The sequence below is a fragment of the Patella vulgata genome, chromosome 9 (genome assembly GCF_932274485.2).
Source record: "Patella vulgata chromosome 9, xgPatVulg1.2, whole genome shotgun sequence".
Classification (NCBI taxonomy): Eukaryota; Metazoa; Mollusca; class Gastropoda; family Patellidae; genus Patella; species Patella vulgata.
Window position 1 is genome coordinate 14,390,720 of NC_065887.2, and position 144,179 is coordinate 14,534,898.

General features: G+C 36.6%; 3 protein-coding genes and 4 long non-coding RNA genes across 8 annotated transcripts; 2 read left to right on the forward strand and 5 right to left on the reverse strand.

The window, feature by feature from the left end:
- Window positions 1-1,310: 1,310 nt before the first annotated feature.
- Window positions 1,311-7,182, reverse strand: LOC126831936 (uncharacterized). The gene is made up of 3 exons (XR_007684436.2): window positions 7,094-7,182; window positions 5,565-5,645; window positions 1,311-1,439 (listed from the first exon to the last, which is right to left on the reverse strand). It is a non-coding gene; the product is annotated as an uncharacterized LOC126831936 (long non-coding RNA).
- Window positions 7,183-20,213: 13,031 nt separating this feature from the next.
- LOC126832678 (polypeptide N-acetylgalactosaminyltransferase 5) lies at window positions 20,214-28,121 on the reverse strand (the record flags this gene model as incomplete). The annotated part of the gene is made up of 7 exons (XM_056103268.1): window positions 20,214-20,219; window positions 20,962-21,087; window positions 23,903-24,010; window positions 24,151-24,285; window positions 24,943-25,050; window positions 25,243-25,360; window positions 27,994-28,121. Coding segments are annotated over 7 exons (729 nt in total), but the record flags the coding sequence as incomplete, so codon positions are not given.
- A 41,426-nt stretch (window positions 28,122-69,547) lies between these two features.
- LOC130014321 (uncharacterized) lies at window positions 69,548-77,501 on the forward strand. Its single transcript, XR_008789276.1, has 3 exons — window positions 69,548-69,687; window positions 76,304-76,391; window positions 77,329-77,501. It is a non-coding gene; the product is annotated as an uncharacterized LOC130014321 (long non-coding RNA).
- A 2-nt stretch (window positions 77,502-77,503) lies between these two features.
- On the forward strand, window positions 77,504-83,490 carry LOC126832679 (uncharacterized). Its single transcript, XM_056103269.1, has 6 exons — window positions 77,504-77,507; window positions 78,248-78,375; window positions 78,917-79,098; window positions 79,860-79,970; window positions 80,445-81,774; window positions 82,806-83,490. The coding sequence occupies exons 1-6, from the start codon at window positions 77,504-77,506 to the stop codon at window positions 83,010-83,012; spliced, it is 1,962 nt and encodes a 653-aa protein (XP_055959244.1). The 3' UTR covers window positions 83,013-83,490.
- A 1,069-nt stretch (window positions 83,491-84,559) lies between these two features.
- Window positions 84,560-89,359, reverse strand: LOC126831925 (uncharacterized). Of its 2 annotated transcripts, none has more exons than XR_007684421.1 (4): window positions 89,266-89,359; window positions 88,253-88,456; window positions 87,496-87,633; window positions 84,560-86,834 (listed from the first exon to the last, which is right to left on the reverse strand). It is a non-coding gene; the product is annotated as an uncharacterized LOC126831925 (long non-coding RNA). The 2 variants fall into 2 exon arrangements; XR_008789378.1 differs by having other exon boundaries at window positions 88,253-88,504; window positions 89,266-89,332.
- A 1,616-nt stretch (window positions 89,360-90,975) lies between these two features.
- LOC126831916 (calcium-activated chloride channel regulator 4) lies at window positions 90,976-93,373 on the reverse strand. Its single transcript, XM_050562589.1, has 4 exons — window positions 93,137-93,373; window positions 92,439-92,612; window positions 91,806-92,036; window positions 90,976-91,451 (listed from the first exon to the last, which is right to left on the reverse strand). The coding sequence occupies exons 1-4, from the start codon at window positions 93,345-93,347 to the stop codon at window positions 90,976-90,978; spliced, it is 1,092 nt and encodes a 363-aa protein (XP_050418546.1). The 5' UTR covers window positions 93,348-93,373.
- A 1,058-nt stretch (window positions 93,374-94,431) lies between these two features.
- LOC126831931 (uncharacterized) lies at window positions 94,432-96,803 on the reverse strand. Its single transcript, XR_007684431.1, has 4 exons — window positions 96,668-96,803; window positions 96,274-96,460; window positions 95,842-95,951; window positions 94,432-94,653 (listed from the first exon to the last, which is right to left on the reverse strand). It is a non-coding gene; the product is annotated as an uncharacterized LOC126831931 (long non-coding RNA).
- Window positions 96,804-144,179: the final 47,376 nt, after the last annotated feature.

The window sequence follows — 144,179 nt, forward strand, 5'->3', positions numbered from 1 at the left end:
TTTTCCATATGTAAATCCGATGAACAGAATATCTCTGGAGACGGGGAGTTCTAAGGGTTACGCCCATAAATTCAAAAATATGTTTTGATAAATCTAACGAACGGTATCATTTGGCTGTTGTACCACAACATATTTTTTAATCTTTAGAATGTGTTTTGAATGCACCAATCTGTGTTTGCACGTGTACATTTCAAACTGAATTGTGGCAGATATTGTGAATATTTGTTCAAGTCGTGTTTGATTACACATTGTAATTCAATGTGTATGAAGCTGGCTTGTTAAACAGCTGGTCTCGGGTTCGGCCCCGCTTTTTTCCGAGAATTGTCCTCGGTATTTCCAGTGTGGTACAGTACGGAGGGGCTTCCGGTGAACAACCTCAAGTCTGTCGGATGACACAAACCACCGATGCCCCGTACACACGTGTTGATGAAAGCAAAAGAGCCGTTGACAGTTAGAAATCGAAATAAAAGTAGGTTGGGTCGCTGTTTTCTGGCAAAATTTCCCTTGTCACACATACTGTTTGGTGTATGCTCGTCTTCATTAACCCCGTTGCTGCATGTCCGTCTTCATTAACCCGGTTGCTGAATTTCATTTTCATTAATTGATAATATTCAACAACCGGATTGGCAAGGTTTGTCAAAGATACGAATTGCCCATTCATTATTTACGAAACATCAAAAAACTCTATATTTGCTTTCTTGTTCATTCTTACCAATCGCCAGGGTATGTGTAATGTTTATCTGGAAAAAAGTCACCACCCCAATGTTCATTTAATGGTAGGTGGATTTAATCCGTTAAAAGTAAAAAAAAGTAGATGTCTTTTTTTTTCTACTTATAAAGCACACGCTACACGGGAGCAGAACTAATACCCACGATGTGAAATATTATTATATTATATTATTAATGGCTGGATTACATTTTATCGCCATCTCCATTAAATGTTTTTTGTATGATACATAACGACTTATATGGACATGCAGAATCCACATAATTTATATGTAAATGACTATATCGCGAGAGGGGAGTTAGCGTCCACTGGGCACAACTAGGTCAATTCGGGACTAAATATAAGTGCAATTTTATTTCTTTAATTCAATTGCGCGTAGAGGTCTTTAGGAGAGGGTGAGAACCTACGCGGTTGGACAGGCGTCACGGACAGGTTTGGGATTGAAATCACGCCACTTAATTGACTCAATGGCAGCCCTTAATATGCTCTAAAGCGCATCTAGACACTCGACCACCCGACCACCAGCCTCGTCTGTGTTAAATGGGCAGTGATTCGCTATACAATATACCAGCAACACAGATAGTGACGGTTAAAGATGTGTTTATTAACCATAACATCTCAAATGTCTTCGACAACTAAACCATGGAGACCTGTCACACACCGGGATTGCAGCAAAAGCCAATTCCTTCGCTTATCCTATCAGGGAACTTTTCTGTAAGAAAACAAAGCAAAAAGTTAGTATTAACCTTTGTGGGTTCACGTTATGAGAATCACATAGCAGGTATCAGGGGTCCCTATGGACCCCAGTTATAATTCAAAGTTTTTACGTACAGATATATTTGAATTAAAAGGCAGCGGTTTAGTTTTTATTTGCCTTCCTCTATTTGACAACTGAAAAACAACTAAATTATTTTACAAAAACATTTTAGTGACATTTGGAAAAGATTTAATAATTCTCACAAAATTGATACTTTGTGTACTATGTGATAAAGAGGTTAAAATGGCAATTCACGCTTGATACAAAAACCATTGAATATCTTGAATTCATCATTTAATTTTTGGTATTTGTAACATGCAGCTGCTAAAAGAGAGAATACTCTGGCATACGCAATATGGTATTAGGCAGCAAATACATTAGCAAAATCCCTACGTTGAGTTGTTTAAGTTAGGGGTCCGATTGGACCCCTTGTTATCTTCAAACGTTGGGCCTGATTTGCATGTAACAGAACTCTGCATGTGGGAAGCAGATGAATACCGAGTTCTTCACTACGTGTAAAAATGTATAGGAGACAAAGTCACTAAATTTCAAAAAGCAGTGCCCAGTAGTTATTACACAACACTATAAAACATGTGCATGGGGTCCACGGAGACCCCACGTGCACCGACAAGGGTTAAATGGCTGTTATGGCATATTTGTAAACATATACAATTAAATTTATTATGTGAAGTTTATACGGATTCCAAAATTATGCCCACCTAATTCGTTATTTCCGGATACATTCTATAACGTGCTAAAATGTCTAATTATGTCCAGCAATTTAGTTCTGGTTTCGCCAATCACTCATTATGTCTGGATATTCAATTTTGTACTTTAGTCTTTGGCAAGAGTCCATTGAATTTTGTCTCACGTCCATATATACCAGGATAATATTCGGTTTTAACTTCGTCGAACGTTAATGCCAGGAAGTTATGTTTTACCTTCGCCAAACAAGCTTTTCGCCAAACGAACTTCGTCGAACGTTAATGTGCCAGGAAGTTATGTTTTATCTTCGCCAAACAGACTTCGTCAAAAGTTAATGACATAAAGTTTGATCAACCAGCTATGAACTGAAATTTCGCTTTGTGTTTACCAAACCTTCATTTTTCTTTTCGCTAAATGTCTTCGCGTGTCCAGAAATTCAATTTTGTCTTATTAAAAACATATTTGTATTTAGAAATATATTTAAGTTCCGGAATACTCCTCTTTTGATCCGGAAATTGTATTTTGTATTCTCAAAAGTTCAGTTATTTCCGGAAACTTCAGGATAAATCTACATGTCCCCGAAAGGTTGTTATCTTTTCTTTTACCAAAACAAGTGGAATTTGTCACTGGTTTTATTCGTTAAGATCCATTTCCAAGAATTTGACCATGCCAGACACGTTAGAATATAGAATCCACAGGTACGTCCAGCTCTATGAAAAATGTTAGACATAGACGTTAGAAAATAAATTTAATTGTATTAATATTTGAGTGAAAGATTAAAGCGAGAATTTCAAACTTTCTAAGAAAGTCAAAACATAATTATTTCTATGTCTTTTGCTCAAAAGGTTATCAAATCACTATTATACGATCATGGGCATAATTTCCCACCCTTAAAAATCTATGACACAGGAAATAACAACACAATTACCTCCCCTGATTTGCTATTGACAACATGGGGCAGCCATTTTCCAACGTTGGAACTTGAAGTTAAAAATGATATTTTTGCCAATTTCTCAGCTGGCAATAGCGAATTATAGGATTAACAAGGTAGGACTGTTTATGGATACCATCTATTTTAAGGCTTTATTTTCATACATTTTAAAAATATAACTTGAAAATTTGCAATTTGCGCTTTAATATTATAATCACCATGGATAAATAGCCTGTCGTTGTGGATAAGCCATGTAGTGGATCAACAAATAGATACATTGCAGAATGAATTATGATATACATATTGTTCTAGATTTGAACGTTCTGCATTAACCATGCTGTGTGCTATGCCTGGGCATTGGCGTTTCCGCCCTGTCTTCCTCAATTTCCCAATTCCAGAGTTTCTTCTACGTGCGCATCAATGTGGACGTTAAATCCCATTGTACATTGTATAGCGAATGGTTCGCTTCATTATCCCGGTTGGCTCATTTCATTTCACTTCAATACACTATTAAATGGGGTTTAACAACTTACTTCTCTGGTCCAACCGGGGAAACGGCATAGCATATGCATTGTTCTATGATGACAGATATTTCCACAAATACAATGCTACGGCCTACTATTATTCTATTATTATTAATGGTTCGATCACTTCGTTTCCACAATCATCCAGCAGTCTTTCGTTGAATGATTGTATATGCCCGATTTTTATTTCAATTTCCTACTGTAACGGGTAACATTCCATAAAATACAGGGAACTAGGAGTTTTGTCGCATTTGAACGGCTTCACTCTAGTCCTTGACAGGCCCTCCGCCATACACCAATGACAAGGAGTAAGAAGGCTACTCGACCAACACCAGGCTCAAACCCGGAACCTTGTAGGTATTGAGACAGGGGCATTGGCTACTCGCCAAGCATTTTTGTATTATTTAAATTTTACATTAAAAAAAAAACCAACAAAAAAAACAAAAAAAACCAAAAAAACTCTCCATTTAAAGATATTCAGTGCTTTTGAGAGTAAGTGAAGGAAATTGTGGGTCTTTTCGGAGATGCATTATAGTAAGTGCACGAGGAAAGCATCACACATAAGCAATTATGTAAGAGATAAATATGCCTTTTGCCAGTCTATATCCTTGCTTCACGTGTTATATAAATTATCATTTAGGCATTTCGCCACTCCATATCAAGACCATAATCAACCCTCTAGATCATCGGATGGCTAAGATATTGAGCGGACTAGACAAAATATGTCATAGCGTTGTTAAACTGGACCCCATTTACGGACGCTGCTAAATAGAGGAATGAGAATCGAGACTTCTTTTTTTTTACAGTGTCAGTGTTACTTGTCAAAATTTCGAACATTCATAACTTCACTCAGAATAAAGAAATTTGGCTGAAATGTTCAATATATTTATTTGATCATCAATCTTTAAAGTATTTTAGCACGAAAGACCAGCCCTTCATCAACATCTTATATAATACGTCTTTAAACATTCAAATGCCCCACCCAGCACCAGCACCAGTAGCTTTAGATAACTCGTTTGTTCTGCAACCCATCTATGTCATTTCTTAATATTTGATGTCCTTAAAGGACTCTTTTTGTTATAACAAAACAACATAAAACATCAATATTTTATACAAACTTGGAATTACTTTTGATCAGAAATTGATATTAATTCATTCAACGAGGAATACATTAATGATTAGGTTGTAAGATATGAACGCCATTTTGATAAATATAATCTGTGCGTAGGAGAATATACGCAACTACCAGATTAATCGTCAAGCAATAACCTGGCCACTGAAATGAGTTCTATTTTTTTACTGAAAACAGTTTGTATTTATTCTTTTTTGACAAGAGATGATTAACACAATTACATCGCACGAACATTCCATAGTGCATGGGTACCTAAAACATATGTCCTCTATTTCCGAGCAATGTCTGAATCTAAAGACGGAACTTTATTTGTAAGACAGTAGTAGGGTTGGGGGATAAGGACCTTGACATCCATCTGCATTTGGAGATGCTAATTGTAGGCCGGTTGGGGAGGTTTGGGCATTTTCGGAGTCCACCGTGGCCGCTTTATATGAATTAATATTTTGGGGAATACTAACCCTATCATTTCCGAACCGGCCTACAATTAGGATCTCACATACTTTTCTAATGGAGATGGATATGCGCTATACAGTGTGGTATGATGGAAATTTTATCGGTACAGCGGCACACGGTCTACTCCATTACTAAAGATACACTGTCAAGAGGTATTTTACTTGTACACTAATGTGTATACGGAGCAACGGGGTTTCGTGTCGCCCAAACCACTCGACCATCCGTTCCATCTGTGACAAGGGTAAATCAGGCCGGAAAACCTTGAGGAACTCAAGATTAGTGCGTCTGCGCCTCACTTTGAGGCACACCACCTTCCCAACTCAATAGCAACTTACCCCCGCTTAAAGTAGTACTGTTTTGGTTCTCATCGCTTTCTGTTCCGGCTGGCACATCATCTCTTCGTACTCTCAATAAATCTGAAAAATTAAACTTGAATTATAAAAATCGTATACCACATCATCGCCGAGATCGGACACTAAGGCAATGATAATAATAGAACGACCCCGAGATCACTATTTAGAATAATCGTCACTACAGCACAATATGGTAATTTTCATCGCAAAGTTCCCCAGAAAAGCTATTCAACAAGATGAGATACGGAACTTGTGAGCAGAACCGGACTGGGGTCAGTTGGTGGGAGATTGATATCGGGAAGTCTCGGTAATCTGTGTTGACCTTCGTTAGATCTCGAGATTCTAGATTCATGTTCGTCTATATATGATGTCAATGGTGCTGCTGCTGAATGGCGTTTAACGACGGTTTCCAATATTTGATCAATAAGTGCTGCCAAAGCCCAGCTTAGGCATGGGCCTGAGGCCTCGCGGTTCATGGCAAAAAAAGAAAAAATTCAAATTCCAGATAAAAGTTTCACGGTAATCGATCTAGCGGCGCGAGGGCGGAGACTGAGCTATCCCTCAACCTTTTCTGTGAAGTTCCACTCGGTGATCGGTCTAGGCTTCTAGACTTGTATGCCATTGGGAACTGAATAGATTTCGTATGCGATCAGATATTATGTAATTATTCTTGTATTACAGACCGTTCATTTGTGTGTTACGCATGCGTCCCATTCAAAAGGGGCCCCGCGATTGTAGTCAGGCCCAGGGCCCCACTCCGGTTAAGCTGGACTTTTTTATACACGCCACACGTAGTTTGCGCGTATATCGTCGTCGTCAATGTTAGTCGACTATTATTTTCTTAACTCGATAGAGGTTAGGGTTTTTGATAATTTTGTTGCGAATCTGGTATGATGATTGTAGATATTACAAGGATGATCCCCATCGATTTTCAGCACTCTACGACATTTGTTTTAACCCTTTCATTCTCACAGGAAATGTTCTTGTTAACTCGATAGAGGCTATAGTCCGTAAAGGATATTTTGCAAAATTGGTATGAAGCAGTTTTCCATTATGAGAGCTCAAGGTTTTGAATGGACTTAAAGCATTGGGTTAATGAGAAGTCGATCCTATCGATTTCAACACTCTCTCGTTCCTGAGTTATCCCATTCTGTCTCAAACATTGTTATTGTGGTGGAGATTGCAGTTTATGACTGATTCTTTTCTATTTTGGTTTTAAGAGTTGGAGTCACGAGAGACACACTTCATGAATTACACAAACCCATATTGTTCTATGTAAGCATTGGGATCGGAAAGGGTGAACCCTGTTCATTTTCAACTATCTAGCAATTTCTTTTCCGGAGATATAATATGTGTCCAGAAAGTTGCTTTTGAGACAGCTGCTCTGTTGGCGTATTTCCATCCTTTTCGTAGCTGTCATTTTATTTTCACATTTGTGTCAAGAAATAAGAAAAGTTAAGGATTTAGGGAATTGGATATCAATTATGGACTTGGATGGACATGTAAATTACCTGCGATGGGGACAGTTTCTGTGACTACAGCCAAAAGACTTATTATCATAACCAGTGACAGTATCTTGTTCATGTTCTTAGGATGTTCTGCATATATCTGAAAAATGATAAAGAACATGTTCTTCATCAAAGATCTATTCTTAGTGGGGAATCCCAGATATATTTTAAAACAGGCTAATTATTCATCAAATTGTAACGGTTCTTTTATAGGCTCACCGACGTGTACACGAGACCTACTTTGTCAGTACCACCCAAACGACTACACAATGTTCCCTGAGGGGTCCCGCGCCCCGCACCTTTCACAAGTGCAAACGTCGGCCTGTTATAATACATTACTTGTAAAGAGTTTGCAACGTGGAAATAATAACACATATTTTTCTTTTCACTGACAAGGATTCGAGAACAAACTAGGTCTGTATTACTTATATCCCATTTTACCAATGGTATATACAAAATAGATCTATATATAAGCAATACATGAAACGATAGCTACGACTAATTGACGGAAATGTAATGAACGAAACTATTAATTCAGGTTTGCAATTATAATCTTATAAATACCCAAAGGCCCATGAACGTTTTTAAATATCCTAACTGAAACGATATTATCATTTGTGCAATTTAATAATCTCTAAATTGAAATTAAGAGTGTATGTATAAGAAAGAGATGAGTATTGTTAATTACAGATATCTGATTGTAATGGACAGATTAAAAGGTATCAAAACTCATATCCGCAAGCGCATAAAGGATTGTTTGGCTGTGCTTTAAGAAGTTAATAGCATTCATAACAAAATCGGAAGATATGCATGGATAAAAGAAACGGAAGTGACATTTTATACTGGTTTGATTTAATTTAAAGCGAACAAAATAATTTCAGTTCCTCTGTGTTCGATGGGTTTTTTTTCAGCAAAACTTACATGTAAAAGGCTGAAAGTCCCAAGGCAGACTCTTAAATTGATCTCCTTTTTCCTTTCAGTTAATTACATTAAGTTAAATATTTGGTTTGTGGGATTAAATCTTATCTTATAATCTAAATTAGTAGAATTAACAATGATCATATTTCAAAATATGAATCCAGATTTATCTCGACGCGACATATGTACAAATAATATATTATTTCAATTACAATGAAGGACAGTACGTTCGAATTACAAGTACATACTATTTGTAGCGAGTAAATGAAATTGTGTTTAACGTCCTACTCTTCTACAACGACTGGTTTGATGAAGACGGGCATACGCCATAGAGTGAGCTAAGAGGGAAATTGTTGCCCGGACAGCAGCGCTACGGCCTACATTTATATCTACATTTATTTCCCAAACGTTCATTTACATTCCCGCCATTGTGTACACGGTACGTCCTTATTTTTGTCCCGTCTGAATGAATAGAGATTTCATTGCAAGGTCCGCCGTCCTGCACCACTGACATGGGGAAACCAGACCAGGAAATCCCATGGAATTTCTCGGAGAACACTGGTCTACACTATCACACAAGGGATAAAATGAAAAGAAATGGGGTTTAACGTCCTACTGCTCTGCTGCGACTGAGCTAGTGATGCCGGGCATACTCCATTCAGTGTGCTATGAGGGAAATATTGCCCGGACAGCGGCACCATAATACGGCCTACTCTTATATCGAATTCCAATTGCCAAGAGATATTTTTCGTGCACGCCAATGTGTACACGGAACCTCGGGTTTTCGTCCCGTCCGAACGATTAGATAGCTGTACTTGTCTGGACCTCCTTCCTCATCCACTAACAAAGAGAAACCACGCCGGAAAATCACGATGCACTTTCTTGGCCAACACTGGGAGCGAACCACGACCGCCATACTAGCGAATCAGCGTCTTACTCACTTAGCCACCGTGGCTCCCGAGGGATAAACTACTGCAAATTTCAAAAGGTCTCGAAATTAAAATTAAAATATCTTACTGTAAATCCTAGCGGATATACAAAGTTCATTAAAGATGCACTGTGTAAGAGCTAAATCTTCCTATTGCTAAGGTATTATTTAGCCATTTAATAAAATAACAAGCCTATAATCAACTCTCAAAACCATCGGATTGAAACACACACAATCGCTATTTAATAATTTAAGTTAAAAATGGTGATTCCAGTCTCGATTGTCAAGTACCATTGCTGCGATAACAAACAATCTGTGCTATTCGAAGTAGGAGGGATATACCGGGGGTTTCTTCTCCCACCACTGAACAGCTCGAGTTAAGTAGTAGTTATTAGCACACTTTCCGAGGTGTATCGGTGAATACCGAGGAAAGGTGCTAATAAGTTACTTACATCACATTTCTATTGTGAAGCAAAATGTGAAAAATGGTATATGATATCGAGTCGTTTCAACCGAAAAGTGACAGATACTTTCTGCTCTTTCATTATTTATCCCTTTCTGAGCCTCACGTTACATTTCATGGTAGAATGATTTCGCAGTGGAGAGACGACCTGAGTAGTATTTACACGTGCGTCTTGCTATGATACTCTGAGCGTAAAACAATCACGTGTTTGTTTAGACCACATCGTCAAAACAACTTGTCTATGGCGTAGAGGACTGCGATATTATTAAATGTAGTGTAAAGGAAATGCGAAACGTGGTCATTCCTGGTGAAAGTATGCATCGGCGGATGGTTCTTCCGTTGAAATTTATTTGTAATAAAGTTTATGACTTTCTAGGCGTTTTTTTCATCCTGCTTATTTTCAATGCCTGTGAAGTGCCCAGCAAGAGAACTGCCTCTTCTATCATCACAATTAATTAAAATAATTATTCAATATTCTAATTGATATATTTTGCATATTAATATAAATCAAACCAAATTATGAAATAGATGCCAATTGATATGTATAATAATTTGTAATATGTTGTTATGTTAATTTAATGTCATTGTATATGTTTTTGAACTGCCATGTAGTTCCCCCCATTTTGTTTTGTTACTATGATTTTGACTAGTTGTTTCATGTACATTGTTTAGAGCCATCGTTATCAATTGCGATCTGGGTCGGACTAAACGTCCGCTACTTATTGCTTGATAGGTATCTAAAACGGTATGAAAGTATCCGTGTATCAGAAATGAACAGTACTCTTTCTGTACATTTCTGATACACGGTTACTTTTATGCATGTATTGCAATTAAACAGGACAGTTTTATCAAAGGTTGCCAGTGGCAACGAGTAGAAATGGGATGTAATTATAGTTAACAATCCAGCAGGCATTTAAGTTACGGTGTTTAGGCATTTGAGTTACGGTGTTTAGGCATTTAAGTTAAGGTGTTTATGTAGGTATCGTTTTATTTCATTGATTTTACACATAAACTCTTGCAAATGAAAAAGCCATTGAAAGTAATGTAATTTGGTAATAAACACCGAACACTCAAAAATTCCCAATCTCTTCTATTTATAGTATTTCTCCCCCCCCCCTCTCCCCGTCTCCATTTCTATGACGTTTTTAGCCATTGTGGTGTGGAATCTAATAGCCTGAAGTTACATATTCCGAATTGATTTGGTGAATATTAATGATTCATGTATTCAAGAATGCCAAAGTTTATTGGTTGTTTACGGTGATAAGTAGGGCATATAGACTATACTTGTAATTTAAATGTTCTGCACCAACTGGGCACACGGGCTTGTGCCATACAGTGAGCTATGTGGCCAATTTTACTTTTTTTTTACTTTTTAATTCTTTGTATTTTTCTTTTTGCTGTATTTAAAAAAAACAATAAAACGACATAGTACATAGTTCACATCACATTCACAGTGTGTAACATCATATCTTAGAATCTCATTAAAATTTCAAAACAATAATCATGAAAAAAAACATTGATTTATTATTGACAGCTATACCATTTTTATAATTCAGTTTTTAGTAGAAAAATTAAGAAACACAAAGAAACTAAAACGAAACCCAAAAACAAAAATAGCCAGAGGTATAAAAGGAATACCACCTAATTATCGTAATTAATTGTGACGTCGTAATTAAATGTGTCTGTGTAAACGACATAAGATTAATTATAATTATTTTGCCACCAACTCCTAGGACTTTTTTTTAATCAGCTTGTTTTGTTGGATACCTATTTTTTTATATTTTTTTTTATCAATTTTTCTATTATTGGAGCAAGGCACCTACTAGTACTTGGATATTAAACATTCCGAAGAACAATGCCATACAGGTGTTATTGAGTTCCATCTTAAATCTCTTACCTTTCTGTACTGACTGGGATAATGAAGACATGACTAATCTGATTGTTTTACGTGCACGCCAATTCGAACCACGCCGGAAAAATGCCGACGAACTTTGTCGGCCAACACCAGGATCGAACAAGAGACCGTTAGCGATCCAAATTCTTACTGAGTCAATGGGGCTATAAAAGGTGAAATGAGACCAATTGTTGATAGTGGAGTTACTTCGTTTCAAAAAGTGAAACCAGCAAAATCTATACTATACATAATCTAGGTGTTCGAGACTATTGGATTTAAAAAAAAATATTGTAAAGACCGCCATATGACCCTCGGTCACCATTGATTTCCCCGCAGATTTTAATGTTCGATCTACAACAGATGAAGCAAATGTGGCAACGCCTCGTTCAAAAGCACGTATGAGATTCACTATGGAAATCTTAATATTCAAATCGAACAGCATACAAATGAAATGAAATGGGGTTTAACGTCCTACTGTTCTGCTTCTAACCTGGGCTAATGAAGACGGGCATACGCCATACAGTGTGCTATGAGGGAAATTTTGCCCGGGCAGCGGCACTACGGCCTACTCTTATATCGAATTCCAACTGCCAAGGGATCTTTTACGTGCACGCCAATGTGTACACGGGACCTCGGTTTTTCGTTCCATCCGAACGACTAGACAGCTTTCCTTGTCAGCCCCTCCGTCCTGCATCACTGACAAGGGAGAACCACGAACAGCATACAAGAAAACTTGTAATTTCAATGCTCATTCGACAAAACTAGGTCATTTTTGGACTAAGATATGGTTCAATTTTATTTCAATAATTCTCTTGCGCGTAGGATTCTTTAGTAGTTGAAGGTTGGACAGGCGACCCTACTCCTTGTCACGTGCACACGGCAAATTGACACCACATCATTCGACTGAATGACCGACCGACATAATATTACAATAAAAGAAAAATTGATAAAAATCTATGTATCCATCAAAACAATCTGATTAGATAAAAACAAGTCCTAGGCGATGAGGCGAGAAAAATCGTGGGACTGAAATGCGACGTCACAATTAATTACGTATAAGAGCATCTGAAATGACAAAAACATTTCTTTCCTAATAAACAAAATAAATACTGGATCGAATGTAACTTGGAAAAACGGTGAAAACAACACTCAATTTGTTTGTTTAATAAGTTGTAAATTGTTTGTATTTCTGTTTAGTTGGAAATCTTAGGATTCAGAAAGCCCCATATCGGGTATTTTGTTTGCTTACGATGATTATAAAGATTTAACTTGTAAGCCGATTTCTTCTTGTATTTACCTTTATCATCACAGCCTGGTCGTCAAATTGTACTCAATGGATAATCCTTTTCCCTGTTATCAGCGCTACAAAGCCGTCGGTTCAAGATCTTGATATATCCAGCAAAAATACGCCGAGCATACAAACATCAAATCCGTACTTGATCTGGACAATTCAAAATGTCCACTGCTCCCTTATTAAAGTAAACCCTTTATTGTTCTCTGGCAACTTTTGTTTTGTAAATAATTAGGTGTAAATTATTAATCAGCCGCGAGCTATCAAAAACTATTATACATGCTGGTCCACGTAAAACTGTTTTTTTTAATAAAATGAGAATAGTTATACATGATAAATCTGTTTGTCGACATCTGGTGCATGATTAACATTAATATTCAACACGGGTCTTAAATACACCAAAAGTCAATTCTGTGACAAAGGTCGGATTTACTCAAATATCGTCAACATCTAGATAAATCCAAATAAACTACGTACATATTGTATTCTATGTTTAATTTTTTCCAGTATTTTCACGTATATTATCAATAACTCCTACACATTTTCAAAATCCTTTTGAAGATTGTTTAATATGTACCCAGTAGAACAATTTTGTAATGTTACTTTAGCTTAAGCGGTTAACGAAGAAAAAATGTTTTCTTCAAATATAAGAAGCCGCCTACAAGATGGATTTGTTAATAACAGCAGTTTAACAAGGACGGTATCTTAAGCTGGGTTTTTATACCTCTTAGGCCAGAAAGAGATTCCACACGCAATATGAATGTTTTCGAATGCACAATGAACGGGATGAGGACGAGTTAAAAACTGACACCGGATCTTGGAATGTTTGTAAATCGCAAATTTTATTCGATCTGAGCTTGATATAAACTCACTGTGAACTGGGTACAGACGAGATGAACCAACTAGGATCGTATTATAGACATTATTGACACATTTTAGATCGACCAGTTTTACGATTTTCTAGGACGGGGTAGGGCGTGTTTTACAAACATGTTTGAACTTGTTTAGTGTGAAGGGGGCTTAATGGATGTTAGTCTGAGCAACGATATGTATTCTATAACAAAACCAAGCTTGGGTAAATGAGTCTTGTTGGATATATTCTTGTCTTTGCCAGTTTCATAAAGTGATATAGGAGTTATCGTCCTACTGTTATGCACCAACCTGCTTAGACACGTAGTATGCTTTGAAGGAAACTAAACAATGTGTGGATAGCTTCACCAAGAACTGAAGATCGCCACCTTGCGGGAACAATGATTGAAATAGCATCAGCTACCGCAGCACTACGAACTGAGATGTCATTCTCGGACCACCATACTGTTTTTTTATATTAGAATGGAATCTTTCTTAGTTGACAATTCCAGACTCCTTCGTTCTTGTGTGGTCAAAAACTTCTTGCAATTGAACAATGCCACATAGATGGAATGATTAGCATTGTCACAATACCTACTATAAAGTTTGATACTTTAGTACTGCAGAATGTTTTCGTTGTTGGCAGATCCCTTGACAGTTGGCATTCGATATAAGAGTAGGCCGTAGCGCCGCTGTCCGGGCAAAATTTCCCTCATAGCACACTGTATGGCGTATGCCCGTCTTTATTAGCCCAGGTTAGGAGTAGGACGTTAAACCCATTTCATTTCATTTCATTTCGTTGTTGGTTTTGCTGCTATATGCTCACTGGACTACATTTATATCCGGATCATCGCGTTAATCATTAGTATAAAAGAAATTGGCGTTCTAATTTATGACGTCAACTGACAGACTATAGCCATTCAGGAGACAATCACTCTCTAGACCGGCGGTCGCAATATTTATATCACGGTTTTGGTAAATCATTAACTGTGTTGTGTTTGATTATGTGTGAAGTCCGGATCATAAAAGGCCAGTCACTGTATAGCGGAGTGGGAACTTACGGCTTATAGCCCAATATAATATTGGTTTCTAACTCATAAACACGTATTGTTACATAGTAAAAAAGAGAGGCCAAAGAAATAGATATTACATTCATTAATTGAAAAGATTCCACATTTAACAAAATACATAGACTGTCTAGTATTACCATTTCCTTTTTGTTTACTAAGAAACATCATTCCCCTCCTTGTGATCATCAAACTAAACGGAATGTAATGACAGTGACGCAGTATATTTCTTTCTGACTCAATTAGGAAATAACCGCAGCTAAGCTGCAAGGAAATGTGGATGTCCATCTCTATATAACGAAGTTTGTTCTTTGGTTGGTCAGTCTCCAAATTAGGCATGCCTACAATGCATAATTCTGTCATAATGCAAATAATGAAATAAATAATGATATGCTTATCCGAGAAAACAGAGGTATAAATAAAACCAGTGGGTGGGGTGCTAATAAATAATACATAAATCGGGTGTTGGGATGCCCTAGTTGATCTAGAATATAGATGGTCGGTCACCTCCGGTGTAAGCGTATGTGGCTTGGAGATAGGGGCGCCTTCTAAACCTCCTTATACCCCACAAGAAAGTGGCTTGCGCTTGCGCTAAACATAATAAAATAAGACAAAATGTCTGCGATGGAAGCAGACGTTGTACACTAATAAAAGAAGGGATTTTAGAAGGTCAGAATGTTCTGTTTTCAGACGTTCGCTGCTCTGGCTAGAGCGAGTTGAAGGAGTCTAAAATCCTGCCCGTATGTTTCTGATATCATAAATCGGACGTAAAATACAACTAACTCACACACAGATAAGAATATGTTGTCACCGGTTGACATAACTTGTGGAAGATGTCTAGCCTCGTTCTTCGAGTCCCTTGTTACAAATGGCGCTGAAACGCATTATGGTACACGAATTGGTACTCGATTCGTGTACCAATGGTAAAATGTTTAATTTGTCTTAAATTTTGGATACCAGAAGCCCATTTGTTCCTGGTAAGATCACAACATCAATATTGATTTAAATTGACAAATAATTCGCGTTTTCAATGTCGAAGACTTTGGATGCTTTTGACTTAGAGACTTAGCTACTTTAACACTAAAATAATCGGCGAATTCAATGTGCCATTAAAATCCCTAATATCTTAAGGCTTCGGTTCAAATTTTAAAAACATAGTAGATATGACACCAAACAATGATTCATTAAAATCTCATGACAAAATTAGCCATTACTTTACTAGATTCATGGTGCTGATCGCAAGAATAATTTGGGGAATTTGAAATTGTTTTGTATTGCGCGTTATCAAGACATCTCACTAAAATCTAGAATGAATCACATCTCACTAAAATCTAGATTCATTCACCGCCAACACTAACAGCTGTTACTCGAGTTGGCAATAATACAAACACAAGTACAGATCGATTCGTTCATCGTTTTTTTTAAACGTATAAAATGTGTAATAATGTGTACCAAAAGCATTGGCTCTTTCAGACCTTCAATTTGAAGTTGTTCTTGCACGCATCTTTCTTTTAAATTGATTAAAGCTAGAATTGCATTATTTTCTAAGAAAGTCAAAACATAATCATTCTAGCACTTATAATACATTCACATAAAAAGATGAAATAATTTCAACTCGACGACGCTATTTGGAAATTGTATTATTTCTTTTCACCGGAAAACTAAGTTTATGTCTCGATTGTCAAGATCCGTGGTTAAACAGATAAGGATAATGATGCTTGTTGGGTGAGTCTTTTCAAACGTGTACACGTGACATAACACATTGAATATCAAACGTTGGATTTAAAAAGAAAATTAAAGATTTGCCAATTTCGCAATTGACACAAATGAAGTATAGGATTTAGGATTATTCTTTAACTAGATATGACTGCGTGAATAGATGCCACGTATTTTAAGGCTATTTTAAACATATATATGACTACGCGAATTTTATTGAACACTAATAGGGTTTGGGTGTATGGTAATTCTACATGGTAAAAATATAAATAGCTGTAAGGTTATTTTCGAGCTAAATGATTAAATTATTAATTAAATAAATAAATAAGAAAGTGCAATGAATTAAAATCGTCGCTATTTCTGTTTTTTTTTCTATTAACTCAAGACAGTAATAGGATATGTTGTCGTTATCGGTAGACTCTTTAATCTGTAAAACCGGGCTTATGTCGTCTTACGACGAGGAATAACTAATTTTAGCTGATCTATCTGAATGTTCAGTCTGGTTAATCGCGGACATGGACCCCATTTTGTTATTACCCGATCTGTAAGTTAAATAGCGCTAAATTTAGAAAGAAAAACACATTTTATTAACCTCTCACAACTACGACAATAGTTATCCAGACAAACCAGTTTTATCCGATTGTAAGCGACATAAAGTGGTTTCCAATACGTTTTTCGTTCATGGCGACTGGATAAACGAAATTCAAATAATCGAATAATCGCTAAATCTAACCCTACAGCGAATTCCAAGTGTTAAAGGGACAATAACACTCTTGCTGGCTTGACAGCTCCAGAAAATAAATAATAGCCTTATTCTAAGTATTAGATGTTTATGTGTCCTACCTGTTGTGTAAATTATCCATTACATCCTATTTTACTTGTTCAGAGGGTTCGAAAATATTTTTAAATCCAAGTCACATTTGAAAAGGTTTACGTTAGGCTTTTCAAATCATTTAGTTGAATTCTTCCAATTTTTAAATTAGGTGTGTTAAGATGAAATTGTATCATCAATTAATTGGAATATTTTAAAATAGTACAATTTGTTGACTAGAATAAAGCTTGGGACATATTATTCAGTTACAACAAGAGTGGTATTGAGCCTTTAAGGATCTGTTAAGGTGTACGCCAACGAGTTCACGGGTCCTCTGAAAATCCCCGGGGGAGATTCTCGGCTAACACCACGATAGAAGTGTGGTACTGTGGCCGGTATGTACCTGGATAGATGTGGAGAACAGTTTATGCTATCTAGCAATAAATATGTCCCGTTGTGTTTAAATCCACATACACATCAAAGAGACAGAAGTTATTGGTTATAAAAAATATATAATATGCACTTTCACTGGAAAGGGGGAATAACTCTTTATCTATAGGTGTCACTCCACTAAATATTTATGTTATTGGTAAATTCTTTCTCCACTGTTATCCACATTTTGCATCCCCGATTTTGATTATCTTCTGTCCCGGACAGTACGAACATGATTTAATTTTCATTTTGGAGTATATTAATGATCTTGCGGCGTTAGGATCTGGAGGTGACCATACCTCCGTTTAGAAAACTTCATATTAAATCCCATTTCCACCATAAGTTTATTAGATATATACTGGCCGGATTTCATAGTTTTAGAATGGACGTCAATTGAAAGCAACTGTAGTGTATTTCTTTAATGAAATTTACATTCGTTAATATCCTTTTAGACCATGAATTTGACACTTTTAGGGCGAAGAATTTATTAACAATAAACTGTGAATAGCAACAAAAATATTACATATGGAGACAAAATGATCATTAATGCATGAATGCAAAACACTGGGTATTTTTCTTAGATTAAGTTTACAGTTAGCTTTTTACACAAATCTGAATCATTTTATCGTTAGTTTATATTCTAAAATCTAGAATAAATATAATTTAACGTGTTGGCTATTCTGACTGGTTTATTTGTACTTCGTGATGTGAAGACATGACATTTTTTATTTACAGTAAAATTCTTGGTGTTTAACGTCCTAATTTTTCTGCACCAACCGAGCTATTAAACACGTGCAAACACAACATGTCGTGTGTGATGGGATAAAATTTGTCAGCACATCTGCGGTGTTTCTGGCCAATCGTCATCAAATTCCAACACTTAAAGGGTCTTTTTCGTGCACGCAAACCTGTAAACACAGATCCTTAGTTGTTCGACTCTAAATTCGTGTCACAATTTCAGTAAAGTTAATCTAACCCAACTCCTTCTCCTTACATTATGTATTTAGTGAATGAATTAAATTATTTATCACAGATTTAAAATATTGAATGGATAGTTAAATTTTATTTGTTATTACTTTAAATTGTGTCGTTTTCTTAAATTTTTTATTTTGGTCGGAATCGTCCGGTCCCAATTCCATTTTTGATCAATTCCGCCATTACACACTATAACGTCAACGCCTCTTCCATCTTGAAGAATTCCAAGACATTTCCCGCTAAATTTATGAAGAATTGTTCGATCCTGAAATATAAATACATGATTGAGGTGTAATCGACAAGTATTATTAATCAAGCAGTCCTTATATTACATGGAGTGTTTGTGTCTCAACTAATTGGTTACGCGAGAGCTTGTTCATTTTATTCTGATTTTTTAAGTAGATTGGGGCATTTGTCATCTAAGCTTCAACTACAGGGATACTTGCGAACTAAACTTATTAAAACCTTTAAAAAGTTTTATGGCCGTCATATTGACTTGATTGGTAAATATAACATGTCTCTCTCGGCTATTATTCTAGATATATTTAATTGACGCGTATACTAGCTCCCTGATAATGTCTGTCTACTACATTGTTAACACTGTTCATCACGTGCATTTTGCATACCGATAGTCCATTGGCCAATCACGCTATTTTACCGAGATTTCGCCTAATACTTTGGATGCAGCTATGGCCGGTGAGGCGCCAGGCAGGGTAAGCTTACTCTTCCGGACACCTGTTACCACTGTTTGTCGTGTAGTTTGTCCATATGCTGATTACACTATTTTGCCTTATTACACTATTTTGCCTATACCTTTTTTTAGGACTGCGAATTTTGTCTAATGGTTTGGATTGTTCGTACGTGGTTTTATTTTATTAGTTGTCATCACTGTTTTTCAGATCCACGTCTTTGGAGAGATAAATTATACTTCGTAATAACATCCCGTATTTATAAAAACTTTTAAAAAAATAAATCAGTATTATACTAATACTCTATTATAATGTCTGACAAGTATCGAGATAACTGAAGTAAATAAAGTAAAGGGACGTACAATATTGTATGGAAATAGGACGGATTATGGAAATAGCCACATCAAAAAATAAACAGCTAATGAATGGATTGACATCCTTCTTCGACATAATATTATCCCACACCATTGAGTTCACCGATGTCGATATAGTGAAATTCTTTGGGTTACACTTTCATATAAATAACCTATACATATTATTACACATATGTGTTTTTTAGCACAAACCCCGCCATCCATATTTGTGCTAAAGCACACATACGTATAATAATATTATGGCCTTGATTAACTATTCTCCATTGCCAGAATATTACTTATGGTATGAGTTCATTTAAAACTCAAATTCAATTGTTTATGAAATATTGTTACAATTGTAGCCGCTAGAGGGTGTTTGGGATGAGCTACACCTCTACAAGCGTTTTATTGCATTTACGAAACAGGTGTATTCATTTCAGGGAAACATTCCTCCGAATAAGGCGTCAATTTTACAACGTATCTTGCGTTACAAAAGTGTTTGTGAACTCCAATTTAAGTGGGGTTTTGTTTGTAATACATGTATATGGAGTTAATTGCATTAGTAACACAGGTATAACTTATTTTAGAGTGTTTACCCATAACGAATATATGTCTTTCAGAATATTATCAGGTATAATAATCTTAGGAATATTTCATAATGCCTCAAGTGTATATTATTTTAGCTTGTATACACTTAAAGACGTGTAAATGTTCCAAAATATTACTAAGTATCTTAATTATATCTTAATTAATTATTAAGGTGCATAAATGAATAAACTATATTTTTCAGCTAAGTTGTAAGGATATGTGTATTGATTTTTCCTCACAATTTATATTCATTGTAAATTGATACAGATAGTCTAATTGCCCAACAGTAGCTGAATTTGAATCAGTCTAATGGATATTTGTCAATTTAATGTCGTTGTAAAATGGCGCGAACTAGCCGAGGGTCTATATGTAATCGGGGTCGGGTTAACCGCCGTATACTAATTATCACAGAGACCTATAGCCAATTTCAAGTTTTTTGAACTCACACCCACGTTGGTGTAATAATTAAAATGTAAGCGTAATTTACAAAACATCCTTGAGGGGTAATGCTTAATCTACACCCACGGGTGTAACTTTACACTGTCTGAGTGCATCAGGCAGGTTACACTACTGGAGGTGACAACTAACATCTAAATTGGTGTGATGTTCTACACTAGTTGGGTGTTATCAGATTACACCACTAAAGGCTAGGAGTTACCCATATTTAGGTGGCAACTAGTTTCCACGCGAATTGGTGCAAACTACCTTATTATTTTTATCAGTGTAGTGTTCCAAACTAAAAACTCGAAAGAAGGAAATAAAAGTTGGTCATCTAGCTGCGTAGAGCAAATTGTAGAGAGTCAGCGAACGATGACCAGAGTAAACAACCCTCCTCCAACAAGAAGAGCGTAGAATAAGATTGAACCGTTGGAAAACACAATGGATTAATAGAAATACCTTTCTGTAAATCCAGCCTTCGTTATTAAATTCAGCGCATGGTGTAACCACCAACATCCGGTCACCATCGACATTTAAACATCCCTCGTCTCGTCTGATCTGGTTTTCTTTCGTTAAAGTAAAATGCTGAAATAAGAAAAAGAAATCTAATCAGTTTTGTTTAAGTGAGACCTTTGTTGAAGCCTTACCCTGGACCTACGACTTAACCCACGACTTGTTGGGCTCCATGCACAACAACGCCCAAGCCTTTACGGGGGGGGGGGGGTGCGCAAAGAGACAGTTGAGGCAAAGTTCAAGGTCAAGGGGGCAAAGGCACAAGCTTCAACTAGGGTAAAGGGGGGGGGGTCACATTTCCCCTCCCCTCGCACCCCCACTGACCTTGTGATCCCAGAATGGTGCCAATACGTTAGGTTACGAGGGAGATTGACCGTCGTCCCACTACATCTGGCACCAACCATTCTATTAATCAACCTTCTCTAGATCGGAGCAAGGAAGGCAAGCAGCACCCGCTTGTCCTCACCCCTGCAGTACTAAATTTGTGGGTTTTTTTGTATTTGTATTACGTGCCCTCAAGAGCAAAGTCATTGGTTTGAAGTGAAAATGGCCCTGAATTGTCGCAAATCGTACGATTTTCACTTGACCATTACGACACGAGTTGGTGCGGAAATAGCGTCGGCGAGCTGTATACTCCAATACATTAGACATTTCCATAACACGGCATTCCACCCTATTATACGTTTCCTTAAAGATACATTATGTAAGATATGGATAAAGAGCTGACAGTTCTCGCCAAATAGTTAAAATAAATAAACAATGAAGAGTGAATATGTTGAGAATTTCAGTCAAACTACTTCATTCTGAGCCAAGTTACACTGTTAGAAATAAATGTTAATTTATCGTAAGAATGTGGTAAAATATTTACGTAGTTGTATGTTATTTTACAAATGTATATTTTATTACACCAAACCTGAGTGATAGTACAAATAGTCGTAAAAACATATTATACAGGTGATTTTACCGTGAAATAATTTATTTTTACATACGTAACGTCAAAATACAATAATGTTTAGTGTATTCAAACTATAGGAAGATGTACCGTAGCCCAAATTGGTTGTCGTAAAATGTTGAAATCACAGAAATGTTTTATTCAATAGTAATGAAAGCAAACCTTGAAATATTTTTGTTAACATTTCTCAACACACAACCAATTAACAGTGACCGTTGAAGTCCACAACCAAATAGCAAATGGTGTTACGACAACCACCAGGTAAACTGTCAGAAAAGTATGTAAAATTACAGTAGTACAAAGGTTTTTTTGTACCTCAATTATCGGTATATTTTACAACATATACTACTTTTACCAAGTCTAATGTATTTTTACCGAGTTTTAAGTATGTTTATCGAGTTTCATGTCTTTTTGACAATAAGTGGCGATGGAATCAAGGACATATTCAAAATCCTGTAAAAATACATATAATGTAATAAAATTGAACTGAAAGTAACGCAGCAAGCGTGTTACTTTACAGATTTAACGTTTGTTCACATTATTATGTAACGTTTGTTCACATTATTTTAGGTAAGAAATATAAGTAAAATTACAGCAGTTAAAGAATTTGTTTTTACCTTAAAATATTGAACGGAAAATAACATAGCCAGCATGTCAGTTTACAGACTTACGTTTATTTACATTATTTTGTAAATTTACCTATTCGGTAAATTTACTTATTCGGTAAATTTACTATCTCTTATTGTATTTTAGTATTCCATAGAAACGAAACATTCCTAATAAGTATCTTCTTATGGTATTCATTTCAATTTATTAACCATAATATGGACAATCACATCTGGTAAATTTAGTATATTGCATGTCATGTATATCTAGTTTCCATTATTTATAAGATCTATAAAGTGTATTGATATTTAGCGTACGTTAATCAGTTTGTAAGTATTTTCTTAAATGCATAAAAAAAAAATGTTTTGACTTTCTGGCCGTAGGTTGTATTATCTCGTTTTCAAGTTCACTTGAAGACGGTAAATTAAACCGATTGACCAGTGTTAGTTGGGCCGGACTGTCTGTAAAGCAGGGTTATAATGCCTGCAAATAGTAGTACCGCCAGCTTACATCTGAAAGCCTGGAACCATGCTCTCGTCTACCAAACAGGATTATCGATATTCAATATATATTGAAGTGATATTAATACGAAATATTTTACACCGGGGCTATTGCTCGAATCTTGCATGTAAAATTACCAATATTAGTATTTTTAACAAAAATGTAAATTAACAGTGTGATGTATTTTTACAAGAAATGTAAATTAACATTGTGATGTATTTTTACAAGAAATGTAAATTAACAGATATGTCCTTCTACAGTAAATTGTTAAATAACTAATGGTGTAATTTTACCTATGATTTAGGGGCAACTTTTGCTGCCCGTAATTTTAGGGTAAAATAACCAAAATATTTCTAACAGTGTAGGGTTGATTGGGGAATAGCGGGGTTTCATTTGTCATTGCCAGCGTTGTTACGATAGTAAACAAAGTCCCGATTATCCATTTTTTAATTAAATCAGTAACTGCCAATCGTTTTTAAATCCGTTGAAATTCAAAAGCATCTGATGGTCTTGTCATGTTAATAAATGTCTATAACTAATAATGTATATAACATTTAAGACCTAAATAAAGACCTGCAATAGGCAAATTCAGTTCTTGAATAATGCATCTTTAACACGGTATTAAACCCAATTAGACCTTTTACTTACAAGATATTCCACCCAATTAGGCATTTCCTTAACACAGTAATAAACCCAATTTGACATTTCCTACACGATGTTCAACCCAGTTAGACATTGCTTAGCACCTTATTCAACCCAATAAGACATATCCTTAACACAATATTTAACTTAATTAGAAATTTCCTTATAAAGTAATGGTGTACATACCTGAATTAAAATCTGTTTGCTACAGTTGTCTATATAAACAGATTTACCATAATTCGCCCAATGAACTGGAGTTTCAATACACTTGTGTGGATAGGCCACATTGCTTATCTAATATTGGGTAAAAAGAGGACACAAAATGAAAAGGTAAATTACAAAAACAACAACTAGAAAGGAATCTCTCCGGATGTCATTGTTTCATATAAAAGAGTGTTTGCCTTTTTTTAAATTGTATTATTTTACAAACTTACCTGTCCTGATGCCAGCCAATCGAATGGAAGATATATATCCGGAAAAGCGTTGTCAAGGTACCATTTAAAAGATTTACATTGCAACTTGTTACGCAATACTTTTCGATCAAACAAATCAGTAATTGTTGCAGTCTTCTGAAGAGAAAGACGATTTATTCAATAGAGCAATAGTTTAACTATTGGGTTTGTTTCAAATAATTATATATTATTTTTCTTTAATATTGTAATCAAAGGTTTGGTAGAGTATAGATTCAAGACACTAACCGAATCCCCTGACCTCATGTAGAGCGTTTATTTATAGCAATTCTCGATCTCACCCCCTTTCGCATAGCAATTGTTCGTCTAGAATCGACGAATTTCCATGCAGGGATTTAGGACATTTTAATGAATTTGGTGGATAATCATGATTTTGGTGAATTCATGATTTTGAGACGAAATGATCAGGAAGAAAACAGACGTTCGCTTTAAATGGTCAGACTCTTTCAATATTATTATCCGGTGATTACATGTTAGTCTCATTGTGGCTATAAAGATCACATAATTAATGTTCAAAACAATGATAAAGCGTAAAGAAATGTCACGAATTTAACACTGAAGTCAATACTAGGCTGAATCCAAATCAATAAAGAGTTATATCCCTTGAATCGAGACGCCTGCTTTTGAGTTTAATTCAAAGGGAGGCAACTGCCTTGCAATTCAACAAACCTGAGTATTGAAGATACGATTGTAATAGAAATATTTGTAGTCATCCATCCAAACTTCAGCAATACGCACACAGTTGTGTTTGATGACCTCAAATGCATTGTCGTCGTCGCCGTAACCATACGGCGCAGTCTGTCGGAATAAATGACCAACTCGTGAACACGGGATTATTTCAATATGGCCACCACACATCCAAACCTGAACAGATTAATGTTGATTTTTAACCCATATCGGTATTTAGGATATATGCAAAAAAAAGATGTGAAGGCCATACTAGAAAATCTTAAAGACTAACAAAAGACACAGATATCTTTAACTGCCCGTCCCCGACGGTAATTTAAAATCATCAAACTAAAGTGTTAAAAAATAAAAGATTAGAAAATTGTATACCTTAAATGATAATTCTACGTTTTCACACCCCCATATCTTCAACTGACGGTCATACTGACCAAGATGTTTAAAAGTATCGACCGACATAGCAAAACAACATCCGAGATGAGTCGGTGATCTGCATAATGGACAAAATTTTAATTTTAAATTCAAATTACAGAATAAATAGAAATGAAATGAAATGATAGAAAATGGCGTTTAACGCCCTACTGTTCTTCTGCGACTAGACCAATGAAGACGATAGAATAAACAGAGACGAAGGTTTCGTTACGGCACCCGTGAGGACGGCCAACTCTTATTGTCGTGTAAATTTCAATGAACAGTAGAATGTTAAACCCCATTTCATATCAATTCAGTCCACATTACAACTCGCGCTTATGACACCATATCACGTAAAAACACTATTTTCCGTTTGAAGGGCACATGGCGACCCAGTGGGTAAGTTCCGAATGTACTCTGCATTGGCCGAGAAAGTTCATCGGGATTTTCCGACGTGGTTTCCCCTTGTCAGTGGTGCCGAACGGAGGTCCTGACAAGCACAGCTGTCTAGTCCTTCGGATGAGACGAAAAACCGACGTCCCGTGTATATATTGGAATGCACGTAAAAGATCCCCTGGCAGTTGGAATTCGATATAAGAGTAGGCGATAGTGCCGCTGCCCGGGCAAAATTTCCCTCATAGCACGCGTATGCACGTCTTCATTCGCCCAGTATAGGAGCAGAACAGTAGGACGTTAAACCCCATTTCATTTCATTTCCGAATGTACTGGCACGATGGCAAAGAACAGCATTCGGATGAGAAATGTGGCTGTCTGCATTAGCTCAGTTAATGATGTGTTATGTAAGCTTTAGATGATAAAGAGCTGGTCGTTGTTGCTATAATAGTTCCAAAATGTCGTAGCAACAATATTTGACAACCAAGGCTAAATCTGGCTTATCCATTTGATCGTTAAATGCTTAAATCTCGCTGGGGTTTAAATCCATTTAAATCATAGGTTATTGTATTTTAACAAAGTGTTACAGCATTGAGCAATGCTTCAGTTTAGTATAATAAAAAACAGTTTTAATGCTCTGCTTTACACGCATATACCAGTATACTATACAGACTACAACAAACATTCATTCTCAAATAAGGGTTGGTATTAAGTGTTATAGAACCTGATTGGCTTTAAAATGTCGAATTCCACGTTTTTATCTTTTCTCTGTGGAAGCCATGTGTAGTACAGGTCTAAGTCAAAACCTCCAATATTTTGGTCCTTGGCAGATATAGCCTGATACGAGAAATCATCTTGGTCAATGCTGTCTGTGGCTGGTACTGCAAGGATCTTTGGATTGCTTTGGATTCTTTGAAGCAGCGGTTCCAACCATCCTGAAAGTGGACAACAAAGGTATCCCAATCTGCTTAACACCAGATGCCAATATCCTTTCATTTTCTGGTTCAATTTTATATATTGGAAAAATAATATGAAACGAAATTGTAAAAAGATTTCGAATTCGATTGTGAATACTTAAATAAGGATTGGTGTATACATGTATGATTCATTATATAATTTATATAGTTTTTCATCAAGGAACAGACTACATGTTAATTATATGATACAGTTACGGTCACATCTTATCTGGGAAAACGATATTCTTTTGAAACCAATATTTATCAAATATTATCATCTTCTTATAATCCCAAAATTCAAAGTAAATAAATGGGACAGAACATCATGTTAACACAATCAATACTACGGTCATTTTGGAACTAACACAATTTTCTAAGTCTTTTCAGATGTATACAGTTTTGTCAATTTCGATTACCATTCCACACTTACTTTCTGGCATCTCCACGTGGGAATCAAGAAAGACAACTGCATCACCAGTCACGTGTTTCAAGCCTTCCATGCGGGCTACCATCAAACCGGATCGTTTTTTCAATCGTACTAGCATAACATTTTTGAATCTTGAAACGTATTCTTCTAGTTGTTGGTGTAATCCACCTAGAAAGTATAAAATGTCACTATGCTTTAAAACCGTTTCTTGTATTCTCTGTTTTATTGTTTTCCATATATACCACGTTTGCTGGCAATGTTTGTGTAATTGATGTGTTTTGTCCGCAGGTATGTCTTATATGTTTTAGGTGTGTGTAGTGCGGTTTTCCTGCGAATACTATTGTAGTCGCTATCAATATGGATAGACTATATACTTTTCATTTGTAAGTCCCCACTTTATCATAACCTGATAACAAATGTACCGTTTGGGAAGTATTTACTATACATATTTAATCGAAGTTATGCCAATGATTTAATTTTAATTACTGACGGGTGACAGGCCTCTATTGATATTGTAAGTCATTGCCAAGAGAATGTTATATTTTTACTGGCTTGAATGACCAGATCATGTCACGTCAATAACTGACGTGCCATGAGATGTCCATCATCATTTAATCTCTGCTCCCCGGCTTTAACAGATCAAATTAGTACATTTTGGCGATAACTAGTATTTCCAATATTGGGGATACTCTTCGCGAGGATGGGGCTAAAAACAATATATACACCAGCCAATCAGACGCTTACAGAACACGCTTAATACGAAAACAACAGCTACAATCTAAATACTACCGGAGAAGAGAATAGGACCAGGATGATCGAAACTTGGTGGATTTCGACAGTGGGACAAATCGATACATCGGTGAAATCCATAAAATAAGAATTGGTTTTATTTTGGATTTTTTCTTTTCGTTTTTGACAGCATGATAGTATTAATACTCCTTCTCACCAATTGTAGAAGCATCATCCACCAGTATGATCTCTTTTAACAAGTCTCTTGGTACTGTTCGTAAAATACTGTGAAGGGAGCGTAGTAATACACTCCATGCCTCGTTATGAAATATGATAACCACCCCGGCAGTTGGTAGATGTTTATAGTTATATTCAACTTCCAAACATCTATCAATTGAAATATAAAAAAGAGCAATGCTTCATGTGACTGTTTAATAGTTAATGTTACTGATATTGTAAACAGCTTCCATTATACCGTCACCAGAATATAGTTCGGATATTTAGTTTGGGAAACATTTATCAAAAGATAAAGTTTCTTTTAAATAAAATTATACAATATTGTTTAATCAGTCCAGCAGACAGGAAAGTGTAGATGACAGACATGAAATGAAATGAAATGGGGTTTAACGTCCTACTATTCGGCTCCGACCTGGGCTAATGAAAACAGGCAAACACCATACAGTGTGCTATGAGGTAAATCTTGCCCGGACAGCGGCACTACGGCCTACTCTTATATCGAATTCCAGATGTCAGGGGATCTTTTACGTGCACGCCAATGTGTACACGGGACCTCGGTTTTTCGTCCCACCCGAACGACTATACAGCTGTCCTTGTCAATACAGGGATCGAACATCTGACCTCTAGTCTAGGGAGCCAGCGTCTTATCCACTTAGCCACCGTGACATCCCAGATGACAGATATGCATTCTCTCAAAAAACAAAGATGCAAGTTGAACAACCTCATACGATACGTTCAGGACATAGTAAATATAGCCTACTCTGGTTCGGTGACGTTAAATATTTTTCTAGTCAAGGGTATCATGTCACTCGCCATCTCGTTGAAATGATGTCTCAAATAACCAGTCTTATATTTTATTAAATCATCTGGCTTCATTTTCGTAGGATCTAGTAGCACACCTTTTCCGCCATAACCTGACAATAGATAAAATTACTTGCATTATGATGTAGACAAAGATGTGATTTTAAGTTTATAAATTGTCAGTCGTGACTAACAAGTTAAAAAGATATACACCATCGGACACCACAGACAACATATACTTACTAACAACGTGCTGTGGCAATCAGTGGGTCGAAACCCTGGCTGGTCCCTCTATAATCTGAATGACAATATTTACACAGTTTCGGGTAGTTGAATGGTGTCCATATACTTAATAAAAGGAATAATTATCCTGTTATAAAAGAGTTCATCAGACACAATATTTTGTTTATGATTTTGTTTATATTTTTATAGATTATATTTAGGATTTTATAGATTTTGTTTTTGATTTTATAGAAGTGATTTATGATTTGATTTTGTGTGTGATCTGATAGAATTGTCTCGATCTAATCTGCTCTAACTGTACAAGCAATCACGCAAAATCTGCCGAATACACCCTTCATTTTATAATTCCCATAGCTATCACATTTTCCACGTTTAGTTAGTATTGATCTAAACCCAAGTTTACACCATAGAATTTATCAGTAAATCATAACGACTTTGCTGAGTACATATCATCGACAATTATTACAGTGTGAACATATATATACATACGTAGGCCACTTCAATAATAATTCACACAGCTAACGGTCTTTCTGCTAAAATGTATCAAGGTTTAGTTGGTATTGGTCTAAAACAAGGCGTATACTATCGAATTCGAATTTGTCTAATTTGTTGACTACGTATCATAGACAATTATCTACGGGTCTTTCCAGATACAACCAGGAAACTTCCACACTGATCCGCAGTGAATATTCGCTTGGCCGCTACAATCACTGATAAGGATTACATCGATGCGACTTAATGACTACAAATTATTAACTTTTTTCTTTCGACAAATTAAATTCTGAAACATTTTTTTTTAGTATTAGAAAAATAAATAAAGGTGTTTGAAGTATATCTTGATAAAAAATATTCCATATTTAGCGTAAATAGGTACAGAAAATAGTACGCGGAGGCGTAAAATGGGTAAAACGATATAATTCTGCCCGTACCAGTTCATATTACTACGTTCGATGTAAACAACGCACGCGTGACCATCAATTTGACGTTTTTTTCTGTTTGTTTACTCTGAATTCTTTCAGAAGTACATTTTTTACCGTCTAATCTGATTGACCTGCTCGTGTTTGTTTTAAAACAACAAAAACAAGCCACAGAAGTAATCTATTTTGGCGTTATCGATGTCATCTTGCTTTGTTGGTAAACATTGTGATGTGACGTCACCCTTAGAACTACAGCGGTCTGACCTTTTAAAGGTCAGTCATCTTGGACAGAGATAAAAGACGGATGTCGCATTAGGTCTGTAAAATAGATTGGGAAACTTCACCAAATTTCCAACTTTTTGATAAAATGTCAACTGTGGGAATTCACCATAACTGACAATATTAGTGGTAAGATGAATGCACTAACCTTTAGAAGATGGATCGTCTGCCTCTTCCAGATAAACCAAATTAGCTCCCATTCTTGTATTATGACGTAGTGTGTGATGACCCCTGACGTAATCATTCCCAACATTGCCCAGCGTGTAGATCAATGTACAAGTCCATATAATAATAGTCAAACCAAACAAAAGTCCGAACACGGCTACTTCAATACTCACAAGGTGCTTCATTTTCTTCATTACAATTTCTCTGCTCTCTCATGTATTATACCAATTTATTTAAATTTGTATCTTGATTTCGTTTCTATTTTCAAACAAAAGTTCCCGCATTGCTACTTCACAAGTTATTTCATTTTCTTCATCAGTAACTATCTAAATATGACTTCGGATTATCAAACACAACGTTGTTTAACTGCAGAAATGCACCAAACCTTTGGAATCAAGAGCAGCCATTGTATTTGAGAGCTTATCGTGATGTTCGGAGAGTTTCTCTTGCAATAGGTTATGTTAGATTTGTTTCCGACATAATCATACTGGTCGTATATTTACAAATGTATAGACATTTGGTTATGCAGTACAATGGCCAATGCTATTGTCGGTAACAATGATATCAAACCGAGACATGCTGTCACCAAGTCTCTTAATAACGTAGATTATCTTTATCGCCAGTTTATATAACATTATCACGTTCAGCCTTTTGCCATTTGGTGATAGGGCTTAACGTCTACTTTAATCGACGGGGATGTCTCAGGTATAAGATTGAAACGGAATTGCGAGGAGCAGAAATAATTCCCCATACATCCCACATTAACTATTCAAGTCTATTAAATATTAAATCGCTGCGTTTGGGAGGACCTCCTTTTAGCTATGCTTTATAAAGACCCCCCGATGAAAAAGGGAATATATATTTGAGATGATTTTTTTAAAAAGTAAATGCATTTCATTTGGATGTATCTGAGCCTTTTTGCAGAACCCGCCGTTAGGCCGAATGTTTAGCACGTGCGCGCTGTATCATATAAGGTCTGTCATTGAGTCAACTGGCGTGATTTCGATTCGCCAGTTGTACGTGACAAGGAGTAGGATGGCCTGCCCAACCTCGTCCTCCGGTTTCCTCCCACTTCTAAAGACCCCTACGCGCATACGAATTATTGAAATAAAATTGAACTTAGTTTGTGTCGAGTGGACGTTAAACTCTCTCTCTCTCTCTCTCTTTGCAGAACATTGTAAGGGCAGTGCGATTTACCCAATACTACCTATATACTACCCAATACCAATCAATACTAACCAAATACTTCTAAATACCATCACATACTCTCTCATTATTGTAAAAAAAAACTTCAATTATGTATATGAAAAAGTTGAGTTTATTCGCGGAATTGTCAAACAGTGTACGTCAAAACTGGTGGCCAATGGCTTGCTATTGCAGTTCTTCTCTCCCTTAATCACACAGTAGTAACAAATAGTAAAACATACGACCAAAAATCAATCCATTTCTGAAACATAATAGGTCAATATTACATAAAATATTGTTCAGTTTGTCCTATTTTTTTATTTTTATAGATATGGTGTGTGGACAATAATCACAGTTTATATATAAAAACAATTCGAACAAAAAAAATCTCTTTTATATCCACCAAATATTTCGTAACATTAGCTATTTTATTCGCAGCTTTCTCCAAGAATATTCTTGTATTATTAGAAGTAAACAAAAATATATTTTCTAAGCGAAATGTATTTAGTCATTAACAGAACACTGTTTTTATGGGAAACAATCACTAGTTTTATTCTAAAAGCACGACGTTTCCACAATTTGTTGATAACGATAACAGGATACTTGTCGAAACGTCGTGCTTTTAGAATAAAATTAGTGATTGTATCCCTTAAAAACTGTGCTCTGTTAATGTGTTTCCGAGATCGCTAAATGCCGCTCAAAGATTTTGTTTAATCATGCAATTTCTCTGTTTCCACATGCACTCTAATTTACAAAAATCTCAATTTAATAAATTTATATCATAATTTCGTTTCTAATTTCAGTTCTGATTTTCTTCACGGGGTATAAATTAAATTGCAAATGCATATGCCCTAGAATTATTTGTCAAATCTTTCTCTAGTTTCATTTATTATTGTTTAAAAATAAATTGCTTTATTTAACGAAGCGAATATTGTTTATGAAATCGGTAAGTCTTTGATCCACTGAAGGATAAACATATGTAGATACTAAAATATTTTATTTGTATATTTAATGAATATTGTTATTATTAGTTTGGCTAACGAGGAAGCGATGTGTGGAATTATTTTACTTAATTGATAATCCAGGGGTCTACAACTCTTAAAATTATGATTTAATAAGGGCCAGGTGCCGATTGTATTCCTGCAGGTGTTTTGACAAGCTATAAAGGAAGAGAGGCTATGTTTCTAAGAGACAATTTAAGGAGAGGCCACCAAGGTAAAAAGTTTTAATTATTTTCTTTCTTAGATAAAATATTTTGTAATGTTATTTTTTTTTGTTTAAGTTATCTAAAACATTATAAAATATAAATTTAATTTCGAAATTTATAGGATTAAAAGTATACAAATTCGATACAAATTGGCCGTTCCTTCCAGTATTGTTCCCGTTATGACTAGCGATGTAATAGTGCCCCAAAACAGCTTAGCATCTAATCTATTGGGCGGTGAGAGGGGGTTATGTAGTTAAGACAACTGGAATGTCGTGATTTTTAATCTTCTTACCAATCCAGACTCACACAGTGCAGTATGACGAAACCCCTAGGTCATGACGTGCAGTGCACGTAAAATATCCCTTGGCACATGGAATCTTTAGAAAAAATAACGGAAACGCCCTTGCCAGAGAGAAATGTGATTTAAAATTCATTCAACACAAACTCGGTCATGTCTAGTCTGAAATACGGTTGAAATTTATTTCAATAACCCAGGGAAACCTTCGACAGACGATCTCACCCATTGTCACCCACAAGTTGGGAATCGAAACCACGCAACTTGTCTTAATGACATACCTTATGATCTAAAGTACAGAAGTTAGACAATTCAATCCCATGCCACCGTTCAACTGGAAGTAATGGCTTATGTAATAAGAATGGTTTTAATGTCTTTTAGATGAGAGTGGACCTGAAATTGGCGTTACTAGTTGTATGCTTACTGTATGTAGTATCATTGATGGTTGATAATGGTGTGAACGCACAGTCTGCTAGAGAACAGGCATTAAAAGAAAAACCAGTTAAAAGCAAGGTAGGAAATAAAAAAGAATATATACTTTATAGGGTTAGGGTTAAAAGACCACGGCGAGAAACAGTACCTACATATAACTTTCTTTTAAATCTTACCGAGATTGTCCGGGTTGCCATACCTTATAAAATAACATAGATCACAGTCTGCATTCATTTCAAATTTGTTGGATTCTTTCGGATGCCAATCCGGAGGAGTAGGTGGGGCTATTCGGTATTATAGTCTGTTTCCCTCGCTGTACAGTCCAGAGTGCCCTTTTCTTATTTATAAATCACAACTCGATGACTTAATTGAGTTTAACGTTCCACCTGTCTCCATGCGCCGTACAGTGGGCTATGCGAGAAATCATACCCAGACAGCGGCACTACAGTCTACTCTTAGGCAAAATCTATTTGTTAAGGCCAGTTCAATTTTATTCAAGGTCGCTGAGATGTAAATGAGGTTAGCGCGCGTGCTTGTTGGCGAGGTTATAGGTTAGGATTAGAGTAAGCATTGGGACAAGGTCCAGGGTTAGGGTTCGGGTTAGGATTAGCGCTAACTTGAAGTTGACCTTATCAATTAGATCTAACCCTACTCTTACACAGAATGCCTGTTGTCAAGGTTTCGTTTATGTGCACACCAATGTGTACCTCGGTTGTGTCCGATCCGAACGACTAGACACTGTTCTTTGTCAGCCCATAGCCGGTCATGCACCTTTGACTAGGAAAACCACACCGGAGAATAACGAGGAACGAACCGGAGAACATTAACAAAGCTGTCGGTAGACATATTAATTAATGTAGGCAAGCAATATTAGAATCTGTCCGCTAATTATTTTTAAACTGACCTGAGATATCCCGAGTGTTCGCCATCTAAGTAGTGGATATAGACGCCAAGAGCCTAAGTTGTAGCTGAAATGAAATGAAATGGGTTTTAATGTAGACGGGACCAAGGTATAGTTAAAATGAAAACCGTAATGAAAGAAACCATTTTCTCCCCTCAGCCGAAACAAAAGCTATCTGTGGCGAACTATAAAAAACAGAATAGAAAGAGGTTCGAAAACCCGAAATCTGTCGGAAAGCAGTCGAGATATGTGAACAAAGGTGGTGCTCCGAAAAGACAGAGCGGAAGTGAGGTAAGTATTCTTGGAAATGCATTACTCTTTATTTTGTTTTAACTGAGAGGCAGGGCAATTTTCAAACGTTGTGTAAAAGTAGTAGGTCTAGATACCTTTTACCTTTTATTACCGGCGCCCTGCAGTTCGAAGGAGTAAATTTAAACGATAAGAAATGAACTGTTAGATGTATAATCGGCGCAATTCATCGACGAAATCCAGAAATCTGCATTGAACACATACTCACGGAAATTGCAATTCGAAAGAGCAAATTTAAACGATAAGAAATAAACTATTAGATGTATAAATTAAGACCGATATATAAAGACAATTAACTCACCACATTATAATGACATATGTGTCAGACGTAGTACATAATATTAGCAGGAATTAGCGATTACATTCAATTGTATCTCAATCGTCAATGCATATTGGGATTGAATTCAACCCCGGGGATATCCCCGATTATACAGAATAGATCTGTGTTGCACATTTTAGATGGAGTGGCTTAGTACCGGATTGAGATGACGAGAGGTCCGATGCTCTTCCACTTATGGGGCACCTCCTAATATCCCCTCCGTTACGACTAGAGGCAGATGGAAGTGGGTTTGGAACACGATTGAGAAAAGTTAATGATGATGATAATTGTATAAGGTTACAGTGGATGTACGAAAGGCTTATGACAATGTTAAAAACATCATACATCTTGAACGGAGGCCCCAGAGTTTGAGGCCTCAGAATTCAGTCTGTCATGCCTATTGGTAAATCCGATACTGTATTTGCAAGTGTCTAAAAAACGCTGTCTGGTCTGTGCATGTTTATTTAGTTCGGAGCAAATCAATAACAATGTTCAAAGGAAGGCTTAAATTTCAGGGGGAAGATGATCCTCACGTTGGAAACAGAGAGGTTTATATCCAGAAATATTTCAAAGGGGTAAGTCGTGTCTAACAAATACATTTAATTACTGCATATGCAATCCTTTTTGTAGAGAATAATCAACCGAGAATTGTTCACTAGCCACTAGCAACCATACTCACCAACAATCTGATTAAAACACGGATCCTATTTCGTTTCGTTTTTTTACAGTTCAAAATTTCGTTTTACTTGTCTTTACTATACTAGGTTCTGGAAAAGTTGTTATAAAACCCACGTTCTGGATGATGTGAGGATATGCCAATGAAACGGTCTGTTAAGGCGAGATTTTGGCCGTAACCCAGTAGAAACATCAACACTGATTGATTAATCAAATGTTGGACGCCATAGCGTCAAAAGCCGCTCGTACGACCTCTGTCAGATGTTCATGTAGTAGAGGGCGTCGAAAGTATATTTAAAAAAACGAAACGAAATATAGATCTGTATTGGAGTGCCAAATGTCCACATCTTAACTCTTCCTATACATTTTAAGCGATTGTCTAGATCAGGGGTGACCAATGTGATACATTGTATGATAAGAAGTGGCGTATTGTATTCCTGTGATAATAATAAAGGAAGGCGGTAAGCCTACCCATTGTTTGTAGCGATTTTATTATTTCTGGACATACTTTTTATCGAATGTTATCTTCTTTCAATTTATCTGCTTTTAATTACAAATAAGAAAGATGCACCTCTGTTCTATCGTCATCCTAATATCGTGTGTGAACAAATCGCCGCCTGGTGGGTGAAAGGTTGACCACGCCCGATCTAGAAGTTTTATTAAAACACTATATTTTTTGAAAACTATGTTTGTATTATATCCTTATCTAGAAAGTATGGGGTGTAAAAGATAAGGTGGAGGCACCGAAGAGGACGTGGAGAAAAACGTTAAGGAAAGCCGAACACCCAAAGAAGATAAAGAGAGACAAAATGAAAGAGAAAGAAGTGGCCGTTAGAAAAGCGGCGAAAATTAAATCCGCTGCAAAAAAGAACAAAACGAAAAAGACGTCCAAGAAAAAGAAGTCCAAGAAAACGAAGACAAAACGGAAAAAGAGATATGCAATAACGAATGAAGAACGGATGTGGGATTTTGGTGTAGTTCCATATCACTTTACGGATGTTGTTAGTAAGTACAAGACCCCAGCCCGTTGATGGCGTTGATGTCTGGCGAACGCAACCCACTCTTTAGTGGGCCTGTATCTAATTGGTCCAAATCTAACCGAGAGCTAAACATTGATTGAATTTGTACAGCAGATAGCAAATCCCCCCCCACGGTTGATAATTGCAGTGCCAGTCATTGAATATGTAGTAATCATAAAAGACGGGTGGCCTAACATGGATACATATACATACAAGACGTAACAAAACTCATACGTATCCATTTAACACCAATATGTGTCTATTAGTCGTCTTTTATGGATACTGAATACTGCCGATTGCAACAATCGCGGAAATACGTTATTAGTGGTTAAAAATCAGACATTTAATTATTAAGAGTGATATAAGCCACTGACAGATGTATAGACAATTCAGTCTGCATAAGCCCAGTCGGAGTTGAGCAGTAGGACGTTATTTCATATTTCACTTCATATAGCAAATTGGCCAAAAATGAATAATAACAAATATCTGGTTTTGCACATAATAATTAAGTGCTCCACGTGTCATCAATCAATGGACATATCAGACAAACCTTGCGATATCATATATTACACTATGCCAATCTTAATAGCTCTTAAAAACAATTGGGTCTAAAAAGACAATAATGTAATATGAGTATATCAAAAAATTTTGAAATTTTTATTGTAAATTGTAATCAATATAGTTCGGTGAAATACGTGTATATTAAATAGCCCAAATAAAACAGCAGTCGTTTTGTCTAATTAGTCCGTTCTACACCGTTATTTTTATTATGATTTTATTGTTTGTGAAGCAGCCATACTTCTGCATTGCCGTGTAGGATATCCATTTTACTGGATACATTTTACAAATAGCACACGAAACCGTAGAATACACGACTCGTGTACTGATTGTACAATGTTCATTATATCTTAAATATTGGATATTAGGATCCCATATTTTCACGATAAGATAATAACAGCAATATTGATTGAAATGGACCAATATTGAATTTTAATTCGTGTTTTTAATTTCAAGTTTAATGGAAAATATTGAGTCCCAGGTTTAACTCCTTTAAACATCTAATCGTCACCATACTACTATCTGAAATAAAATGCAATGGCATTTAGAGTTCTACTTTTCTATACTAACTAAAGACATGTGTACGCCATACAGTAGGCTAAAGAAGAAATTTGTACCGGACGGTGGAGCTACCTAATACTCCAAACATCAAGTTCGCGAAAAGTTATTTTACGTGCACGATTAGACGCTATTCTTGCCATGCACCACTGACAAGGGGAAACAACCATAAAAAATCCCCTTGGAATTTTCTCGACCAACACCAGCCAAAATTAAAAACTAAATATTAAATAAAATAATGATCTCTTTATTCTAATGATAGAAATCTTATTTTTTACAATCGTTCAGCTGATTCAATGGCACTTACATACACTGGTGTATTTGATGCCCTAGAAAGAAGGACTTGTATAACTTTTGAGAAATGGGACGGTACAGAGCAGTTCTATGCCGACAGAGACCTTAACCACTTGGTTCATTTGAATTTTATCAACGAAGGCGGGTAAGTCTATAGAATTTATTCCCACTTTGAAACAATTTAGTAGTTAATATTCATTGTTTAACAATGGCTAAACCTGTTGATAAAAACCCAAAGTTTGAGAAAATATTACGAATAGAATGTTGAATATGATGTACGGATTCGATTAGCTGTTTAGTGATATGAAAATGTGTCCTAATATGCCCGAAGGCTTTTTATGTTCAACAATCGACCATTTAAGTAAAAAGATGATTATAATTTGTAAACAGGCTTCTGTTAATTATAGTGAAATGAAAACAACTAATAGAGCGGCGTGTACAATGCATTCTAAATTATTCTTACAGTTGCTGGGCTTACTATGGGAGATTCATGCATCGTACGACTAACATTGCTCAAAATATTTCCTGCTGTTTGGTCGGGGTGAGTCTTATTTTAGCTTGTTCCAAAAACTTCCTCTGATTTTTGTTTTAGCTATTGTTGGTTGAGTTTACAAAATCATAAATTAGTTTACAAAATTATAAACTATTTTACAAAATTAAAAATTATTTTACAAAATTAAAAATTATTTTACAAAATTAAGAAAATAAAAATAGGAAATTAAAAATTACAAAATTAAAAATAGAAATTATAAATTATTTTTAAAATCAAAATCAAAAATAGAAATTATTTTTCAAAAATGAAAATAAAAAATAGTTCGTATTTGACCGTCCGTATTAAACTGCGTTTCATTTAAGTTCATTTCTTTGTAATTCGTCTTAACATAATCTCTATACCCTTTATATTGTATTTTCAGAGAACCTGTTTACATGAGATTCTACACAGTTTATCAATGGAACATGAACATACGAGTCCGTTAAGAGAGGGCTGGCTTCGCATGAACTGGGCCAATCTGAATACGCGTAAGTTGTTAAACTTGGCAAACTTGTCGTGATTAATATACTTTTGTTACCTAGTTTCTATTACGAAACTACAACCAAAATAATTTTATTAACAAAAACATTAAATATTTTGAAATTATACTAGAGGGGAAATTTTTGGACAATATATAAGTTTTAACATAACTGGCATTCCTATTACAAGTGCAGGATTGTGGCTCAGTAGAAATGGCGTGACCCAGGGTATGGGTGATTACTCAAAGCGCAAAGGAAGCAACTTAATGGTCAATGATCCATAAAAATTAGGCTTATTAGGCTTGATTGTTCTTATTGGTTACAGATAAAAACAAACAAGGTAAAATAATAAAATGTGAGGAAATGTATCTTAAAATGCCAAAATACCACTACATGTATATAAATATTTATTTGCATTATATCAATAGTTGGAGTTGATGCATTCCAAATGACAGATAATTTGATGCTTGACCACGAGTCATGGGGTTTCGATATTAAATCATTCGTCAGTTATGGCACGGGGGTGAGTAATAATTTGAAATTAAATTTAAATTTCGGTTCATATTCTCATTTTAGAATATGTATATCCACCAAATTACCAGTGAAATTGTTATCTATTCTAGACTGACGACAACGTGGTGGAGATTGTGAAAATCCCAGATGTGATAATAGTCGTAGTCACATATCTTTTTCATATTCCACCCTTTGCATGTCAATTTCTGTTAAATTTTGGTCTAGAAAAGTGTTTACATTCAAATTTACATATTCGCCAGTTTTTGGTGAATGTTCTTAATTTTGGGGTTGATGATCATGAATGGCAGTGGCGGGGATTTAATGATTGGTTTGTGATTACTCTTTGACGCAATCCAGATGAAAAAATCGGATTTAGACTGTAATATGGTGAAATCTGTCACGTTTGCCTCTAATTATGATAATTGTTGTATTCTAGACATATACGTCCAACGAAATGCTGGGATACCAACCACTGAATCCGGACTATTGGCCAACAGGTGACAGTTACTGGCAACCAATGAAAGAAGTCCAGCTTAACTACGATTGCTTTGGTACGTTAGCTACGGTCGACCAAGGACGTCTATTATTCAACTTCATTATTTTAAAAATATTTTACGATGTGATACTGAGATCATTACCACAACTCACAAACGTGCTTCTGTTAAAAAAAACCGTTAAGCTCTGACATAGGTTATTAAACAAATACAAGCATATTATGGGCCAGGAAGCGAGCATGACGTCTTCGCAGCCATCTTGGAATTGTTACTTCACTCGATGCACAATTGTCCAAGGAACAAGGTCTACCGTTCTTGAATTGTCGGAGCCTTACTCTGATATATAGATTGTCGCTCACATGACGAACAGCTAGATGAGTAACGCTTTGGACCCCGTTCTTGGTGAGAACTTATTAAATGTCTTTCTACCGGAAGATTATTTCTTTAATAGCCCGCATCTTTATACATTCTCAGGTATAAAATGTGAAGGCATGGCGGAACCGGTTTGTGAAAACGATGGTTACCCTGGATATTATGAAAAACAGTGTGGCTGTGTTTGTCCACCAGGGCTTGATCCAGCTACAAACTGTGCCACACCCAGAGTTACAGGTACTTATCATTATTTTTACCATTTCATTTGTAAAAAGCTACATTATAACAATATTTATTTCTAGGAGTCCTAAAAGCATTTTTACACAATGGTACACACATGATTCTATTTATATGATTCAGTACACTAACCACGAAGCATAAATATTCTAAATTTTAACATAATATATATACCTCATCTATAATATTAGACAGCCGTTTACTGTGCTTTGTCGAAAAGTCCATTTGGGCCTTTAGTTTGGCATATTCGCGCTTTAAATTTTTCTGATAATGGTGGCGATACGTGGAATAGTATTTTCTTATATTCCAAATATTAGTAAAATACAATAAACCTTTAACATTACACCAGCAATCAATTTAATCGCTTCTTTTTGACATAGATAACCAGGCTACAAGTAATAACATCTTTAAAACAATACATTGTGATGCCAAACACACATTTCTATATTTAAGGCTTTTTACTTTTCTGATTAGTTTTTAATCATTTTTTAAAATAGCGAACATCTTCTACACGATGTACAATCGAAATATTTGAACTCGATGGTTCGATTTACAGAACAAATTCTCTCACTTTTTTACACGTCACTTAACCCCTATGCCTGGCTTTTAGGTGGGCTATGAATACCCCAAATCCCCTAATAGTGCCATCTACGATATAATTTAGAATATATTTAACAACCGGAAAAAAGTTTGGATTCGGGGCAATTCGTAACATTCGTAACCCAGTCAGGTGTTAGAGTTAGTTCCCGTAGTCTCTTATTTTCATTATATGATATGTTCCCGATTATTTCATATGTACATAGCAGATCTGTTTATAATATGTTTTATAATCCATGTATAAAGAGAGGTCGTATAGGCTATGCCTGTACCGTTTTCACAGAAGTCTTATATCAAATATTTTCCTAATTCGCTCACTGATACAAACATATCTTTATTCGCAGCAAGCTTAAGTGGTTGGCCAGATGAACCATCAGGTTTATTGGAACCTGTAGAGGGTTGTCCGGATGGTTTCGAACTTGGATCGATGATTCATCCGATGGCAGGAGACAGCGACACATCTTACAGCAGCCATATTAACGCTGGCTTTGAGAATTCTACCGCTGAATTTGGATACTGTGTTAAAGACGCAACGACAGGTGGACTAACTGAATGGCCACGAGGAGAGTACTGTATACATTCATATGGCGGTGCATGCCCAACTGGTAAGCCCATGTGTTTTATATTCATATGTTGAGCAGGTTTCTAAATAAACATTCAAGAAGATTGTAATGGAATGACAATCAAACTAAATTGGGTTAACGTCCTACTTTTCTGTACTAACTGATCAAGAAGATTGAAAAGCATACACGTATCCATGCCAAATTTAACGACGTGTGTGGGGTTTGATTTGTTTTTTTGTTTTTTTATAAACAATATTTATTCAGATAACTGAAAGGATTGGGGAACAGGACAAAGCCTATATCACCCCTCTCCAAAACAAAGTTATAACATATTTACATTGTAATAAGTGTTACATTTATAAATAAATGAGTAAAGTAAAGTACCCTATCATAAATTTTATGAATTAATAAATTAATAATATGTACATGTATTGCTACCCTGATTTCTTTTTAGCAGGCACATGAAAATAAAGCCGCTAGTTAAAGGATTACAATTGTGCAGTTTATATAGTTTTGCAAAATGTTGCTACCCGCTTTCTAATATCAATACCAAAGTTAGATAGGGATACCGTCTCAAACCTTTTCCTTGTGTACTCCGGTTTCCTTCTACAGGAACATTATCAGCGTATGCGTTGAATATAATAAAATACAACCAGTTGTCTTCGACATCACCCTCAATGGAAGCAGACTTTAAACTCGCAACTCGGGTATTAATGTTTACCCCCGTCATTCAATTTCAGGCTTTTTCGAAGGGATGATAACGTTTGATGACTTAGCAAATGTAACTCATCCTATTATATCTAGTCAGCCTCTACCAGACGGATCGTTTGAAAATAATACGAAACTGTGGTACTGTTGTAGAGCTGATGGGATGCCGCAACTTGAAATCAAACTACCAAACACCGAGGCCTTCATATTGTATAGATATGGATCTTCGGAATGCCAGAAAGTTGATGGTAAGACCATTTTTTTGTTCCCACTAAACCCTATTTATTTAGACCAAACTTGATAGTGTTGCAATTTTTGATATATTTTCGGAGTCAATATATTAATATTTGACGATATCATTTTAAGTAAATATGCTTTTAAAACTGAACCAGTTGTGGTGTCTTGGCATCGATGTTCGCTAATAGAAATGAGGTTTTGTTCGGATGTTGACAGACTAGTACAATTGATTTCGGCTGATCGAGTTTAATCATTTTTGGATAAACAAACCGAACAGAACCAATGTTCTACATTTTAACCTATGCCTTATGTAATATGCTAATAAACTTGTTTTTTTTTTCATTTGGAGATGCGGTATCTATGGATACCGGGAACCGATAACTCTTTTCAAGAGCAAAACAATACGAAAGATCACTTTAAAAAGTCCGAATTGTCGGATTTGGGAAGCCAGTACTTTCCTATTGAACTTGATATAGTGACGCATCTGAGGTGGGGTTACAGGTATGACCTTGGATGGAATATGCAGTGATAAAACGTTAAGTCGAATCTAAATTAATTCGCTTATATCAAGTAATTAACCTGTTTCTATTAAATATTGCCCTGTTCCAGGTATGTACATTTTCCCCGAATACTACACGTTTGTCAATGCTGGTGAGGTTACTTCGACTGGACAATCTGTGTTTTCTGTATTGGGTGAAGTACCATTACATATGGAAGGCGATTCGTTGGTTTATATATATTATTGTTATTATTCACCTCTTAATTACAGTAAGTAATTGTTTTAAAGTAATTAATATTAGATAAACTGTCACTAATAACCTGGCAATTTTACAATAAACAATTAATATTAGATACATTAATGTTATTATCTTTAATATTTAATGCATGTAAGGCCTGTATGAATATTTGTACCCAATGAGTGTGGTTTTGTTTATTGGGGGGGGGGGGCGGCGATCCGCAACCAGCTACTTTGTAAGGATCCTGACATGGCGACACTGATGTTGTGAATCATTCGTTTTTCTTCTGGGACCGTAGAAGGTTACAGGAAATCATGATGATGATCACGCCATTTCTTAATGCTTGCACCTGAACAGTCGACAAGGTTTAATATATCTGCCAATGGTTATTTTGCATGAACTCCAATATGTATACGGCAACTCGGTTTCTCATGACACCTGGACGACTAGACACTGTTCCTGCTTGGCCCTCTGCCCTTTTCCTGTACCATTGACAAGGGGAAACCATTCATTTCTGGGACATCGCCTAATTAGTGAGCGTGCGCCTTACTCGAAAATTACTTCAAGCCTATATTATATTCCTTTCACCATTGGACGCCTTCAATGTTTAGTAAATGGTGATTGAGACCTTAAGACTCTAGGTCATTATAAAGTTTAACACCATCGCAGTGTTCAACAAAACAAAGGGCATGGAGTCAAAGTCTAAGAATTTACTTTTCTTGAATAAAAAAAACCCACCACTATTTGAAATTAAGTATAAATGTATTATTTTACTATTACTGATTTTTGTGATTTTATATTATGCAGATTGCGGGGAAGTGGTTCATTTAGATGAAAACAACCCGAACAAAGATATCATGACACCTAACTATCCGTACGAATATCCCAATAACATAGAATGTAACTGGCTGTTTGTGGTACGTAACGCATGCATCGCTTTCAGTCACTTGTCTTCACAACACTAGGATCTGGAAGACTTGTTATAAAACTTGCGTTCTGGTTGAAGTGAGGAATTTAGCCAATGAAACAATCTGTTATGGCGAGTCCTTGGCGTGCGGTGCACGGTACTGTGGGTAAACCCCTAGAAACGTCAACGCTGATTGATTAATTAGTGTCTGACGTCATAGGGTCAAAAGCCGCTCGTACGACGAGTTACGGCGAGTTCTTGGCGTGCGATGCACGCTGAAGTGGGTAAATCCCTAGAAACGACAACGCTGATTGATTAATCAGTGTCTGGCGTCATAGGGTCAAAATCCGCTCATGCGACCCCTGCCACGACCTTCTACTAGAACCGGTCTCATCTGCATGTAGTGAAGGCCATCGAAAGTATTAAAAAACGAAACGAAACATAGATCTGTATTTTAATCAGATTGTTCATTTGTAGGAGTGTTAATCACTTGCAAACTACGATTGTAAAAGTGGAAGCTTATTCAATTTATATAATGTCGTATTCAAAGCAACATTAGACGCGCTTAAGTATTAAAGGTCTACCAGATGAATCTACATAAGCTCAGGCTTGTTTTCAAATCTCATTGTACTTTTATAATATGGAAATATTTATTGAATAAATAGTGTTGGACAAAATAAATAGTACTGGCGTAATTAGACTAAGATATTTTACGAGTGTTGGTTGAATACCTAGAAAACCACTAACAACTTTTACGCCTCGTAAATTGAAATATGATGCTTTATGGTCATTGATGTCACTGTGTAGTTATTCGGAAATTATTCCACAATACGTCAGACGGGAATGTATAAATATACAGAACAAGGAACATGCCGATATCATTCGTTTACGCCACTCTAAATCTAGAGCCTTGCACGTTAAAACTCGACCATGATTCTCGAATCATAGCCCACAGCGCCATGTCAAAGCTCGAGTTGGTGGTATGAATGATAAATTCATATACATCCTGAACTTTAGCTTATCCTAGATTTTCTCACTATATTTCTAGGCCCCAGAGGGATCAGAAGTTAAGTTGAATTTTAATGATTTTGATATTGAGGGTGATGATACAGATTGTTATGATTACGTCACTATAAGAAGATTTCTACCAGGGATCCCGGGTACTAGGTTAGTCTCATAAATTTATTTTGTTATTTTGAACATTTCCTTCTTGATTGATTTACACCAAAAATTAGTAGATACGTTATGTTTCTCTTTTCTCCTTTCGTAGTTGATTCTGACACATAAAGAAAGGGATCTTAAATCTCACTAATCCTTAAACCATTGTTCCTTTGGATTATAAGCACATATCAATCTTTCTCTAATCCTGATACTGGTGTGTGTGTGTGTGGGAGGGGTGCTTATATGTAAAACAGGACTTCAATCGGTTCGTAGTTTACTCAGATTTGTTCAATGATTGTCTGGAGCCAATTTGTGAAATCTAAATCTATTTTTAAGGCTGTTGTTTGTTTGGTATTTTTTTTTTTAAAAAACCCAACTATTTCAATACTGAAACATGACCTAGGGATCTATCTCATATGTTTTCTTACTATAGTTATTGCGGGGCCCAATTTAAAGCCACTGTGCAAAGTATAGACAGATATCTCATGATAACATTTACAACTGGTGGTGAAATAGGTTATGCTGGATTCCATGCTACAGCTAGATTAGTTAACGGTAAATATATCATACTTATATGGATTCCATGCTTACACTGGATGTCATGCTACAGCTGCATTAGTTAATGGTAAATATTAACATACTTGTATTTGACCTAAAACTAAATTTGACACCATTTTGATTGTGTGGTATTGAGTGTTATATATGATAATCACAATTGTTACTAAATGGGAGTCAAAGTCCTGTCGCTTATTTAATCACCATAGTATCAAACTGAATGTACAGGACATGTATTTCAGCCAATGATAGCTGCTACAATCCAGAAGACTTTGGTAGATCTTATAATGGTCAACATAACTTCGCTGGAGACTTTACAGATTGTCTGCCGTGGTCTGAAATGACTCATTGTCCGACACATCCTTTCCAGAAAGTGTAAGTAGAACTCATAGTCCGTTGTCAAGACAATAATAAAATGAAATGTTTGGAGGACATACTCAAAAGTTACTCCCCTTGACTACTTCCTTTTCCCCACAAATATATCCCTAGGAGCAGCAAATTTTGGACGAATGATGAGATCATCACTGCTGGAGGGCAGGAGTGGAGAGAGGTATTAAGGGTCACGTGACAAATATTGATTGTATGACAGGTTAAATATTTAGGATAAACGGTGGAAAAGGTGCATTGATTTCAAGGAAGATTATGATGAAAAATAAGTTTAACACTTTTCATATAGATGTCATATTACTTAGGCAACTTTTGTGAAGCCCCTTGTATATATATCCGCAACTAAAAATATACAGATTTATACAATTATGTTTAAGTCAACGAATTACATTCAAAACTATGTATTGACGTGCACGTAAAATAACCTTTGACAGTGAGAATTCGAAATAGCACAGGCGGAGAGGTAATGTAGTCCTAGCCTGTTCCCCAATCCTTTAATATTGTTTCTATATAAAAATTCCTCAGAGCACACTTTTATAAGGAGTGAAGCATTTTAATTTGATTGTTTTAAAATATCAAGACACATTTGATTTATTATATTTTTTTACAAATGCAAATTATTATTACGATGTCCATAAACACTGACACATTTTATTTATTATATTGTTATGAATTATGATATGTATTTTTTTATAAATGCGAATCAATATTAATATTATTATTTTCATTAATAGTGATGCATTTGAAAACTTAGATGAAAATTTTTGTCGAAACCCTGGAGCACAGTATGATGGGCCTTGGTGCTATACCGAAAAAGAGAACTGTACAATCAAATACTGTGATGTCTGTCAAGAAAGTAAGCATTTTGAACTTGTCCATGGATCAATATATTTTCACATGACCTTTAAAAGTTCTCTCCCTGTGTTAATCAATATGGGGGTACTCGATTGAACGTTCTGGAATTGAATTCTCTCAATCCCAAAAATAGTGACAATCGTGTGAAAAGGTGGATTTCGGGCTACAACGCATGCGTCGACTGAATAAGTAAATATCTCAACCAAGTATGCAGCCGAAACATATTCGTTGTGTTTAATTACGTCACGATTCTACTCACACCACCTCCGTTGTCGGGACTGACAGAACTGTGACAGAACTGAATTCCGCGTTACTCGATTGCAATTCTGTCAATTTGGGGCGTTCTGGATTGCGAATGGAGCATCCCCATATAACGTTTGGTTTTAGATCGACACTCGATCGTTACCTCTAACTATCCCAATTATAAGTTCAGAAGTTATCACCGTTTGTTGAATAATAGTTAATTTAAGTCAAAGGCAAATATTTGTAGATCCCATCAATTGAGAATTAACTGAATCATTCCGCCTAATCGACATAGACAGCCAACTATTTACTTTTAATTGACACCTACCCAATCCCACTGGAAATGAAAGTCAAATATTTGCATGTTTTAGATCCCATTATTGAGAATTACTTGACAAAGTTGACATGCTCCTCGACAAGGAAAGCCCAATGTTAGCTTGTACGTCACACGTTGTCGCCCTTTGATAATCAGCAATTAACTTAATCAAAGGGCAGATTATTCTGGATCCCACCAATTAAACGTAAATTGACCCCTCCCCAAACAATTCTACTCGACAAAAGAAATCCAATATTTGCCTTTTCTTTAAACATATCAAGTTATTAATCAATAATTATGAACTTAAACCAAAAGGCATATTTAATTCCACCAATTGAGAATTAATTGACCCATCCCATTGAACAAAGAAGGCAAACAATTTGATTCACCTAAATAATTAAATTAAACCAAAAAGCCTATCGTTTTAGATCCCACCAATTAGATCCTTTCCACTCGACAAAAGAAATCAAACATTTGCGATTTAGTTATTTAGCTAAACTAAAAGACATTTTAAATCCCACCAATTCAGAAATGATTGACCACCTTTTCTCTACCCATCGCCACGATCAAAAATTCAATTAAATCAAAAGGCATATCGTTTTAGAGAATTAAATGACCCCACCCCAACCCCAACCACCCACCCCAACCCCAACCCCTCGCATTCCACTATGGTATTCAAGTATTTGCTTTTGTTTCAGAGACTATATATGATAATTTTGATGACTGTGATGAACTTATCAAGGCAAATCCTAATTTTTGTTTGGATGGTGATGACCATCATCACGGATGTCTTGAGACTTGTGTGGACTTCACTCATATCACTTTACCACTTGTGCCACCCAGAGGTATGAAACTAAATAAACTAAATATATGTTTTTTGAGAAAACGATTGTTGTATAAAAATACGGTCTCGGTCAGAGATAATGTGCTTTGTTCTTTTCCTACTTGAGACGAAAACGATAAATCGAGGTCCCATGCACACGTTAGTATGCACGTAAACGGGCTTTATAAACTCTCTTTATTCCGTACCTGCTTTAGCTGTACGACCTTTTTGTAATCTAGCTGCCATTATTCTCTTTATTCTTTACTTGCTTTAACTTTTTTTGCAACTTTATAATCTAGCAGTATGCTGTCTTTATTATGTACTTGTTTTAGCTTTACCGCCTCTTTGTAATCTAGCTGCACTTACTCTCTTTACTCTTTACTTGCTTTAGCTCTTTTTGCGACATTATAATCTAGCTGTCTTTATTCCTTATTTGTTTAACTGTTTAATGTCTTTATAATCTAGCTGCACTTACTCTCTTTACTCTTTACTTGCTTTAACTCTTTTTGCGACTTTATAATCTAGCTGTCTTTATTCCTTATCTGTTCAACTGTTTAATGTCTTTATAATCTAGCTGCCCTTACTCTTTTTATTCTTTACTTGCTTTAACTCTTTTTGCGACATTATAATCTAGCTGTCTTTATTCCTTATTTGTTTAACTGTTTAATGTCTTTATAATCTAGCTGCCCTTACTCTTTTTATTCTTTACTTGCTTTAACTCTTTTTGCGACTTTATAATCTAGCTGTCTTTATTCCTTATCTGTTTAACTGTTTAATGTCTTTATAATCTAGCTGTAGATATAACTTGTCCGCCGCCAGAAAATATAAACGATGCCGTTCCATTGACTGATCTTCTATCATCTTATAACGTTGGTGACACTGTGATTTACGAGTGTGCTACTGGATCAGCTACCAAGATAAGCCACTGCTTGTCGGACGGAACGTGGACGGATATACAGTATGTATGTGGAGGTAGGTGCTGTCTATGGTCATTTTACAATGCCGTCTTCATTAGCCCAGTTCGGAGCAAAACAGTAGGACGTTAAACCCCATTTCATTTCATTTCATATTACAATGTCTTTCACATTCATTTAACGGTATTGACTGGTGCCTTTCATCGGGCATTGCTTGTCCGTTCTTCTCATTTCTTTTACAGTTGTATTTGAGTCACTGGGCTGACTATAGTTTATCTCTTACATACCTAGTATTCTTCAACCTCTAGAATCAGGGTCCGACAATTCTCAAAATTTTCGTAGATACTAACAGATGTTGTACACGGTGCAGATTATATTTACGTGTTCAAAAATGGTTGGCACAAGTTCTTATTCAAATCATTGGTATGTTTAAATGAATGATTATTTCAAAGGGCATATTATTTATGCAATATAAAATTGATTCTCGGTTTATATACCTTTGAAAAGAATTAAGATAAAAGATAAATCTTCAATACCGTAAAAATAACAAGTATTTATCTTTAATTATTTCGAACTTTGGAAGGCATCTTGGACCCCACTGAGCGGGGCTCAACACAAATGTCAGTGCTTATACTTAAAATCATTATGTTTATCTATTAAACATTGTGCCGTCTCATGCCTGTGTTCGTTATGCAAAACCAGACGTCCCTATGGGCTACTTTTTTGCCCACTTTCTCTACCTGTTTAAATTTGTGGGTTTACTAAGATTTGTTTTGTTAGGTTGTGGTGATGAGATGGTAAGTGACGACAGAGGTAGCTGCTATGTTTACGTACCAGATCAAGTTCGATATGTGGAAGCCGAGGACTTTTGCTTTGAAAATTTTTGGGATGTCACCACAGCAAAAACAGAGGAAGATTTTAACTTTTTGCTGTCCTTGAGGAAGAGTACTGGGTAATATTGCATAGCTATCAATTTAATAACATTCACCAAAAATAAAACAACAAAGAACATCCAAGGTGTGTGGAGTTGATAGCTAAGTAGTCTTACGTGAGCGTTTTAGATCGTGAGATCAAACGCATTAGAACAAAAACACAACAAACGTCTATATCAGTCACCACACGCGTGTACGTGACAAAGAGCAGAATCATGTAAAGATTATACCATCTCGAAATGTTGAGTCTCTCTCTCTCTCTCTCTCTCTCTCTCTCTCTCTCTCTCATTTTCTCATGTCTACTATAGAACTGAAACAAAGCAAGTATGGTTAGACTTGTATGAAGATCCTGTTGGTGAATGGAGGTGGGGTGATGACCTTTCTTTAGTACAAGATGGCTATACAAACTGGCTATCTTCATATCCAGGTAAAAACGATTTTAATTGATTAATGATATTTATTCTCGACAATCATTATCCTAAATCCATCACTACAATTATAGAAAACCATATCCAGCTGCCACCAAAAATGTAGTTAGCAGAAACTCTCAAACCTTATATATCTTTCGGGGAAACTTCAAAAGAAACATGTTTCAACGTAGACATTATGGTTTACAGTTGTAAACATAATGTGGATGGACAATCGGTGGACAGTTATGATTTGTACATAACAACAATGTTGAGGACATATGAATTTTATAGTTTAAGGGTAAATCATGGAACTTTTATATTCATTTCAATAATTATTTATTTTTTGAGACATCACAATATTTGCCAGACCAACATGATTTAATTGGATATCCCCATTGCAATCATGGACTTAAGGCTTAGTATCCAGGTTAGAGGCGTCCAGTGGCAACACTTTTAGCCAGTAGTGTCGGTATTTCAACACCCTTAACTGTGCCCACCTTTGGGCTTAATCAATATGTTTCTCCAAATAAAGAATTCACAATTTATTTAGTGTCAGGTCCGGTAGAAACCGATGGTAATAACTGGTACCGGTGTATTGTTATGACTGGTACGGGCATTGGATCTATATGGAGCCAGATGGCCTGTGATAGTAAATGGTACCTTGCTCACTTTATTTGTAAAACAGAGGAGTCGGGTGAGTTGTGAAGATGTTTTCATAAAGATTTAGCAGTTGATATTTAACGTTGTTGTTGTGTTAGAGCTTAACGTCCGCTTCCACATAGACCAATGTTTCCTAAGCAACCTGCACCAAGAACCAATCCGCCCCAAGTCGTAGCTCCTAGGTACAAAAGGTCGATGGTAGTGCCTAATCCAGACCACTGAGTAGATAGCATGCATAAAGTGTGGCTTTCATCAAATAGGATTCGGTTATGGGGGGGATGTGCTTGATTACCTCTCAGATTAAAATAAACAATGTAAATATTTGTAATTGTATGAGAATCGCCTAACAAGTAACCAAACAAAGCAGCAGACGAACACACGGAAACTAAAAGCTATAACATTACTATCAAATAAAATGAATTGATCTGAGGTTTTGCATGAGTTGTAAGCATCCATTACGCTGGACAGTTGTTGGACAAACAATAGTAACGATAATCATCTTTTTAGTGAACATTGATGTCGAAGAGGAACGTCGAGGTTTTCACGATATAGAAAGGAGAACTACAATTTTAATTACAAAAACTTTAATTAAAAATGGCTTTCATTTCATTTCAAGAAATGACTGGATGTGCTGATAGAAAGAGAAGCTGTGTTACCAATCTGATTGATAATCCCCTATTTTGCTCTGCATTTACAACCTACGCCCATGAAATATGCCCTTTCACCTGTGGACGATGTGGTTTGGAAAACGGTATGTCTTTTAACTCTAAACAAATAATCCAAGTGTCAAAAAGACTTTATAGTTTATCACATTCTAGGCTAAGGTGTTTTTAAAATCTGGCCATTTGTCTATGCGTCAGGGTTCAGACAGATGAGGTTTGCCTGGTTGACTTTCTATTTCTTGTTTCTAACTCTGTATATAAGATATTCTCAGAATTCTGTGCACTCCTGGGTAGCCCCTACAGAATTTTGATGTTTTATTTTGTGGACGATTTCATAGTCATAAAGTTCCGTCGTTTTGGATGAATTGGTAAGATTGACACACAACAGATTTGAACTTAAGCTAGGAATCATCATTCACGAGGCCCCCTGGGAATTAAAAAAAATTGAACATTATTTAGTTTTGAAACAACGTCATATTTTGTTAATTTTAGCTATCCTGTGTTCTGTAACCAGCGATCTATTGACTGGCCTTGACCTTGCGGTAGATGGTTTACTGTCAACATTATTGCCATTGAGTCTGAAACCAGGAGAGAGTTTTACTGTCACGTGTCCAGCTGGCCAAGTGTGTGTGGAGAATTGTAAACATCTTAGCAGAGCCTGTGACAGATCGGGTCAGATCACTGGAGCCACACCAGTATGCAAAGGTAAACCATTACTACCAGACAGCCTTGAATTTTCAATTTCCTGTAAAGTCATTATTACCAAAAACCATATTTATTTTGTTGTGGGGTGTTCTTTGTGTTTGGTTTAAACTCGTATTTGTTTTTATTTAGATGAAAACACGATACCTTCATTCCTTAACAATATTGAGAGAATACCTAGGACGGAGTCTAGCGACGGTAGAAGGGTATACCAGGGAGATAACTCTTATCTGAATATCACGAGATCAGGGGAGATAACTAAATGGATGGCGTACTGTGAAAACGATGGAACTATTTACATGATGGTGTTTACATACTGGAGTCACACGTAAGTTGCTTTTTATGTTGAATTAGTTACCAATTCCATTCTTCAGTGAACCGATCGATTATAAATGGGATAAGGTGTAAATAACTGTGAAGGGTGCCATCTCGCGTACTGGGGATGCAGGTCTGGAGCACTGACAAGGAACAGTGTCTATATGTTTGGATGGAACAAAAACCTGAGATCCCGTGTACACATTGGCGTGCACGTAAAATAACCCTTGACGGATTTCGAAATAGGAGTAGGCCGTTGTGCCTCTGTCCGGGTAATATACCCTTCATAGCACATAGCGTGGAGTATACACGCTAAAAAAAATTTCTTTTTTATTTTGTTTATAAATGTGAAGCGTTGACATACATTGTCTTTTTCATATATTTTTATCTAAAGTCTGACTGATACGCAAAATGAATAATCTACGGGTCCTATACCAGAAACAATTAAGTCAGATCACATCATGTTTTTAAAGCCCTAACACGCATATCTTAAATATAAGACTTTATCTCCCTTTAATTCTATTCATCGTTTCAAGGTCTTCATGTAACCTAAAGACTAACTTTGACTGATCCAAGCCCCAGCCCTAGACATCTATTATTCATCGATAGAAAATAGCATTGCAAAAACTAAGTCTGATTGAACAACGTTATTCTTCACGTGTCTGCAGTAAGGGAGATAACTTACCTAAATGATTTGGAAATTTCAGACTGATCTTATTAATTGCTAGCTGTTGTAAAACTCGTGTCGTTGTTTCGGGAAAATCCAACACGTCCGAATAAAAGTTAAATTTGGAGATTTTATGATCAAAGATATTATTTACATAGAAAAATTCTAACTGGCATTACGACCATTTTAAAGTTACGGTGGTTTCTATTGGTTTTACACAGCACCGCTATCATTACCTCTCTTAGACTAATATATTGATGGTAATTATCTATGTTTTTTAAACCATCCAGCACATTCATCATACGGGTCTTTTTAACAGCAGTCCATAAAATACGACATCATTGTTTACTTTTGTATATTCCTTTAGTCGCTATTTTAAAGTAGTTGGTGTTAATGAAGTAGAATGTAAGGCTGGTAGAAGGATTACATGGGCGATTCCAGAAGGTCAACGGATTCAAGTGGAACCGTCAATGCGTATTGGGTTTCTGGACTGGGAAGGAGGGTCTATTCCAGTTCAGTACTGTGATAGTGGTGTCTACCCCGATCTGACCACAGTGTATAGTACTGCAGTGAACAGTATTGATGAAATTCAGCTGAACAAGTTGATCTGGTTCCGATCTGGACCTGCTTGCACGTATTTCTCTTTGGATGCTGAAATAAGCCCGGTAGGTATTTAAGGTGTGGTGGTCTGTCTTTATAAATCTTAAGCAAAAAAAGAGAGAGAGAGAGAGAAATGGATGTTAATTGAACTGGTATACGTACCCATATGCTATTGGATTATTATTATGGTCTCGTGGGTGGCACAAATTAGCACCTGTGCCTGCGCAACAATCTATAGATGTTGCAAAGATAGTAAATATATTGACAAATTAACGATGAACCATAACATCCTCAGCAATGCAAAATATATTCGAATTTATTCGCTCTGACATATTTATTGACACTGCAGCATCCATGCTAGCCATACGCACCTCAACGATCTGTGCGATTTCATAAACAACTCCACATCTTTTAAATGAACTACCCTGTTCAATTAACAACTGCACTATAATGTGTGAATCATTTAATACAACAAGGTTAAACATTTTTGCCAGCTACTATCCAACAGTGATAAATATTCTAAACTATTTTTACTAGCGCAAAGAGCATACATACCCACTAAGTAGTATACTATAATTATTTTATGAATTAATCACATGATTAATATATTAATTCGAAATTGATTATTTTCTCGAAATGTGGTTTCGACTTTGTTCACATACATTTTGTTATAATATCAGTAGCAGGTGTCGTACGCCAATCAAAGAACCGTACTCTATTCCAAACAGCTAATGCTGTTTGTCCAAACTATTAATCTATATTGTCCATATTGTGTATATGTCTTGATTGCTTGTTCACCAATATAAATTTTATTGATTTGAAAAGGTTGGGTATGTACCACCAGTGACGCCACAACTCACAACAACCACCGTCGCTCCTGAAGTCACTGCTACAGAAGACGTGAGCCTATTCACCAGCACAGATCATCCCGAAGAGACAAGTACATCGGCAGCAACTTCAACAGGACCGGTACCAGAATCGAGTAGTGTTGTCAGTTCGGCTACAGACTCGAGTGTTGCCAGTTCGACTTCTGAATCGAGTAGTACTGCTAGTTCGGCCACTGAATCGAGTAGTACTGCTAGTTCGGCCACCGAATCGAGTAGTGTTGCCAGTTCGACTACTGAATCGAGTAGTACTGCTAGTTCGGCCACCGAATCGAGTAGCACTGCTAGTTCGGCTACCGAATCGAGCAGCGTTGCCAGTTCGGCTACCGAATCGAGTAGTCCTGTCAGTTCGTCTACCGAATCGAGTAGTGTTGCCAGTTCGGCTACTGAATCTAGTACTGGTGCCAGTTCTACTACACCAGTTAGTACCAATGGACCACCCCCATCATCAACTCTTCCAACTACAAAAGCAAAGAAGACTGTCAATGAAGATTTCTTGGATAAATTCCTAAAACAGAGACAGAATGGGAAATGGTGGAAGACACGAATGCAGAAAACCAAAACGTCCAGAAAGAAGGTCAAAATAAGAAAGACGGCCAAACAGACAGGAAAGATCAAATAAGTAAGACGGCCAAACAGAAGGCAGAAAAAAAAATAAAGTTTAAGTGAGTAAGACGAAATCTGGAAAGAACTATCTTATTTTTATTTAACATTCCGATGAATTAGATCTGTATTACAAGTCACAACTTGTCTGATAAAATACTAAAATAGTTTTTTTTTTCTACGCCAGATCAACCTGTAAAATATAGTTTTATGTTCAATAAATTATATTTTGGTCATGGTTTTTTTTTCGTCTAGATATGTTGATCACCTGTAAAAGTTCTAGCTAGGACCAACAAGGTTTTTGCAGAGAATAATTGCAATAATATACAATAAACTAAATCATATTAGTGTCAATGTTTTTGTTTCTTTTTACTTTGTATGATCAATGGGGGGGGGGGGGTATTTAGGTGGACATAATTTCTAGAGTTTTTGTTGTCGGCAAAGTCCATCTGCGATTGCGATTGCGATGGGTGTGGGACTGTGGTCTTTCACCATTTCGTTAACAAAGGCTAGGTTTCTTTTAAAATTAGATTCAGGTAATTAAGCCAATAAAAGGGGCTAGTTTCGGTGATGACCCCGGCCATCTATCTCAGGTTAACAACCAGTCAAAGAGTGGAATTAGATTAAGGTTGATAAAATTACTTCGTTGTCCTCATAAAAGGTTTATTTCTCCTGCTTTGACATATTTAAAATCACCATTTTTCGCACATTGCTGAGAACTAGGCCCTATGCATAGGTCTTGTGGTAATACAATCAAACAGTTGGCCAGCACGTCAGGTACATTTTTCTTTAAATAAAGTATTGATAATTGTTTATTCATTTTCCTTAACCCTTAATGGGGTTATTATATAATCCTACCCGGCGTCACTAAAGCCAAGGATCACAGATTTAACAACGAGGGAGAAAACTGTTCCCATCAACACCCAATTAGAATATTAGATTTAGACAGCCTCGCGTAGTAGCGAGTCCCGTGCACGATGGAAAATTAGCTTGCCTCAACTGATATGTGCCAATGTGCACAGTTTGTATCATACTAGGTCATTTCGGGACTAACATATGTCTACATTTTATTTCCATAATTCGTTTGTGCGTAGGAGTCTTTAGTAGTGGGATGAAACCGGAAGAAATGGACAAGTTTGACAGGCGACCCTACTCCATGGCACGTACAAGCGGGACATCGAAACCAAGCCACTCAATGACAGACCTTGTGATCTAAAAGACACGCGTTACACCATTCCGTCATCCCAGCCCCCCCCCCCCAGGTTTTTATTCCACCCAAGACTAACATTATTGAATAATTTGCCCGCAGTTTGACGAAATTGGGGAACCGGGAGAAAACCAACAAGGTTAGACAGGCGACCCTTACTCTGGCTAAACCGCACGCATTGGACCAGGGCTGGCTGAAAAGTTCTAAACCTGTCTGTGAAAGACCTGTACGTGTAAAGTCGATGATTTCCATTTATTTCTCTACTTATTAGTCATTTTCGAGGTGTACACACTTTTGCCAACGGTGTTGCAATAAAATCCTGGATGCATGTCAGGAAGACATTGTCTTGAGTCACCCTGACAAAGTCATTCACGTCATCATTAGCAAGGGAATTGACGGCCGTTTAGTTCTTTTTCATTTTTGAAAACAGGGCTCATCCTCGGTTACAAATCTGGCCAAAAATTTACCAGGAATTGCTATAAATCGGCGAAGATTTTCACGGGAGATCCGGAATCTGACACCTTTTCTATTTCTAACTTAGCAATATTGTGCTCAACTCGCCCATGAGAGATACCCACAACACTGGCAGTATGTCGGGTGGTCAAATTGGAAAAGTAGGTGCATCAACCGCTGAAGTGGAGACCATGACGCCATGTATCTGTGTTGGGGTTAGTCCTTTCATTTGCAGGTACTTCATGACTACCCTATAGCCAGTTTTGTCCATTTCTTGTGATTTCAGTGGGTAGGGTCACAAGATCGTTTGATACGAAGACAATGATAAGACTAGAGTTACAGTTCTCATGTTTGTGGTTCATTCAATGATTGTACATGTTGGTAGCAAAAGTTTGTTTCGTTCCAATTGATCTGTCCTTTTCAGACTCAGAACTTTTCAGCCAGCCCTCGCATCATTGTACACACAACACATAAACAAATGCCTTTATCGATTAAAGGTCAAAACTTAGTCTTATAGGTGACACTTGTCCAATTAACTAGAGATTAATCTTACAAAATATATTTTATCTAATGACCTTTCCAACAACCCAAGCAATAACAAAATATTGCCTGCTTGATTGCCTACACAGTGTACCATCTACAATATTGACCATTTTTACTAAGACATCTCGAACTATGTAATAAACACTGTTACCTGTAGAATTCACTACAGATTAATCTTACAAGCAAAAAGAACACGATATACTTGATCTATCGCTCTGTTCAACAATATTTTATTTATTTAAAACCTATATGAGAGGTTAATCAGGCGAACTTCAAATCCAGTTAATATCAGCCCTTGAACGTGTTGACCGGGATTATCCCATTTAATCTCTTTGATCTTTGATTTAAAATCCGACACATCTGTTTTGAAATTCGTGAAGCGTGTAGATGTAGATTTATATTTGCTTATTAGGCACAAATTAATAAAACAAGTTTATTACAATTGGATTAAATAAATTAAACATCTTTGCGTTGGTTTGTGTGGGTCTGATTTCTTATTTTGATTAATGAAAAGAAATGAATTGGCGTGTAACGGCCTACTTTGCTACACCGACTAAGATAAAGAAGACGGGCGTGAGACATGCAGTGTATACTAAGGGAAATTTTGACCAGACAGCGGCGCTACGGCCTTCTCTTATTTCGAATTCCAATTGTCAAGAGTCATTCTACGTGCACGCCAATGTTTACACGGTTTTTCGTCCCATCCACAAGACAAGGCGCTGTCCTTGCTAGAAGTGGAATGGGGTTTAACATCCTAGTTTTCTGGACCGATTGGTCTAATGAAGACAGTTTTGACCGGACAGCTGCGTTACGGCATACTTTATTTTCCAAATTCCAATTTATTAAGTGTTATATATCGTGGACGCAACGTTTACACACGACCTTGATTTCTTAGTCCCATCTGTAGTACAAAATGCCGTCCTTACCAGGCCCCCGTCCTTCATATACCGACAAGGTGGAAGCTACGCTGGAAAATTCCCTGGAAACCTTCAAGGTCAGCCACCGCCTTTAGTCACTGAGCCACCCCACTTCTAAATTATATCGATGAGGTTTTCATGTGTAGTTTTAGTTATAAATGACCGCCCCCACTCCCACCCCAACAATCAGAGGTATTGAGCCAATTTGAGTTTTGCTTTATAAAGGCGGGAGAACACTCGGCGAAAGGTTGCTGAAATGAACCCTTCAAGTAACTTGTATTCCATATAATTGTATCGTGTGTTATTGAGTTTTCATTATTATTTCATTGTTATTGCATCTCCTTTACCATCCACATTTGTGTATCATTTGTTTTGTAATGAGAGTATTAGCACATAACTAAAGTCAGTAGTTGCGTATCCATAACATTATATCTTGTGCTGATTTTTTATTCAAGAGTTGTTTGTTTACTAATTTCAATTTCGTGTATTATCTACCCCATCAACCCGGGGAAACATACAACATGATTGTATCAATGTTAGAAAAATCGGGTGATAATTGTTATTTGTAGAGTGTAGAATATACAACACCATTTCATTTTCTATGTAGGAGTATAAAATGAGAAATTATTGTCTTTTCTCTTGACACCGGACAGTTTGAATTCATACACAAAGCTACATAATTGATTTATCGCCCTCTATTGTCTGCAATATCACCATAGGTTAAGTTCTGTAACAAATGAAAAGAACGGGGTATAATGTCCTACTGTTCTGCACCGACGGGGCTAATGAAGACGGACATACGCCATATACTGTCCATAGACCTTTGTGCTTCGGCCTACTCTTCCTTCGAACTGTCAAAGGATCTTTTACGTGCACGTCAATTTGTCTACAGGACCTCGGTTTTTCGTCCAATCCAAACGACAAGACTATGTCCTTGCCAAAGCCTCCGTCCCGCACCTCCGACAAGGCAAATTCGTACTTGAAAATCCCCAGGAAGTCTCTCCCCTCGCACCGGGTGCCAACCCGAGACATACAAGTTAGCGGGCGAGCGTACTACTCACTGAGTCACCCCGACGGCCAAGCTCGATAGCAACAAAAGGAATCTTCACTGACTAAGGTTACGCGCCAGTCATTTTAATTGCGAATATGTGTACATATGAGAGACTTCGATATTCAAAATAGGTAGTTATATGTTATTATCATTGAATGGATAACAACCAAACACGACTCCATTAAATTATACTAGAGGTATGTTAGACAATAGCTAGCTGCACAATACTGTATGGATATCGTACTACACCAAAAGTATATCTAGCCACTTTCGACGTTATAAAAGATCTATAGGAATGTGTGATGTATTTCATATATTGCAGGGGGTGAGTCAAAATATTGAATGTCTGAATATGGCTAGAATATTTTTATTTTACATTTTCTTTCGAGAATTTAGATCTTGGATTTGAAATATAAGGTACGTAGCCATCAATGTTTTGTAATCTACCAACTTTCAATATTTTGTAATCTATTAACCAACAAAATTTTGTAATCTATTAACCAACAAAATTTTGTAATCTATTAACCATCAATAATTTGTAATCAACTATGAATATTTTGTAATCAACTATGAATATTTTGTAATCAACTATGAATATTTTATAATCTGAAAACAATAACAAAAACAACAAAAAACGAAAGAAATTGGGCATAACGAAGTCTAGTACAATATATTGCTTTAATTAACTATAAATCGGTATGTAGTCGTGCATGGTACAGGCTACACCTATTTATTTCTCGTTAATATTTGAGATGTTCATGTATCCTACATTTGTTTTGTGCTATATTACTCAATACCGGGTGCTTTTAAAGGCGGTTTATGTATTTTTTGTTGAAGACTAAGATATCATTTAAAATATTTCCAATAATAGACTCTCCCACCCCTTGATTTTATTTTTAAAAAATCCATCTTAAGAAAATGATCCTTATTGTTTTTCGAGCCGCCGTGGCTCAGTAAATAAGGCAGTAGCTCACGAACCAGGAGGACCTTAGTTGGATCCTGGTGTTGGCCCGGAAAGTTTCCTGAGATTTTCCAGCGTGACTATCCCTTGTCAGTTGTGCACGACGGACTGTCTGGTTAGGTTAGCGTCTAGTAGTTAAGATGAGACGAAAAACCGAGGTCTAGTGAACACATTGGTGTATACGTGAAAGAACACTTGACAGTTGGAATTCTATATAATATATTATATATTATAAGAGTAGGCCGCACACAGTATGACGTACACCCGTCGTCATTAGCCCAGTCGATGTAGAACGATAGTGCGTTAAACCCCATTTCAGTTAATTTCTTATTGTTTTGTCAGCTGTGGCATTCCATAAAGCGATATCTTATTGCAATACACCACTGGATGTGGATATTGAATATTGATTGTATAAGTGGAAATCAGTGATCCGTGTTAGTAACTTAATATGATATTATAGTAGAATACACAGACTTATGGTAACTATTGGCCATATTGGATTAATAACACGAGACAGGAAGGCAATAGTACTTGCAAAAACTACTGAATATTATACGGCATTTAAATATTTCTATACATTATCTTAAATAACGAAGATTATCAATGTCAGGTACCCGGAAGGTAATATTAATGTTATTTTTAAAGCTATCTATAATAATTTTGTTTTATTGATAATTCATTTCTTAAAACAAATATGGAATTAAACAAAAAGGCGTTAAAAATCCTGCTCTTCTGCACCAACAGAGCTAATGAAGACGCGTCGGTTTATTGTAGCGCGTGGATGGGGGGGTGGGGGTGGGGGGGGCAAATGGTTAGCACGTGCGCGCTGTATCATAAGGTCTGTCATTGAGTCTGTGGTTTCGAATCGGTTGTACGCGACAAGGAGTAGGTCGCTTGTCCAACCTCGTGGGTTTTCTCCGGGTCCTCCGGTTTCCTCCGTCAGCTAAAGACCCCTACGCGCAAGCGAATTATTGAAATAAAATTGAACCATGTTTGTTCCCGAAATGACCCAGTTTGTGTCGAGTGGACGTTAAACCTCATATCTGTCCCTCCCTCTCTCTCTCTCTCTTTATCTCTCTCTCTCTCTCTCTATCTCTCTCTCTTGTACCGTTTGAAGGACTAGACAGGCCTTCAGCCGTGTTGATCGAGAAAGTACCGCGGGATTTTTCATCTTCGTTTCCCCTTGTCGTAGGTGTAGGACGGAAGGCCTGGTGAAAAACAGTGCCTAGACGCTCGGATAGGGTAAAAAAACGAAATCCCGTGTACGTAACTGAACATTTACAAATAAACGACACGCCGCTGTCCGGGCAAAATTTACCTCATAGCACACTGCATTGCGTTTGCCCGTCTTCATTAGCCTCATCGTGCAGAACATTAAACTCTCATCCATTTTATTTTCTACATCTTAAATATAACACATTATTTATTACAGTGCTAATATACCAAAGGTTGGAACTGGGAATTATTACGTATACCACAGCTAGCCGTTTCTATGTCATAACTTAATCTTTACTCGCGATCAACCGGTTAATTAACTTTTGTGTCCGCTACACTGGTTGTCAACAGTGCTAAGGAATAAGTTGGTATGACTCAAGTGATCAAGACCAAGTTTATAACACTTGATTTCATCAGAAGTATTGTGACTTTGAAAAAATAAGTTCCACGGCAACCTATACACAGTATTTTGTTAATTAATCTCGGTGGACATAAGTGAGAAAATTCATAGGGCAAAACTTGAGACCAGTTATATGACATACTGTCAGGAACAACGTAGAATATTTTCAGTGTTAATATTAACTGGGATTTGGATTCTTCATAAGAGTTTATAAAATAAATAAACCCAGGTTACATCTGAGAAAACTAAGCTAAAATAATCTCATCTGGAACTAGATTTGGTGAAAAATCATGAACGTTTTTGGTTGAGGTAAGTCTAAAAACATTCAATTATAAAATCACATCTCACTCCATAGTTTCTTTAAATGCATTATTTTATTTTCTCTGGTACGCCCGAGACAAACATTACTTTTCAGGAAATTAGAGCTTGGATGATCGAGAATGGAGTATATGTTATTTTAAACCATTTTCTCAAGTGCAGAATAAAGAATAATTTGCATTGATATAAATATTTAATGGCAATTTAAGAACATCCATCGATATACCCTCTATCATAATCATAATGTTCGAGGCTGCATTTTCGATTTCCTAATATTTTATAATATGTAAATCTTTAGCCTGTATTATAGATTACTTTTTGTTGATAACAAACCGATTGATTAATAACAATAATGTTTTCTTAATATAAAATTGATTGGCTTTATCTTAATAAAAAAGGATTTATTGCCAGATTGATATTGATTGTGATTGTATAAAAAGTGAGGATTACAATAACTACTGTTTTATATCCATTGATTTTGATATTAAATGTAACAGGTTTTGTGGTATTGTATTGCCTTAATTTTAATAAAATAATATAAAACAAGAATTAATTGCAGGAATTGCATATTACAAAATAGATCCATTTTCAGCCTTTTGTTATAATAATTATGTGGGACTATTTTACTGTGTTCGGTTTCCAGATAATCCCAAAGATATAAGAAGCCCAGGTAGCGATTTAGGATTGAAATAGTATATTTAAAAAATTTCAAATCATGTCGTTTATGGGATGGTGTATAGCTATTCTTATTAGAACATCCGATGTCACATTTCAATTATTGGAAACATTTTATCTTTAACTGAATATCTTTAATTGATCTTAAACAACACCATACGTATGACGTGTATATTAAATAGCTAAATAATAGCATCGTTTTGAATAATATTTCATCAAAAGACGGAACCATTATGGCACACTGAATGCTGTCCAAGAACATTCCTTGGAGGTTTTCTCGTCTAGCGAACTTCCGCGGCTCACCGAATAGTTAAACCCATTTCAGTTCATCAAAAGAACATTTTGATATGTAATTATCAATTCCTTATAATACTAATATTTACATGTATTATGAAAGCGACAACAATATGCTTTGATAGACATTTAAACATTCATTTTGTTAACGATTTAGATGTAAGGCGGTATTTAATCGATCGATCATCCTAAGGCAGATTACATCTAGATTAAATATATAAGGACTATAATAAATCGGCCACTCATGTGCATGATTTTTCTAATAAAACTAAATGTATAGTTGTGTTCACCACAATTATTGGGCTCGGTATTTTGATAGTTTCGACGTGTATCGCCCCTAATAGTACTTGACTATGATCGATCTCATGTGCGGTGAAGTTCTGTTGATTTTACTTTCAGCGCAATCTTTTAAAAGAATACTAGTTCAAAAATTGTTCAGTTCAGTTCAGTTCAGTATTTTTAAAGATATTATGAATTGAAAATAAAATTTGACAACATTCAACAATCTCTGCAGATGATATTAACAAGTCAGCTTCATCTATATGTGTTGGGTAATACCATTTTAATCTGATTGAATTCAAGTCGGGAAACTATTTTGATATGTTCAATAATCAATTTTTTTAGACACTTTTGAGCTAGGATTAAGCCATGTCAAATAAGAAGTATGTGTGAATTTCAAATGATGATCAACTGTACAAAGTAATATAGATTTTAAAAAAGGAAAAGGAAAATCGACTAAGAAATTATATCTTTAATATAACCATATGCCAAACTATCTTGATCACCAGTTTTTTCATAAGGTCAAGTAGGCTTATATGTTCTTTGATATTTCGATGTCGCCTAATCGTTTGGCACTGATTTCTAATGCGATCAATTGGTTATGAAACATAAATCACTTTCTGGCATTTAACAACGTAGTTAATTACACATTGTCACCGGTATTGTAAAACATAAATTTAGCTTTGACGTGCATTTTTCTGGAATTAAACAAAGTTTTAGAACAAAAACACAACAAATGTGTTATATATACGTCAACCACCCCAGGCATGTACGTGACAAGGAGTAGGGTCATCTATTCAATCTCGTGGAAAAAGATCGTACCATACATTAGTTCCGAATTGACCTACTCGCAATAATTGACCTGGAATTCGATACAAGTGTAGGCCGAAGCGCCGCTGCCCGGGCAAAATTTCCCTCATAGTACACTGTATGGCGTATGCCCGTCTTCATTAGCCCAGGTTAGGAGCATAACAGTAGGACGTTAAACCCCATTTCATTTCATTTTATTTTCACTTTAAGAGTGGTCTGTATTCCCGAGTATCTTTTGAACAATAATTACATATCCAAGATATAAAAGTACTGTCACCCCCCCCCCCCCCGCCCCCTGTATCTACAGCCTAACGGCTATCGGTACATTACAAAATGACCTTTAATCACAGACACTTTCCTTTAACATACAGGCTTTGCATAACCACCAAGTCGAAAATGATATGATTATCATTATTATGGTATAAGCTAGGATTAATGACAGACGAGGAAATTGGATATTAAAAACACTGGCGTCAAATAATAACCGCTACTTAATGTTCTATTCTCTCGTTGCCTAGTATAACTGTCCGACTATCAATGGTAGAACTATAGCACTTTTATTTACCATTATGCTCAAGTACCATAATCTATAACGCGGACCTCGGTGTAAACACGCACCTCGCATTACGCCAAAAGTAAATAAATGCTTTTGAAGGGGGTCGTGATACGAATATGTTAGTTAATATATCATGAATAATATTTATTTAAACTAGTGTAATCATCATATAAACCGTAGTTATACAATTGAGATAGTTTTAGTTAAATGTTCATCAGACAATGCGGCATGAGGCTAGTGAATAGGTGAGTTTTGTGTTTTCATTTTAAACTTTGGAGTGTCAAATTACCATAACTCTTCTTCACTGCATGCATGTTTGAAACTTAATTTAATATATGACACGAGTCACTTGGTCTAGTTAAATTTAATCCGCGAAATGAAATGTGGTTTAATACTTTTCTACTCTAACCTTGTGAATGAAGACTGACAGGGAAATGTTTTCCGGAATGTCCAATTTTACGTGCAAACCAACGTCTACATTGGAGTTAGGATTTTCGCCACCGTCCGATCAACGAGACGCAGGACTGGATAACCATTAAGCAAAATAAGTACGTGCTTAGGGATCATGGGGCGGGAAGGGGAAGGGAGGGGGGCACCACCTGCATTGTTACGTGACAAAATACAAATTAATTTTATGGTTTATTATGGTTCATTATTGTTTATATTTGGAATGACATATAAGCCTATATTTGGACACCAAGATCTGCTAAGTGTTTAGGGCTTCTATCGGGCCCTGGTCTTAATCCGGCCCTGACTAGACGCTGTTCTTTGCCAGGTCCTACCCCCCTGCGCCACTAACAAGGCATCCTCTCGTTAGCGAGCCAATATCTGATACTGAGCTAACTCATATGTCATAAGCAATTTCACACTAAGAAATGCAGCCATCCATAGCTTGTACTTTACACACAGTTCCAAATCGTAGTGGCTGTCATGACGGAAAGTACAACATTTCAAATTCAAATATTGAAAATGGGGAATTTTTGATAATTATTCCCTTTCGTGATATGTTTGAAATTGTTATCTAATTTTGCCTTTTTTCAAGCCATTTGGACTTTGCAATGTTCCCTCCCCTAACTGTTATTCAGACAAAATTCTCCTCGCAGTAAATATGGAAATAGCGATGTTTTAATCCCAAAACGACCCAAGTATGGTATTGGTGGAACTGTAAACCCCAGTCTATTCCATTTATTTTTATCAAGGCGAATTTGTATTTGTTCTCTCAGCATGGAAATGCAATTAAACTGAAGTTCCGACTAGGCAATACATTCTGTCAAATCATATTGCCATTCATAAAGTATCGAAAGCAATCAATCAGCATGTAATAAACATTGCTCGATAAAAATAATTAATTATAAAGTCTATTTTCTATAGTATTGATAGCTTTCTCTATTTATTTGATATCGCATGTCGATTAACATCAAGACATGAAGAACACACTGTTCAAATAATGTATTGTTGGTTTCTCGAATAGTGTCCGCGTTAAGTGTTATTCTTGTTTATTTGTTGAACATCACGCAGAAGTAGTCTTCTGTGACAAACCTCTTTAATTAGCTTACAAATTTGAAATGGCATTTTAATTAAATGCTATGATTTTACTGTCCATTTTATAAACTTATTATACGAAAGTCAATTATGCAGGAAATATATTTTTGAAAACACGTAATAGTCAAAACTTGAAAGAACAAAAACCAGTTCTAATATCCCCGTTAATCGCTTGACTGAAAGTAACAAATATTGGTATTTGCTTTAAATCTGTTTTTGGGTTATATCCACTAGAATATATTCAATACTGTATTTTCGATTTCCAGCGATTCTACAGGGAAACATTTTTTAGAAACTAATACCTGCATATAGATTAAATTTTCCGGATAACTTTTTAAAACCATATGATAATTAGTTTCAAGTAGCCATTCTATGAATATTTATTAAACATGCATAAACATATACTTTATTAAACATACATTATGCAATAGCTAAATCTGTCTATTGCAGGTCTTTGTTTAGGCCTGAAATGTTATCTAAATTATTAATTAGACATTAATTAAACTATCAACTATAGATGGCATCGCTAGCCTGCGATCTTTAGTGGATTGTGAGACGATTTACTGCATAAGTTTCCTTCACGATTTAACGATTAACTGGATAATCGAGACCATGCTGTTTATCGTACTGACTTTAGTAATGATGATAAATGCTAGGCGGAAATTCAATCGCTTTGTTCTCGGTTCATAGTGGATCAATTTGAATGACATTTTCAGCAAATTGCCTTTACATCATCTAGTTTTAAACTATAATAGTGAGAACTGCCAACTCGTTATCGAATCTCCGATAATGTATCTTTAATATAAAAAGTATTAGCATTACCGTAATATCAAGAAAAGCTTTATTGCAAGAGGGGGGGGGGGGGCTGGCCGATTAGTATAACCGTGCTCTCTACATCAAAAGACCTGCCCTGAGTTCTCAGGCTTAAGTTAAGAATTAACTCAAATTTGTTTGTTTTATTTTAACTAAAATATAGCCCTTTATAAAACTTTTGTTTTAATATATCAAATACATCAATAAGAAACTATGTGCAAAGTTTTGTGTTTCTGGATCACAGATATTTCTCAGAAACAGCGATTGAAAGTTCAGTAAATTCTTAACTTAAGTCTGAGAATGCTTTGTGAACACGGGGCCTTTGGCATTGAATCAACTGACGTGGTTTCGTTCCGAAGCCTGTTACGTGACAATGAGTAGGATCTCCTACCCATTACCCAACCCCGTGGTCTCTCTCCCGGTTCTATGGTTTCTTTTACTGCTATTGCTAAAGACCCCTACTCGCAAGCGCAATGTTGAAATAATAGTGTTAGTCACGAAATCAATGAACGTTAATCCTTATTTCTCCATCTTTCTTCCGTTATATAAAATTCAAACCTGCATAATTTTAAGTAACAATGCGTGATTTGCATTGTTAAGAAAATATTAAATTTCTGACACATGTACTCGGATTGATTATTTAACATTTAATCAAGATAACAAAAGCTAGATAATTTCCCGGCTTGGACTCAATCGCATTTAAAACAATCCCATCAATTTACTTCACGGACAAATATAGATGGCGGCCGTCTTGTTACATAGGGTGCAGCATAGATCCACGGAATTTTCAATTCATCATAATTTCGTAAATACTGATCGGAACCATTTTGGACTGATAGTCCTATTATTGATTCAACTCTCACAATATGATAGTTTACAAGGGATGCCATTTTTAAAAAAATAATTTCAAGTAAGTAGCAATGCATCAATGATATAAATCGTATTGGCCTTATGGTAATAAGAAACGTTTCATTGCAAGAATTTTAATGGCTGCAATGGATAACAATAACCAGTGTTTTATATCCATTGATTAGGTTATTAAACATTAATGATCTACTTACACGTTATTAGTTAATAATTCAGGTGCAAGCTATCACTCCATTACAATTTAAAAATGGAAGAATGGCGTCTATGGAGAGATATAATAAAATACCGGATAGCATATTATTTTGTTTAAGAAATCTTGACAATCTTTTTCTAAACTGTGAAATTGTGTGTGGCCAATTTTGAATCTAACCTAATCCCTTTCTGCTTTTTCAGCATAGAAACTAAACAAAAATGGCACATTTCATCAATCAAGTTATTGACGTCATTTCAAAACCACCTGAACGAAGAACGGATACGGAAATAGAGGCCATTATACCATGGCTACGCAGGCGCACGCCTTTGTTTCAAAATCAGCAAGATGGTAAGTACTACTCTACTATACGTAAGCTCTCATGTGGGGTACAGACGGCCAACTTGAGACGAACTCTCGAATCACGGGCCCTAGGACAAAAATCTTTTTTTTTTAAAATTAGTATTCACCTCTGTTTAAGTTGGTAACAAAAAGAGAGAGAGAGAAATGGGGTTTAACGTCCACTCGACACAAACTAGGTCATTTCGGGACTAACACAAGGTTTTAATTTTATTTCAATAATTCGCTTGCGCGTAGGGGTCTTTAGCAGTGGGAGGAAACCGGAGGATCCGGAGAAAACCCACGAGATTGGACAGGCGACCCTACTCCTTGTCACATACAACCGGGGATTCGAAACCACGCCAGATGACTCAATGACAGGCCTTATGATACAGCACGCACATGCTAACCATTCGGCCATCCAACCCCCCAAGTGAGTAACAAACCCAGTTCATAAAATGCACTACTTCAGCACAAACTTTTGGATAGGCTGGCGCATTAAATCGCAGGATAACATTAAAACTATTTTAAATTGCTTATCTTTACTTGTGCACTTGTAACAAGCAAATGAAATCTAATTAAATTATAGTTGCGCAGACGTTTAATGACGTCAGACACTAGATTGTCTCATACCTCCCTAGTTAAACTCGGTTATCACTTGCCGAAGAATGCGTACTAGGGGCTGAAAAGAAAGGATGTTTAGTTGCATGGATGGGACAAAAACGGACTACTGTGTTGAAATTGTTAGTAGAGATAAAAGTTCAATTGGAAGTTGATATTTGAAGTAGAGTAGGCAGAAACATCGCTACCTGAATAAAATATTGTATTAGAAATACAAAATGACTAAATCATACTGTATTAAAAACGGACGTCTATTTTCAATGAGGTTCACACTATCATACAACTCCGTGTAAACAGTTACCCCCCATCCATTAAATTTTAATATATTATTGTCACCAATGAAATACGAAACCAAATTCGATATACACCATTGTTTACTTAATGTCATAAGTGTGAACAACTACCCTGGATACAACAGTTTTAGCGCGTGATCAGACTTACATTATTGAGATATAGTCATAATAATGGCCGTCTGTAAATTATGTAATGGTATGCAATACGGTGTCCCGTGTATAATGAATTATTGTTACCTAACACAAGACAGGAAACTCAACACCCATTAATGTGGACCACCAGGGCGAAAAACATGAAAAATGCATTTTGTAACCTCGATGCATATTTCAATAAATAAGCATTAAAAGACTTGTGTAGAGGTGTGCAGGACGGGGGGCCACACAAGGACAATTTCCAGTCGTTCGGATAAAACGGAAAAGCTAGATCCCGTGTATAAATTGGCGAGCATGTAAAGTAGCACTTTAACAGTTGAAATGTGGTATAAGAGTAGGTCACAGCGCCGCTGCCCGTGCACAATTATGCTGATAGGTATGACGTATATCCGTCTTCATTAGCCCAGTTGGAGCAGAAAAGAAGGACGTTAAACCCCATTTCATTCCATTTTCATTTTACAACGTATTGATTGTCCTCAGATTGGATAGTCAATGGATCGGTCGTCTGGGTCAAATATTGACTACATAATAATTCTCTGTCGATCCTTTAACTCGACATAAGGGCGGCTACCTTGATAATCATACATAAATTTTAATCAATAGTTAAACATACATTATGCAAAAGCTAAATCTGCCTATTGCAGGTCTTTCTTTAGGCCTGAAATGTTATATATACTATTAATTAGACATTTATTAACAAAACAAGACCATAAACGACTCTCGATGGCATCGGATAGTCGAGATTTTAACTAGATTAAAACGGTTCGCCATTTAAAAATTTAATTTAAAAATGGGAAAGCGAGGATAAGTCCCGATTATACCAGTGCCCTGGTTACTACTGTGCACACATCTTGTCAAAAATACAACAATGATAAAACTTGGCTGAGAATGAAGTAATTTGAATGAAATTTTCAATATTTTCTTTTTTTTATCATCTATTTTTGAATTATTATAGCAAGAATGACCAACTCTTTATTAAACTCTTAACTAATGTATCTTTAAAGATACACTATGGAAGATTAGATAATGAGCTGGCAGTTCTCAATATAAAAGTTAAAAACTAGACGATGCTGGAAATTTCAGTCAAATTGCTTCACCCTAAGCCGGGAAGCCTTATTTTAAAATCTTTGTAGCCTCGATTGTCATTGTTAGCGCTAGCACGATAATTAACTGTGTCCCGATTTTCCATTTTTGGGTTTAATCATCAACGGACGTTGAACAGCAGATCGGATTCAAATCAAATAAAAATCGGACAGATAAGATGGCATCGAGAGTTTATTATGGCCCTTTTATGTTGATAAAATATCCAATTAATTGTTTATATAACATTTCAGGCTTAACGAAAGTCATGCAATAGGCAGATTTACCTGTTGCATAATACTTGTTTAATAAAACTTGACTCGTTAAGTTGTACGTAATAAGTGAGCTGAAATCAAAATGTACACGCTTGATAAACGTATTTGTATTTTTAAAATGAAAAAAAAATATAATAGAAAATAAAGATTTGTTACACACGAGTAATAGATATGTCGGGTTTCATAATTATTCAAGTTCAAAGATTAAATGAGATAATCCCGGTCAACAGGTCCAAGTGCTGATATTAACTGGATTAGGAGCTCGCTTGATTAACCTCTTGTATAGGTTTTTAATAAATAAAATATTGTTGAACAGAGCGATAAATAAAGCATATCGTGTGTTTTTGCTTGTAAGATTAATCTGTAGTGAATTCTACAGGTAACAATATTTATTACATAGTTCGAGATGTCTTAGTAAAAATGGCCGATATTGTAGGCGGTACGCTGTAAATTTAATTGTGTAATTGTGTTGGTAATCGAACGGTTTATTTAAAGTAACGACAGCATTTCCAAAATTGCTTTAAATCGTTTTAAGATATTGGTAGGAATCGAGCGATTATATTAATGGTAGTTTTCACTATAATAGTTAAAAATTAGATAATGTAAAGGGGATTTGCTGAAAATTTCAGTCAAATTGATCCACCTTGAACCGAGTATTTAGCGATTGAATGTTGGGCCTCGATCATCATTACTAAAGTCGGTACGATAAAATACATAGTCTCGATTATCCAATTTTGATTTAATCAGAAGCAGCAGACTGGGGTCTAATCCAGTAAATATCGCAGGCTAGCGATGACATCGAGAGTTGATTAGATTATTTTCTGGATAAGTTAATTAATGTCTAATTAATAATTTAGAAAACATTTCAGGCCTAACACAAGAGCTGCAATTGGCAGATTTAGCTCTTGCATAATGTATGTTTAATGTTAATTGATGTAGCTTTAGAGTTTTTTGTGTACAAGTTGTAAATCGTGATCATTTATAACAAAAGCCAGGTAAATCGTATTAACACCATATCTAAATAACTTTCTATTGATATTTTTTGGGAGCCACGGTGTCACCCGATTAGAAAGTATTACATATTTCGAGAAGGTATTTGTTGAGTAATAAAACCTTCTAGTAGTTTATCGAGGGCCGTCCTTACCGCACGGTACAAATATTATCACCACTAGAAGCAACAAATTCCAGAACAAGCCAGAACTCATACCAAAATGGCCGCTTTATACAAATGAGTATTTAGGGGAATACTAACCCGAACCCTAACCCTAACCCTTTTAAGAGAAGTAAAAACTAAATTAGACCCAAGTTCAGTCTTTTAAAAAGGGTTAGGGTTAGGATTCGGGTTAGTTATCCCCAAAATTCTCATTTATATAAAGTGGCCATTTTGGACTCCGGAAGCACCCGAACCTCGATAAACTACTAGAAGGTTTTATTTGTACCGTGCGGTAAGGACGGCCAGCCCTCGATAAACTACTAGAAGGTTTTATTACTCAACAAATACCTTCTCGAAGTATGTAATAAAATCTAATCGGGTGACGGTGTCTACGTAAGTATGACATCGGCTCGCTAATCAAGGTTCGAACTTTGAACCTTGCTTGCGTGTACGTGTAAAAGTTTCCTTGATTTTCTGGACAAATTGTCCCCGGATAGCACACTGCATTGCGTCTCTTTTAACCCGGTCGGCACAGAAACGTAGGACGTTAAACCTCATTTCATTTCAATTACTGCCACACCGTATTGTAGAGGAGATGGATATATAAACTCAACGCATAACATTTTAAGGTGTAACCTAATACCTCACACAAAAGGTAACAGATACGTATCACTGCTATGGTCTATTAATCCACTTAATCCAAGTTAATGCGATGATATCGATCTATAATCTATAGTGAGGTCAAGAGGTTATTCAAGCTGTGTCTTGGATTAACCCTGTATTTAATCATTATATATGAAGTTGTAGTAGTTTCGTGGGTTTATAAATTAAGGCTATACGTGTTATTATTTTTCATTTTATTGAATATTTTGTCCAATATTGCACTGATCTAAACCAAACAGTCCCTAGTTTAATCTACGGAGATTTAAAAAACAACGTTGAATTTATAATTTTCTTATGGTCTAACTTCGCTTTAAAGATAAATAATATCTTTCTTGGCGATAATTTGATGCCATCTTCATTTAACGATGTTGAATTTAATGAACACAAAAACATAATATGGAACACAATTACTATTTTAATCAAAGCGACGTTTCGTTGAGGGTTCTCTCAACGTTTTCAAGCAAATGATACTGAAAATGATATACACAAGGTTTATATTTTTTTATTATTGATTAATGTTTAATTAGCTATTACTTGTTTTTTGTATATAAACCCTGCATTGGCAGAGAAAGTTCATCCAGATTTTCCGGCGCGGTTTCCCCTTGTCAGTGATGCAGGACGGAGGGCCTGACAAGGACAGCTGTCTATTCGTCCGGATGGGACGAAAAACCGAGGTCCCGTGTACATATTGGCGTGCACGTAAAAGATCCCTTGGTAGTTGGAATTCGATATAAGAATAGGCCGTAGCGCCGCTGCCCGGGCAAAATTTCCCTCATAGCACACTGTATGACGTATGCCCGTCTTCATTAGCCCAGTTTAGGAGCAGAATAGTAGGACGTTAAACCCCATTTCATTTCATTTCATTTTGTATATAAACCTTCTGTATATTATTTTCATCATCATTTGCTTGAAAACGAGAACCCTCAACGAAACGTCGCTTTAATTAAAATAGTAATTGTATTCCATATTATGTTTTTGTGTTCATTACGTATGTCAATTACTAAATGCCGCTCAAAGAAGTTGCTGAATTTAATGCCATTTTGAATCTGTGTTATTCTTTGGGTCTGACGTCCCTTTAAAGATATATATATATATACCTTGTCGACCATTTGATGTCATTTTCATATATCCATCGTAAATATCCACACAAAGCTTTATCGCACCTCTTTGTTATTATATATGTTTACTTATATTAAACAAACTCATTGTATATTGATATAATATAATATATTTACAATAGATCACACTCTATTTATATATTAGGTATGCTATTACTTTAGTTACTTATTATAAACTTATATCCATTCATAAAATTTTAATATCACAAGTCAATCAATAACATATTATATGCTTCGCATGGCCATCCCAGTACTCTAGGTGCATGTTGCATTGAATAGGGGTTAAGACATACGCCTAAGTTCTAACATTAGGGTCATGGAAAAGTTATTTCATTAAAGGTAAAAAATACATTAATTTGGGTATTCGAGAATACAACAAACAAATAATATTAACATTCTTCATCCCAGTGTTGCCCAGATATGTAAAGAGATTAAGCATATATTCAAGTTTTGATTATTCTGAGTCTGATCGTGACAACAATGACCACTATTCATAAATGTTCTTTATTTAACACTTTATTGCAGAAATTCATTCGGAATCATTTAAAATGCATGTCTTGATCAAAGTCTCCTTTTGTCAAGAAAAAGCTTATTGGCACATGTTGTTTGAAGTTATGTTCTTTGCACAAGTTATATAAACCCATTCATTGGTGTTTTAGAAAATGAAATGGGGTTTCACATCCTACTTGTCTGCTCTAACCGAGCTAATGAAGGCATTATACACTAAGCATACAATAGGAATTGGACTAAGAGAATACCGGTATCCAGCTGTATTCCACACGTAAACATAAACATAGACAATAATTCACGTTAAGTGTCAACGAGACATAATACCAGAATCCAACCATATATTCCACCCCAATTACAACTTTCCTCCGATGTAATCAATTTTCCGTTTCCCGTATCGTTTTCTGTTATCCCGGCCGGTGCAGAAAAGTAGGACGTTAAACATCATTGCATTTCTATTTCATGTAATTCAGAATTCATGCTTATGAAATAATAATCATAATGATCTTAATTTGTATTTCGCATCTATTCAGTCTATCAGGGAATCATGCTCAAGGCGCTAGAAAATGTACTCATTTTGGATTGTTAATGATATTGACTAAATAAAGTTTTTTACTTCTGGTTTAAAAACGGACACAGAATCACATTGTCGGATAGTTTCTGGTGGTGTGTGTATTCCACACAACTGTTGCACTGATTTCAAATTATTGGTAGGTACATCCAAAAATAAATTCACTTCTTATCGTAAGTACATTTGTATTTCAGCCGTTCTCAAAGACATTACCAGGAACTGTGAATATCAGATGGCTAGTCATGATGATGTTATTCTATGTCAAGGTGAACGAGGAGAATGGTGAGTCAAATATGGCGTAAATTTGCCAGAGCTCTATGGCGGTATCCAATGCTTTTCTCTGCCATTTGTCTTTTACGTTTAAAGTGGTGATTAGGTGGCCGAATGGTCTGTCATTGGGTCAAGGGGCGTGGAGTCGATTCCCTGCTTGTACGTGACACGGATTAGGGTCGCCTGTCCAACCTCGTGGGATTTCCCCGGACCATCCGTTTTCCTCCCTCTGCTAAAGATCCTAATATTGAAGCGAATTCTTCAATTAAAAATACATCGATAATTTCATTGTGTGCGTATGGCACTGAATACAAAGTCGAGAATTGCTTTGCATCCTGCGACGATGCCGAGAAGTAAGAACAGAGACACAGTCATTATATAGTATGAATAGGGGGCTAAAACGAAGGGGGTAGAAGAGCCTTAGCTCAGAACGCTTCTAATTATCTCGGCGCAAACGGCGCAATATAGTCCGGAAGGAATTATTAGTGAGCAGAAATTCGCCCATGTATCTGTTATCACCCGTCACTTCATTCAGTTATATAAAGGGATAACTCGTGTTTTCCTTTTGCGTTCGTCACTTCCTATTGTTGAAACATCGATTACTTATCTATCGTAGCAATGATCTCTGTGATAAAATACTATTTGGAACGTGTTTAACCAGTTCTATCACATATGTGATAATGACTGGCACCAATATTGTCCTTTAAGTTTAATCCCATCATATTCTTTGGATAACAAATTGTGCTACCAGTATTTGAGCTATATACATTTCTTACCGTAACTGTATCGTTTCAATAAACATTAGAAGTTCACGAAATCAATCAGTCTTCAGAATTTTGAAAACTCCATTGTGCCAATTTCTGAAATATAAGACTTTCAGCTGCACCATAATAACAGCTGCTAGATAACATTTTCATTCTATGCCACAATCTTATTTCTTTTTTCACAGTATGTATGTCATATTAAGAGGTGGCGTCTCTGTTTATATTGATGCCACCATGACTGGTGAAGATGAAGGGTATCCATCGCCCGTACCACGTTCCCCGAGTAAAGATGGCTCTTCCCCGGAAGTCAGACTAGGAAGGGATCTTGATAGAAGAGTGTTCGGGAAATTTATTATAAAAATGGGCAAGTATCTTAAATATTCTAATATAATGATACTGAAATGTATCCAAAGCCCGCTTCCATATTGAATTACATTGCTTGTTGACATTGGAGAGGTTGGGGTGGATGCGCTGTAGCCGGTGGTCTGACGTGTGCACTTTATGACATAAGGTCTGTATTTGAGTGGGGGTTGGATGGCCGAATGGTTAGCGCGTGCGCGCTGCATCATAAGATCTGTCAATGAGTAAGCTGGTGTGGTTTAGAGAAGGGATAGGTGACCTGGTTTTGATCCCACACGTCTACGTGAAATGAGTAGAGTCGCCCACCTAACCTCATGTTTTCTCCAGGTCCTCCGGTTTCCTCCCATTGCTAAAGACCCTATGCGCATGCAATTTATTAAAATAAAATTGTTTCAGCGAGTCGAGAGATCGAGTGTCGCATTTGTCAGTCTACTTGTCAGAGCACACAAAAATCCATAGTATTTGTCAGGCTAACTGAAGTCCGTATTTAAGTTTTATACCCCTTTTAGCAATACTGACAATAATTCAAAAATGGCGGCATCTTGAACCGAAACTTTAAATTTTGTCATTTAATTTACATATTTATTAAACCGTTTGTATTCATTTATACACTGTGTAAATAGAACCTAAGGCGTTTTTGTAGTTTAAGAGCTTATATTGTATTTCAGTTCGCAAAAGAAATATCTCAGACAGCTTGGCATATGTATAATATTATTTGAAATAATTAAATATTTATTCATTTAGAATCTGGTAAAAGTTTTGGAGAAGTTGCTCTTATATCCGAAGATTCCACGAGAAACGCGTCAGTTATTGTTGATACAGATTGTGATTTTCTTGTTGTGGGTAGAAAACTATTCAACAGATCATTGAAGGTCAGCATGTCATAATGAAATGAAATAAAATGGGGATTAACGTCATACATCCCTGCACCAACTGGACTGATTAAGGCAGACATACGCCATGATGTGTGCTACGAGGAAAATTTTGACTGGACCTTCTTATTTCGTATTCCAACAGTCAAGCTTTCGTTTACGTGCACGCCAACAAGTGCATGGGATCCAGTTTTTTCGTCCCACCCAAACGACTAAGCTCTGTTCCTTGCCATTCCCTCCGTCCTTCACCATTGACTAGAGGGAAATCATTACGGAAATGTCGGGGAAAGCCGGCAGCGCACCAACACTTCCTAGTTTGCGAGGCAGCGCCTTACTGACTGAGGTACCACGACTCTCCATACAATAACGATTATTTCGATCGTTTCAACAAACCCGGTATGAAGTCGGCCGAACTGTTGTGAGAGTCCTGATTTGGCATTCTGAACCCCCCTTCACTTTCCTTTCCTGTCATTTGTGGTTTCTTTATTTACTCTTCTTGAGATCTGTTGTTCATCCGAGTGTATTCATCTTATTATTTCAGGCTTACGAGGAAAGTAAATATGAAATGACGAAGACTTTTATACGATCACACCCTTATTTTACCAACTGGTCTCCTCGTTTCAAGCGGCTACTAGAACTTAGTTTAAGGCGAGAAGTTTTCCCATTTGAATCCACAATAGTCAAACAGGGCGATAGAGTCAAAGGTGTTTTCTTTATAGTCAAGTAAGTAATTAATCGAAGGTCATCCACATTACATGTAATCAAATGAAATAACACTTTGATGCCCTGATTTGTGTGGTACCGTCGTTTTCAATGTTTGTTCAATCGTTCACTCTTTTCATTCTTACATTTACAACCACCCCCACCCCTCCCAACGTACAGCCCACCATCACTATGTTCCACAAAACGACCTCGTTACCTTTATAATTTGTAGACGAAATTATCCCCCACTCCCTTTAAAGTGATAAAATCGACCATCTCCATTGTTGAGACGCTCTAACCCCGTTTATTAGTTCCCAGACATCTCACAAATGTTTTCAGTGTGAAAGCTATCCTAGGCCACATAGCTCCAAAAGTTTCCCCTCCGAGAAAGACTTTTTTTCAATCCCGGGTATGCGGTATTGAAATACATACTCAGCGCCGAAATTCAACTGTCCACAGTTTTGGAAATGCCCTATAACTGTCATAATTCTTAGACGAAATCATTCCCCCCCACCCCTTGAAGTGACAAAATCGACGATCTCCATTGTAGAAATCCAACTACCCCCGTTTGAAAACCAAACAATTTATGGAGATGTTTATTCGGATTTATAATTTCAGTAAATTTGAAATTGAATTGGCTGATTATGCCTTTAAATTATATCTGGCGCCATTTTGTATTAATTTGTTAGATAAGTAGACAGGTAGATTTATGAGTAATCACATGGATGTAAGTTCATGTATAATTCAAATGAAATTTAAGCTTTCATTCATTTTATTTGTAGAGGACAGGCAAACGTAACTGTAGAACCTGGTCGCCATAGGCAACAGTATCATCAATTGTGGCCGTTTGAAGCCGGTGTTGACACGTACTCTATAGAATTTGAATGGTTGCGGTGAGTATCTTATAGATATTGTGTTACCGAAGATTATTATCAGTGAAATATTGTGGTAACAATTGTGGTAACAAATTTAGGGTAGCACTAATATCGACCGAAACGGACGAAATGAACATTGTGCCGAAATGAAACGAAATATCACCGAGCGAGATAGTAATCGGGTTTAAGGTCCACTCAAAACAAACCGAGTCATTTCGGAACTAATATATGGTACAATTTCTTTTTTAAATTCGAGGAAAGTGGAGGACCTTGAGAAAACCCACGCGGTTGGACAGGTGACCCAATAACTTGTCACTTATGTGGGATCAAAACAGCGCCACTTGATTCAATGACGTACTTTATAATCCGGTTACCCTCTCCCCATCAGGAAATGAATACTAAAGCCGTTATGATAATACGTTAATTAGTTTGTATTTACTCATGATTCGTATCTGTTATATGCATTACACTTTCTGATAATTTTGTTTACAGAGAATCCCGTAAGAACGCCATTTTGCGTAGATATGAAAATCCAGCGGTTATTCCTACTAAACCAGACCATGTGACTATTAGGAGAAAGGAGGGGTGTGGAGCGGTTGAAAAAAAGCGGCAGGAAAAGTCGATCTGTCTGTGTACTCTTAGCGATGGCGAAATTATCGGGGACACTGAGTTGTCAATGAATTTAAAGACTTATATGCAAACCGTGGTGTGCACAGCCGATACAGAGGTGTTCATGCTGGATTTGAAAACTTATGATCGACTGGTCGGCAGAAAGAATCTTGGCACTGTAGCCAAAATGAAAGCTCACGTTGTTGATAAATTAGAAACAAGACTTACTTTAGTAGCCGGGGATCAGATTCCCTTATTAAGATATTTACATTACAAACTCACTGAAACCTCTTTGCCATCAGCCAAAAAACTTCCACCTTTAAAAGCCAGCAAGTCTCTCCCGGCCACTGATGTACAGTTTCAATATTTATTGGAGAGATTTCGAGAGGGTCGCGCCCCCTTAGTGCTTCCCCACGTCCCCGGTGCATTGTATTATAAAGATTTAATGGAAGAAAAGGCGCGAATTCGTGAAAATGTCAGACGTCGAACGACCTTAAGTCTAGCAGAGAAAGTTCGCGAAACAAGGCGAGCCATAAATAGGCGAAAACCAAGAAGCAGACGAGAAATATGCGAGTCTCTTAGAGAAATGGCGGAAGCGGAACTAATTATGTACGAACAACCTGGCCATTCTAAAAATCCAGATTTAATTTTGGAGACATACCGATCCACGGACAATCTTACAGAGGCCAATGCGGTCAATACCTCGAGGAGTTCTTTGATGCCGCCTACAGCACAACAGATGGATATCATGGATACATCTACAACGCATGTGAAGGATACCCGATTACTGCCCATAACTGAAGTTGCCAAAGTTCAAAATCAAAATCAAAACATAACCGAGACAATCAATCAAAATATAGAATCAAAATCCGAGCCAGCACCTTTTGTCACAACAATGCAAAAACCAATCGAAACAGAAGCTCCGCCATCGACAAATCTTCTTCAACCACCAGGAGTAGATAAATCTGAGACACAATCTCGTCCTACGTCAAAATGGGAGACTCCTAGACAGTTTGTTAAGGAACAAATACAAGCCAAGTATACGTCCCTCAACAATTTGGACCAGGATGAAAGTTTTGATGACTTTGAGACGAGCGACACGACACTGAGTTACCTGGAATCACGTATCAGATCTTTTCATATTAGATATGGCGATAAGCCAAAAATGTCTCTGAAGCTGCCAAAATTAAAACGCTTTAAATTGGATCTACAGGTAGGTGGTTTTATTGTTTTTTTCTTTTACCAAATGTCAAAGTTTTTATGTAATTATTTCATAATTGATTAATTGCCTAAAAGAAAATGGCAGCTTTTATTTGAAAACACCCGACAACTCAAACCCTATGATTAGCGTCCTATGTTCTTTATATTAGGGATTCGAAGAAGCCTATGTGATTTCAGCCATTTCCGTTAATTATTTCTAGAATTATGGCAATTGTTTCACTGTATAGAACCTTGTGTACCCTCTAAAGTTATCATTTGATTAGTGAAACGTAGAATCCTATTGATTTACAGCATTTTCCGTATATAATTATTTCTAGAGTTATGCCCCTTGTTTCACTATGTAGACCCTTGTGGACCCTCTGAAGTTATTCGATTATTAAAAGGTAGAAGCGTATTGAGTTTCAGCAATTCCATATATAAAACTGTTAGGGTTATCACCCATCTTTCACGTTGTTGAACCTTGTGAACACTCTAACGTTATCATTCGATCTGTATGAAACTGTAAATGCTCCCATTACCTACAAACGAGTAAATGTAAATATGTCACAACCCTTATCGACCATTGGCCGATTTAGCTGCTGTGGGCGTATGTTTCGTTGCCTGGAAACCAATATTTTTAATTTAGAATCAGATAGTCCCATACCCCTCCATCGACGCCAGGGCATTACCGAGGATATATATTCGTACCGTTTTCCCACATATCATCTCAGTAGTGGTAATATTGGGGCAGTTTGATTGCTAATTATCAAAATCAAGAGTCTCTTTGCAAATTCGATTACAATATTCACAAAATATATCCCTCCATTCTTAATTACCCAATTGGAAACATCTGGGTTCAAATTTGGAAATCTGTAGAAAGCAAACAAAAATATCGAAATAATCTAGTATCGGATTCGTTGTTATTAAACATGGTGCGGAGTTTGTGCATATTTTAATAAACATTCATTTATTTTAAATAAAAAGTTCTGAAAAGTGTAACTGCTTTGGCAACCTTTAATAATATATATTTGTTTCTTTTCATAGGATGATGGTCACATTAAACCTAGACCAGGAGGACGTGTATGGATGCATCGTAAACATTGTCGATTCGCCGAGAGTAAGATCCAGGTGAAAGGTCATGAACATGTGCGTCATCACATGGTGTCGTCACTACCCGAATTCACATCTATAAAACAAACTCAAATGGTGGTTAATGTCATGATGAGTGGACGAAATGGCGATCAGGATTGACGATTTACTGTGTTAAAAATTCAGAGAGTATTTTAAATAGTTGGACATCGTCATGTTGGGCGTTTTAAATTGATCAGTTTCCATATGAATTGCTTCATTTACTTTCAATAATTAACTCTTTATATACTTGACGTAGATCTTCTCCAACTCCATATTTTGTATAAATAGTAAAACATGAGAGATTGGCTTCCAGTTTGACCCCATTATATGAAATAATAAGGTATGTATGAATTCGTGTCAGTCAAATACACCCTTAATGGATTTAAGATTTAAAAATCGGTTAAGAAACCTGGATTATTAGTGTTGAGACAATCAGAGGAGTAGAAATAAGTTTTTATTAGTTGATCTGTCTAAATCAATGAAGTTACAGCCCAGCCCATTCCCCTGCATGAAAATGAAAATGACAATGACCATGTCTTACCGCCGCCCTTTTGTTCGTAAAAGTGCTTTAGTGTCTATATCTATATAATATTTTACTGTAGACTATATTTTTTAATTGTATAAACAAAACAAAATGTATGTAAATTGTATATTTTATTTAAGAAATGAATAAATTTTTTTCCATTTATTTGTAAAACAAATACCTTTGCACTGCTGCAACCACAGATAAAAGATAGGCGTAAGGACCGGACCATCGCCTTGTAGCCAATTTGTCCGTTTATCAGTCTAGCCTACTTTGTCTGCTCTTTGACAATAATGAAAATAGTCTGTATGTAGTATCCAAGGTCATAATAATATGGAGACTGGTTCACTTTACCAAGAATGTAATTTTACTGGTGGATTGAGACAGACGTCTTTAGGTAAATAGTATACGCGACCACCTCTTTATCGTATTCGCAACATCCATTGTTGTCGAAACCGAGACAATATGGGCGGGAATGATCTTGATTGAAGTTAATCAATTGAAGAATTGTTCATTGAAGGGACGCAACTCTGCTGTGAAACATAAGGTTTCTGACTAGTAATGCTCTCTATATTGGTTCCAATGCTAAATCCATAACATTTATTGGACTAGAACATTTTTATTTTAAAAGTCCCGATCATCTAAATATTATAACCACAAAGACTCCAACATACAATCATCTGATAAAAATATTGTGGGTGGTTCAGCATTTGGCATTTTTGCTAGGCCTGGTCAAGGGAATCTAACGAGGGCGCTTTGGATCATAAGGCCTGTCACACTTGTAGTACGTAACCAGGAAAATGATCGTTTGCCTAACGTCGTGAGGTTTTTCAGGGTCATTCATATTCCTCCCACTTCTAAATGCCCCTTACGCACAAGCGAAGTATTTTAATATAATTGTAAAATACGTTAGTCCCAGAATTACCTAGTTCGCTTTTATATCACTCATCACATGCGTTATTAAATTCATTAAATGGTTGAAATATTTCTCATTAGTATTATTTTTGGCAACGGCTTTATTTTGTTAGTAGCTTGAATACATTTAGGACCCCTCGGCCAAAGTTATGAATTTAAGAAAAAAAAAAAAAAAATTATTCACTTATAATCTTATTTTAAAACCTCGGTAAAATTTAAACCCGGAATAAACTATTTAATCACTTTATTTAGGACATACATACATAATTACAAAATCAATACTTAAGTTTAGAAAGCAGTTAGATATATGTGAATGTAGACATATCATATATTTAATAACAGCTGTTGTTGAGATCTTTGAAAATTACAAGGGACACACCCTCTTATACATTAGAACTATATGATATGGCGAATTGAACTTTTTGATATTGTTTTACTTTAGTTATTTTTCTCAACTTGTAAATAAAATGGAGCTTGTGATTTCACGACTTTCAAATGTAATGGACGTAGAAGTTCTAAATCTAATGTAGCCATTAGTTGGTAATTTTGAAAAAATCCATGAACGTCTGATATTTGACAACTCCAAAGACAATTATACGATTAGGTAGTGGATAACATTAAATAGCTGATCGTCGTTTGAATAATTAGTATATCTGTTGAAAAGGCGCTTTTAATTTTACAGCCCACGTTATCGATGTATGCTCAGATTCTAGCGAAACGTATTTCCAAGGAATGTGTTACCCCAAATGAGTATGCATCTAAAGTAATTAATGTGCAACTTTTAACCATTTATACTAATCAAGTTCAAATTCGATCATTTTATTTAAACGTGAACATTTTTGAAAGCTAAGAGCACATTAATTAATAATAGTAAGACTAACAATATAAAAACGTGCACTGAAAGTCCCCTCTCAGCAGAGCTGACAATAATAAAAAGTTATAAAAAAAATTGGAGATAAGAACTCATTTTCTAATGAAGCCGTATTTTCTTTAATTCTTGTGCCTCTTCACTGACAATAATAAAAAGTTATAAAAAATTGGAGATAAGAACTCATTTTCTAATGAAGCCGTATTTTCTTTAATTCTTGTGCCTCTCCACTGACAATAACAAGCCAACAGTGAGGCTGATGTCCCCCGCCGAAATTGCAAAATAAATAGATGACACATATTAATTAATCGCACATTTATTTTTTTCACTAAGTTTCATCACTCTCTATCAGATAGAATCAAGATTATCTTGTCCCAAACCATCGACAAATGAAATCGATTAGCTCTGCTTAGCTTCAGCTCGAAATGTTAATTATTGAACTCAGTCAAGACATTCACCTAATGAACATCTACATATACATCAAGTTTAAACATTCACCTAATAGACACCTATGCCAAGTTTGAACATTCTACCTCAATTAGAAGGAGAGTTATTGTGTTCCAAAGTTTCTACCAATCAAATTGCTTATCACTCTGCTTACCCTCAGCAAAAAATGTTCATTATCGAACTTAGTTAAGGTATTCATATAATAAATCTATACACCAAGTTTCATCAATCTCACTTAATTAGAACTAAAGTTATCGTGTCCCAAAGCATCAACCAATCAAATTGCTTATCTCTGCTTACCCTAAGCGGAAAATGCTCATCTTCGAACTCCATCAAGGCATTGACCTAATCAACACATACACCAAGTTTGAACATTCTAGCTCAATTAGGAAGAGAGTTATCGTGCCCCAAAGTATCAACCAATCAAATTGCTTATCTCTGCTTACCCTAAGCGGAAAATGCTCATCTTCGAACTCCATCAAGGCATTGACCTAATAAACACATACACCAAGTTTGAACATTCTAGCTCAATTAAAAGTTATCGTGTCCCAAAGCATCAACCAATCAAATTGCTTATCTCTGCTTACCCTAAGCGGAAAATGCTCATCTTCGAACTCCATCAAGGCATTGACCTAATCAACACATACACCAAGTTTGAACATTCTAGCCCAATTAGGAAGAGAGTTATCGTGTCCCAAAGCATCAACCAATCAAATTGCTTATCTCTGCTTACCCTAAGCGGAAAATGCTCATCTTCGAACTCCATCAAGGCATTGACCTAATAAACACATACACCAAGTTTGAACATTCTAGCTCAATTAGGAAGAGAGTTATTGTGTCCCAAAAAGTGTGACGGACAGACAGACGGACGGACAGACAGACGGACGGACGGACGGACGGACAGACGGACAGACGGACGAACCCATTTTAATAGTCCCCTGCTTTCTTCGAAAGGCGGGGGACAATAAAAAGTTATAAAAAATGGAGAAAAAAACTTCTAATGGAGCCATATTTTCCTAAAATCTTTACACGGAACCTGTCCCTCTGTATAACCAGAAATTAAGAACACCAGCAGGGAAAAAGATAAAGGGACTAATGGCACATAAGATAAAGCCCCAGCCCCACTGGGTATTTGCTTTCAGCTTAGTTTTAGCTCCAAATACAATCACAGCCAACAGGATACTCACGGCTGAAATTCAAATAAATATTCTTTTTATGTAAAATGGTATCAAAATTATTGTCCATATAAAACTTTCACTCGCATCGTCTTCACAATCTGACCGGAATGACAAACCCGTAAAACGTTGTCTAAATAAAGATTCGAAGTATTGAAATTCGAAACATGTTTATCCTTACTCTAATTAACAACCACGCACAGCTGTTAATGATCTCATCCGAACATCTTTTCATTTGAAAAATATTCAATGTAGAGAGGATTGACCCTAAGATCCCACGAATCATCCCTATAATTTTGAACATAAACCCTAAAGGGGCTCCGAACTTTTGGATTGACGACGGTCCGACGGATATCAGTCGCAGGTAATAAAAATAATATACATCCACATTATAGAAATTAGACATACGACCAAATATGTATAACTACAATAGTCTTTTGGCCTGCGGCTGAATCGCCCTAACTACAAAGAGGAAATTCAAAATATGTCATGAACAAATAAACAGATGCTTGGGAAATTTAACAGTAACGGTGTTCATTAACTCGATATAAAATGTTTCAAATTATGGCACCACGAGACACGCCCTCTCCCCCGTGTCAGTGTATTACACATACTCGTATAACAGGATTTCCGCGGTCAATATAAAGTGGCATCAAATGTTATAGAAGGAATTACCTGCAAGTATGCATGAAATGGCTGAAACAAGATGCAATATTCTATTCCTTTGTTGCACACTGATTATAGTAAAGATGAAGCCAGCTAATCCAACAAAGAAACCAATCATAACCATAGCTTGCGCTGCTTTCCAATATTCTGTAGATTAAAAAAGCTGCATCAAAATATAACAGTACATCCAAGGATATTTTCGCTGTTTTAATTGCCGTTTTCTGGTTTGTCGCGGAGTTCTTCACCATTGTCTATTATTATTTGGTTGCTTGATTTCGAAAGATGAAAATTGAACATGCATGTCCTCTTTAAGAGAAAGTGCTCGATCTGATACGACAATTATCACCAATCTACCTTCTCATTCCTATTATAAGTTAAGGGCTAGGTCCCACTGGGCATTTTTTGCCTAAGCGATTTACTGCCAATGGACATTGATGAGACACGGAAACCGTTGGGAACAGGTGCTTCGGAAGGGTCGCAAGCCATGTTCAAAAATATCGGGAATATGAGGAGGGATCGGGAGAAAATTTGTTTTTTTCCACATCACCGATGATTTGTACCTAAGCATTATCATCAGCATTACACGTTTCTGTTACCAACGTAGTAACAAAGAATACATATTATCTAATGCACAGCTAAGGCAGGTGTGATGATGATTATATTCATAAAAGTGTTTGACCGGGTACGACAATTTTCACCGACCTACCTACCCAATCATATTACAAGTTTCAATTAACAACCTAGTAACAACAAATATATATATTACCTAGTGCACAGACAAAGGAGGTGGTGTGGTGATTACATTCATAAAAGTTACAACTCTGCCACAACCCGATTCCCCATCCAGAGACATATGGGTCAGACACAATCCAGTAGACAACAGATAAACCAATAACATGTACGATGCATCCAGCCCCAGATAGTAGAGCAGCAATTATTCCAAATAAGCTATAAACAGGCATTTCAGCAACTGAAACATGAACATGGGTTGTAAGGCAACGACCACACTATATCGCACCTAAAAAAAAGTCCAAGCAAAAGTTAACACAGACAGGGACTAGTATTGAACAAACGGTACAAACAGTGATTATCATCTCCCGTCAAAAGTCAAAACCTAGTAACTCACTTTTTGTTTTATCAAAATTGAGTTAGGACCAAATTTGTAGTTAATAGGGTATGTGCTTCCTGTTGTTGTACTCGATATTCCAATCTTTTGATTTTGTAAGCAGTTACACCCGTGACACCATCTAGATACTTCCTTCATTTGCCTAATATGCCACAGAAAAACCTTGTAACTCAATAGTCAAATCAACGGATAAGCTGGGGTTTAATATTCATTCATTACGTTTTCCTTTGTTGTTTTAAATATGAAAAATGTGAGCTACTAGGTGTTGCCATTTGACGGAGTACTATCGTTGCAATCTACTGAATAATTTAACCGTGAATACGCGCCAGGTTTTGTTTTGAGAATGACTACGTTAGTAAACTTTGATCAACAATATATATTACATATCACATCGGACCTGCTTTTGCAAACGACCAGCATCAACAGTGACCACGCTACTATTCTTGAATATTTTCTGAATATCGGTCACGAATTCGACTGTAAATGAAGTGTAACGAGGGGTTGCCATTGGTGACGACAATACAATACTTGCTAGACTACCTGACACCCTCTTTACAGGCCTGTTTTATGTCAAATTGTTTTACTGTATTTGTATTTTGTCAGGTTAATAAGATCAGTTGCATGTCAAAGTTGCTAAAAAGTCAATAACTTACCTTAGAAATCGAACAGTAAAATTATTTCTTAATCGTGAAAATATTATTATAGTATAATCTTGACTTGTGTTGTGATCAACACCTGTTGGCAAATATTTATAAATATAAACCATAAGAGGCCGTGATTCATTGAAAATCGATAGCAATTCATTTCACACATGGGTATTCGTACTACAGATGAATCGGGGGGGGGGGGTAGCCTGTATCAGCCATTACATTTCCAGCCATAATCAATTTATGTGATAAATGACATTTCCGCCACTAGGGGTCACGGTGGCTAAGTGGGTAAGACAAATGAAATGAAATGAAATGGGGTTTAACGTCCTACTGTTCTGCTCCTAACCTGGGCTAATGAAGACGGGCATACGCCATACAGTGTGCTATGAGGGAAATTTTGCCCGGGCAGCGGCACTATCGCCTACTCTTATATCGAATTCCAACTGCCAAGGGATCTTTTACGTGCATTCCAATGTACACACGGGGCCTCGGTTTTTCGTCTCATCCGAAGAACTAGACAGCTGTCCTTGTCAGGCCCTCCGTCCTGCATCACTGACAAGGGGGAACCACGCCGGAAAATCTGGATCGAACACCCGACCTCCAGGCTATCGAGCCAAAGTGGGTAAGACACTGGCTCGCTAGCCTTGTGGTCGGGGGTTCGATCCCTGCATTGGCCGAGAAAGTTCATCCAGATTTCCCGGCGTGGTTTCCCCTTGTCAGTGATGAAGGACAGTGGTCCCGGCAAGGACAGCTGTCTAGTCGCTCGGATGGTACAAAAAACCGAAGTCCCGTGTACACATCGGCCTGCACGTAAAAGATCCCTTGACAGTTGGAATTCGATATAAGATTAGGTGTAGTGCCGCTGTCCGGGCAAAATTCCCCTCATAGCACACTGTATGGCGTATGCCCATCTTCATTAGCCCAGTTCGGAGCAGAACAGTAGGACATTAAACCCCATTTTATTTCATTTCATTCCATTTCCGCCACTAATAGAATTTGTGTTCTTTTAGAGTCTGACATCAAAATGAATAAAAAGCAACATTAAATAATACACAATAAATATTTTTTCGATATTTCGTAATTTCGTTAAAGAATTTTACGGGACGTGAATATAGCCTCTGTTCTGGTCCTTTGAGAGTTATCGATATAATGGAAATCTTAGATAACGACTGGATACTCGAGTTAGAGGGCAAACCATAGTTGTATACGGATATCGTGTCTGATTACACAGGGTCATATATAATGGATTATTTGCACAATTATTGAAAACGAAATTGGAATCGGTTTAAAATTGTTGACAAGAAATTAAACAACATGTTAGATTTGACCTTATATTAATCCCAGTAGCCGTATAACATATGGCCTAGTTTCGATAGCCTCTAATTGGCTAGTGAAATATTACTATCGATAACTCTACAACTTTTAAAAATCTTAACCTGTCGCACATTCTTTGATAATGTATACACTTAAAAATAAATGGGCCTACACAATATAAAATAGACTGCCCTGCAAATGTATCGAAATCTGTGGTTGTATTAAGCAGTACAAAGGTAAAATAACCCACAGATTTGTCCATATATGATCCAATAGATTGTTCGCAAGTTTGGGATGCCAGACGCAGCTGATAACAGTCCTACATTAAGGTGAATTTTAAGGGTTTTTAAAACACATACAATAATTGAATAATACACATGTACTTTATTGAGCCAAACATTATGCTTTCTCGAATCCTTCATTTTGTTTTGCAATAGAAGAATCCCTTGCTCGCTTGTTTTTACATATAAGGAAGGTGACTGTTAATAGTATAAACAGTACAAGGAATAAAGACCCAAATACTCCAATCCAAATGGGTTTGTATCCCAACGCTTCGTCATCTGGTATAACGGTCTCTACAACTGGTTGGTAATCTTTGCTGGTGTAATCTGGTAGGTAACCAAACGCTGTCGTAACGAAGTTCGATTTATCCGCCATGTTTCCCTGTCTGTCAATTGCTCTTACAGAAAACACAAACGAAACCTTCGTATACGGAACAAAAGGGATCTTAATAACAAAAGTTTCTGTCATTCCTGCCATTTTGGGTGATTTCAGATTTCCATGCTGGATGTCGTTCTGAGACAGAGATTTCCAGGACTTCTTATGATTAATCATATCATCAAAGGTGTGTGCCATCATGATATCATAATTGGTAGCTAAATAAAACAAAGTAAATACTATTACAAGTAACTTAGCCTTAGCCAGTCTGAAAATAGTGACCAACTCAGTGGCAGCATCACAAAAGTCCATACAGTCTGAAGTATGTCTGTAATGAAAACTGTGTAGTGTACATAGTATAATACATCACGGGAAAATTTTTTAACCAAACTAATGAAGGCAGTGCTTAAAATTGCCCTTTGTGGTACAAAGCAATATAAAGCCTAATACCCATGAACACCGAGCTGCCTTTTCTTGATAAATAGGTAGTCTCGATTAAAGAAAACTATGCCATGAAAGTCATTTAGACACTGCTATCGTAACATAAACGGTTCAAACATCCGCCATTTTACCTTGATCATAATCTAAGTCATCACCAGGTGCCGTCCATGATAAAACAACCACCTTGTCTTGATGTGAGGTCTTCATGACTAGTAGATCCGTTATTCTAACTGGTGGTATAATATCACTAATCAGGTCTTCTGTGGATAAAGGAGCAGCTGGAGCAGCAGACCCAATGTTTTTAAAGTGAAAGGATCCAGCTGTAGCAGAACGACTGACATGCATCACCAACGGCTCGTCGACTGTAAAGTAATATAGATGGAATTCCATATGTAATTGAAACCCAGAGATATCTGTCAGTTGTTGCATATTTACTAAACGTCCTCGGCTAGGGTTCATTAGATCGTGACCCGTTTTACTCGGGTTAGTGTTTATTAGATTTTGGTCAGTGTTTATATTAAATTTCGTTGTTTAAATCTTCAATCAACTAGTTCCATAAACAAACATATCGAAATTAATGTCAACGAACATATTGAAATTCATGAAAACGAGTTGATATTAATTATTTTTCCACACAATTCTTTTAGGTGTATTCTATGAGTAAAGCACATTTTAAAAATTCATGCTACCTTTGGTAATATGTTGACAGTTTTAATTTTACTATTTCATATATTTTGAAAAAAAAGCAAAGCAAATAAACTAACCCTTTACATCCCCATCGTCTTTTATCATGTTGGCATAATGGGCAGCAGGAGACTTTCTTATAAGGGCTTGATCAGCAGGATTAGTTATCTCTATTTTTACACTATATCTACCATATCCAGTGAATAGGGTAAAATATCTCGAATACACGCCGTCGTTTTTCGTCACATCAGCACCTACAATATAAATATGTCATGTTCAGCGCTTTAGAGATATACTGTTGAACTATTTGCAACGAATCTAGTTACACGTTTGAACACCGGTCATATTCGAAATTCAAAAGTACAAAATGGCAAGTGTAAAGCAGTATCGGGTTTTTGATTTCATATTATGTACACAATAATTACATTGGGCTGCATTCTACTTTAGGTTTGCTCTATCACGAAAACCGAGGTTTGGTTTAGGTGTAAAATTAAACAAAGACAATAAAGGCGGGTTACATGTTTAACCACAAATATAAATTAAAAATTTCTCCGTGCAAACCGAACCCTGAAATATCATAATTAGTTGGCCATACAAATGTGAATACTTATGATGGCTATGATTGGGCATACGTCGCCAGCATTCTCCGTGTACATTCGCGTGCGAGTTAGTCAAGTATACGGCCAGATGGCCATTTAGCATTGAGCAGAGCCAATAATATTGTATACATAAAATACTCAGGGATACTTGACGATCAAGAATGGATGTAATATTTTACCTGCGCCGTTATCCAGAAGTTGTATTGCTACGGGATCTGCGAAAGGTCGATCTACGATGGCAGTAACTTCCATCCCTGTTACTGGTAGTAATCCTTTTGTAACTTCAGCGTGAATCAACAACTGATCGGGTCGATGAACAGACGTAGATGACAAGACACCATCGACTTTAACTGGTTCACGGGTGTCATCTAAAGGTTCACTGCACATCATTACAGTAACTTTCTGAACGTTAGTATACGTGTTTGTAATGTTGTATGTCCAAACACCACTCTATATTGCAAGCAATAAACAACAATCATTAATTTTATTAGTGTTATTACGACATACCTAAAACACGCACAGTTTAACCGTCTTTTAGTCATACCTGTACAAATCAAAGACAGCCCCTGATACCTAGCTAAATTGTTCGAAATCAATAAAGGCATCTACGCACGACTATGTAGTAAATAGGAATTCAGTGGCTCGGTGAGTAGGACACTGGGTCACTAATCAGAAGGTCCGGAGTTCTAACCCAGTGCTGGCCGGGTAAGTTCCGTGGGATTTTCCAGTGTGGTTTCCTCCTGGTAAGGAACAGGGTCTCGTCGGTTGGTGGAACTAAAAACCAAGGTTCCGTGTACACGTTGGCGTGAACTTAAAACAGAACTATTGACAGCTGCAATTCTATGAGGAGTAGATTGAATCAACGGTCAAAATTTCCCTCACAGTACACTACATGGTGTATGGTTGCCTTCATACGCTTGGTTGGTACCGAAAAGTAAACCCCATCTTATTTAATTCACCGGTATACCGTTGCTTAAGGTCACAGCAAGCCAGAAAGGTAAATCATATAAGTACTATTTAAGTAAGATTTTGATGTTGTTGTAATTGTAAACCACATCTGAGTAATGTGAAAATCTTTGTGAAGAATCGACCGGTTTGCATCAATAGTCTAAAATAACTATCAGATTTTGAAAAATAAATCATCTTCCTATTTTACCATTGTTCAGTTATCCCTACCCGGAAATTGTATGATTTTGAAGGATGTAGTGGAAGCCAAGAGGGCAACGTTTATTTAGAGTACTTTCCAATTTTGATTTTGCTTTTTTACTCGATCAATAGTCAGAGTTGCTCTGTTCCTTATACCACTTTGACATCTTGATCAACGTACTCTGTGGTAATTGATGTTCTTGTAAAGTTTATGATTGATTCATCCATGCTAACTGCTCTGCCATGCACTACATGCGCATTACTTTCCCAATTTTTCAACTGAAAACATTCATGAGGAGCCGATTTCGGTCCTTATATTTACCTCTGCTATTTCCGGTATCTCTATTCTTATTGTGTTATATTCGTCGTCAGCTTTATATTCAGGGTATATTTTACGATAAATCCGACCAGAAGGAGATCTTAGTGATATACTGGGTTCAGTTTTAGAATACATGATGGTGAATACAGTTTTTCGTCCAACATCGTCATCAAGTGATACATGTCCTATTACGTTTTTACCAGATAAAATCATCACAGCTCGACTCATGATCTGAAAGATACAAGGGCATGAGATAAAACATATGTGAACTTACCGATGACCATTATATATACTAATCCACCTTAATACAAATCGGTTAATATAGAATGGCAAATGCTCTTTTTGCAATGAGTTTGTGGTGTCAGTGGTTTGGTGTCGCCAAAGTAGAGAATAGCTTTGCCTCGCGGTGTACTGATATGTGCCCCATACCAAAAAAGTATTTAAGCCGCCCTGATCATCTGTTTAATATTAGTCATATAACAGGAGCTAAAGCGCTAATATTTGTGACCTAGAAATTGACACAAATGTGTTGCAACGCATATAATAATGTAATATGAATGTATATAAACTGATTTACATTCAATCGTTTCCGTTTTTACACTAATTTTAAATTAGTTATGTTCGGAGAAATACGCCAGAAGTCTCAATCAAATGGCAACCTCTAGCGTCTGGTTATTCCCGTCTACACCGATAGTATTTATTTGCATGCTCTCCAGATAAGAATATGACGTCATCGTTTGACATGACTTATGGAATATGTCTAGCCTCGATGTTCGAGTCCTTTGTTAGAAATTCCGCTGAAACGCAATATGGTGCACGATTCATGTACCAATGGTAAAATGTTTTTTTTTTGTCTTAAATATTGGATATCAGAAGCCCATCTATTCCCGGTAAGATAACGACGTCAATGTTGATTTAAATTGACAAATAATTCGTGTTTTCAATATCGAAGACTTTTGGATGATATTGAGTTAGAGACTTAGCTACTTTAAAATAGTTGAAATGGTAGAATTAAACCTGTAATATTTCACACGTGGTTTCTAGGACCCATCGGATGTCCCGGCGCTCACAAATTGCCATAATCTTTGCCATGGCTTCTATGGAATTAAATGGTCACAGTCTCGCTAAACTTACTATTATTACAACGAAGCTCGAAAGTCTAAACAGATTTATTTTTCTTGTACAGATCTTTATTTACTATGATGAAGCAAAGTTCGGAACAGAGAGACGGTGCTGAATTCGCCATAAAGTTGACTTTTATTATGGCCATGGCTCATGTTTTCAACCCTTTTTTGCTTTGGGAAGTGGTAAATAAAGCTATTGGTGCGAGTTCACCCCTGGGGCATGTTTGCAGAGAGATGAGTTAATACGTATATCTGCTCTGCCCGTAGGGTACGAAGTTGACCACGACGTATGTACCTGTATAGAGGGGTTGTTGAAATTCTGGGCTGGGTCTTGTCTCATCGTGAACAACGCATCAACCAGTGTCGTCGACTCCTCGTGCTTAGTATCGAAATAAAAATGGCCACCTGTATGTTGATTTTAAAAGAAAGTAAAACATATTATTTCAACATGTTATACAAATATGAACATCTGAATTGGATGAAAAATCAAAATTTCAAATTAACAGTATTAGCTGTGTATACATCTGTAGTTTCACGCAATGATGAAAATATTTAAACGCCCGTAGAATCAGCCAGTTATTGGAGATAATCATTTTTTTTAAATATTTAAATATAGATGCAGCCAATTATTGAACATAATTGATTTTCTGCAATATTTAAAGGTCCGTAGATTGATATATTGAATGTTCGTAGATTGATATATGGTTGCTATTGGTTACAAAGTTACCTGATGAATGAGCGGCTTGGGTTAAAATATCGTCAGATAGCTGGTGTAAAGCTAAAACTGTCATGGTTGCTCCTGACATCCGCAACCTGGGTAAGATATCATATACAGTTGGGGATAACATTTCTCTGCCGTTTGTCAATACCAATATTTCCGCCCCACTGGCGTCGCCGCCATCACTAGATAACATCTGTGAAAATAAAGGTTAATACATGTAAGTATGTACAATATAAGTTACACTGTTAAGTTCTATCCATTCCTAACAATCTGCTTATTCAACGAAAAGAACAAAGGATGATTCACCGTCCATGTTAAATAATCTAAAAATGAAGTATCTGTTTGTTGGCTTTATTATGTTTTTTTACTCAGATGAGTTACGGAAGAAAACAACACGTACCTGGATGGCTTTATGTATACCAGATCCTATGCTGGTGACATCTTGTCCTGATGCTGTTGGTAAGCTTCTTTTCAACCTTTCCCTATCTTCATTTGTTTTGATTGATGTCATTGGATGGCTGATTGTTGCCTTATCGCTGAAAGCCACTAGACCTATTTGACTGTTGTTACCTAAACCATTATGAATAAAATCAGCTGCAGCTTGTCTTAGTTGATCAACAGCACCATCATCCTATAAACGAATAACCACTGACCAATTCATGCAATAACTAATAATTAATTTATATAAAAGTATAAAACTTGTTTTAATGGTTTTGTACTGTTCTGTATTTGTACAATTCACATGGTATTATTCTAGTAGCGGGTATGCTGATTCCGTTTGAAACATCTGATACTATTTGTCATCCGCCAAATGGTTTTTGGTCCGTTTTTCTGACAAAAGTACACGTACTATTAAACTACCTGGTGTTTACACACTTGAAATTTTGATATTACCTTTGGGTAGGACTGTAAACCCACATATAAACAAAACACATAAGACAAACACGTGGACAATTTACACAAACATTGCAAGTAATGAACAACGATTACATGGGAGTCAGCCGTAAGTGTCGACTGCGCTGTACAGTGTCGGAAATCAAAATGAAAACAAACTCGTTATTAAATCAGATAGGCCCGAAAAAGGGTGGGGGATATTTCACAAAGGTTGTATTACTTAAGTTTATTTTAGTTTTATTTAAGAATTAGTTCCATGTATAGGCACCGTTATATGTTCGGATTATAAGTGTCGGGAATCAAAATGAAAACAAACTCGTTATCAGTCAGATAACCTCCGAAAAAGGGCGGGGGATAGTTCCCAAAGGTTGTATTACTTTAGTTTTATTTAATAAATAGTTCCATGTATAGCCACCGTTATATGTTCGGATGAACTAAATATCTGAATGTACACAGTATTTAAATATCAATTTTAGTATTACCATACTCATCGAAGTGTCCATAACCAGAGCAACTCTTCTGGTTTTTGAAGCCCTGACAATTGTAAAAGTCGGTGTAGTGGTAAGTCCATCTTTTGGTGGATTATGGTTGTTTTTAAAGTCGGGACTATCCAGTATAACAGACCAAGTACTCCGCTGTCTGCACATACGATTCTGTTTATTTGGTGCTTCAGTATTGTGTACTTTATTAGGGTTCGTTGTATTGTCATCACAGAAATATTTAATCTAAATTATAATTCACAATAATTAAACAAAAGTGGTTAATTAGTACAACGTTATTTTAAAATTGCTCTTTTTTGTCTTAAGAAAATCAAAGTCGATATCTATTGCTTTATTATAAACACCATTACACAATCATACGAATCCTTCGAGCACTTAAAAAAACAACAATACTGGCTATTATGGCAAAGTTACCACATTTGCTTTCTTTAAGCAATTTGAAAAGCTCAAAATTAGTGTTTCAACTTGAAAATGACATAGATTCTATGTATTTAAAGGTTTTATTGTAATATAGTTTTAATATATCCAACTGTCGCTTCCATTGCCATAAATTGGATGTAACCTGGGCCACAGAGATTGGATTCACATTACTAGAATATGGTTTCGGACATTTGTAAAGATGAAGATATAAGAGCATATAAACATTCCACGTTCCAGTGTAGGATTATGTCTAATGAAGCAAAGGGAAGTAACTTGAGTTTCGAGTTTACTCAACTAGTCCATAATTCGGTGATTTTTGGTGTAACATGTTTGTTTTTTTTTTAATAATATTCTTTACATGTACGTGACCAGTAAGAAGAGGGCGTGTGCAATTTAATAAATTATTTTAAGTACTCTTAATGTATAATAGTGTTGTAATAATACTTACGCCCTCAACAGCCGTCTGATGCATGATAGATGCAGAAACAGCAAGTGCGTTACTTCCTCTTGTATACGGAGCAAATATACAAGCATCTGGATAGCGACCAGTTATATTAGACTTGTTAAAACAGTATTTTATTGGTGCAGTATTAGGGATATATATTCTGATATACATGTGATCATTACATATTACTGGTTTATACTCCCCCGAACTAGGAGAGAAATAAAACGATTGTTCTCCATCGTGTGGATATTCATCAAAAACACCCCATCGAAAGTGAGCCCATTCATGCACCAATAATCGTCCTGTAAAATAGTACATATAATTGTGTAGAATTGACATTAATTGGCCAGGAGTGTCCCATCCTAAGACATCACAGTTATTTAAAAACGATTTCAGACGATGTTAGGTGGGAGGGTTTCCATTATTATACTGACTGGTCTGATGATTGTTTAATATGCTTTATCCGTGCACTATCCTGTTTGCCTGATAATGAGAATAATGTCTATAGCCAACCACAGAAAATGAAGGTTTGTACGGCTTGTTTAACATTTGGAAACCGGCTTTAAGAACAAGTTTATCTAAAACCCTTAGAAAAACAAGTTCATCTAAAACCCTTAGAAAAACAAGTTTGTCCCAACAGCAGCTTATCCGAAAGGAAGAAATCGAGGATAAGGTTCTAGGATCCTTCAAAAAATCTAATCTCTATCATGTTGTCCGGATCCATATTATTATGGATCCATAATATAACTCTGGAACAGAATGTCATCTGAAAATCAACATGGTTCATCCTTCCCAATCCCAAAGCTTCACACCAAATTTGAAAATCAACTGGGATAATCTACTCACAGCCCTAGTGCTTCACGCTAAATTAAACCAATATCGATGAAAGACTGTAGACTCTTAACATCTACATGTTAAAAAAGTCTTCAATATATCAATAGGTTTTAGCTTTCCATGAACTGAATGCTCCCCACCAAATTTGAAAATTGTATGTTAAAAATTCGTTATACGATTTTCAGAAAAGGGAGGGGCGATAGGATTCGTCCTCTCGTGTCTTCAATGCCTCGCTCCAAATTTGAAAAAAAAATCCATTAAATTTGCAGCCTTTATCAAAGTAACATAGTTTTCGGGAAAAAAGAGGTGGCCGTAACCACAGTTTGGAAGTGTGTCCAACGTTGCAAACCGATAGGTGTCATCCTCCCATAACACCAATTGTTAAAAAGCTTTTCAGACAAGGGTGTGTGCTGAAGGTAGAGTGAGTGGGTTTAACTCCGAATCGAAGGTTGCGAGGCGTTGACAATCGATAGCTGTCATTCTCTCATGAGCTGTTAGCCTGCATGTCTAAGCAAAACATTATGGACTATACACCCAACAAATTACGTAGAAGGATTTGAAATCATTATTAAAGATACATTATGAGAGATTCGATAACGAGTTGGTAGTTCTTACTGTAATAGTTAAAAAATAAATAATGTAAAGGCAGTTTGCTGAAAATTTCATTCAGATTGATCCACTATGAACCGAGAACTAAGAGGTTGACATTTCCGGCTAGACTTGATCATCATTACTAAAGTGAGTACGTTAAACAGCATAGTCTCGATTATCAATTTAATCGTTAAGTCGTGAAGGAAAGTTATGCAGTAAATCGGCTCACAATCCACTAAAGATTACGGTCTGGATAGGTTAATTAATGTCTAATTATAATTTAGATAACATTTCAGGCCTAAAGAAAGACCTGCAATAGACAGATTTAGCTCCTGCATAATGTATGTTTAATATGCGTGTTTCTAGTGGATTAGATGTTTCATAAATGCAAGTTTTCGTTGTTTGTTGATATTATTCGGGATTTACAGGTTTTCGTAAAGTGTGTGGGAGAGAGAGTTGGCAGATACTTTTAGGATGGTCGAGTGGGAATAGAGCTGTTAGCAGAGTGATCAGGGCATCGCCTCCGGTGACAACATTGAATGTGTGCCTGGTCGTGCGGATGGGACACAAAAGCGAGGTCCATCTGTGTACACACAGGCGTACACGTAAATTAATCCTTGGCATTCGAAAATCGAAGATAAGTAAGCGGAAACGCCAATGATCAGGCAAATGGTCCCTGACTCTCATTGCACACACAACAATACACATACCAGTTACCATATGTTTATGTCAAAATTAATATGTTGGCGAGACAATCCCCATTCTTAAAGTTAACCGTTGCCTTTAAATATATCTAGCAATAACAGCGCACGAATAATATGTTAAACCATAAACTAGGTACACTGATAGGTTTTTGAAAACGTACATTTTTGACTTACAAATCAAGATGATTTAGAGACGAAAAATCCCAGTTCGTAAGTATAATATCGCGTGAACTATCATTACTGAATCTTGTATGATGTAACCATTTTTATTACGATCTTTTCATTTTTTTCTCTCTTACATTTGGTCAAAACCAATGAAGCTTATGGCATAATATTTTTAGACAATACACATGCTATATAGCATTAATTATGGAGAATTTATCAGTAACAAGTTTATCATTCTCAACCTTAAGATCAAATAATAGTTTACCTCTAGAGCCCAATGCTCTTTTAATATGACTATCCGTGAAGAATGTTGATGTTAACTGTATCCTGATTCCCGGAGAACCACAACCACTAAAACTTCTGGTACTAGGTTGAGCAGGGTGATTACTAATATTAGGCGAAGAGATGGCAACATCAGCATTATCATATATCTCTTTTGTTGCTTTTTGGTAGGAAGGGTCATCTTTCCAATTAGCTGGTATCAATATGGTGACTTCCTTAAAATATGCTCGATGATATGTAGCCGTATATAAATAATCTGATGCTTCTATGAACATATCCTAAAATAAAATGTATTTTTATGTAACGTAACGATGTAATTATACGGAATTAAACCTATTCACAAACTGAACGCGTTTGACTTATTTGCGGGGAGGGGGAATAACGCAACAGGGATGCTTTTGCAAGTTGTTGTAGTTATCTTCTACAGATGTGTCTGTAAAGCTATGTACACTGCATGTAATTTGTCATGGAGGAAAAATCTAAGTAGGTTTACTAATTATGACGGACGAGAACTGAACATTACAAGTACCTTACAATAATACACACACAATTCACCAAAATCCGTATTATAATATTGAAATGCCGCGTGGGTATAGCGTTTGTAAATGCGGTTAAAATTCAAATGTTGTTTTTATTTTTTAAAAGAATCACATTATTACAGATAACAAAGTAGAATAATAAAATAATGTTATCTTGGAAATCGACCTGGCGCATAATATTAAGTAATTATTGAAACGCATACAAATTACTTGTGTTAAATCTGTACAACAGAAGACAGCTAAACTAAAGCAAGCAGTAGCAGACTGGGGTTCAAAGCATCTTTGCTTCTTCAAAACATTTTAGATATTGGTGTCCATAAATCGATTGGAGATCGCCATGCAACGCCCAATTGTGTTGGTTTAAAATACCTTCCTTATCATTTACAGATTGTATCCGTACCCCTGGATGTTCACTGGTTCACGACCAAACGAGGCTTAAAAGATGATGCCGCCTATAACGTTTTTTAGGACTTCGAATTCTGTCTTATGGTTTGAATTGGTCGTACTTGGTTTTATTTTATTCCAATACCAAGTATTTTAATACAACGTTATGATAATAATATCGTTACGGCTGTGTTTATATGGCAATATGATGCAGTAAGGCATCCAGTAGACTTTACTAGGAAGGTTCTGTAACGCCCAGCGGTGTTACCACAGTCAATGGATGAAAGTTTTATAACGCCCAGTAGTGTTGCCACAGTCAATGGGTGACTTGTTAGAACCAGTGCGTACTTCATTTACATTTTTAAGATGTTAAAGTGTGGTAATAGATTTAAACCCTTGCAATTACAGTATTCTTTTGTCCAATATCACTAATGGTTGGACAATGCAGATATACTGTTCAACCAAGCACATATTATGAGCCTACAAGATAACAGCAACATTAATAATCCAGATGTCAAAGTTGCTAATTACAAGAACTCTACACAAGATACCCCCCCCCCCCCCCCGCCACACAATTTTATCCGTTTTTTAAAAAAATATTCGCTATTTTATTTTATTTCAATAGTTCAGCTTCTTATCGTGTGACGAATTAATCTGTTATTAATGTCTCTGTCAATAAACCATCCTTGATCTGAATTTCTACGTATCTATGATAACATAGCAACCTACAGCAGTAAGATAATATAAACAAATAACCCTGCATGTAAAATGTTAATGTCGGGGTTAGAAGGTACTTTAAATATAATTTATTACTTTAAAACAGGATATATACATGATTTTAATCATAATAAATTGTATTATGAAATGGCTACAATAAACAGGTAAATTCATTCAGGTGATGAAACGTCATGGAAGTTGGCATATAATGCGCATTTGTATTGAGAACACGTTCAATGCTATCATAGTCTCTTGTGAATTATTGATACATTTTACAAATGTTGCCCGTACACGATTTTCGCAAATGTCGGCAAATCGAAAATGCTTCAATTCGTGTCCATCCTGTTCAAGTTTAATTTACTCGCTTTTGGGTGTCTAATAGTTAGTACAGCGCAAAACAGCATACAGACATATAAGACATGAATTAAAACATCATAAAACGTGTCTGACACCTCTTAAGTTAATCATATCGTTTTGGTATTATAGATACAATACATTAGACACCCGATCAAGCCAATTTAATAATGAATTTTACCTACACCATAAAGGTTTGCAAATCGTGTTATAATCTGTACCTTTATTATATCAAACTTACCTTTATCGACTGTATAAGACTGGTATCTTCGGCAACTCTAGGATGAATAGCAACTAGAATATTCTTGTAACCATTCTTGTCAAGAATAATATCAGTTGGTCTAGTAATACCATTAGTTGATGACATTAGAACAAAACCCAAAATCAAGCTTATTAATATGTTCTCCATTTTATCAACATCTAAACGGTAAGACGAAAACAAGATAATCCGTTGGGCAGATAACTCTATCTCTATTTAAACATCTTATCTGACGAAACTTTTTTTTATGTTCAATCTATATTCGTGGATGTCACAACCAAGTATACAGAAACAAATACAATCCACCTTTTATAGGTACATATTTTAATGTATTATGTGGTTATCGATTGGCAGGTGGGGGTCATTGAGTCAAGTGGTGTGGTTTTTATTCCCTGTTTTACATAAGGAGTAAAGTAGCATGTCAAATCCAGTGGGTTTTCTCAGGGTCCTTAGGGTTCGCCCCACAGCTAAAGACCTCTACGCGAAAGCAAATTATTGACATTAAATTGAGACCTGCTAGTTTCTAAATGACCTAGTTCGTATCGAATGGACATTAAACTCCATTTAAGGTAGCGCCAAGGACAAAAATGAATATAATCAACTGGATTGGCGGCGGGCCCTGTAAATAAGTCCAGATCCGTGAAATGGTTCAGTGGGACTGATAAGGCCCTACCAAATATTACGGTATGTTATACCCCACGTACATATTTAAGAAGGGTTGGCCTATAGGGATGAACGATATCTGCTATTTTAAACATTGCCATATTTCAGTATTCATATTGGAATATAACTATAAATTGTGGTAATAAGCAGCATGCTGATTGTTTGAGAAATAATCGCAATATACCATGTATCGGCTTTTTATGTTATATCCCACGTACAGATTTAAGAAGGGTTGGCCCAGGGATGTACGATATCTGCTATTTTAAACATTGCCATATTTATGTATTCATATTGGAACATAACTATAAATTGTGGCAATATGCAGCATGCTGATTGTTTGAGAAATAATCGCAATATACCATGTATCGGCTTTTTACGTTGTTTGTTTGTTGATTTTTTTCTCGTTTATTCGGGATGGCAGATCGATATACAAATGAGAACAGTGTTACAGGGGGTCACTTTAGTCCCGATTTCAGATTTCGTCTGTACATATATAAGAACAGTATTACCGAGAAGTGTAATAACAATATTTAACCTAAGATAACGGTTTATCGTATTCGCTCCTTTATCTCAAACTGTTCACAAACTTGGGGTGGGGGGGCTACCATCCTAGGACTGGACCCCGGAAGCTTTTGGGGCTCTAGATCGTCAGAGTTTGTGGACAGGCTAACGGTCACAATTTGTATAAGATTTTGATGAAAATGACAATGTATGTTTATAACCGAAAGATCTCGACATGTGTAGCGTGTGGCTACCTCACATTTTTTATTTGATTGTCAAAACCGTTTAAATATATCACCGTTGCACAATTATTGTGGCGGAGTTCACATTTCGTGAACATCAGACAGAAATTGCCCGACAAATGGCTGTTACACTTAAAAGCTTTAATACCAAGGATGTGGGCCAGGGGTTCGGATTTTCACCCAATTTTGATATATTCTAAAGGTCTGAGTTCCTTCCGATATTAGCACGTATTGGACCGTAACTTTCTAGATTATGACCATGATTGTACGAAATATCACTTTTTTTTTTAGCTTTTATACCAATTTTTTTTATCTTATTTTCAAAACCGTTCAAATATATCACCGTTACATCATAATTGTAATTTCCTGAAAATCGGACAGAAACTTTCAGTCAAATGGCCACTCTCCTTTACGCATTCGTATAAAAGCATGTAATACGAACGTTGTGGACCATCTAGAGGTCAGACGTTTTTATCCGATTTAGGTGAACATAAAACGCGTTTCACTAGCGATTGGGTGAGTTCAGTTTTGATGCGCATATGAAGTTTGTGGAACTTCCTGGGGCTACAATGTTTGACCGATTCATGAGATGAAAGTTTTTGGATGAGTTCGACTTTGGTACGCAGCAGAGCTCACATTCTAGAGCTATGGCCCCTGCTTTTCACAAAGATGTGAAATATGTATGAATTTTTAGGCCCTCCAGCGGGACTACAATTGTTCTCCCATTCTGATGAAATTTAACAAATATGTTAAGGGTCAAAAGATCTTGAATGAGAGAATGAGCCCTATTGATTTTACCTCTTCCCGATACATTTCTTGGAAAATGTGAGCGTATTGTGTGTTGCAACCGCTTGTTTTAACTGGTCATAGCAGTGAATTATTTGATAGATAAGCGACACAGGTAGAAATACAACGGAAAACAAATCTCGAACAACAAGTTTCTAAATATAAATCTCCAAATACAAATCCTGCAAAACATTTTTGTTGACTTTTTGGTGTAGAATCGAAGAAAAGGGTTTGAAAATACATTTTCAACCAGGCTTTGGTGAATATTCATGATTTTGAGGCGGAAGGATACAAGAGTTGAGAGGTTGGTTAGGTTGAAATGTATTGCCCAAAATTGCATGTTTTGTTGTCTCTACTTCCAGCTTGTGTATCTCAAGTTTTCCATGGTGAACCTCGTACGTGCTTTTGGGCAAGAGGTTGCCACATGTTGCTCCATCTGTGGTAAAAAGCGTTCTACCCAACGAAAATTTGGGAACAAGTTAGAGCCGGTCTAAGAGACGAGAATTAACATTAAAGTCAATGGGCAAATGTTTAGTGATCTGTGACCTGTCTATGTGTGACAGGCTGAGACTGATATGCCTTAGTTTTGAAAATATGAAGATTAAACTCTCAGAAAATATGAATAAAATATTTTGACTACTGAAAAACTAAAAAAAAGTTAAATTTAAAAAAAAAAATCAAAATTTGGAGAAAAAATGTGATTTTACTGCAAATTTCTCAATTTTCAGTTTTTATTTAATTTCTAATAGTAAGAAAAATATTTTAATGTCCAATTTTGGCTTATTCAACCTCAGAAAGCACAGATACAGTGAACAGTATTGTAATTTCACCAAATATTGTCTACAAATCAGGAATATTCACAGAAAATCTTTGGATTCCCCCCATTTCAATGTAGAAATCAATCCTTTCATGACTACTCAAATGAGTCAAAATGTCTAAAATGCATCTGATTTTCATTGCTAATATAACTTCGATGGAATCTACAAGTTTATCAGGTTTAGAAATAGCCCCAGCTTTCCTACAGAAAATTGAAAATTGGTAAAACTGAGTTAATAATGTACAGCAGATGGGTTTGTACAAAATGTTCTAAACAGGGGTTGGCTCAATTTTGCTACTGTTTTACCCAGAACAAGCATTTTTTTCTTCTTTGTAACATTAAATTCTTGCATTTCCTTCACGTAGAAAGCAATATTCTAGTCTTTCTAGCCATTTTTAACTCCACCGTTTCCTTAGGAGAGGCTATAAATGCCCCACCCCACCCTTTTTTTATTAATGTGTTTTGAGAGATTTAATTGCACCTGTGTTGACAATAAAATGATAGTAATTGGAATTTGTGGTTGAATTACAGCTAGGAATGTTGTTTTTCACTAATAAATAGCTATTTTGTACATTTCAAAATTTCTAAGCGTTTTTGTTTAAAGTCAAACTTAGAAGCCAGAGACATGTCGGGCCAATAAGACCACACCCTAATATAAAACTGGTGTAGATGTATAAATGTCAGCTTAATGTTCAATATTTTCTTATCAAAGTCTAGGATTTGTGGTGATTGTTGCATTTATGTTACTTATAGAACAGTTAAATGTTAATATTGCTCCTTTTCAGGCCTCCTTCATCTTGTCAACTCTGTCATTATTACTTTTTGGACTTCATTTTTTCAGGCAATTAATGTAAAGGTCCAGACATCTTGCTTCAGCACAAGAATTGCAATAAAGATTTGTATGGTGCCTCTGAGCCTTGAGATGTTGAAAACATTGAAAGTTTCCCAAATTTGTGAAAATTGTGTATTCTGTGACCCTTTTGTTAGAGAGGGGTGGTCATAGACCAAATATGGCATTTTTTTCTTTCATCAAGGCCTATTTTTTAACCATAATTCATATTTATTGCACATATTTTAGTTTATATGTACATATGTTAGCCAGGGATGGTAAAACATAGATATTAGACAGATTGCTTTGATGATGTTACTTCTGCAACCAAAGATTAGATTCATTCAGTCAGTGACATATTTAGGGGGTGAGGATACATGTTTAAGTATGGATCTCTAATATTACAATCAATGCAGCTGATTTGTGATTTTTCTGTTTGTATATTGGCCAGGGTTTCTAAAAATGTATCCCTTTTCGGTCTGGCTACATGTAAATTTTGTACATTTTTCATGACATGGCAGTAAAAAATTAAATTTTTGAAAAAAAAATCCAGCTTATGAGTGTTTTCTGTGTAATTTGTTTGTAACTTGTCTAATTTTTTCACAGAACTCAAATACTGCCTTTAATAAGAAAGATTTTAAATTTTAGCACAAAAGGCCCATGGACCTGAGATGCACTACTGTACATAAAGCGGCATGTATACTTAAAGGGCCATCATTTTTGCAGTTATTCTTTGATTTTGATTTCCTTTCACCGGTATGTTACCAGAACATATGGGAAGCATATAAAAAAGACTTTTTGGGGATACCTGAAGTTTCACCCCTATATAGGACACAGCTCACCAAATATTTCTACGCCGTCACCCACGAATGTAGGGCAAAAGTTATTTTTAGTCTTTCTCTCCCTTTCCCCCCCTTTTGCATGGCGATTTTTGTTGACTTTTTGGTGTAGATTCGAAGAAAAGGGTTTGAAAATACATTTTCTACCAGGTTTTGGTGAATATTCATGATTTTGAGGCGGAAGGATACAAGAGTTAAGAGGTTGGTTAGGTTGAAATGTAGGGTCCAAAATTGCATGTTTTCTTGTCTCTACTTCCAGCTTGTGTATCTCAAGTTTTCCATGGTGAACCTCATACGTGCTTTTGGGCAAGAGGTTGAGACATGTTGCTCCACCTGTGGTAGAAAGCGTTCTACCCAACGAAAATTTGGGAAAAAGTTAGAGCCGGTCTAAGAGACGAGAATTAACATTAAAGTCAATGGGCAAATGTTTAGTGATCTGTGGCCAATTAATAACGGGCTATTACAATTAATTGAGAGTTATATCCCTTGATTCCAAATATAGTCTAGCATTTCAGAATAAAATGAAAGTAGCAAATACGGTTTAGCACAAAAACATTTTAAGATTAAAATATCATATTTCTTTATCCCTCTTTCAATATATTAATTATTTCATGGCATATTCGTGATTACATGATTTAGAAGAGATAAAACACTCTTTTGTTTGAACAAAGAAATATGTCGCTATCAGACAAAACCTAATTTCTGAAAATAGACTACTTTCAATTTATTTTCTTTCCCGGTGGCCCGGTCCGATTAACCGTACTACGCACGTGGTTTCACTAGAGTCGCGGTCATCGAGCGATTTTTCTTATTGCTCGATTCTCATTTATTGTATGGTGACTTATTGTATGCAAGGTTGATTTCCGCTCGTGTCGTCATAATATTCCGGTCGATGGATTTCGAGAAATGTTTTTGGAGAAATGTTATTCAAGAAATGTTTTGCAAGATTTGTATTTGGAGATTTATATTTAGAAGTTTGTTGTTCCAGATTTTTTTTTTTTCGTTTTGCCCGGGCAAGATTTCCCTCATAGCAGACTGCATGGCGTATGCCCGTCTTCATTTGCCCGGGTTAGGAGCAGCACAGTAGGACGTTAAACCCCATTTCATTTCATTTCTGAATAAAGAGCTGTTTGGTCTTCCATACACTTCTCAGAAATTCATACTATACTCTACAACTACAATTTCCTGCCAGTGATTGTAGTTCCTTAGTACTTTGATCAACTTTGGTAATGTCACCAACATCAAATGTTATCAATGGACAATAAAACTTTAAACATATATTATGCAAGAACTAAATCTGACTATTGTAGGTCTTTCTTCAGGTCTGAAATATTATCTAAATCATTAATTAGACCTTAATTAACATATCCAGACCATAATCAACGATTAATGTCATCGCTAGCCTGCGATATTTACTGGATTAGGATCCGGTTTGTGGCTCAACTTTCATTCATGATTTAATCATGAAATGGATAATCGAGACAATGTTTTATCGTACCGACTGTAGCAAGGATGATCGAGGCTAGGCCTAAAATTCAATCGCTAAATTCTCGGTTCAGAGGTTGATCAATCTGACTGAAATTTTCAGCAAATTCCCTTAACGTTATCTAGTTTTCAACTATTATAGTGAGAACTGGCAGCTCTTCATCTAATCTCCCATTAAGTATCTTTAACATAAGGAAGGGAGGGGAAACATAAGGAAGGGAGGGGATGGAACTGAGTTCTAAACTGATTTCATTTCTAGGCTATAAAGTTTTCGACCCTCAACGCCATGATAAACTGACTGGAAATTGTCTGTTTGGAGCGACAGCAAAATATTATTGCTGTGTTTGACGCCGATCTTTAAAACTCCAGTCTTATGGAACCGGACCCTCATAATGTCAAATTAATAGTTAATTGATCAGTTGTGTATCCAGGATTTCTAACAGGTTGGGGACCTGTGTGGACCAAATTCGACGTTTTCTTAAATACTGATTCAACAATTTTAATATTTTTATTCAAAAAATAAAGAATTATAATGCATACACTACGGTTATTATCTTTACTTGACATTTATGATATATTTTATTAAGCATTAAACACAAGCAATTGAGAAAGGTCTGTAACAAGAAGTGTTGACAGAAACATTTATAACAAGAAATATTGGAAAGTTAAAGCCGCTGATCGCCATTTACATTTTGTGGGCAATATCGAATTTTGTCACGGCAAAAACCTTGCTGAAATGTATTCAAATCGATTATTTAATTTGTAATTAATTCAAATAAGCTAAAATATCAAAGATAGAGATATCTCATTTTGAATTCAATCTGTTTTAACAGGCCCATCAGGAATTTTTACCCAACAGGTAGGTGGCGCTGGTCTATTAGATTTATCTTTCACAATATTCTAGTTCGCAGGGATTCTAAATTCTTAAAATGACGACCAGTGGCTTTAACACATACATCATGCAATTAGAAATACAGAAATAATAAATATTTAATTAATCACTGAAACCTAATTGTCTAGAATACCAATACATAAATGTTAATAAAAATTAATGATGTACACAAAGGAAGGCAATCATTAAGGTTGGCGTTTTATCTTAGCACACAATACAAACCAAACAAAAGTCATTCCCAAAAACGTCAAAAATACCGACGACGTCTACCCATAATTTTTGATGCACAGCCATGCAGAAGATTTAAATTGCCAATACTAAGACGATTGCAGTGGAATAAAAATTGGGAAAGCAATGTTATATACTGTCCATGATGATGCAGCAAGTTCGTAATTAACAAACGTCGTCATGCACATACTACTGTTACATGTTTCACCGCAGGATCGATTGCGTTTGATTTTTATCATTATTTATCAGTTATTTATGAGTAATAAAAGGTATTTTGTGGTTTGTATTTTAGATTCATAAATACAAGCCATAACGAACACGGGATGTATTTAAAATGAAAAGGGTTTCTACAAATACTCAGCAGTTTTATATGGGGTTTTGGTTAACCAATTATGATGTATGTTTCGACTCCAATAAATTGAGAACCCCAGCAGGAACGAAATAAAAGATACTAACAAGGCACATGAAAAATCCCCATCCAATCTGAGCACCTTCTGGTAATGGCATATTTTCAGCTCCAGCAATAATAAGAGCTAATAGAATACAGCCAATGGAAAGATAAAAATACATTGCATGTATACCCTTTGAACAAAGTCGCTTATAAAATTAACATGTAGCTGAATTAAGGTAGACATCCGCTCTTTCCGAGGGGGTCCACTAGTCGGCGGGTGCACTAATCCGCGGGTGCACTATTCTCCCGCTATAAAAATGCCTATCCAAAAACAAAACAGCATGACCTAATGAAGTTTTAGGCCATGTTTGTCATGGTCAAGGTAATACATGGAAGTTTTATTGCTCCGTATTGACTGAAAGTTTTAAATCAATTCGTGGAAAAGTGAGGAAATTGAAACAATGTTGCGCATTTGATCATTCTCTATTGGCTCATCGTGTCCAATCAATTCTTGGAAAAATGGTTACATGTCAGTGTGGGTGTGTTGCGTACATACCATACCAGACTCGGTGTATTACATTGCATTGTCGGTCGGGGTTGGTGCTTTACATTTCATTTTCAGGGTAGGTGCGTTATGTCAGCTTGGTTGTGTTATGTCATTGTCATGGTAGATGCGTTAGTATTATTGTCAGAGTTCGTTACAGGTGTGCATTTACATGTCATCATCAATCCTAAAATGACAATAATAGATACCGGCGGACTAGTGCACCCGCGGACTAGTGAGAATTCACGCTCTTGCCTATCACCCCCTTTTTTTGCATAACGATTTTTGTTGAAACTTTGCTCAGTAAGGTTTGGTGACGTAATTTTGAGGCAGGATGGAACATTTATCTCGACGAACAAAACACCGAATAAATATTTATGTTTTTCTTGTTCGCAGACGACGAACATGGTAACGCAGACGAACAGTTGATTTAGGTCGTACAAAAAGTCTAGCGCCACCTAAAACCACCACAGACGACGAACATGATAACGCAGGCGAACGAATGTTTAGCTCGAACAATACCTACGGCCCAATGACGTATACATGTTAACATATCATATGACGCGATTTCAAACTGGCATACATTTGAATGTCATGTAATATGTATGTGATCATTGATTTTCAAATTGCTATACGTTCTATTTTATGACGAACAGTTTTTCGGAACAATTTTGTTCCTGTGTTTTGAACCCTCAGACGGCAAACAAATTGATCGGAACAATGTTTTCATGAATGTTACATCGTGCGTTCAGCTTTACAATACAAGGCCCTGTTACTCAAAAACTTAAACTAAAATCACTAAAATAGATTTTAACTAAAATCAAACTGAAATTTTATGTGTTTCACGAAGATCGATTGTAACTTGTTTGTCGTCACTTCCGGTTTCTTCACGTGCTTGTTTCACATCTCCCGTAGCAATGATCTCTGTGTTAAAGTTATATTCGGGATGTATTTAACCAGTTCTATCACATATTTTATAATGACTGACACCAATATTGTCCTTTAAGACGATTTTAAGAAGAATTAAGTTTTTGTGAAACAGGGCCCTGGCATATGTATGCCGCGTAGTTACCTGTATGCTACTAACATTTATAAGGAAAACCCAATGCAAGCTGTGGAGAAAGATATTATCTCATATTCCCTTCATCGGTCGTAGAAAGTAATCAACCCATCGAAAATGAGTTAAATATATAAGAATTAGCATTAAAGCGCCAAAATATCTTGGGTTCTGAATCAAAGGCGTAGACACCTTTATCTTAATATACCTATCCGAGGTTCCACAAAAACACGAACGTTCATTTCGGATACATGTTTTGCGGTAAGTCAACAAATATTACGTAATCCCAAGTGTTCTTCCGTGAACTCAAACTTACAGTCCCATTAACTTTGTAAAGACAGACAACGAGATCTTTGTAATGTATCGCGTTCACAAACTTTATAAGTCAAAATTTAAGCGAAAAATAACCCAGCAAAGCTTGTCCGACAATTACGAACGTAAAAGGAGGCATTACTCTGAAATAATATGCAATCGAAATACAGGTTCCTTCCTTGCGACGATCCACTAGACTCGCTATCCTGGAGGTGGCGGGTTCGATCCATATGTTTTCCGGTATATGTTCCCTTTGTAAGTGGTGGAGGACTGACACGAACAGCTGTCTAGTCGTTTGGATGGTATAAAAACCCGAGGTCCCGGGTACACATTGGCGTGCACGTAACAGATCCATTAACAGCTGGAATTCGATATAAGAGTAGGCCGTAGCGCCGCTGTCTGGGCAAAATTTCCTTCAAAGAACACTGTATGGCGTCTGTCCGTCTGCGTTAGCCCAGTCGGAGTACAACGGTAGGACTTAAACACCTTTTCATTTCATTTTATTTCCAACAGACGTCTTGTCGGTATCGTAATCGCACGAATCAGTTGTCAAAATCTTTATGCATCGCCTATTCAACAGCTATTGTGTGCAAATTTTGAGGCCAATTGGTTAATCTATTTCCGGTAAAACGTTTTAGTAGGTTTATGCGACCTTATGGAGATCGCTGGATATGTGAACAAAAGCTATATTACCTGCTACAAAACAAGCTACGCTGGCTATCATGTAAACCATTTTCTGTTTTTTTATTAGGCCTAGTATAGATAAAACCAATCCGCCTACCCCAGCCAGGAAACCAAGTATAACAAACGCCCGGACAGCTTTAATATAATCTGGAAGAAATACAAAATAACCACATATTGTACAATACATATTCTAACATGGGGTAGACTATCCACAATTCTCTCGGTTTGGGCATCAAGCTAATAACCTTTTAAAAAGTTACAGGTTTAATATGGCAGCCAGTACATATTAAAAACTGAGTCATTTTATTCATTCAATTTCACATAATGCCAGCGGTTGCCAGGCAAATACGGCCACATTTTGCAAGAGATGGATAGAGAAGCTAAAAACAAAAAAATCAGGGGCCATAATCCAGAAAGTAATTATCCGAATACGCAGTTTCATCAAAATCGGATCAAAATTCTGACATCTAGAGGGTCCATAACCTTCGTAGTACATACTTTTACACAATTTACGTGCAAAGAGCGGCCAATCAGGGGCCATAATTCAGGAAGGAACCGATATCTTTGGGACATAATCATGTATATTTTAAGTTTCATCAAAATCTGTGACTTCTAGCGGGTCGACAACCTTGGTATGACATACTTTTACACTATTTGCGTACAAGGAACCGCCAGTTTGTCAATCAGTTTTTGGGTCCCATTTTCACGAAATTGGAACTCACCCGTCATTAAGGTGTAACGGTGATAAATTAAAACGATTTTTTAAAATTGGATAAAAATTGTGACCCTAGAGGGTCCACACCGCTAAAAACGTGATTTTTCGTACAGAGGCCATAATCCAGGAAGTTACGGTACGATATGCTCGAAAATCATAAAGAGTCACGTTCTTTGGATTATAAACATACATTTCAAGTTTCATCAAAATCAGATGAAAATTGTGACTTTTAGTTTGTCCACAACCTTGCCATGGTCTTACATACGGTTACACTATTTGTGTACAAGGGGCGACCATATTTCTGGCAGTTTGGGTCGGATATTTCAAAAATTGATGTGTAACGGTGATTTATTTAAACGGTTTTTAAAATCAAATACAAATGGTATGTGATTTTTAGCACACTCAGGGGCCATAATCCAGGACGTTACATCGGATATGCGCGATTATCAAAAGGAAGCAAGATCTTTGTGATATAAAAATAAATTTAAAGTTTCATCAAAATCAGATAAACATAGTGGCCTCTAGTAGAAGGTCCACAGCCTTGATATTTCATATTTTACACTATTTGAGCATGAAAGGCGGTCATTTTTTCAGGCAGTTTTGGTCCGATTTTCACGAAATTCGAATTCAACCATCCTTAGGGTGTAACGGTGATATATTCACGCGCTTTTCTTTAAATCCGATGTAAAATTGTGACTTCTAGAGGGACCACAAGCTTAAAACGCGATTTTTTGTACAATCAAGGGCCATAATTCAGGATATGACGATCCGATATGAGCGAATATCGAGAGGATCCACGGTCTTTGGGTTATAACCATGTATGTAAAGTTTCATCAAAATCGGATCAAAATTGTGACCTTTAGAGGGTCCACAACCTTAATGATATACCATATGTTTACACTATTTGCGATGGGCGGCCATTTTGTCCGACAGGTTTGGTCTGATTTTCACGAAAATCGATTTCAACCCACATTACGGTGTAACGGTGATATATTCGAACGTTTTTTTGTTTTTATTTTAAATCGGATAATAATTGTGGCCTCTAAAGGGACCACACGATAAAAACGCGATTTTTGGGCGTATAAAAAGCTTTGATATTTAGACGGGGTGATTTTGTAAATTAACGCAATTAAAGCTTGATAATTCATGACGGCAGGTTGTGATGATACTGTCTAGAAAAGTTATTCTGTGGAATAATATGTTAAACTAACCAGCGGCTGCCAGGCAGGATATCCCCACATTTTCGAGAGATGGATAGAAAACAAGCTAAAACGAAAGTGATTTTTCCTACAATCAAGGGCCATAAATCAGGAAATTACAATTCGATATGCGCAAATATCGACAGGAACCAAGATCTTTGGGTTATAAACTTACATTTCAAGTTTCAACAAAATCGGATAAAAATTGTGACCTCTATAGGGTCCACAAACTTGATATACCATATTTTACGCAATTTGAGAACGAGGGACGGCCATTTTGTCTGTCAGTTTTGGGCCGATTTTCACGAAATTCGAACTCAGCCGTCTTTATGGTGTAACGGGATATAATAGAGAGGTTTCGCACCAGTACGTATACAGTTAGTGGGACGGATACGTCATCAATCTGTGCGTTCTTGTGACGTCACAGCAAGTTTCCTTATCCGTAATGCGTACTGAAGGATACGTCATCAGTTTGTGTGTTCTTGTGACGTCACAGCAAGTTTTCCTATCTGCTATTCGTACAGAAGGACGGCTAGTCAGCTTACTACATGTGGTCGAAAAACGAGTAAGTAATCTTCAATTTTTTCATATATTCGGATATGAACAAACTATTTCATGAATTACAAATCTTTGTAAATACCATGTAGTCCAACGAATTATTGATTATTTGTGTTTTGAACATCAAAAACTTGTCTAAAAGGCGCTATGAAAAGACCCCTATACTAGGACAAAAATCTTGTTTTTTTCTTCGATTATATTTTTTTTTATTTTTTTATTTTTAAAAAATGGCGATGGCAACAGCAACAAAAAAGCCGACACGCTTTTATCCTGCAATGGATATCAACCTATTAAAAGAAGTATTAGCGCAGTGGTCCCCTGCCCAAATTAAATGGGAAGCTGTGGAGAAAAAGTTAGGCCTACAACTAGAGGGTTTGAACGTGCAAGTGACAGCAAGAGCTTGTCGCGATCGCTACAAAAAACTAATCACTGCTTATCGATCTGAGGAACTGGCATCACTAAGAGCGTAAGTTATAAACAGATACTTTTCATGCACGGATCCTTGACCTTGGACTTATATTACTATTGTAGACCCCAGTGGTAGGCCTAGTGCCAGAGGTATGGGAAGTGACATATGGGCATAGGCTTAAGTTCAAGACTTGTATATGCTCTTTTATAAATGGTTGAAATGATTACTTAGTATAATTTAAACCCCGCCCACCCCTCGCTCTATGCCTGGTTGGTCCTATGTGAACTATCTGAACACGATGGAATGTAGGGATTGATTATGTATCCTACTTGTAGGGCTTATGTGTTCTCATGATATTTGAGAGTGCCAAATTGTGTTCATAGATTAATTGAAAAGATGTATTCTTTTGCACCAGACACGCGTTTCGGCCATTGAAGCCTCGTCAGTGATGCTGGAGTTTAAAAAGAATACAATACTCTTAACATGAGCGTTTTATGCTTTAATGTTTCAGATCTGGAACTGAGGAGGAGTATAGGGAAAGAGAAATGGTGTTGGGAGAATTAACAGAGCTGGAGGCGGAAAATGAAAAGAAAGAAAAGAAGATGAAAGATGAAAAAAAGGATGAACAGGGTGATGAAGTCCGCCAAGCCGCCATTGCAATCTATTGCTATTGGTAGGCCAGGGGTTTTATTCACAAAAACAAAAACTAAAATAAAATTTAAATTTTAAAAAGACACTGCAATTTTATTACATATTTTGAAATTGGTTTTCGTGTTTAGCCAATGAAATTGCAGTGTCTTTTTAAAATTTAATTTTTTTTCTTATTTTATGATTTGGTGAATAGGGCCACTGATTGGTTGTTTTAATGCAATTAAAAACATTTTTTACCTAATAGGATTGCAAATATAGTTTTGTAAAAGTTAATCATCTAGCCTGGTCAACTAAAAGGGATAATCCCACTCTGGTTGTAACCAAACAAATGTCCCCAATCTTCATTTTGATTAATAAATTGTAGTTTATAAGATATTTCAATTTATTGGTGTTATATATTTCATCTGAATAAAACTATTTTAAAAAATTGAAAAATTATGGCTAACTTATCAAAAAATATAAAAAAACTAAAAGTTAGTAAAAGCGACTGGTAAAACAGTCTACCAAAACGAAAGTAAACCAGTATAACGATTGATTGATATCGTGTGTATTACGTCAATAAAGGCTATTTTTTTTAAAAATCTTATATTTTTGAACCAGCAAGAGTGGGATTATCCTTTGAAGCATTCAGATTATGGCCTAAATCATGACATGATGTAGGCAGTTTACACTAGCTTTCTCAATCTCACTTTTTGTTTTAGAATTAAACAATTAAGCAGTGTGTTTTGTTGTCTAACCAACCCCTTAAATAAAATAAGTTTTAATCAGACACATTTTTTGATAATAATCCCCGTGTCTTATGTTTCCAGATGATAATGGTGAAAGCACTAGTAAGAAGCGAAAGAAGAGTAATTTGAGCGCCGATTATGTCAAATTTTTAAACGAGAAAAATGACCGTGAAATGGACTTAAAAAAGGAGCAACTAGAGTTAGAAAAGGCGAAATTTGAATGCGAAAGGAAAGAAAGGGAAGCCAGGACAGTACACGATAGAGCAATGCTGACACTACTTACAGAGCTGATTGTAAAAAAAAATAATTAACATCATGATATATGTACATTTAATTTATTCCTTTTACTTATGTATGAGATTTAAAAAAAAAACAAAAAACAATAGTAGTTTTAGCAATCTGTTTATCCCAAATAATTCTCCAATGTAGGTCGCATGAGTACAAAATAATCACTGGTCTGGCTACCATATACACATGTATGACAGTTGGTCAAAAGAGCACCCACGACGTAATACTTGGCGATAGGCTGCAAATGCAGTTTCAAATTTTTCTTGAAATCTAGGAAAGCCCAAAGCTGCACAATTTTCCCAAATCCCCATTCAACACATTCCCGCACACTTGACATTTTTGAGTTAAATAAATTCTCATCTTGGGTCAAATTTGCTCCCTTAAATGGGCACAAAATATACTCCTTGAGTGGATATGCGGGATCACCATAAACAGCAAAACGTTGCCTATTGATGGTGTATAGTGGATGAGCCTCAAAGTGATCTATTAGTCCACTTGAACGTAGTAATGCACAATCATGCCGTCGTCCCTCAACTGGACCGTACAAATTTCCAATTATTCCATTTGGCAACATGACTGACTGGAATTTCAAGGCATGTACCCGTTTGTGGTCATTATAGCACACTCTTTGGTTGATGCCATGTCTATGAACGGTACCATCTATAAACCCAAAACAATTCATCAACGGGACATTTTTCGAATGTATGGCATCTGCATATGATTGAAGCGAGTCTCTTGTCATCCATGGTTGTTCCATGTTTTTGAGCAAATGTCCATGAGTGGAATACAGGAACTCGAGGGTTTCTTTCACAATGAAAGATAAGGTTGATTTTGGTCTACCGAAAACCCTTTCCATGTCTGAAAGGCGATTCGGATACGCTAGCCTTCGTAATGAAATGCATAACGCACCCAAGCCATCAACAACTGTCCTATTTTCGCAGACGAATCTCTCGGGAAGTTTCAATGCAATACCAAGCCTCTTTAATGAATCTTTATCAAATCTAAATAAATCCACGGACTGATCATCGCTGATATTATCCAGATTAAAATCAACATCTGGGTCGTATGTTACAAGGCCATTGCGTCGTGCATCAGCATTTTCCAATTGATGAAGAATCATGTTTTCGTCGTCATTCTCGATCGCCATAATCAAAATGTTTTCATTATAGGGTCGCGCCATTTTGACTAGACATACACGTTCCGCTATACGTTAAAAATGCGAAACCTATAATAGCAGTCTAACCGTTAACGGATAGCTATGTGTAACCGTACTTGTTTACGTTCAGGTGCGAAATGTCGCTAGTAATACGTTTTTTTTAAATTGAATACAAATTATGACCTCTTTAGGGTCCACAATCCAAAAAACGCGATTTTTGGTACAATCAGGGGCCATAATTCAGGAAGTTACGGTCCGATATGCGCGAATATCGAAAGGAACCGAGATCTTTGGGTTATAAACTTACATTTCAAGTTTCAACAAAATCAGATAAAAATTGTGACCTCTATAGGGTCCACAACCTTGATATACCATATTTTTACGCTATTTGAGAACGAATGGCGGCCATTTTGTCTGTCAATTTCGGGCCGATTTTCACGAAATTCGAAGTCAGTCGTCCTTAGGGTGTAACGGTAATATAATAATACGTTTTTTTAATTCGGATAAAAATTATGACCTCTTTAGGGTCAACAAGCTAAAAACGCGATTTTTCGTACAATCAGGGGCCATAATTCAGTAAGTTAAATTCCGATATCCGCAAATATCGAAAGGAACCAAGATCTGTGGGTTATAAACTTACATTTTAAGTTTCAACAAAATCGGATAAAAATTGTAACCTCGATAGGGTCCACAACCTTGATATACCATATTTTTAAGGCTATTTGAGAACGAACGGTGGCCATTTTGTCTGTTACTTTTGAGCCGATTTTCACGAAATTAGAACTCAACCGTCCTAGGGTTTAAGGGTGATAAAATAAAACGGTTTTTTAAAATCGGATAAAAATTATGACCTCTATAGGGTCCACAAGCTAAAAACGCGATTTTGCATACAATAAGGGGCCATAATTCATGAAGTTACGGTCCGATATGCGCGAATATCGAGAGGAAACGAGATCTTTGGGTTATAAACTTACATTTCAAGTTTCAACAAAATCGGATAAAAATTGTGACCTCTACAGTGTTCAGAAGCCAAAAACGTGATTTTTCGTACAATCAGGGGCCATAACCCCAGAAGTTACGGTCTGATAGATGCCAATATCGAAAGGAACCGAGATCTTAGGGTGATAAACCTATATTTCAAGTTTCATTGAAATCGGATAAAAATTGTGACCTGTAGACTGTTCACAAACAATTGTGAACGGACAGGGCGACAACAATATACGTCCACATGAAAATGTGGGCGTATAAAAATCAATTCAGCTGTTCTTAACAACTTACCTGGAGGGTTCGGATAGCTTACACACATTTTCCTTGCACGGCTGCAAACTTGCCACAACCCAAAAAAAAACCGGATCGTTTACAATCCAATACACAGCGGATAACCCAGTGACATGAAACAAACATTCCACACCTGTCAGGCAGATGGCTAGCAAGGAAAATAAACTGTATCCTCCAATTTCAGGCATTATGTCCTTCTACGTCCAATAGTACTCTGAAAATAACTGACAAAAAAGTAAACAAACAAGAAATATAAACTTGTGAGGTGCATGAAATGAATATATCCTGGGCAAATGTGTAGTGACAAAGATCTTTATGAAGACAAATTGGAAAGAATACTTTACATTCTTCATGATTATAAGATCAATGAGTTAGAATGAGACACAATAAAACATGAATTTAAAAGATTCCTTGACAGTTGGAATTCGATATAAGAGTAGGTCGTAGTGCCGCTGTCTGCTCAAAATGTCATAGGACACTGTATGGCGCATGTACGTGTTCATTAGGACATTAAACAATATTAGATTTTGTATTTCAGTAATTCAGATTTTGAAATTTGAGACAAAAAGACGTAGATCCTTGTTTAATGGTGACTGTAGGCGGTTTAGTTTTATTTGAGAATTAACATTGGAGGATGATTTCCAGGTACAACTCGTTTACATCGTAGAACCATATATAGGCATGACATTATCATATGTATCTCAAAATGACTGAAGTATTTCATTTAAAGTAGCTAAGTATCTAACTCAATATCGTCCATAGTCTTAGACATTGAAAACAGGAATTATTTGTCAATTTAAATCAACATTGATGTTGTGATCTTACCGGGAAAATATGGGCTTCTGATTTCAAATATTTAAGACAAAATACACATTTGGTCATTGGTACACAAATCGTGTACCATAATGCGTTTGAGCACAATTTGTAACAAGGGGTTCGAAGATCGAGGCTATAAACAAATTTCACAAGTCATGTCAAACGCTTACGCCATATTCTTTTCTGGAGTTCGCAGACGCTAGAGATTGCCATTCGATTGAGACTTCTGGCGTATTTCGCCGAACATAACTGATTAGAAATTACAGTAAAAATAGCAGTTTTGGGTAATACTGATGATATTACAGCGGAGGGATAGGGGGTGTAAAGTGTCGTTCTGCAGAGCAATCATTGTGTCGGAAGTGAGATTTTCACCCCTGTCAACATCAAATCCCCGTAGCAAAAAATCTAAATGGTCAACCCCCTACAATTTTATGATGAGGATATTGCCAAATGTGGTCCCCATTGTGCCTATAAAGATTGAAACCAACGTAATTTTGAGCAAATAGCTACAGCCTGTGATGTTACAGCCATTTCACATTGAAGTCAATTGGCAAATATTTGCTAGTCTGAGTCCTGATATCTTAATGTAGAAAATGGCTGTGACTTCGTTAATATTATATACTCTCAAAAAAAAGTAGGGGATATTCAGAAACAATATAAAACTGCGGAAATGCATTGCTGTTTTTATTAGAGGTAACCAGTTTAAGTTCATAACAGGCCAATTGCCTACACATGAACATAAACAGTTCATATGGGCGGCTTATCTCTGACGACCCCATTTCACACACAAAGAGATACAATGTCAAAAGTGAAAATGGACGTTTTGATTTTGTCTTAATAATGAGTAATTGCTGCACCAATCCTCAGACATTCAGCAATTCCTCGTGGCATGCGCCTAATCAACCGTCAATTCTTGCAGTGTTTTCCGCTGACGTTGCATTTCAATACCCCCTGCCTTTTTTGAAGAGTATGCCAGTATGATATTGTATGTTTATTCGGATGTTGGGTAACACCTGAAGATAATGAATAAAAGGCGGTTGTATAGTCATATTTATTAAAACCTCACTTAGATACTGCACATTTGTAGAAACTAAAGAAGATAGCACTGTTGTCCTAGAAATATCCCATGACAAACTTTATTTAATAGCTAACTATATTACCCACCAATTAATAGTGTCTTCTATAATACATATGATGTAGATCTATTTATGAATTTAAAAATTTGTTTGAATTATGTAAAATTAAAAACTTCGATCCAAGTAACATGAACACTTCGATTAACTAGCGGCTGCCAGGCAGGATACGCCCACATTTTCGAGAGATGGATAGAGCATAAGCTAAAACGAAAGTGATTTTTCCTACAATCAAGGGCCATAATTCAGGAAATTACAATTCGATATGCGCAAATATCGAAAGGAACCGAGATCTTTGGGTTATAAAATTACATTTCAATTTCAAGTTTCAACAAAATCGGATAAAAAAATTGTGACCTCTATAGGGTCTACAACCTTGATATACCATATTTTTTTACGCTATTTGAGAACGAGGGGCGGCCATTTTGTCTGTCAGTTTTGGGCCGATTTTCACGAAATTCGAACTCAGCCGTAACGGTGATATAATAATACGGTTTTTTAAATCAGATAAAAGTTATGACCTCTATAGGGACCACAAGCTAAAAACGCGATTTTTCGTACAATCAGGGGCCATAATTCAGGAAGTTACGGTCCGATATGCGCGAATATCGAAATCAATCGAGATCTTTGGGTTATAAACTTACATTTCAAGTTTCAACAAAATCGGATAAAAATTTTGACCTCTACAGGGTCCACAACCTTGATATACCATATCTTTACGCTATTTGAGAACGAAGGGCGGCAATTTGGTCTATCACAAGCTAAAAACGCGATTTTTCGTACACTCAGGGGCCATAATTCAGGAAGTTACGTTCCGATATGCGCGAATATCGAAAGGGTCAACAACCTTGATATACCATATTTTTATGCGATTTGAGAACGAACGGCGGCCATTTTGTCTGTCAGTGTTGGACCGATTTTCACGAAATTTGAACTCGGTCGTCCTTAAGGGGTAACGGTGATATAATAATACGGTCTTTTTTACATCGGATAAAAATTATGACCTCTATAGGGTCCACACGCTAAAAACGCGATTTTTCGTACAATCAGGGGTCATAATTCAGGAAGTTACGTTCCGGTATGCACGAATATCGACAGGATCCGAGATCTGTGGGCTATAAGCATACATTTCAAGTTTAAACCAAATCGGATAAAAATTGTGACCTCTACAGTGTTCACAAGCTAAAAACGTGATTTTTCGTACAATCAGGGGCCATAACCCATGAAGTTACAGTCCGATACATGCCAATGTCGAAAGGAACCGAGATCTTAGGGTGATAAACCTATATTTCAAGTGTCATTGAAATCGGATAAAAATTGTGACCTGTAGACTGTTCACAAACAATTGTGGACGGACGGACAGGGGCGACGACAATATACGTCCACATGAAAATGTTGGCGTATAAAAATGTGAGGGGCCACACGCTACACAGTTTTTATCCGATTTTTGTAAAACTTGAAATGTAAGTTTATAACCCAAGGATCACGGATCCTTTCGGACCGTAATTTCCTGAATTGTGGCCCCTGGTTGTACGAAAAATTGCGTTTTTAGCTTGTGGACCCCTTAGAGGTCACAATTTTTATCCAATTTTCTTGAAACTTGAAATGTAAGTTTATAACCCAAAGTTCTCGGTTCCTTTCGATATTCGCGCATATCGGACCTTAACTTCCTGAATTATGGCCCCCGATTGTACCAAAAATCGCGTTTTTAGATTGTGGACCCTATAGAGGTCATAATTTTTATCCGATTTAAAAAAAAACGTATTATTATATCACCGTTACACCATAAGGGCGGCTGAGGTCAAATTTCGTGAAAATCGGCCCAAAACTGACAGACAAAATGACCGCCCTTCGTTCTCAAATAGCGTAAAAATATGGTATCTCAAGGTTGTGGATCCTATGGAGGTCACAATTTTTATCCGATTTTGTTGAAACTTAAAATGTAAGTTTATAACCCAAAGATCTCGGTTCCTTTTAATATTCGCGCATATAGGGTCCACAAGCTAAAAACGTGATTTTTCGTACAATCAGACGCCATTATTTAGGTAGTTACGGTCCGATATGCGCGAATATCGACAGGAACCAAGATCTGTGGGTTAGCAACTTACATTTCAAGTTTCAACAAAATCGGATAAAAATTGTGACCTCTATAGTGTCCACAAGCTAAAAACGTGATTTTTCGTACAATCAGGGGCCGCCATAATCCATGAAGTTTCGATCCGATACATGCCAATATCGAAAGCAGCCGAGATCTTTTGGGGATAAACCTATATTTTAAGTTTCGTCAAAATCGGATAAGAATTGTGACCTGTAGAGAGTCCACAAATAATTGTGGACGGACGGACAGGGGCGACGGCATTTTCATGTGGACGTATAAAAATTGTGACCTCTATAGGGTCCACAACCTTGATTATCGGATCGAAAATTCATGGATTATGGCCCCTGATTGTACGAAAAATTACGTTTTTAGCTTGTGGACCCTATAGAGGTCACACTTGTTATCCGATTTTGTTGAAACTTGAAATGTAAGTTGATAACCCACAGATCTTGGTTCCTTTGTAAGTTTATAACCCAAAGATCTCAGTTCCTTTCGATATTTGCGCATATCGAATTGTAATTTCATGAATTACGGCCCTTGATTGTAGGAAAAATCACTTTCTTGTTAGCTTGTTCTCTATCCATCTCTCGAAAATGTGGGCGTATCCTGCCTGGCAGAAGCTGGTTTAAATCGGATAAAGATTATGACCTCTATAGGGTCCACAAGCCAAAATACGCGTTTTTGCGTACAATCAGGGGCCATAATTCAGGAAGTTACAATCCGATATGCGCGAATATCGAAAGGAACCGAGATCTTTGGGTTATAAATTTACATTTAAAGTTTTAACAAGATCGGATAACAATTATGACCTCTATAGGGTCCACAAGCTAAAAACGTGATTTTTTGTACAATCAGGGGCCATAATTCAGGAAGTTACAGTCTGATATGCGCGAATATCGAAAGGAACCGAGATCTTTGGGTTATAAACTTACATTTTAAGTTTCAAGAAAATTGGATAAACCAGAGGTTCAAATTTTTGTCCAATTTTGATATATCCTAAAGGCCCGGATTCGTTTCGATATTGGCACGTATTGGACCGTAGCTTTCTGGATTATGACCCCTAATTTACGAAATATTACGTTTTTAGCTTGTGACCCTCTAGAGGTCACCATTTTTTAAAATCTTATTTCCAAAACCGTTCAAATGTATCGCTGTTACATCATAATTATGAATTTCCTGATAATCGGACCAAAACTTTTAGTCAAATGGTCACGACTCTCCTTTACGCAAATAGTATAAAAGCATGTAATACCAAGATTGTTTTATTCGATTATGAACTTAAAACGAGTATCACTAGCTCTAGGATGAGTTCAAGTTTAGTGCGCATTGGCCCCCTGCCTTTTAAGCAAAATGTGAAATATAAATGAAGTTCTTGGACCTTCCCGAGGCTACAATTTTTGCCTCCTAAACTTTCGGGCAGATGGGTAAAGTGAAAACAAAATTTAACATTTCATCTAGTTGGCAAATTATGCGCACAGAAGTGTCTTGTGAATATCTTTATACCGTTGAGAAATAAGCTTTTATAACTACAATTTTAAAGCAATATTTATAACGATGAATATAGTAATAACATATTATCGGGTATAATATATAATGCAAAACGTTCTACGCACGAATGCGCTACCCGACGGGGCAACGAATCGTTTGGCACTTCAATTATATTTACTTGGACAATTTCAAACGGATATAGCTCAGTAAATTAATTTTATAGTTTAATATCAATTATCTTTTTTAATAAAGATACAGAACTGCAGTCGCCTTGATACCAAAGGTTTTCCAATATGAACCCAGAATGGTCGCTTTTACAAATAGAATTGTTACTTTGATCAAGAAGGCGCGATTTGCACGGACAATTCGTGAAACGGTAATAGCACATAGTATAGATATTCACACGATTCTTCAGTGCTGAGAATTTCAGCCTGTATGTATGCATTGGTATGTGTATGAAATTCATTACTATCATATTATCTGTTTCAATAAATTTAGTGAAAACAGGTTTGTTGATCTTTTTTTTAACATTAGTAATGATTCCAAATTCAACACATGTGCCATTTCGCATGTAACGAGAATAATTATCAATTGTAAATTAAATAATAATACACATTGCCACTGTGCATTTAAATGCATATTTAAGTATAAAGGCATTTATGTATCGATCTGTCTAGCCCACCTTCAGTTTCTTTTGCAAACTACGGCAACAAATAGTCCCCCAATTCGAGAATATTAATAAATAATTAATCATGTATTCAGGATGTAGTGATGATTTAACAGACTAAAACACTACATTAACACAAGGTTAAATTTTATGGATAAACAATTACTGAGTTAAATACTAAGCTACGTTTCGAGGAGGATACTTTCGTCTTGATCAAGCAAATGTTACGGGAGCTTGTGTTAGTATGTTCAATTACTAAATGCCAATCAAGTAGATAAAACACTACTACATATTTATTCATTTACACTGTTTTTCCAACAAGCTTACACAGTTTCGATCAAAACAAATCTAAAATATTGCTCTTGAATTATGTACGTTTATATGACTACTAGCCCCAGATTTGACAGGGGCTTAATTCACCGACGGCCTCAATTCGCCCGGGGCCCAAATTCGATGGTTTAAACCATTCATGCTGGTTGATTTGATACCACATATGAGGTGGTGAAGCGTGGCGACGAAGCGTTCTTCACCCCGGGCCCAAATTCGATGGCCCAATATGGCCCAAAACATTCACGGGATCATGCTGGTTAATGATTATTTGATACCACATATTAATGTGGGTGTGGATCGCGGCGACGAAGCGTGATAGGCGAACATACACACATACATCTTTGATTCTATTTATATAGATTAACAGACATTATTGGCCTGTATTCTAATTTGCATCAGGATCTTAATTTATAACAAAATATTTAAATGAGTCAAACCATAATTTTATCCCCGCCACTTATAAGGCCAAACATCTGTTCATTTTTTAAGATTTAACAACAAAAGTTAACGAAATGTGTTATTGAGCAAATAATTCATACAGTAACCAATTTATTGCTGGTGTGACATTTTATTTTCGATGTTAGCGGATAAAAATCTAACATATTTCAGGTCAACAACGACTCTTGGAAAATCATAAAAATTAGTCTAGTTCAAGTATCCAGAATTTACTTATGTTTTCTTTGAATGAGTATTTTGTGGACCAATATGTTTAAACCCCATATATGTCTTTTATTGTGGCTTGCCGTGTTCTATTATTATTATAGCTTTTAAAATGTTAGACTCTATATTCAACCTCGTGGGTTTTCTCCGGGTCCACCGGTTAGTCCTCCCACTGCTAAAGACCCCTACGCGCAAGCGAGTTATTGAAATAAAAAAAATAAAACCATGTTAGTCCCGAAATGACCTAGTTTGTGTCGAGTGGACGTTAAACCCCTTTTCTCTCTCTCTCCGGAGAAAACCCACGAGGTGAGACAAGCGACCCTACTCCTTGTGACGTACAACCGGGAAATCGAAACCACGCCAGTTGACTCAATGACAGACCTTATAATACAACGCGCACGCGCTAACCATTCGGTCATCCAACCTGCCTCCAAAAAATAGAGCCATATGCCCGTTAAACCCTATATTTCCACAGCAAATCACAAGTTACGATTAATTGTACATAGTCAGATGTTAGTATGAACTTACCTCCAATAGCCAAAAGTAATAATATCTGAAGAAACAACTTGTAAAGACCGTATATAATGACGACTAAAGCTTCTCTACGACTATAATATTAAAACGCGCAGGATACTCCGAAACGGATGTTTTAAGTACCATTCGAGGGTTGCGTGCAATTTGAAGTTATGCCCTTTTATGGCATTGTATTTATATTGAGCAGATGAAAGAAAGGCACGCCCACTATGAAGTCAAATAATGACTAGTTCAAGGAATCGAATGGGATAACGAAAACGGGTTCCGTGTATTAGGCGTGCACATAAAGGAACCGCGACGGTTGGAATTCGATATAAGAGTAGGTCGTAGCCCCCATAGCCCACTACCTGTATGACGTACATGACCGACTTCATTAGCCCATAGGGCGTTAAACTGTTTACTAGAACCATAGGATACGGATACAACAAGTAGTAGATATAATCTTATTTACTCACTTAATATCCCATATCTCATATATTGTATAAGTATAGTTCGGCCTGGTTAACGGGAAAGCTGCAACACTGATAAGAGGTAGCCACGCCGGAACAAAATCACGAGGTTCTTTATCGGTCAAATCGGGATCGAACACGGGACATCCAAGTTTGTAAGCCAAAGTCTTACTAGCCGAGCCACCGCGGTTCCTCGGTGGAACGCAGGTTATGAGCAATTCGCACTATAGCGGAGAAAGAATGAATAAATGAAAAGTTGTTTAATGGCACGTCAGCTCCAACCGGGCTATATTGCGCCAAACATATGGTGATATCTGTGATATTTGTTTTTATTTATGTATATATATTTAAAACATGAAACATGCAATATAGACGCGGTTGGGCAAACAACTGATGTAATGATTGACAACGGTAATACCGTAATCTTGTATCTTTAAGATGCTTGCACTCAATCAAAATGTGCTTAACTGTCAAAGGAACATGACAGTGTTCACATTCTGGTTGAGGCTCAGCGGAGAAAGAATGCCAATTCATGGTGTTATAAATGAAATGAAATGTATAGATTATATAAGCTTATACCCAAACGTGTTTCGTATGTACAATTAGGCACATGCTAGTTACAGAGAGAGAGAGAGAGGGGGTTTAACACAAACCAGGTCATTTCGGGACTAACACATGGTTCAATTTTATTTCAATAATTCGTTTGCGCGTAGGGTCTTTAGCAGTGGGAGGAAACCGGAGGAAACCCACGAGGTTGGACAGGCGACCCTACTCCTTGTCACGTTCAACCGAGGAATCGAAACAACGTCAGTTGACTCAATGGCCATCCACCCCCTGCTAGTTACAGGTTAATAGTCTGATCATAAGGTTTCCCGGTAGTAATAAATATAGAGCCGATGTGGCTCAATAAGTAAGACGCCTGTTCGCTAACCGGGAGATCTCGGATTCGCTCACTGTGTTGGCTGAGAAAAATCATCTGTGATGCAGGACGAGGGGCGTGGCAAGGAATTTGTCTAGTCGGTCGGATGGCACGTGTACATTTTGTCGTGCAGGGAAAAGAACTCTTGACAGTAGGAAAACTGTAAGACGTATGTCCGTCTTCATTAGCCCTGTCGGGAAATTAGGATGTCAACTCCTTTTCATTTCTAAGAATTATATTCTTATAATAAGTGAAATGGGGTTTAACGTCTTACTGTTCTGCTCCTGTACCGGGATAATGAAGACGGGGAATTATAATAAACATATACCTGGGGAATCTATTCAGGTCGTCTTTCAATATGTGTGTGTGGGTGTGTGTGTGTGTGTGTGTGTGTGTGTTGGGGTGGGGGGGGTGTTAGCGCGTGCGCGTTGTATCATTAGGTCTGTCATTGAGTCGACTGGCGTGGTTTCGATTCCCTGTCCAACCTCGTGGGTTTTCTTCGGGTACTCCGACTTCCTCCCACTACTAAAGATTCCTACGCGCAAGCGAATTATTGAAATAAAATTGAACAATGTGTTAGTCCCGAAATGACCAAGTTTGTGTCGAGTGGACGTTAAACCCCATTTCTCTCTCTCTCTATTCAATATTATGTGATTGATGAGTGCATCTCATGGCGGGTAAAGATTGCTAAGCGGGAATGAACATGTTTCTCGTCTATATTAAATTTCCTAGAAATGAAATGGGTTTAACGTCCTACTGTTCTGCTCCTATGCTGGGCTAATGAAGACGGGCATACGCCATACAGTGTGCCATGAGGGATTGACCTAATAAACACTTACACCAAGTTTGAACATTCTAGCTCAAGAGAGTTATTGTGTCCCAAAAAGTGGGACGGACGGGCGAACCCATTTTAATAGTCCTCTGCTTTCTTCGAAAGGCGGGGGACAATAAAATGAAAAGAATATGGTTATACAGTAGAATCTGCATTAAGCAGCCACCCAAGGGAATTTTCACAACTGACCGCTTAACGGGAGTGGCCTCTTAATAAAATCTCGTTGCTTTTTGTGCCGACATAAATTAAATATTACGCTTGGATGCATTGGAAGCGGTAAATTTGGCCGTCGCTGAATCTTGCGCCGAACGAAAATTCTTTACTCAAATCTCGGACATAACTTAACGGGAGTGGCCTCTTAATAAAATCTCGTTGCTTTTTGTGCCGACATAAATTAAATATTACGCTTGGATGCATTGGAAGCGGTAAATTTGGCCGTCGCTGAATCTTGCGCCGGACGAAAATTCTTTACTCAAATCTCGGACATAACTTCTGTAAACTTGTCATTTTGTACCAACCTTCGATACTACTGTCTACCATTGTGATGCATTCGATAATATTTATCCATTTTTGTGAAGAAAATCGATGAATTCATTTTATTTTATCAAAAAAGCACATGAACAAAAAACATCGCTAATTTTATCTCCTATTTACAGGGGGTGTAACTCTGTATGTAATATTATAGGAGGCGCTAAGAGAGATACTAGATGATCGTGACAAAACTCGGTACTTTTATTTTATTCAATCAGTATCAAATAATGTGTCGTTACGCGTGAAAACAATGATCAGGTTAGTCGTTTAATAAAACAAAAGATTAATTAACAGATAATCCCGGGTTGATTGTTATGTTTACATTTCTTTTTACCTGATCAGTGGGGGTCCAGTTAATTAACTACTACTCACGGGATTAGCGGGGGTGTTACAAAGAACGACAAGATGGTATCATTCAACAATGGCCGTTGAATGGGCGATGTTTTGTTGAATTTATTAGTAAAATAGTGACCGCTGGCCGCGTTAGAGGAGTGACCGTTGAATAAAGAGATGAAACAACAGAATTTCTACGGGGGGAATTTATCGTGACCGCTTACAAGGAGATGTCGCTGAATAGGAGTGGCTGCTCATACAGATTCTACTGTATATATATACAAGAGTAGTGCGGACCCTCCAATGGGATGCAAAATCAGCTAGCATGGGCAACTGTCCCAAGCCGTTAGATAAACAAATGCACATAGACAGGTATAAACTGTAATTGGTATAGATAAGCACAAGAAATAAAGATCAAAACAATTATTTAAGCGGTATAATTAACCACGAGCAATAGGCCATAACAGTAAAAACATGATAACGACTTGTAAAATCTTGTTGAAACGTCGCAGTGAAATAAACTATAGTAATTGTTATCTATAAATAGTTTGTTATTTGCTTATAAAAGACATATTACAAGCTACATCAAACAGAAAATCTTGGTGAATTTTTTAACGCTCTGTGTTTTGGTTAATTTTAAGTTCAGTAATCCCTTTCAATTAGATATTACATGTAATATCAAACTGTGAAATAACTATTATCTGACAAATTGGCCATTTGAGCAACTTTTGGTCGCCATTTTGAATTTCTGCCATCTTAAATTTGGGACACTCTTATTAAAGATTATTTTTTATGATCAATGTTTCTGATATCTAGTAAATCACTTTAGTTGACCAAATAGATAATTTGGCTTATATGGGTCTGAACAAGATTTTTTAGTAAATGTATGAATTTACTGGGTTAATTTATAAAGATGCGTACATCTGTAATACTATTAGTTATAACAGAAGGTTTATTTACATCGGGACAGGAACATACATACACAGGTACATAAATCAAACTGCAACATCAACATTAGAACCGTTCATGGCTATATTACACCCATTCCGCCACGGCAGCGGCTGAACTTAGGTGAGTCCATACGCTCGTCTCTGCTCTTCCTAACTCAAGTCTCTCATCTTCTTTACTGTCAGTCAACTCGTGGTTATACAGCGTCCAGCAACAGGTAATGTGATACGAACTTCTTATACAGGATTGAGTCTCATAACACAGTCATGATGTATATGGGGTTGTTTTATACCACGTAGTCTCTGAAAAGACTAAATCGTCAGAACAATCACAATATGTTGACACATTACCAACTTAATATTGCGGTATTTATCGCGCTATTGACCCTATACGCTTCTAAAATCCTCGCCATCGATTTCTCGACTTCTCCCCCTAGTTCGCATGTGCACTGACTACGACCAACTGCAGAATTTACACAAACCCACAACAATCAGCAATAATCTACTAATATTCGAACTCATATCACATTAATTATCATCATATGTGGTTATGTGATGGCTCAATGAGTATAATTTTGGATCGTTAAGAGGTCCCGTGCCCCATCCCTGTGTTGACCCAGACAGTTCGTTAGAATTTTCCGTCGTGATTCTCCATGTCAATGGTGATGGGCGGAGAGCCTGGAAATGGACAAGTTATAGTCGGATGGTATGAAGTGTACACATTTGCTTGCACGTAAAATAACCCTTGACCGCAGACAAATTTTTCTTTTCTCATTGCACACTGTATGGTGTATGCCCTTCTTCATTAACCCACTCACGACAGAACAGTAGCACTCTAACCCCATTTAATATTTTATTAGAAACGATATTGTTTTAAAGACAAGATTAAACCTTTGTCCATTCCCTCCAACATTGAGTATAAATTTAAACTTAACCGGATGATAGCTTTGGTGTCTAGAGCGTCCACAATTTCAACGTGACCAAAGGTTATACATCTGGCAGTAATTATCGGGAATCGTTAAATATCAATAGGATATTATAAACGCTGTGTATAAATGTAAAGGCCATACCTCCGACAGTAATTATCGGATATCGTTGATGGATGGATGGTCCGACGGTAAGACGGGGCCGACGACAAGATATGCCTGAAAAGAACGGTGTCTTGTCTATCGGGCTCACACAATGGAAATATTGACAGTCGGAATTTGATTTAAGAGCATGTCGTAGCCCCGCTGTCTGGACAACATTTTACCCGAAGCATGAGGCGAGATTGTGGAATGGCCATAAAGAGCTTACATATAAAGGAAAGCCATGACGTTAACTTCGGAGAGAGAGAGAGAAATGGGGTTTAACGTCCACTCGACACAAACTAGGTCATTTCGGGACTAACATATGGTTTAATTTTATTTCAATAATTCGCTTGCGCGTAGGGGTCTTTAGCAGTGGGAGGAAACCGGAGTACCCGGAGAAAACCCACGAGATTGGACATGCGACCCTACTCCTTGTCACGTACAACGGGGACGTTGGCTTCAACCTTTTATGAGAAAGAAGTATAGCCCTGGACATGAAAACAGATATTAAGCTGCCAGAAATGCCTTAAAGTCACGTGTTAACTTCAATTAGGAGAGAGAGAGCGAGGTGGTGTATAACCTCCACTTGACCTCAACAGGGACATTTCGGGACTAACACGTGGTTCAATTGTATTTATATAATTCGTTTGGGTGTAGGGGACTTTAGCAGTTGGAGGAAACGGAGTGTCCTGAAAAAAAAACACGTGGTTGGACAGGCGACCGTACTCCTTGTCACGTACAAGCGGGGAATCGAAACCATACCGCTTGATTCAATGGCAGACCTTACGGTTTCTCGCGTTACACGCCACCACCCCCCACCACCACCACCAAACACACACACAAATTATAAGCAAAACCACATTCTCGATTCGAGGGATAATTTAACCCTTTGTTTATCCAAGATGGCGACTCAAACGCGCGTTACGTCAGAAATTTCAAGCATTTAGCCGAATAGTTGTCGGTATATCACGAAATCTGCTGTTTTGATGTCAAGTTGTAGAAAATGTTCCAAGGATAATTAATATGTAACTCATGCAACGAATCGATGCCTGATTGGCGAGAAATTAACAATATTTAATTCTAACAAATCCTGTCAATCAGCAGCCACTAGGGAGAAGCTTCGATACCGATCTAACGCTGATTATGGCCGGCGAGAATTCCCAGAGACAAACGAAGGGTAAAGTTATCTCTCGGATCGAGATTGAAAAAAGCCGCTATGCTCAGCCCGTCTTCATCAATCCGGTTTGGTGCTGAAAGGCAAGACGGTAATCCCCGTTTCATTCATCATACTATGCTCAGCAACGTAAAACAAGATCCTGCTTGTAGTTCTGTTGTGAAGCATTTTGTACGACTTTAGTAATGTCAACAACGTCAAAATTGTAGCAGTGAGCACATAATACCTAGAAGAAAATGGATGGAACTTAATTTCTAACTGATCTTATTACTATGACGTCAACATTTAATCCTTCAGTCTTAAGAAACCCGACCTCCTTAATGTCAAACGGTTAATTTATCAGCTGTGTATCCAGGATTTCAAACAGTTTGGGGACTTGTGTGGATCAAATTTGACGTTTTCTTAAATATTGATTCAACAATTTTAATTTGAATATTTATTCAAACATATATAATAATAGTACATATACTACGATTTTCTTTTCTTGGCATTGGTGATATATGTTATTAAGCATTAAAAAAAAAGAAAGAGAAACTTCTATCACAAGAAAGCCTCTGATGCCCATTTTCATTTTGTGGGCAATATGTAATTTTGTACGAAATATGCGAAAACCTTGCAGAAATTTAATTAAATCGATATTTAATTTGTAATTAATTCAACAAAGTTAAAATATAAAAGATAGATAATAGCTCAGCTTGATATTCAATCGGATTAAAAAGGTCTATCAAAATATTTTACCCAATAGGTAGCGCTGGCTAATTACATTTATCTTTTTTAATATTCCTTAAATGACGATCAGAGGCCTTAACACAAACACCATGCAATTAATAATACAGAAATAATAAATATATATTAATGACTTAAACCTATTTATCTAGAATACCAATACATAAATTTTAATAGATATCAACTAGCTATTTAAGCAATGAAAGGAGTTTCTGGGGTTTTTTTTTATATTTGAGAAGATTAATAATGTACATAAAGGGAGGTAATCTTTGAGGTTAGCGTTTTATCTTAGCACACAATACAAACCGAAATATACCAAAAAATGTCGTCCCTAAAAACGTCAATACTAATACAGCCATATAGAAGATTTAAATTGCCAATACTACAACCATTGTAGTCGAATAAAAATTGGGAAAGCAATGTCATACACTGTCCATGATTGTGCAGCAAAGTTCTCAAGTTGGTAATTTACAACCGTAGTCATGCACACACTACTGTTACATGTTTCAACGCAGGATCGATTACGTTTGACTTATATCATTATTTATCAGTTATATATGGCTAATACACGGAATTTTGGTGTTTGCATTTTATGTTAACCAATACAAACAATAACTCATTTAAACAAAACACAAGACGTAATTAAAATGAAAAGGGTTTCTACAAAAACTCAATAGTTTTATATGGGGTTTTGGTTAATCAATTATGATGCTTGCTTCAACTCCAATAAATTGAGAACTCCAGCAGGAACGAAAAGAAACGTACTAATAATGCTTAGAATAAATCCCCATCCAAACTGAGTTCCTTCTGTTATCAGCGTATTTTCAGTTCCGAAAATAATAATAGCTAACAGAATACAACCAGCTGAAAGATAAAAAAATACACTGCATTTATACCCTTTGAGCAAAGCCTCTTATAAAATTACCATGCGGTTGAACGAAGGTAGACGTCCACCCTTTCCGAGAGGGGTCCACTAGTTCGAGGGTGTACTAGTTAATCCTATATATGTATACATGAGTATCAAAAACAAACAGTATGACCTAATGAAGGTTTTAGGCCATGTTTGTCAAGGTCAGACCTGGAAGTTTTATTGCTCCGTATTGGCTTAAAGGTTTAAATCAATTCGTAGACAAGTGAGGAAATTGAAACAATGTTGCGCATTTGATCATTCCCTGTTGGTTCAACGTGTCCAATCAATTCTTGGTAAAATGGTTACATGTCAGTGTGGCTGTGTTGCGTATATATCATACCAGGCTCGATTATTACATTGCATTGTCGGTCGGGGTTGGTGCTATACATTACATTGTCAGTGTGTGTGTGTCGTTACATTTCATTTTCAGGATGGGTGTGTCAGTATTATAGTCAGAGTTCGTTACGATTGTGCATTTACATGTGATCATCAATCGTAAAATGACAATAATAGATAATGGCGGACTAGTGAGCATTCGGGCTCTTGCCTATCCCCTCCATCTTTCATCCCCCACGCCCCTTTTTGCATAAGGATTTTTGTTGAAATTTTGCTTTGTAAGATTTGGTGAATAGACGCAATTTTGAGGCAGGAACATAACGAAAGGTCTGTTAAAGCCGAACGCAGATGATGAACAAAACACCGAACAAATATTTTAGTTTTTCTTGTCCGCAGACGACGAACATGGTAACCTAGACGAACAATTGTTTTTGATCGAACAATAATTCTAGCGCCACATAAAATCACCGCAGTCGACGAACATGATAACGCAGACGAACGAATGTTTTAGCTCGAACAATACCTACGTTAACATACGTCACTGCTACTGCAACATACAATTACGTGTTTTCAAAATGGCATACATCTTAATATACCCATCCAAGGATCCGCAAAAATACGAACTTTTATTTCGCATACATGTTTTGCGGTTAAGTCCCAAGGGTTCTTCATTGAACTCAAACTTACAGTCCATTAAGTTTGTAAAAAAAGACAAGATCTTTGTAATGTATCGCGTTCACAAGCTTTATAAGTCCAAATTTAACCGAAAGATAGCCCCGCAAAGAGTGTTGGACAATTACGAACGTAAAAGGGGGCATTACTCTGAAATAATATGCCATCAAAATATTTAAATTTTGTCAGGTTTCTTCCTTGCAACGACCCACTAGACGTCGAGAGCCACGGTGACGCAGTGAGTAAGACGCTGGCTTGCTATCCTGGAGGTCGCGGATTCGATTCCTATGTTTGCCGAGAAAGTTCTTTGGAATTTTCCGGCGTGCTTTCCCTTTGAGAGTGGTGCAGGACGTAGGGCCTGACAAGGACAGCAGTCTAGTTGTTCGTGTGGGATGAAAAACCCAGGTCCCGTGTACACATTGGCGTACACGTAACAGTTTGAATTCGATATAACAGTAGGCCGTAGCGCCACTGCCCGGGCACAATTTCCCTCATCGAATACTGTCTTCATTAGCCCAGTAGGAGCAGAACAGTAGGACGTTAAACCCCCTTTCAATTCATTTTATTTCCAACAGACGTCTTGTCGGTATCGTAATCGCAAGCATCAGCGGTCAAAACGTGACCGGAAATATAACCACAGAAACCATTAATTCGGTATTTATGATACTTAGATTGTAAATTACGATGGACTTCTATCTTATCTCACAGTGCGCAGTCTCATTGAGTTTGAAAACATTCTACCATTTACTTGCACGTAAACAGCCAAGTAAATTTCGTTCTTAGACCCAAATTAAAAACCTCGCACGTGGAGCGTTCAATAGAAACGCAAGTGACCACAGTGTACGCCCACATGTGGACGTGTAAAAATTGATATAATATTTTGGTAATCGATTTTGTCAATAGTGTAATATGAATATCATTTAAAAAGATCAATAAGATACCGCTAAATATCCACTAGGGCGAGACACAGCCAGACATCAGTTCCAATAGAAGTTGGCCTTAGTTATATATACTTCAGTGAATGTTAAACCTCAAATAACAACGTGTAAAATTTCGGTGATTTTGAAGACCACTTTGGAATAAATCTACCTCACTGAGGAAAATTTAGAGCTGTATGACGTCATATTTACTTTCCATTTTAATTTTTGTCTCTTTGCTCAGCATTACATTTTCTCCAAATTTTCGTTAATATGAAGAATTTCTACCACAGGTAACCTGTTGATCCAATGCGTGTACCTTAGGACAGAGTTCATAATAACTCTTTTTTTATCTTGCACTGTGGCATTTGTTGGCAAGGATTTTAGACCTAGCAATAGTGACTATTATATCATTCAAAGAAATATTCTACAAATATTACGGGAGCCTTGGCGGATCGGTGAGTAAAACGTGGGCTCGCTAACCTGCAGGTCCCGTGTTCGATCCCGGTATTAACAGAGGCAAGAACGTTCATCAGGATTTTTCGGCCTGGTTCCCCCTTGCCAGCGACGCGGAAAGGAGGTCATCCTTTAAGGCACTGGTCGTTCGGATGGGACGAACAATCATTTTGCATTGCCTATTCAACAGCCATTGTGTGCAAATTTTGAGGCCAATTGGTTAATCTATTTCCGGTTAAACGTTTTAGTAGGTTTATGCGACCTTGGAGATCGCAGGTTATGTGAGTAAAAACCATATTACCTGCTACAAAACAAGCTACGCTGGCTATTATGTAAACCATTTTCTGTTTTTTTATTAGGCCTAGTACAGATAGAACCAATCCGCCTACCCCAACCAGGAAACCAATTATAACAAAAGCCTGAGTAGCTTTCCAATAATCTGGAAGAAATACAAAATCACCACATATTGTTCAATACATATTCTAGCATTGGGTAGACTATCCACAATTCTGTCGGTTCGGACATCAATCTAATAGCCTTTTAAACGTTACCTGTTTAATATGACAGTCCGTACCATATTAAACATACATTATGCAAGAGCTAAATATGCCTATTTCAGGTCTTTCTTTAGGCCTGAAATGCTATCTAAATTATTAATAAGACATTAATTAACTTATCCAGACCATAATCAACTCTCGGTGTCATCGCTAGCCTGCGATATTTACTGGATTAGGATCCGATTTGCTGCTCAACTTTCATTCATGATTAAATCATGAAATGAATAATCGAGACTATGATGTTTTTATCGTACCGATTTAAGTAATGATGATCGAGACTAGGCCGAAAATTCAATCGCTAAATTCGCGGTTCAGAGTTGATCAATTTGACTGAAATTTTCAGCAAATACCCTTTACATTACCTACTTTTTAACCTATTATAGTGAGAACTACCAACTCTTTATCTAATCTCCCATAATGTATCTTTAAATATTGAGTGATTTTTAGTCATTCATTTTCACGTAATGAAAGCGTTTAAACCCATCGGATACCGTTACGCATTGGACTCCGCGTTTTCAAAATTACGGTTCATTTGAATGGTTCTTGTAATAGTTGGCTTCCAGGGAAGATATAGTCCTTTCCAAAAGATACAGCCCTGATCTTGGTCTTTCCAAAATAAGATTCATGCATATTCGCTGCCCGACATACCTTATACACGTAATCATATATCATTCCAAATATGCACAACACAACAGAACCACGTATCGATATAACTGAAAACGGAATTAAAACTTTCGATATATAAGGGGTTTCTGGGCTGAGTGACTGCTAAACATAGCTTCAAGGGCCCAGGCAAACAGGCGTACATTCGGATTATGGCACTAGAAAGGACTGGTGCTGTTTATAACTCCCATAATCACACGTAAAAAGCGATAGAAATTTGAGCAAAACAATTAACCCGGTACGTGATTAAGCATCTGTATAAAGCATTTATAATCTTAATGTAATTTGGACATTTAGACGGGGTGGTTTTGTAAACTAACGCGATTAAAGCTTGGTGTTGATAATTCATGACGACAGGTTGTGACAATACTGACAAGAAATAGTTATAGTGTAGAATAAGATGTTAAACTAAAAATCAATTAAGCTGTTCTCAACAACTTACCTTGAAGAACAAGGTTCGACGAATGTGTTGAACACCCTCCACCAAATGGACAAACTGACCACAGCCCATATCCTACTCCAGAAACAAACGGATCCGTTACAACCCAATACACAACGGATAAACCAATGATATGAAACAAACATCCCACACCTGCCAGACAGATGGCTAGCAAGGAAAATAAACTGTATCCTCCAATTTCAGGCATTATGTCCTTCTCTTGTGTTCAATGGTACTCTGCAAATATAAAGACAAATACCCAATATATGGGTATCATGTTGTTAGAATGCATGTGTGTGTGTACTTATTAAGAAGACTGCGGTTTGTTCTTGCACGTGGACATACTATTTCAACATTATAATAACTTTTGCATATCATAATATATACTTCCTTTAGTCAAAATGTGTGTGTAGTCGATATGTGTGTTTCCAATGGATGGTCCTCTTTTAGTCAGACTGAATCCAAGTCAGGTTATTATCGTTGATATTTTGAGATTAAAGTCCCTACTATCCTTCGCGTCGGTGCATATTGTATCAGAATAATTAAATATGACACAAATAATAATACGAGTACCGTAAAAGTAAAAAGGATTAGGGTTGGGTAGCAATAGCTGCTGTTGTTTTAACATAGTTCCCACCCTGTTCTGATTACACTGCAATTATTTCTAGCTCAATTAGAACTTTTGATTTTCACATAAACTATAAAAGTAATGCAAAATTGAACGAACAGTAACTACAAACATACTTTGTTGGCAGGCGTTGGGGAGAGATCTTTATAAACCCTTTGCGATTATCTCATACACCCTACACTGTCCGTTTGCTATCTAGCCGTTTTATTTTGTATATTTTCAACTTCTTCTAAATCACCTCAAAATAATTCCTTCCCACTACCAGCCCCTGTCGGCTGAATTTAAGGACTGGGGACAACTTGGAGCAACTGAATTCGGAGCGCACATGTCGACTCGGAACTGATAGCGATCACACTCGATACATAACTGTTAATTTATTCATCACGTGATCAACAAAATGGCGAATTGCTTTGAAGAAGCACCCCAAAGGCATGGTCGGTCTTGCTAAAATTCTATTAGTATATGTTTATTATTGTCGACATCATCAAAACTTGAAAAGCGGGTGTCTTCGTTTGCTTCCATTTGCTTATTTATAATGTCACATGACACGTGTCTCTTATCATGTGATGTTATTTCCATGGAAACGAGTTGACTCCAGTTGCAAGAACGTTCATGTCGACTGCAACTAGTTGCAGAAAGTTGAACATGTGCAACTGACTGCAACTAGTTGCTTTGAGTTATAAGAGGCGCTCAGCTCGATTTTTTCAGTTGCTTTCAGTTGCTCCCAATTGCCGAAACGCCAGTTGCTTTCAGTTGCAAGGTCGACATAAGCCCCCCTTAAAACCACTAAACGTGAATACTTCAGGGGCACTAATCATAATTTCTTGATTGGTCAAAGTAAAAGAAATTTATTATTGACTCAAAATGGCAACTACATGTAGGTACAAATATGTACCAAGTTGATGTGTAAGTCTACAAAAAAACCTGTTATTAGTGCATTGCTTTTGTTTATGAATACCAAGAGATTATTAGTCCAGGAATTTAAACTCGAATCCGTCTCATCCTGGGCAGTTGCTGCAATATATATGCCGATTAAGGTTTATGGTCGGTTTAGACTTATATTATCACCAAAAGAAAGTCCCAGACCGAAATCCGTGTCCAAATTGGTCAAAATCAAAAATGCCCGCCGTGTTTTTTATTTTGAATTGATGATTCCAACATTTACCTAATTATCATAATGTAGTCCAGCTTGGTATAAAAATTTATATTTTCGAGGTAGATGAATCAATTTACATACAAATTTGGGGGAATACATGTAGTCAATATTGGGGAATAATTCGGGATGGCTGTCGAATTTTACAAAGTGGTCAAATATGGTTTCAAACTATATATTATTGAGGCAGCTAATTCAAATTTCGTACAGAAGTTCTCAATTTGGTGATTAATTGTTTGGTGTAACGGTTATATATTTAAACGTTTTGTTTTTTACAACGGATAAATATTATGACCTCTAGAGGGCCCACAATGTAAAAGCGCAATTGTTAGTACAATCCAGGAAGTTACGGCCTGATATGCGCGAATATTAAAAGAAAACGAGATTTTTTTATTTCGGATAACAATTGTATTACATACTTTTACACTATTTGCGTACTGCAAGCTGACATTTTGTCGAACATTTCCGGTCGACATTTTGCCAATCACTGATTGGACGCTTTCCGCTGGCTGTCCCTATTAAACTGCAATATTAAAATACAGCTCTTCACTACCTCTGTTCTAAGGTTACTTTTGGAACCCTTACCTTCTATTTGTCACTGTGATTCTTTATTTATCGCCTAAAGGAATCATTTCTTGTCACATCTGACACAAATTTATAATAATTCAACACTATTTGCAAATAGAATATTATGCGATATGCCCGCATTTCGAAAGGAAGCGAGATCTCCGTTTTATAAATATACATTGAAAGTTTCATCAAAATCGGATAAAAATTGTGACTCTAGAGTGTCCACAAGATAAAAACACGATTTTCGTATAATCAGGGGCAATAATCCATGTCAATATCGAAAGGGGCCGAGATATAAACCTACATTTCAAGTTTCGTCAAATCCGGATAAATATTGTGGAGACAATATACGTCCACATAAAAATGTCGGCGTATAAAAGCGACAGAAATATCGCGTTATTGTTGGATTTTATTAAATCATGACAATATGTGGTAAGGGTTCACCTTTATTTCGATGGGAATATTTTTTATTTAAGCTGTGTGCAGTACATTTTGGTGTCAGTTTAATTGGAAATGGTTGACACCCATAATAAAGATAATGACGCAAAGCGTGGAATACGCCAAACTTGCAGTTTTGTCTCAAGTGTAGCTTATCTGAAAGAAAACATTGGATGTTGGGCAAATTTGACAAGGATCCAGAATCCTTGAATAAATCTAATCTTTTTGGTTCTTTGCGTTCACGAGATTTTTGGCGAAGGATAACTCAAAAACGGAAGGCTGTTTATTACGATAACCACAATGCTTCAAGCTAATATCAATGTATCATTAAAACGCTTAATATCGATAGGGTTCGTCCTCTCACGACCCTAATGCTTCACACCAAATTTAAAAGAAATACGTTAAAACTATAGCCTCTATAGCATTCACAATGTTTTCGGACAATGCGGATAAATTTCTGACGAAATGTTCAAGAATACTGCAAATCAATAGCGTTGTCCTCTCAAGAGCTAAATGCTTCCCACCAAATTTGATAAACATCCGTTGCAACCTATAGCCGCTATTGCGTTCACTGGCTTTTCAGAAAAAGGGGATAATTCCGGAACGTAGCATCTTTCGCGTTCTCAAGGTTTTCAGAAAAGAGCATAGGCGTACGAGGGGGGGGGGGCAGCTGCCCCCTAACTTTCGGGCAAGCTGACTTTTCGGAGAGAAGGGTAAAGTTAAACAAAAAAATTTATTCCATCTACTTAGCAAAATAAAGTGCCCGAAATCTAATAAAACACTAATAGCTGGAATAGCAGTAAAACGCGTTTGCGGCCGTCAAATATTCCAAAATTTTCTTTCGGGGGTCCATACAAGGTCAGTTCTCCTTCTTCACCTCTTAAAGGAAACCGGCGCCGCTGTCTGTAAATCTGAAATTTTTTCTTTTAATTGAATACCACAGATTTGTACTGAGTTGACTATGGATTAAAACATTTTGTCTGGAGCAACACTATACTTTGTGCGACATTTTTCGAGCATCGATTATTATTTGTGAATGCAGCTGCAACGGTCTAATTGGATGGTTGGAATTCAGAATGGGATTTCGGTTTCAAAACCATTGGATACTTTTTGAGTTGCTTACACG

Excerpts from the sequence above, each read along its gene's own strand:
- LOC126832679 (XM_056103269.1), top strand. Across the intron at positions 79,971-80,444 it reads ATAGAATTTGAATGGTTGCG|AGAATCCCGTAAGAACGCCA; the intron begins GTGAGTATCTTA and ends TTTTGTTTACAG. Across the intron at positions 81,775-82,805 it reads GCTTTAAATTGGATCTACAG|GATGATGGTCACATTAAACC; the intron begins GTAGGTGGTTTT and ends TTCTTTTCATAG.
- LOC126831916 (XM_050562589.1), bottom strand. The coding sequence starts at position 93,347 with ATGATGTGCAGTGAACCTTTAGATGACACCCGTGAACCAGTTAAAGTC. Across the intron at positions 92,037-92,438 it reads AGACGATGGGGATGTAAAGG|TCGACGAGCCGTTGGTGATG; the intron begins GTTAGTTTATTT and ends ATTACTTTACAG. Across the intron at positions 91,452-91,805 it reads TGACTTAGATTATGATCAAG|CTACCAATTATGATATCATG; the intron begins GTAAAATGGCGG and ends TGTTTTATTTAG.